General features: G+C 38.3%; 2 protein-coding genes across 8 annotated transcripts; both read left to right on the top strand.

The window, feature by feature from the left end:
* The first annotated feature begins 26,485 nt into the window (after positions 1-26,485).
* LOC121449748 (amine sulfotransferase-like) lies at positions 26,486-64,147 on the top strand. 3 transcript variants are annotated; one of them, XM_041654434.1, is made up of 7 exons: positions 26,486-26,621; positions 47,879-48,030; positions 50,512-50,588; positions 58,046-58,172; positions 59,390-59,484; positions 61,732-61,918; positions 63,621-64,147. In XM_041654434.1, exons 2-7 carry the CDS (start codon positions 47,889-47,891, stop codon positions 63,740-63,742), a joined length of 750 nt encoding a protein of 249 aa, XP_041510368.1. In that variant the 5' UTR covers positions 26,486-26,621; positions 47,879-47,888; the 3' UTR covers positions 63,743-64,147. The 3 variants fall into 3 exon arrangements, with proteins under 3 accessions (XP_041510368.1, XP_041510366.1, XP_041510367.1); XM_041654432.1 differs by having other exon boundaries at positions 50,512-50,717; XM_041654433.1 differs by lacking the exon at positions 26,486-26,621 and adding an exon at positions 30,879-30,981 and having other exon boundaries at positions 50,512-50,717.
* A 14,522-nt stretch (positions 64,148-78,669) lies between these two features.
* Positions 78,670-132,533, top strand: LOC121449734 (amine sulfotransferase-like). Of its 5 annotated transcripts, none has more exons than XM_041654391.1 (9): positions 78,670-78,796; positions 79,695-79,811; positions 80,308-80,449; positions 115,133-115,284; positions 116,191-116,399; positions 123,551-123,677; positions 124,935-125,029; positions 130,293-130,479; positions 131,985-132,533. In XM_041654391.1, exons 4-9 carry the CDS (start codon positions 115,143-115,145, stop codon positions 132,104-132,106), a joined length of 882 nt encoding a protein of 293 aa, XP_041510325.1. In that variant the 5' UTR covers positions 78,670-78,796; positions 79,695-79,811; positions 80,308-80,449; positions 115,133-115,142; the 3' UTR covers positions 132,107-132,533. The 5 variants fall into 5 exon arrangements, with proteins under 5 accessions (XP_041510325.1, XP_041510326.1, XP_041510323.1 ...); XM_041654392.1 differs by lacking the exon at positions 78,670-78,796 and adding an exon at positions 79,301-79,345; XM_041654389.1 differs by lacking the exon at positions 78,670-78,796 and adding an exon at positions 79,411-79,546.
* Positions 132,534-144,179: the final 11,646 nt, after the last annotated feature.

The raw sequence follows: 144,179 nt of genomic DNA, 5'->3' as shown, positions 1-144,179 counted from the left end.
ACGCCATATTCTGTTAGTCTTTGAAAGATTTGAATAATACCTATCTAACTGAAATATATCTCTCTCTATCTAGAAAACCTAACTAACATCACTACAACATTGACTATGATAGATACCTATCAATTAACCTTTATTTCTTAGTTATGCATTACATTTTTAAATGAGCTGAATAAACACAATACCATAATCAACAGCAGAAATACATATTTGGGGGCATGTTCATGGCTACCTTTCAGGATTTTTGGTCCATCAAACTAAATTAGCCTGGAAAGAATCCGCAGGTTCTTATACTCTGTGGAAACAAAAGAAGAACTTTCTCCAAAACAACATATCCTTAGAAACAAATTTTGAAGACAAGATACCTTTAAAGTATTGCCAAGTGGCTGTGGCTTACTGGCAAGGTTCTGGGGCTACATGCTGTCTACTTGACTCTGCCTTCTTTCTCCCAGCATTCTGTTTAGCTTTCCCTGCCTTGCTCTATTCTGCTCTATCACAGGCCTAGAGATGATTCATTATTCATTAACCAATAAAAGCAACACATAGACAGAAGGACTTCCTACATCAGAAGGGTGCCCAGCGGTAGGGGCAGCATTTTGGAAGGCATTTTAAGGTGAATACAACTTCCAGTAAGAGGTATGTTGGGAAGAGGGGTGATTGTTGACCTGCAGAGGCAAACAGAGGCTGAATAGTGAGGAAGGCTGGTGCCAGGGCTATGTGGGTTGATATGATAGGGGTTAATTTTACAAACAAGCAAGAAAGAGTATTAAGCTAGATCATATAACATATGTAAAGGTTAGAGCATTTGGCTTCACTGTTGAATACAGATTAAGTTAGGAAGATTCATTGGGAGACTGGAGGACTGAAATTCATGTTAGAAAATTTCACACAGGGTTTTGTTTTGTTTTTTAAATAAACACCTTTTTTAAAATTGCTCAGTATCCATTCCCTTTGGGGACTTTTGTTCTATGCCAAACAGGTGTGTTCTCTTTGCAATCTGAAATTTCAGCATCCTACAATTCTAACTTGATTGTTCCTGCTTTAATAATTGACACCATACTGTAGCCTATAATTGATTTGGTTCTAAGACATTTTTCTAAGTTATTCACAATTTCTGTGAATTTCTAAGTCTTTCAACAATTCTTTTGTTTATTGGAAAAAATAAGAAGATTCTCATGTACACACACATACAAGAGTTGTCTGACCAGTGTCTAACATTTCTCCTACAGGCCACTTTACACAGGCTTTTGTCAGAGATGGAGGGTTAGTAGAAATATTTAACAAGAAAATTTTTGGTTTTGAAGCTTGTTACATATTAAGGCACTCACAACATATTGAGGAGGTACTCATTTTATGATAACAGAAGATCAGCCCGCCCCTTGAAAATTTACCTCCTAAAACACCACCTCATTTGTTGAAAGTGTTGACTCAACTGGTAGATGGATTTACTGAATCGATTGGAACAGAAGGACTCTGACCTTGTCAGCGGATCAGTCATTTGTGGATTATGTGATATCCCTATTTGAGATCTATGTCATATACGGTACAGCTTGTTCCTGGCCTCTTCTTGCCTCAACTCTGCTTTTTGGCCACAGTGAGTCAGTGGTTCTGCTCTAGAATCACAGCAGACTACAGCCATGGTGTTGTCTCACCACAGAGTAAGGCCACCCAACACTGAAACCTTGAAGCAAAGGAAATCTTTTTCCTTTGAATGGGCTTGTGTGATTGTCTCAGCAATAAAGGCACGAATGACACAACAGTAGAAAATACAGTGAGCTGGCTGTGGGCTCCATCTTGTAATAATCTTGGTCTAATCACTAATTTCTCAGGCATCCGGGTTCGTGGGGTTAATAATAGTGCTTGCCTTAAGCAAATGTTTGAAAGTTAAATGTATTAATAGATGTTAAGTACTAAGAGTAACTCATACAAGTTATGGCCCAATCCATTAGCTTGTAAAGTAAGAAACAAGATTGTGAGACATGGACAAGAAATAAAAATCAACAATGCAAAAAAACAAGGTGCTTAATTCAACTAATTACAGACAATGAAGTACTAAGCAGTATAAATTCACAGTCACTTATAACTTAAATGTTATATCAAGGACTTAAGTGAAATCAAATTCTTCAACTGTATCAGAGTTCAATTCAGAAAAACAGATAAGAATAAAATCATTGGAATATTTCACTCAAGGAATATCCTCCACTATAAACACTTGAGAAGACTGTTTCCTGGCCTTTAAAAAGAATTAAGAAGAAAACAGGCTATAAATTATAACCTAGATATTAATTACATATACTATGTTATCATTTTTTAAATTACATTTATTACTTTATCCATGCATGTGTGTGCATGCTATAGAGGTCAGTTCACTTTATAACAGGTGATTCCTGAAATTAGAGTTTGTTAGGCTTGGCAGCAAGTAGCTTTGACAGCTGAGTCATTGTGTAAGCCCTTTATTTTATTATTTCAATGTAGAAAAAAAAACCTAGATTTTTTTTCAATATAACAATGAAAAGTCCTAATGGGAAATTATGATCTAAAACTTAAATTAGTAATACATATTTTACAAGTCAAGTCATGAAGAAAGATCTAGATAAAGGCAAAATAGAATAAAACAAAATGTTATTATCTGATGGACTCTGTCAAATGTAAAAATGCTGACTCACAATGGTATTGATGAGAAGGGGTTTGAGGAACAACAGGATACCAAAGAAGAAGTGAAGAGAAAGACAGAGCTATGAGCAAATAATCCCACCACTGAGGAGGCAAAAGCAGGTGGATCTCAGTGAGTTTCAGGCCAGAGTGGTCCACATAGTGAGTTCTAGGACAGCCAAACTGTAGAGTAGAACCCTGTCTCAAAAGCAAAAACAACAACAACAACAATAACAAAACCCGTATTTATTAAGAGTTAATATTCAAGCCATACCACTCCTGGCTGAGGAGTTACTGACATCTGACTAGGGGAATAGGAAGAGTCAGTATGGGTGTGGCCCTTGGTAATTTGACCATGCTCCAATGTCTGGTCTCATACACAGGAATATATGAGAGCAAAATTGGACTTCATGAATTATGGGAAAAATAAATAAAGCTCATGATTAAGACTTGGTTGGAAATGATCTGGGAGAAATTAAGGGGAATAACGGAGGAAAACGTGGTCAAAATACATTGTATACATATATAAAATTCTCACAGAGTTAATAAAATACTAAAAGTAAAAAGGAAACTTTCATTATTTGTGTTGCTTCCAAATTTGGTTTACAAACTAAAGTGTATTAAACTAAGCTAAACTAAACAAATTAGGTTAAATAGAATTCAGAGTATTGGAATAACCAAATAAAATCTAAGAATGAAGTGAGATAAATTAGCAACTATTATGAAAATGTGAAAAGAAACTGGCACAATATTAAATGCCAGCAATCCATGAGGTTGAGGTAAGAGAATGAGGAGTTCATAGTTATCCTAGGCTACACAGTGAACTCAAGACCAGCCTGGGCCACGTGAAACCTTGTCTCAAAGGTTAAAAAAAATTATAAGTGAAAATAGGTTTCTAAAAAAATGGTTCATTGGTTGGTTATGTGGTTTTTACAAAAGATGAAAGCTCAGTTCCCAACACCCACACTGGGTGGCTCATGACCATCCACAACTCTAGGTATGGTGGCTCTAATGCCATCATCTGATGCCTTCTGATACCATGTTCTGCTATAACACTTATGTGGTTTGCCCACAGGCACAAACACACACAAATATAAAAATAAGATCCTTGGCCGGGCAGTGGTGGCACACGCCTTTAATCCCAGCACTCGGGAGGCAGAGGCAGGCGGATCTCTGTGAGTTCGAGACCAGCCTGGTCTACAAGAGCTAGTTCCAGGACAGGCTCCAAAACCACAGAGAAACCCTGTCTCGAAAAATAAAAAAAATTAAAAAAAATCCTCTTTAAAACTTTTTCTTTTCTTTTTAATTGAGGATATGACTAAGACTGTTATGTACATATCTAATACTTTTTAAACTAACCTTAATTAGACAATATTTATTCTTTCAACTAATAAGAGATTTATCTAGAACGGTCTTAAATAAACAAGTTACTTAAAATATATTCACAGCAAAAATATCTTATAGCATCATAAGACAGTTTCAAGAATAAAAGAAGTTTTGAATGTCAAATTCTGCTTGTGAATAATAGGTAAATTATTATCAAAATATAACAATGGGGCCCGTGGAATGGCTCAGTTGGTAAAGGAAGTTCCTGCCAAACCCAATGAACTAAATTTAAGCCCTGGGATTCATATGGTAAAAGGAAACAACTTCTGAATGCCCAAACACACATACACACAAAAAATAAAATAAAATTTACATAAAAATAAACATAATTTAAAAGCTTTAAAAAGGCAGTATATGGTGGTGCACACCTGAAATCTCAGCTTTGGGAAGAAAAGGCAGGCTGACCTCAGTGATTTCTGAGGCCAGTTTGGTCTATATAATGAGTTCCAGGTCAGACAGGGATGCACTGTAGGAAGACCTGTCTCAGTTCCAAAAGGAAAATAAAAACTAAAAGTGGGTTGATAGGTGTGTGATGGGGAGCAGAAAATGTGGAGGTAGTGAGAATAATCAGAACACATCGTATACATGTATGAAATATTAAAAAGCAAAACGATTTAGTAGAATGTCTTAAAAAGTATAAGAACTAGGGCTGGAGAGAATCGGTCAGATTCCTTCAAGAGGCTACACAGGGCCAAGCACTGGATGAACTACCTACACTGCAGATCTGACTTCACTACTCACTGTAAGTGTCCTCATTTGAAACATGGGAAGAATAACTATTTACCTTACAGTGATGTTACATACATTGATACAAGTCCTTAGTTGAAGGCATAAGTCACAAACAATCACACACCAGTTTGGAATTACGATTAATAGAATGGTTATATATTTAAGGGGGAGATTTTACAGATTACCATCCCAGAAAACAGCCCTCTACGCAATCAGGAAGGGAACCTAGTTGCTGGAAGTAGAGCCAGAGGAGAGAGAGAGAGAAACAGAGAGAGAGAGAGAGAGAGAGAGAGAGAGAGAGAGAGAGAGAGAGAGAGAAACAGAGAGAGAGAGAGAGAGAGAGAGAGAAACAGAGAGAGAGAGAGAGAGAGAGAGAGAGAGAGAGAGAGAGAGCAGAGGGAAGTGGCAGCTTCTTTAAAGAGAGAGAGACCACGCCCCAATGGGCTGATATCTCAGCAGCTATTGACTGAATAAGCCGAAGGAGCTCCCGCAACACTTAGTAGCTATAATTCTTGAAGGCATAGCTATGAACTAACAAGCCCCCCACCAATCCCAAAGGAACAAAGTCAAAAGTAAAAAATAGAAAAGACATGCTTAGTATTCTAACAAAAACAGTGACTCACTATCCAAAACTCGAAAAAAATAATAAAAAAAAAGAAAACAATTAACATGTTGTTCAACTGGAGCCCACAACAACACCTAATTACCACTATACTCTCAAAGGTGCACGGGAAAGCAAGCATCATAACCAATAACAAGTATTAAAATAAACTCTACATTTATCTGGTCAAACTAGTAATAGGATTAAAAATAAGTTTATGATTGGGTATTAAAGACATTGCAAAGAAATCTTTTAAAGCATACCTAAATTGAGTAACCCGGCAAATAATCTTTGTCTTTCTATCTCCAGTTAAGAAGCTGAGATTAGCCAGCTTCTGTTTTAAATCGGACTCCTTTCCCTTGAACCTGTTCTTTCCCAAGTCCCTCTTGAATATTCTGTCTCGTCTTTAGAGGGAAACAAATATGAAGTTCTCAATAAGTACTCTTTTTAGTTTTCTCATAGAATTCCCACACCAGGACTGCAGATGTGCTCCGTGGTTACATGGACATAGTGCTCTTGCAGGAGGACCAAATGAATTTCCCAGGACCCACATCCTGCAGCTCACTACCATCTGCTACTGAAGCTCCATGGCATCTATGCCCTCTTCTGGCTTCCATGAGTGTTGCACTCCATGTGCAATCCTACACTTAGACACACACAAATACATGCAATTAGAAATTAAAATAAAAAATAAAATCTTAAGATTCTGGGATCTCATGCATTGCCAGGCTTAGTGTGCTATGATGCCACTGCAGCTTACAACCTCAGTGGAGGTTTTCTATTGCCTAGAAATTCTTCAGTAATTTGGAACTCATCACTTAACTATGAATGATAAAGTTGTTCTTGAACTGAGTATATTTAGAAGGCCAAAGGATAACATATACTCCTGAATCCAGTGTGATAAACAGTAAGACCCCCTGAGTTAGGTTACATGTTGTTTTCATAACCACATTATTGTTACTGATCACTTACCTGACATCAAAAATTAAAACTACAAACTTTAATATTTTATGAAAATGAATTAAGCAACTGAAAGACATTTAGGTACTACCTAAATTTAAAAATGGCCATTCCAGAAATCCAGTGATATCAAAGCCAAATGTATTTGCCATTTCATAAAATAGAATGGGTTGTAAGAAGCTAAAGACAGAGAATGATGATTTTTAATAAATTTTAAGGAACCAGACCAGATACTGAGATACATTCTCCTTTGGTGAAAGACTGCCCTCTACTGCTACTATCTAGTACTGCTTATGTTTAAGATTCCCCACAGATTTCCATAGCTGCCTGAGACGACCAGCCTCTATGTCTTCCTTTAAGAGTTTGATCCTACTGCACGTACTGGCTTTGGGGGAGCCTAGGCAGTTTGGATGCTCATCTTATGAGACCTGAATAGAGGTGGGCGGTCCTTGGGCTTCCCACAGGTCAGGGAACCCTGATTGCTCTTCGAGCAGATGAGGGAGAGGGACTTGATCGGGGGAGGGGGAGGAAAATGGGAAGCGGTTGCGAGGAGGCAGAAATCCTTAATAAATAAATAAATAAATAAATAAATAAATAAATAAGAGTCTCTGCATTTATTGGGAAGGACATCTGAAATCTAATATTAGTAAACATAATGTCCACCCTTTCTTCTCTTCAATTCCAATAATTATTAGACTGTGACCTAGTAGAAGTATAAATAACAGGTAAAATATAACATCTATACACAGTTATTAGTATACATACATTCTCAGTCTCTGTGTGGGCTTCTGTGTGTTTAGAACATACACATACACTTGTAGTATTAAATAGTGCAGTCCAGGAAGGCTTAACATAGTAACAAATGAGTAAAGACTAGAAAGAGGGAAGGGATGGATAATGAGAGTAGTGAATCAGAAAAGGACCACAAGAAGTGGAAAGGCCCCCAAGATTCTGAGTTACACAAGAACATATCAGAATGACAAGTAGCTCTGGCAACCAGTCACAACATCCCCCCCTCTCCACTGTGTCACCTCTACTATTGCAATCTTGACCTTCCTTAAACAATAGCCAATCTGCTGTCTTAAAAATGATAGTTGTGTGTGTGATCTACTAACCCTGGTGCTGGAGATAGACAGGAGGTAGAGATGTACACACAACCTTTGGATTCACTTCTCTATCTGAAGAATAATAGTTCAATATTCAAGCAAATAAGCGAGGGTGTGTACCCAAAGGACCAGTTGACTTATGAAAATCAATACTGCAGCTTCTAAACAATTAACAAAGAAGATAGTTTAGGGAATATTTTACAAATGTTTGCATAAATGTAATTATCCTAACAAAAAACATCTTAACCCAGAACAAATTTATATATCTATGACTTCCCTATGAAGGAAAATGTAAATATAAATTTTTACTCTTTATTTAGAGAAACTATCTTTTTGTGGGGGAAATAATAACTCAAATCACCATTCTTCATAAGACTGATAAATGAGCTAAAGACTTCAACAATTTCCTGCCATAAAAAGGCTCCTGCATAGCAAATAAGAAGCATGCTGGACTTTTATAACCCATGTGCTATAACCTGGGACACAATCAGGTTTATTCTAATGACTCTATCCCTAATGATCAGATAGACACTGACTTTAAGGCTGGCGATATAGTTCCATGGGTACAGATGTTTGTTTTGCAAGACTGATGACCTGAGTTCAATCTCTGGAACCCACATCAAGGAACAAAAGATGAAGAGACCAACTCCACACATTAGATTTCTGACCTCCTCAGGCACTCTCCAACACATGCATAACAATAAAAATGTTGGGACTTAAAGAAGTAACTCAGTGGTTAAAATCACACACTACTCTTGCAGAAGACCCACATTTGGTCACAGTTGCCTGTTAACTCCAGTACTAAAGGATCCAAAGGCACCGCACTCATGTGCACATAAACACAAACATGCACATATACACATAACTTAAAAACAGTAAAATAACAATTCTCATGTTTTTGAAGGAAAACTAATATTTTACAGAATTCTTTCTACTCAGCTAATTTATAAAGTGTAAACACAGGAATACATAATAAAGTACAATCAAGTTATTGTATGTATCCATGTAAAAGAAAAAAAAAGAATCTGAATTCTAAGTTTAATCCTTAGAAGGAGTCATTTTTACATCAAAAGTGTTCTAAATACTTTACTCCAAAAATAAATAAGTATAAAACTATTCTGAATATATTCAGTTTTTTTTTCAGTTCCTGCTACAGATAATACTGGTGAATAGCATAGGAAAGTGTGAGTTCACACCTATCCACCCAGTGTCCAAACAGTGATTTAATTAATACAGCTTCTGTGTGATTATTTCTGGGCTAAGCTGGCCTGGCAGCCAGGAACTGGGCAGGAGGAACCAACAAGCAGGCCTTCTCCAAAACAAAACCTTCCTTCCATGCATCTTCAATCATGGACTGAATTTTTGGAATACAAGGAATGGTCATACCTAAAATCATGAAAGCAAACAAGTCACAAGGTCAGGTACAAATATTCTAGACAATAATAGCACATAGTAACATGTATTCTACTAAACACCCAAAGAGTTTCTAAGGCATTTCTTGGCAAGACCCTCTGTGTGTATAAACTCAGGGGATAACAGTACTTTACATACCTTTCAAGCAGTCACCATACACATCGTTTTGTAGTAATGATGAAAGTAGCATCTGGAAATTTCTATAACCACAACCCCAACCTTTGTCCCCAAAGGATAAATGAAAGTGGTCCACCACTGTAGAGAGCCACACACACCTCACATCTGTGGCAGTGTTCTGATAATATCTATGGAGGGCTTCAATAATTCTTAGAATAGAAGATATTTGGAATACTTAAAAAGATTCATTATCTCCATAACATGGCTGTTCATGTCTAACATCAGCTTCAAGCTGCACAAAAAACACCCACCAATTCCACTTTTAATTCATCTTCTCCCACTACGACCTTAGCTCATGATCTCACTGCCGCACAAACTAAGTTTTCTAACATGAAAATAAACCCACGTTTTCTAACACTAAAATAGTACTCCCTCCATTGATCTGAAGTTGTCTGTATCCTCAAGCTCTTCAACTGCAAAGCCTGGGACACAAGAGTACCCACCCTTATAGAACAAATGCTCTTCTTGTCCTTCCATTTGTTACACTCACCATTAGAGCTTGCTCAGTCTTCATCAGTCTGCTTCCACCTGAAAGTGTATGTCTCCTGCTAGTCTACAGCATTAGTACTAATCTGCAGTATATAAAGCTTAAGCCAGTGTCCTGCATCTGACATTCAATTCTTCTTCTTATTATTATTATTGACCTAACAAGCAAATATTCTGCTAATGACTTTATAATTTATTTTCAGTACTGTACTCTGTATACATAACAGGATAGTAAGTGCTAAGCAAAGAAAAGTAAATATGACAATATTTCTAGAAACATGACCCTAGACTAATGTCTAGAATATGGTTAAGTGAAGTATTTGGACAAGTTTATATCTGATTCTTCCTTTTAGAAAATTCATCCATTTAAAATTCTAAGAATCCTGGAAGAACCAAACATCACCTTCAAGTTACTTTTTTCTGACTCTTTAAAAACAATGAGAACATTTATTTTTCATGATCCTAACTTATCTAGTCACACTGTGTCAGAGTAGAACATTATAGCTCTTTGTAACTATTCTGTTTTCTTTAAAAACTCAGAAGATAATGGGCAGTGGTGTCTTTTATGTAGTTCAAGTTTTCTCATGGTATGTGGCATGAAAAAACTAAAGTAATTATATGTATTTTACTTGAATGAAATACATGGAAATACTTCTTTAGAGAGACACACTTTAAAAAAAAATTCAAAACAATCATTTAGCCAATAGCTGTAGCTATGACCAGTATCATAAAAAAAACTTGATATTAAAAAATAAGAGTAAACAAGACTCACATTCAAGAAAAAGAACAACAAAAATGACTTGTGACTGAGTAGTAAGTTTATACATGAAGAGAAAAAATGATGAAGTGGTATGGAACAGACACTCTAGCAACAGAAACATTAAGGACTCAGATGGAATCAAGGTTTAGGACAGTACTTTAAGAATGCAAAGGGGAGAGGGAACTCAGACATTTCTAATCCCTCCTACACTTCCTGCAGGGGCTACACTGCCCAATACCTCCTCTCTCTTCCTATCCCACCCAGCTGGCATCCAGAACCCTCCCCCTTCTGCCTCCCTACTCTCTTTGGCCACATAACATCTCCCAGCTCAGCCTGTTTGGGCACTGGGATGGAATCCGAATCAGGAGAGCAACCAGGAGGGCGGTAGTTTCTATGTCTCAATAGCCTGCCTGCAGCAAGCAAGGTAGGCCCTTTGTGTACAAGCTACCCAAGCAGCACGGAGATCCGATCTAGGCACCAGGAGAGACATCACTCGAGCACCAGGAGAGCCATCACTGGGGAGTGACATCACTGGCAAGGTACATCAGTAGGCAAGGAGACCTGATCCTGTAAAAGAAGATCCATAGGGGACCATTCGGAGGAAAAGATGGGCAGGCGCCAATGCAAGAATTCACCCAACAAGCTGAAAAACAACATGAAGTCACCAGAAACCAGTGACCTCACAACAGGAGGACATGAACACCTTAATCAAGAAGAAGTAGAAAAAATTGACTTTATGAAAGTGATAGAGGCCCATAAACAGCATGTAAAAAACACCCTAATAGAAATGGATGAGAAGGATAACAGAAAGTTTGAAGAATTGAGTAAATCAGTGAATGATACCCTAGCAAAACAAGGAAAAACAATCAAGCAGATAATGGAAACAATTCAAGACTTGAAAACTGAAATGGGGGGAAGGAAGAAATCACAAACAGAGGGCCAGCTGGATATGCAAAATCTAGGTAAACATACAGAGACTACAGAAACAAGCATAACCAAACAAATACAAGAGATAGACGAAAGAGTCTCAGACTCTGAAGATACTATAGAGAAAATAAACGCACTGATCAAAGAAAACAGCAAATCCAACAAAGTCTCATCACAAAAATTCAGGAAATCTGGGACACAATAAAAAGACCAAACCTAAGAATAATAGGAGTAGAAGAAGGAGAAGAAGTGCTGCTCAAAGGTCCAGAAAATATATTTAATGAAATTATAAAAGAAAACTTTCCCAAAGTAAAGAAAAATATACCCATGAAGGTTCAAGAAGCATACAGAACACCGAATAGGCTGGATCAAAAAAAAATCCCCTTGCCATATAATAATCAAAACAAAAAGCATACAGAATAAAGAAAGAATATTAAGAGCTGCAAAGGAAAAAGGCCAAGTTACTTATGAAGGTAAACCTATCAGACTTACAACTGACTTCTCTATGGAAACCATGAAAGCCAGAAGGTCGTGGATAAAGGTTCTCCAGAAAATAAGAGACCATGGATGCAAGCCAGACTACTATACTCAGCCAAGCATTCATTCACTATAAATGGAGAAAATATTTCTCTCCCAACTCCCCTTACCCCATCCCACTGCATGACCAAGATCCCAATTTTCTCCCCAGCAATTTTGTCTACTTCCCATAGCCAAGAGGATAATTTTATGTTTTTCCTTGGGTTCACCTTCTTATTTAGCTTCTTTAGGTTCACCAATTGTAGACTCCGTGACCCTTAATTATGGCTAGAAACCAATTATGAGTGAGTACATCCCATGTTCATCTTTTTGGGTCTGGGTTACCTCACTCAGGATAGTGTTCTCTATTTCCATCCATTTGCATAGAAAATTCGAGAAGTCATTGTTTTTTACCACAGCGTAGTACTCTAATGTGTATATATTCCACACTTTCTTCAACCATTCTTCCATTGAAGGGCATCCAGGTTGTTTCCAGTTTCTGGCTATGACAAATAATACTGCTATGAACATAGTTGAACAAATGCTTTTGTCATATGATAGGGCATCTCTTGGGTATATTCCCAAGAGTGGTATGGCTGGGTCTAGGGGTAGGTTGATGCCGAATTTCATGAGAAAATGAAACACTGATTTCCAAAGTGGTTGCACAAGATTGCATTCCCACCAGCAATGGATGAGGGTGCCCCTTCCTCCAAGCTTCTCCAGCAAAGGCTATCATTTGTGTTTTTGATTTTAGCCATTCTGACAGGAGTACAAAACAAAATTTTCCAGGATAAAAACAAATTTAAACAATACGTAGCCACAAATCCAGACTTACAGAAAGTAATAGAAGGAAAATCACTAACCAAGAAGTCCAACAATAACTCAGACATTTAGCGAACCTTCACCAACATAACTCAAAGAAGGAAAACACAAACTCTACTACCAAAAAAGTGACTGGTGTTAACAACCACTGGTCATTAATATCACTTAATGTCAATGGACTCAACTCACCTATAAAAAGGCACAGGCTAAGAGATTGGATAAGAAAACAGGATCCAACATTCTCTGTTTACAAGAAACACACCTAAGCCACAAAGACAGGCACCTACTCAGAATAAAGGGCTGGGAAAAGGCTTATCAAGCAAATGGACCTAAGAAAAAAGCAGGTGTGGCAATACTAATTTCTAACCATGTTGACTTCAAACGTAAGTCAATCAGAAGAGATGGAGAGGGACATTTTATACTCATATCAGGAACAATTCATCAGGATGAAGTCTCAATCCTGAATATCTATGCCCCTAATATAAAAACACCCACTTATGTAAAAGAAAATTTGCTAAAACTCAAGCCAGTATTCAAACCACACACACTAATAGTAGGAGACTTCAACACTCCTCTCTCACCAATGGACAGGTCATTCAGACAGAAACCTAACAGGAAAATAAGAGAATTAATGGAGGTAATGAATCAAATGGACTTAAGAGACATCTATAGAACATTCCACCCAAATAGGAAAGAATATACCTTCTTCTCTGCAGCTCATGGAACCTTCTCGAAAATTGACCACATACTTGGCAACAAAGCAAACTTCCAGAGTTACAAAAAATATTAGTAACCACCTGTGTCTTATAGGATCACCATGGATTAAAGTTAGAATTCAACAACAAGGCTACCTCCAGAAAGCCTACAATCACATGGTAACTGGACAGTCAACTGCTGATCCACACCTGGATCAAGGAAGAAATAAAGAAAGAAATTAAAGTCTTCCTGGAATTCAATGAAAAGAAAGAAACAACATACTCAAACTTATGGGACACTATGAAGGCAGTGCTAAGAGGAAAGTTCATAGCACTAAGTGCCCACTTAAAGAAAACAGAGAAAGCTCACATTGGAGACTTAACAGCCCACCTGAAAGCTCTAGAAAAAAAAAGAAGCAGACTCAGCTAGGAGGAGTAGAAGACGGGAAATAATCAAACTGAGGATTGAAATCAACAAAATAGAATCACAGAAAACAATCCAAAGAATCAATGAAACAAAAAGCTGGTTCCTGGAAAAAATAATCAAGATTGATAAACCCCTATCCAAACTAATCAAACGGCAGAGAGAGAATTTGCAAATTAATAAGATCAGAAATGAAAAGGGAACATAACCACAGACACAGAGGAAATTCAGAGAATCATTGCATCTTACTACAAAAGCCTATATGCCACAAAACTGGAAAATGTAAAAGAAATGGACACTTTTTTAGATAAATACCATATACCAAAGTTAAACAAGGACCAGGTGAACAATTTAAATAGACCTGTTAGTCGTGAAGAATTAGAAGCTGTTATCAAAAATCTCCCTACCAAAAAAAGCCCAGGACCAGATGGTTTCAATGCGGAATTCTACCAGAACTTCCATGAAGACCTAATACCTATACTCCTTAATGTATTTCACAATATATAAACAGAAGAGTCATTGTCGAATTCCTTTATGAAGCTACAGTTACTCTGATACCAAAACCACACAAAGACTCAACCAAGAAAGAAAATTACAGGTCAATCTCACTCATGCACCTCGACGCAAAAATCCTCCACAAAATACTGGCAAACCGAATCCAAGAACACATTAGAAATATTATCCATTATGATCAAGTAGGCTTCATTCCAGAGATGCAGGGCTGGTTCAACATACAAAAATCTATCAATGTAATCCATCATATAAATAAGCTGAAAGAAAAAAAACCATATGATCATTTCATTAGATGCTGAAAAATTCAACATCCCTTTATGATAAAAGTATTTTAGAGATTAGGGATACAAGGGACATACCTAAATATAATAAAAACTATATACAGCAAGCTGACAGCTAACATCAAATTAAACGGAGAGAAACTCAAAGCCATGCCACTAAAATCAGGAACACGACAAGGCTGTCCACTCTCTCCATACCTCTTCAATATAGTGCTTGAAGTTCTAGCAATAGCAATAAGACAACATAATGGGATCAAGGGGATTCGAATTGGAATGGAAGAAGTTAAACTTTTGTTATTTGCAGATGATATGATAGTGTATTGAACCATTTTTTAATGAGATAATATTGACAACAAAATTAATCCTAGATTAAATAAAGGGATGTAGAAGGAAAATCACACAAGCCTTGCAGAATATCTTCTGTGGTACAAGAAAAATAATTATTGAACTCTTGGGTTTTAGCAGGTTGTTTTGTAGCTTTTCAGACTTTACCTCTCATAAGGCATTTGCAATGAATAGGAGTAGGTCTAATAAATGCAATCAGCCACCAGGTGTTGTACTTGCAGCCACATGGTTGAGAGAAAGTAGCAGCAGTGAACAGCAAGTGTTGCTTTCCTAGGTACTTAAAAATATTCTTTGTTTAACAAATTAAGAGCAGTTAATGAGGTGATCAACTGATTCCAAGACTTGGATCCCAGGATAAAGAGAAAACCCAAAGTTTTCCATCAGTGTGTGTTGTTTATTTTGTGCACCACAGAGATATCAGGGAGCAGCATATGGGCTGGTGTGTAATGCACAGAGAGGCAGCATGTGGGTCATGAGCTGGGGAACACTGAGCAGCAGCCTGATACATCTGAGAGCCAGCTAGAGCATGGACCAATGTGCCATGCAGGTGGTGGACCAATCACAAAAATATGTGGACTGTTCCCCATGTTTGGGCACCAAATGATGGCAGAAGATAGAAAATAATTCCACACTAGTTTGGAATTACACATAATAAATGGTAATTTATTTAGGGAATGCTCACAGATCTCCATCCTAAATCACAATCCTCTGTACGAATGAGGAACAGGAACTGAATCTAGCTGCAGAAGTGAGAACCAGAAGAAAGAAAGTGAGCTTACACTTTACAGCTACATTTGTACTATAAGACACCATGCTCAAAGGTTATTGGCTGAAGGAGCTAAAGGATCTCCCACAGAAGAACAATGTTCCCAACCTTAGAAAATAGGCATTTATTTTTTGATGTGGGAGTGTCATATATCAATCTGTTGATTTCATTGGTTAAGCAATAAAGAAACTGCTTGGCCCTGATAGGTTAAAACATAGGTGGGAGGAGTAAACAGAACAGAATGCTGGGAGGAAGAGGAAGTGAGCTCAGAGACGCCATGCTCCCCTCTCCCGGGCAGACTCGGGAAGCTCAGACCCAGGATGGACGTAGGTTAGAATCTTTCCCGGTAAGACTGATCCTACACAGATTATTAGAGATGGGTTGATTGTGATATGATAATTAGCCTGTAAGGGCTAGAGTTAATAGGCCAAGCAGTGTTTAAAAGAATACAGTGTCAAGGTAATTATTTGGAGGCATAAGCTAGCAGGCGGCCAGGGTGCTGGGGACGCAGCCCCGCCGCTCCTATTACTACAGAATGGCGCCAAACATAGGGCCCGAACCCACGACCCTGAGATTAAGAATCTCATGCTCTACCAACTGAGAGACGCATTTTCAGACTGTGCAGTGCTCTGCCTGTCAGATTTGGCTGTAACTTGGATGAAAAGAATTTCTGTGCTGCACTCTCAGTCTCAGAATTAAAGTGCTGAGTGCCGTTCCTACCTGATGGCCCCAGAGCTAGCACAAAATGGTACATCCTCAATTTTGAAATTGTCCTGACTCAGCAGCAGAAAAAAAACTGTGTTGTTTTAAAATGCCAGCTTTCTGGGCCATCCTGCAGGGCAAATTCTGACTGTTTGAGTCAGGAGGGCCAGCTACAGAGAGAGGACTTGAGTGTTGTCTGTTGCAGCTTGTTTGATGGCAAGGACCTTGAAACACTGTAGCCTTGTGGCACTGAATGCCGCTCTGGCCGGTACCTCAGCCACAAGGTTGGAATGGCAGAAAGCTAAGGAATGGGCTACATTTAGCTGGCAAAACCACGGCTTTCGTCCTACTGAGATTGCTTGGTAAATTAAAGACTCATGTGGTCAGAAAAACAGAGAGAGATACAGTAAAGAGAGCGTCAAAGACAAAGAAAATATTTAAATGATTTACAGTGTTAAAAATATATGCAGACTAAAAGTTAAAGTTCTTAAGGTAAAAATACAAAAAATAAGTAAGAAAGAGAGTAGTTGGGTGTGGTAGTACACACCTTTAATACCAACACTTGGGAGGCAGAGGGAGATTGACCTCTGTGACTTCAAGGTGTGGTAGCACACGCCTTTAATCCCAGTGCCTAGAAGGCAGAGACAAACAGATCTCTGTGAGTTCAAGGTGTAGTAGCATACACCTTTAATCCTAATGCCTGGGAGGCAGAGACAGGCGGATCTCTGAGAGTTCAAGGACAGCCTGGTCTACAGAGTTACTTCAGGTCAAAGATACAGAGAACCTGTCTCAAAAAGCAAAAAAATAAAAGTAAAAATAAACAAAATAGAGGTTAAAATAAAGTGCACAAAGATGGAAAATACACAGAGAATTTTGATACTGTATGCTATTATGCTCTGTTTGAATTGTTTGAATGCTGAGGAAGGAGCAACTGCTGCTAAAAGATATTTGTTGATAAATGCTGCTAAACTAATCCAACATAGATATTTTGAAAAGCCTTGACTTTGAAATTTGGATCTAAGGACATGATGCTTTGGAAAGGAGTTTCTTATTTTGTTTTCACAGAGGGTGAGAGTCTGTGGATTTCTTCTATCCGAATATGGTATGATGGACCACGCCCTCCTGAAAGGTTGCTCTGAACACCCTCAAAAAAATGCTTCACTCAACTGCCAACTGAGATGACCCTGGCACACAGGTTATCCCATGAAAGATATGATTAACAGCGCCCCCATTCAGCAGGAAGAAGTTTGGAGAAAAAAAACTGCACCCATGTTTCCAAATATTGCTTATAAATGTTCCTTTACATTTAAAGGGGGATATGATATAGGTATGAATATTTTACATTGACATGGATTTTGCTTTAGTGATATAAATTTAAGGTATATGTATATGTGTGTCTGATCTTGATTAAGGTATTGTGATTGTGTAGTTCACTTAAAATGTAATATATATAGCTTGTTAATAGATAATCATAATAGTCAAGCTTGTAGTCATGTTAGTTAAGATTTTCTAGATGTACATAGATACATTTTAGATAGGCATTCTTCATATTTTTCAAAGATTAAAGAATATGGCATTTTAAATGTTTTAATAACTTAGTGTTTTTCATGACAATGAGACACTCTGCTCCTGGCAGCACCAATCTACTTCAAGAGGAAGATGGGCATCGAAGAGGATCCTTATGGAGTTTGATAGCCATGTGGGCAAGAAACTGCTCTTGCCTGAACTATTGCATAAACTGGAAACAGAGAACCCGCAGAGAGAGGACTACTGAACTTGCCTAAAGGTGAGATGATATTTCGGGGATCCTGATTCATGAAGGAGTCTGCAAGACATTCTGCAGGACACAACAGATAGTGACTGAACTGACTTTGAATTTTCCTGCTTCATGGAAATGTCTGCTGGATGCTATGGGCCTGTAGGCCGAAGATGGATGCCCCAATGGTACAGAGAAACTTTGGGTGACTGTACAGGCAGCAAGATGTCTCTGTCATTTCTAGAGTTTTGGATTTCTTGTTTGCTTGGGTAGTATTATATCTTTCTGGAGTCTTTGATGGAGTTAAAGATATATAGATAGTTATAGTTTTCCTTAGTTATAGAAAAAGATAAAATAGATGTAAATATTGTAACTTTTACTTGATAACTGTTTTGTTATATGTAATTCTGCTATGTTAAAGTTAAAGCCTTCTTTTTTTGTTTAAACAGAAAAAGGGGAAGTGATGTGGGAGTGGCATATATCAATCTGTTGATTTCATTGGTTAAGCAATAAAGAAACTGCTTGGCCCTGATAGGTTAAAACATAGGTGGGAGGAGTAAACAGAACAGAATGCTGGGAGGAAGAAGAAGTGAGCTCAGAGATGCCATGCTCCCCTGTCCCAGGCAGACGCAAGAAGCTCAGACCCAGGATGGACGTAGGCTAGAATCTTTCCCGGTAAGACTGATCCTACACAGATTATTAGAGATGGGTTTATTGGGATATGATAATTAGCCTGTAAGGGCTAGAGTTAATGGGCCAAGCAGTGTTTAAAAGAATACAGTGTCAAGGTAATTATTTGGAGGCATACGCTAGCAGGCGGCCGGGGTTCTGAGAACACAGCCCCACCGCTCCTATTACTACAATTTTTTTGTATTTCAAAAATTATTTTTTTTTTGATGGTGACTATGGATTTATTTTTTTATTGAGAAAAGGAGAAAAAAACATAAACAAAAACAAGTTTCCACCTCCTCCCAGCCTCCGATTTCCCTCCCCCTCCTTCCCTTCTCCCCCTCCTTCTACCCTTCTCTCCCTCCCCCCACTCCTCTCCCCCTCCCTCTCCAGTCCAGAGAGCAGTCCGGGTTCCCTGCCCTGTGGTAAGTCCTAGATCCTCCCCCCTCCGTCCATATCTAGGAAGGTGAACATCCAAACTGGCTAGGCTCCCACAAAGCCAGAACGTGAAGTAGGATCAAAACCCCGTGCCATTGTCCTTGGCGTCTCATCAGCCCTCATTGTTCGCCATGTTCAGAGAGTCCAGTTTTATCCCATGCTTTTTCAGTCACAGTCCAGAGGGCCTTGGTGAGCTCCCAGTAGATCAGCTCCACTGTCTCAGTGGGTGGGTGTACCCCTCGTGGTCCCGACTTCTTTGCTCATGTTCTCCCTCCTTCTGCTCCTCATTGGGACCTTGGGAGCTCAGTCCAGTGCTCCAGTGTGGGTCTCTGTCTCTATCTCTATCCATCACCAGATGAAGGTCTATGATGATATGCAAGATATTCGTCAGTATTGCTCTAGGATAGGGTCATTTCAGGTTCCCTATCCTCAGCTGCCCAAGGAACTAACTGGGAACCTCATCTTGGGCACTTGGGAGGCCCTCTAGGGTCAAGTCTCTTGCCCACCCTAAAGTGGCTCTCTTAACTAAGAATTGTGGTTCTGTGCTCCCCTATCCACCCTTCCTTTATCCCAATCCTCCTGTTTCCCCAAGTCCCCCCTCCTTCCCTTCTATCTTTTCTCTCTCCATCTCCCCTTACCCCCATCCCACCCCACCCCCCAGATCCCAGTTTTCTCCCCGGCAATTTGGTCTACTTCCCTTAGCCAAGAGAATAACTATATGTTTTTCTTTGGGTTCACCTTCTTACTTAGCTTCTTTAGGTTCACCTATGGTAGGCTCCGTGACCCTTATTTATGGCTAGAAACCAATTATGAGTGAGTACATCCCATGTTCATCTTTTTGGGTCTGGGCCACCTCACTTGGGATAGTGTTTTCTATTTCCATCCATTTGCATGGAAAATTCGAGAAGTCATTGTTTTTTACTGCAGCGTAGTACTCTAGTGTGTATATATGCCATACTTTCTTCATCCATTCTTCCATTGAAGGGCATCCAGGTTGTTTCCAGGTTCTGGCAATTACAAATAATACTGCTATGAACATAGTTGAATGGACACTTTTTTAGATAAATACCATTTACCAAAATTAAACCAGGACCAGGTGAACAATCTAAACAGACCTGTCAGTTGCGAAGAATTAGAAGCTGTTATCAAAAACCTCCCTACCAAAAAAAGCCCAGGACCAGATGGTTTCAATGCGGAATTCTACCAGAACTTCCAAGAAGACCTAATACCTATACTCCTTAATGTATTCCACAATATAGAAACAGAAGGGTCTGTAGTATCAAGGGCGGCGGGGCTGCATCCCCAACACCCCAGCCGCCTGCCCGGCTAGCTTATGCCCCGAAATAATTACACGGACACTGTATTCTTTTAAACACTGCTTGGCCCATTCTCTTCTAGGCTAATTCTCACATATTAATTTAGCCCATTTCCAATCATCTGTGTATGGCACCCCAAGGTGCGCTTACCAGGAAGATTCTAGCCTATGTCCATCCTGGGTCGGAGCTTCATCCCGTGTGTCTGCCAGGGAGCAGGGCATGGCGTCTCTCTCAGGCGTCTGCTCCCGAGAGGAGAGCTGTGAGTCTCTGACCTCACTTCCTGTTCCTCCCAGCGTTCTGTTCTGTTTACTCCTCCCACCTATCCTCTAACCAATAAAATGGGCCAAGGCAGTTCCTTTAATAGCCAATGACCTTCCTCCATCAAGGGTCATTACCAAATTCCTTTTATGAAGCCACAGTTACTCTGATACCAAAACCACTCAAAGACTCAACCAGGAAAGAGAACTACAGGCCAATCTCACTCATGAATATCGACGCAAAAATCCTCAACAAAATACTGGCAAACCGAATCCAAGAACACATCCGAAAAATTATCCATTATGATCAAGTAGGCTTCATTCCTGAGATGCAGGGCTGGTTCAACGTACGAAAATCTATCAATGTAATCCAGCATGTAAATAAACTGAAAGAAAAAAAACCATATGATAATTTCATTAGATGCTGAAAAAGCATTTGACAAAATTCAACATCCCTTTATGATAAAAGTGTTGGAGTGATTAGGGATACAAGGGTCATACCTAAATATAATAAAAGCTATATACAGCAAGCCGACAGCTAACATCAAATTAAACGGAGAGAAACTCAAAGCCATCCCACTAAACTCAGGAACACAACAAGGCTGTCCACTCTCTCCATACCTCTTCAATATAGTGCTTGAAGTTCTAGCAATAGCAATAAGACAACATAAGGGGATCAAGGGGATTCGAATTGGAAAGGAAGAAGTTAAACTTTCGTTATTTGCAGATGATATGATAGTGTACATAAGCGACCCCAAAAACTCCACCAAAGAACTTTTACAGCTGATAAACAGCTTTAGTAATGTGGCAGGATACAAGATCAACTCCAAAAAATCAGTTGCCCTCTTATACACAAAGGATATGGAAGCAGAGAGGGAAATCAGAGAAGCTTCACCTTTCACGATAGCCACAAACAGCATAAAATATCTTGGGGTAAATCTAACCAAGGAAGTGAAAGATCTATTTGACAAGAACTTTAAGGAATTGAAGAAAGAAATTGAAGAGGATACCAAAAAATGGATGGACCTCCCTTGCTCTTGGATTGGGAGGATCAACATAGTAAAAATGGCAATTCTACCAAAGGCAATTTATAGATTCAATGCAATCCCCATCAAGATCCCATCAAAATTCTTCACAGATCTGGAATAGCCTTGAGGTGTAGAAGATTAAATTACCCTCAGATTATTTCCTATTCCCTTGTCAGGAATAGGTTTATATTAAATAGATTAAGAATCTCTTCTGGGGTCAAATTCTGTGTTTTGTGGGAACCTGAGAATCATCATTAAATTGCAGCTTATGTAGGAAAGAGAAAATAGAAGAATGGATTAAGAGATGAGAGAAGATGGTAGGATAGAACTGGGGCAAAAGCCTACTACCCTAGAAAATAAAATGCAGGTTGTATGTATTAATAAGAAAACAGGCAGGATTGGAAAAGCATTGTTAAAAAAGGGCACTTTGAGAATTTGAAAATGAATTTTTTACTCAGCAGGGTTATAAAATCACTGAGTCCTCTGTTACTACAAACTGTTTTTAATAGAAGAGATGGGCTTGATGAGCAACAGGACAGGGCCATGGGAGACAAAAGGAATAAATTTCATTTGAGCCATGGTAAATTGGAGACCACTGTGTATATACCTAAATACGTTATTTCAAATTACATTCATAAACTTGTTGCAAAGTCAGTATAGGTACAATTCGGTTAGTTTACGTATCTATCAACAATGAAACTAATATTCCTGACAAATGAAATATCCAAAATTGAATAAAATTCCCATAAGCCATACAGAATCATTATATACTGTTATATAATATTCCTGTAATAGACCTAAGCAAGACAATCAAATTGGATAGTTTAGATGAGAATATTGACATGATGACTTAATTTCTGTGAAATATTTTAAGTTATATCCATGAATATGGTCAAAGTAGAAAGTTTAATGTATATTTTAATACTCTATCACATTACTTTTGTATTGTTACTTAATCATGATTTTAGTCATATGTTCTATTATGTTGTTTATTTTACTTACTAATTAGAAGAAATGTAAAATCAGTCACAATTATTGATAGCTATTCTTTTATTGTATTTGATGAAATCTTTTTTTGTTTTTTGAGACAGGGTCTCACTGCATTGTCTTAACTAACCTAAAACTTGTTATGTAGGTCAGGCTGGCCTGAAACTTATAAAGATTCACCTGCCTCTGCCTCTTAAGTCGTGGCATTAAAGGTACACACCGTCATTCCAAGTGTGCTAAACTTTCTTAGCTTTATATACTTCAGTGAGAGTCATTTGAGTGGAAAAGTAATTTTGTTCATGCTTTCACCATCATTACATCAGAAATTGTTTGTATTTTATTTCAATTGTATTCCAATTGTATGTGTCCTGCCCCCATTGTGTATGTGTGTAGTTTTCTTGATGTATATATAGATTATATATATATGACCCAAATATCTCATAGGACCCTGAAACCTTTCATCTCAGTGACAATTAGTGTCTAGTGTCATACAGTCAGCAATACTTAGCTAGGCTGTTGCTTTGAGTAAGCCAGCTACTATACTGATTTTCACACTTGGCACTGTAGGGCCCTCACAAACTGGATGGTTTTGCAAACACTGCTTCAGTTTGTAACACTGAGCACGTAGGAATAGCCTTGAGGTTTAGAAGATTAAATTACTCTCTGATTATGTCCTGTTCCCATGTCAGGGAAAGTTATATATTAAACAGACTAAGAATCTCTTCTGGGGTCAAATTCTGTGTTTTGTGGGAACCTGAGAATCATCATTAAATTGCACCTTATGTAGAAAAGAGAAGATGGAAGAATGGATTAAAAGATGAGAGAAGATGCTAGGACAGAACTGGGGCAAAAGCCTACTACTGTAGAAAATAAAATGCAGGTTGTTATGTACTAATAAGAAAACAGACAGGATTGGAAAGCATTGCTAAGAAAGGGCACTTTGAGAATTTGAAAATGAATGTATTTACTCAGAGCAAATAAATTCATGCATAAAACCACTGAGTCCTCTGTTACTACAAACTGTTTATAACAGAAGAGATCGGCTTGATAAACAATGGGACAGGGGGATGGGAGACTTTAAGGTATGAACCAGGCACAGAACCTCAGACAGCCTGGATTACCTTTTATTCAAGGAGGTCATCAAAGCACATTGTAGCTGTCGCTTTCAAATACATCTTATGTTGACTTGGTGATTTCAGTAACTGAGTAAATATGAACTTTGTTTTCCTGTGGTTGTCTGTGGTTCCTCCAGGAACAGGATAGGTTTTTACAAAAGTCAACTAGATTTTCACACAGTCGCTTTTCTCGCTACAGATCAGGGCTAGTTCTTTATATTTTCCATTTACGTGCCTTGGAGTGGCTTCAAGTCCCCGCGTACCCCACCATTTGCCTCCTGCCAGCACATGCTGTGGAAATTCAGGCCAAATGTGGGCTTACCCAGTCTGAGCCAGGTGTTCTGCAGCTTTTTTTGATTGCATTTGCCTATTCCACTGCTCTAGAGACATCTACAGATCACAATTCTGGTATTTATCTTTCAGTATTTCACTCTAAAATCCGATTTCAGATCAGCCTCGTGACTCCAAGTGTGCTGCTATGCCCAGCGGGGATGGTTTTGTAGGTGGCCTGTCACACCTACTGGCAAGTAATTGTTATTGCACTTAATTTAACCACAGGTAAGATTTAATATCCAAAACATAAATCATGTTTCTAATTTAAAAGGGTAGTATGTCAGACAACCTGTCAAGGTTTCATTAGCCTCTTTACTTACACTATGTACAAGGTTTTTTCAAGCCTTATATGATGACCTTTATACATCACCATTTTTATTTTGGGGATTAGTCTTCTCCTCAATACTTTTTTTCTTAAAAATATGGTTTGACAATAGGGCTAAGAATGAGGCACTTTTAGAAACGGTACAGTCTTTACAGACTGAAGGCAAACTTCTCACAAAAGAGGATGGAAGGTGGGAAGGGTTCTGGATGCAAGCTGGGTGGGATAGGAAGAAAGAGGTAGTATGGAGGGAGTAGACGCCCTGCAGAGAGCCCAAGAAGGATAGGGGGTTGAGGAACCTCTGAGTTCCCTGACCCGGGCTGGCGCCGTGGGGTCAGAAACTCACCCCAATGTTGGCTCTCCTGGTGCTGAGAGATCAGGTCTCCGTGCTGGTTGGGTAGCTAGCAAACAAAGCGCCTACCTTGCTTGGTGTAGGCAGGCTATAGAAACAAAGGAACTCCCGCCTGCTTGGGTGCCCTGAGGATTAGGACCCAGTGCCCAGACAGACTGGGCTGGGTGAGTTATGTGCCAAAAGAGGGCAGTGGGGCCGAAGTGGGGAGGGTTCTGGATGCAAGCTGGGTGGGATAGGAAGAAAGAGGCAGCATGCAGGGAGTAGAGGCCCTGCAGAGAGCCCAAGAAGCATAGGGCGCTGAGGAACCCCTGAGTTCCCTGTCCCGGGCTGGCACCACAGGGTCAGAAACTCACCCCAATGTTGGCTCTCCTGGCGCGGAGAGATCAGGTCTCCCTCCTGCAAATTTCTATAAATGATCAGAGACCAAGCTAAAAGTGGATAAAAAATGGCATTTTTATTGAAGGCTTATTAGACACAGGTGCTACTGTAAGTATCATTACTCCAGAATCTTGTCATCTGAACTGGGCTCTTCAACGTGCAAAGGTTTAGTTCCTGGAAACTGGAACCCTATCTTGGGTAAAACAAAGCAAGAGATGGGTTGAATGCATAGGGCCAGAAGGGAGAAAAGGAAGACTGAGGCAATATATAACCTATATTAGAGTAAATTTGTGGGGTCTTGACCTAATGCAACAATGGAATACCCAGGTTAATATTCCTACAGCCCCAAAAACTTACGTTTCTGAGGAAAATAGAAGATATTATATTCAACAGACAAAAGCCATTTAGGCTGTACAAGAACACAAAGCATTTGATAACCATTCAGAGGTGCCTACAGCCCTACCTTTAAAATGGTTAACTGAGAAACCAATATGGTTTAAGCAGTGGCCTCTAGCTGAGGAAAGGTTGCAGGCTTTAGAATAGCTGGTACAAGAGCGACTACATGCTCAACATATAGAAGAATCTGTCAGACTAATCTATTCCATGAGAATGTTGAGCAGCAAAGACACTCCATTCAGAGTTTTTTTTTCTTCTTGGAACAATTGGCCTTTGGGCAAGGAACTGCCCATGTCTCAACAACTGATAAAGTATATGGTATCTGAAAAGGATGAGCAGGACACAAGGAAAAATTCTGTCAAATCTTGTCAAGACAGAGTAAGATGGTTCTGAAAAAAAAATGTCTTGCCTCTGAAAATGGTCTGTCAGTTATGCTAGGCCTTAGCCAAAGTTGGTTGCTTCAATAATGGAAAATGAGATTTTGGGTGATTGCTCAGGTAGGTAATTGTCTCCATCATAGTTTATTTGCTTTGGAAGCTGCTGGATTGTTCTTGCCTCCTCAAGTCATATTATCTCCCTTCTCAGGCCTTCCACAGGGTTCAAGATTAGGTAGCCATAGTTACTGTACTCTTATAATCTAGTCAAGCCATTTCCTATACAAGACTTAGACTTCTTAGGGTAGAATGTTTATTAAAACATGTATCATATGTTCCTTTCTTAATATTGTTTGTGCTGGTTGTAATTCTAATTATACTTGATATCTGTTCCTAGTGTATATAGTTTTGGCTCAGATTTGGAACTTTCTTATTTTAACAAAAGGGTGTTAATCTGCTGTGAGAGCAGATTCCACTCCTTCAGCCAATGGCCTTTAAGATACCAGCCCACTTGGGCATGATCTCTGATACTCTAAAAGCAGTTGTGAAATGTGTGCCTGCTCACTTGCTTCTGGCTCCCGCTTCTGGATCCTGGACTCTGTTCCTGTTCATGCAGAGGACTGTTATCTAGGACAGTGATCTGTAAGTTTTTCCCTTAAATAAATAGCCCTTTTAATATTTATAATTCTAAACTAGTGTGGGATTATTTTGTAACTTCCAACATCAGCCTAACACACTGCTCATTGACCAGACTTTCTGGAAATCATAATGATAATGCTGGGAATAGATAGGTCACTTGGTAGAAAATTTATGGTGCCAGTGTCAACATATTGCTTCACTTACCATCTTGATACCACCTTTTGTTAACAGACCCGAGGTATTCTGCTCCCATTACTCATTAGTCAGATTGCCTGGACTTTGCCTCACAGAAATATAATCAATAGAGGCTAAGACCCAGATTGCATTTTTTGATTGTACACAGGTGAATCTAAAGTAAAAGATTTACTATTTCTTCTCTGCAGAAATCGAAACCCTGTAGTTTAAAAGAAATTAAATGCTGTTTGCTGGCATGCAATTTAGATGGAACTGTGTTTTTAGATTTAACACATTTATTTTCTTAATGTACACCAAAATTCCTTGAGAATAGACAACTGATATAAAACATTCTAATGTTTAAAACCTGTAATGTCCTCTTACCTATTTAAACATTAAGTAGAGATTTATCTGGCAAACCCTATGTAGATATTTGCCAGAACTGAATTGAGCAAAGGTGTAATCGTTTTTTAAGTTCTCTCCTCTCTCTCTCTCCCTCACCCTCTCTCTTTCTCTCTCTCTGAATAAAAATAAACTTACAGAATTAGCATAGCTAGTTCTATTTTATTTTAGCTATTTCTTTCTTGAGTTTAATTTCAGGTAAAAAGTAATAAAAAGTAATAATTAATCAAAACTCTAACTAATGTTGAGAACTTATTGTTATCTGAGATTATATTAATTGAAATTTCGCTAGTAATTACTAATAGGTAAGATTTATCTATTTTAGTATATCAAATAATATGTTTACATATTAAGTAAATCATTTAATGATGATTAAGTTAATCATTTATTTTCCTTGTGTTTCTTACTAGTCTGTATCTATTCATACCCCTTATGATGATACATCACATAACTGAGAAGTGCATATACAACTGGCTATTACTTGTGTTTAGTGGCATATCTTCATTTTACCAAGTTTCATAAAGAAAATATCATTCAAGCATTAATTTACCATGTATTTTGAACATGTCTACCTTCTTGCCACCTTTATTTTCCTTTCCCCTACCCCTACTGCCAAATTCTTTCTTCTGTCAGAACCTCATTATATGTGGTTTTTATATATCAGAAGATCTAGGGCCTAGGTATGTGATAAAACATAAATACACAGTAGTTTCATTTCATTAGTCTATTTCTAGATTGGGCCTTTGCTTTTTTATATTTATGGATTTTTTTTAGTTTTTTGTGAATTCTAGATATAACAGATATACCAAGCAACAACTTTATTCTCTAGGCTGTATGTTTACTGATTAATTGCTCCTTTTGTGTGTAGAAAAATTTTAACTTCCATTTGTTAGTTTTATTATTTTCTTAGCTGTTGAGTCCTTTTCAGAAAAATGTACTGTTTAGTTTAATCTTAAGAAAAAGATGGTCCACCAATGCAAAGAACTCCAATCAATCCAGATAAGACTAAATTAAAATGCCCGTGTTTAATAAATGTGACACTCTTGGGTGGACCAAGACAGCATGGTGGGGAGAGGAGACCAAGCAAACTCAAAATCACATGTTTCTTTTTCTAGAGTGAAACTAAATACCCTGTGGGAGTGGTCCTGTCCCTCCCCAAAGTGGGGTCAGCACTGGCAGGCTGGAAGTTAGAGTCTAAACAGCTGGGAATTAGAGTCCAGTTCAATATTACATTCCAGACTCTTTGGCTATACAGGTGTTAGAGGACTGGGATCTCACTTTTGACCAAACATCCCAGAGTCCATGTATATAGGGGGATTGGCTCAAGTCTGGCTACTTCCTGCAGGCATGGAGCAATGTGGAAGAGGGGACTGATGGAAGTTCGTGCCTCACACTCAGCGAGAAGTGTGGCTGGAGCAGCATCTGGTATGCTGTCATCCTGGAGTTTGAGAAGGCAGGTGGTTAAGAGAAAAAATTATTGTAATTATTGGCCCTGTTCAATGGGGCTAGCCATGGGAAAAGACACAACCACAGATAACCCTGGGTTTTAAAAACCAGATTTTAGTTGGCAGGTTTTTTTTAATCCAGATTTTGTACTAATGGTGAAGTCCCAGGAGCTGCTGCAGGTCTTTTGACACTGTCTAGGGAGTGCTTTTTAGATTGGTCTTGGCCTGAGCAGCAAGAGTGACCTATAAAATATGCTTGAAACTGGCTGGAGTTAGTGAAAGGCTCTGGAGACAGTTACTTTTTTTTACAAGACCTGATTTTGATATAGCAGTAGTTTCCCAGGAATCTGTAAGATAACTGGAACAGATTTACATTTTGATGTCATAGCAAAAGGCTATTGCTTTCGGGTAAAAGGTAAAAGAAATTAGAAACTCTGAACCTCTGAAGACACACTTGAACCTGTTAGACAGGAAGGAGGGAGAAGAGAGAGGAAGAGAGAGAGGGGAGAGAGAGAACAAAACTGATCTACTAAATTGTGTGTTAGGGGAAGAACTCTGTACATAGTCCTGTAAGTTTCAAGTTTCCATACCAGGAAAGGAGACCAGTCATGGGAGGCCTGCAGGTGGAAGAGAATGTAAGGAGACATGGGTACATGTGACATGCTTCATTCACCAGCACTCAGGCTGTTTGGAGGTATACACACAGGTGACAGTCAAGAATAGGGAGAAGATGAAATCTCAGGCCTCTTTCCTTAAGGACACATTTATACAGAATCCTATAAAGGTGTTACTTTTGGAATAAATGGTTGTATAACAATTTATATAACTGTTTATAGGTTCCTGGTGTCACTGATTTTGTGCTCACTTGCTAAGATTCAGCACTATCTATCTTGGCTGTACTTTATCAGTATTTGGGCTGTGTTGTCCAAACATACACCAGCCCCTATGATCCTCCATTCTTCACAGGTCTCTTACATTTTCAGGCCTGTCTCTAGTCCATCACACTCTATGGCTCAAACCAGATATCCTTATTACAGAACATTGCTACATTCTGGCTTGAAGTTTTTCCTCTATAGCTAGAAATATTCTGCAGGTTAACTGATGAGTACAGTCCATGGCTCTTCCTCTTAACTTCCATGCAGTCATGTAGGGAGGGATCTTTGCCTCTAGAATGCTTAGCTTCCAACTCAACAAGATTCTTGTTAAAACAACTTTATCCTCTGTTGGAAGTTCAGCACTGCCTCATCTCTCTCTCTCTCTCTCTCTCTCTCTCTCTCTCTCTCTCTCTCTGTGTGTGTGTGTGTGTGTGTGTGTGTGTGTGTGTGTGTGTCCTTCTCCACCTCTCCTTAAGATGCACTGGTATTAAGAGCACAGAACAAATATTCTGAAACGTTGTCTATTTTGAGCTGAAGTTCCAGCCCCCAACATTGACTCTCATACTAGAAGGACAAAATCTTTCATTGAAGCTGAGCCTCTAGAACAGACTCTGGCATCTACTTCTCCTCCGCTATCTGAAATTTGTTTTTCCCCTTGCTGCTGAAAGTAATATTTTTCTGCCAAGACCTAAACCACATATGGATGCTCCCGAGCTGCCCCTGGGTTAGTCTGTGGAGAGCTCATAAGTCCATTCATGTGCTGCTCACCATGTCCCAATGTCCCACTCTCTTCCCTGTTTTACTGTACATTTTTACTACATGCACTTGTTAGGATGTGAGGCAAGAGGAAACTTTATTCACTATTAGTGGGAGTGTAAGCTGTTGAAGTTACTATGTGGAAATCAGGATGGAGTGTTCTCAAAAATTCTAATAATAGGGCTAAAATCTGACAGTTCTTCTTCTCTTGCACACATACCCAAGAGAGTCAACATACTATCACAGAGATATAGATTTGTTCAGTGTATAACACACTCATGTATTACTAGATATTTTGGGGAGTCTACCAAAATCTCACAGTCCCCTCTCTGAATTCTTTGTCCCAGTAATATAAGAATTTAAGCACAGACAAAGGATAATTTCATTAAAAGAGTTTTAAAGTAAAACTCCACAGCAGGCAAGCTAGAAACCTCAGCAGCTGCTTGGAGGAAGGAGGCAGAGAAGAGGAAGGGGGCATGCCTTATGAGTTGGGACAAGACAGAGGTCAGTCACTTGGTGGACAAGCAGTCACATGGCACAGTGGGAGATTGAGACATGATTGAAAAGGTCCAAAGTACTAGAGAAAGCATATTTACTTCTGCTTAGCTTCTGAAAGTAAAAGACAAAAGAAGAAGAAGAAGAAGAAGAAGAAGAAGAAGAAGAAGAAGAAGAAGAAGAAGAAGAGTTGGGCAGACCCAACAGAAACTCATGGTAACTTATAGTGACTAGTCTAGAAAGCTGGAATTCTGGGAAGGAAAAGTGTATTTTCTCAATAAAGGGATAAATGTTCCTCTTATCTCTTTAGCATGCATTAAAATAAGCCTGCCTCCCTACAGGGGTACCATAGCCAGGTCATTGTAATGCCCAACTGTAAAATTCAGAGATTTCATTCTCCTGACCAAAAGGAAAATAGTTCTCTTAATGGGGCTTTATGGATATTATTATTATTATTATTATTATTGATGTTCTACTTACAATAACAAAGAAATGGACACAACCTCAATATTTACCTACTAATGAATGGGTAATGAAAGTGGAATTTTATTCAGTTGTAAAGACAATGAAATTATAGAATTCGAAGGAAAATGAATGAAGCTGTAAAAGATTATATTAAGTGAAGTAACTCAGGCTCACTAAGAAAAATTATCACATGTTCCCTATCATACACAGATTCTAGTTTCCAGCTTTTATACATGTGTAGGTATATGAATATAATATAAATATAAGTCATGCAAATAGTAAAGAGATAGTAAGAGGGAAAAGGTGTTATAAAAGGAAAACATTGGAATAATATAACATTTATGACGGCTAAGAAAAATAATGAAAGGGAACATGTGCAGTGACAGGGGGTGGAGAGATATGGAGGAGTGTGGGAGAATCACCCCAAAATGTATGTACAAAAATGGCATATGGAAATATGACACATTTATTATAATTTTAAAAAGTATTTATACTATATTCTTATTGTAATTTCTTCTGTTGAAAGGTATATCATAATCATATTTTCACATGATATTTGTGACTATATAAGAACAATATTTTTAAGTCTCATGGTCTTATTTGGGTAGAAAAAATTTATTAGAAATGTTCTCTCAGATGTCAAATCTCAGAAATACTACACAGAGACAGCAGGTTATCCTTTCCTTAGGAAGAGGACACTTGAAGTATAATCCTTAAGAAATTTATTATTTTCATAACAAAAGTATAATGGTGTCAGGGTCTGGCCCAGACATAAATTATTTCAAGAACCAGAGTGGGAATATGGGAATAATTGAGACAGAGTTCACATGGTAATAACGGGAGGGAGTCTCATAGTTCATTCAAATACTAAAGAATGCCTATGTTTATTATCCAAACATTTTTATATCAAAAGGTAAACTAAGGGGGAAGTTCATTAGCATTCTATGTCCTGGGTAGCAGGGGAGAATGAGTTAGGTCAAGTCTGCAACTATGGCTGCTCTGTCAAGTAGACTGAATTAACATCTCATCACCATCCAATCTCCTAAATTATAATAGAAGGAGCAGAGGGATATCAGCATATCCTGTCCCTTCATTTAGGATGGCATCAGGTTGTCTCAAAAGCCTAGGTGACCACCTTCTGTGTGGTAAATACAAATTGTGTCCTGAAGGTCACTCAGAATTCTGGCCAACATACAATGTAGAAATATGGGCTGGTACAATACTGCCCCTATAATCCTCTCTATCTTATTAATTTTAATAAAACCTGCACTTCTGTGTTGAAATAGGAGCGGCGGGGCTGTGTCCCCAGCACCCCGGCCGCCTGCTAGCTTATGCCCCGAAATAACAACACACAAATTGTATTCATTTAAACACTGCTCAAGCCCTTACTGGCTAATTCTAATATCCCGATCAACCCATCTCTAATAATCTGTGAGCACTGATCTTAGTGAGCACCGGTCTTACCGGGAAGATTCTAGCCTACGTCCATCCTGGGTCGGAGCTTCATCGCGTGTGTCTCAGAGAGCAGAGCTATCACGTCTACCCGGTAGAAAGGAGCATGGCGTCTCTCTGAGCTCACTTCCTCTTCCTCCCAGCATTCTGTTCTGTTTACTCCTCCTACCTATGTTTTAACCTATGAGGGCCAAGCAGTTTCTTTTTATTGCTTAACCAATGAAATCAACAGATTGATATATGACACTCCCGCATCACTTCTGCAACAGGACAATTATCATGTCTGCCGTAGGCAAAGACTTCTTCATTTAGCTAAATTTACCTGTCTTTGGAAACAGTCATCCTAATTATGTGAGCTCCTGTCTTAGGATTCTGAGTAAAAGAAGCTTCAAACGTCTCTGACTGCTGACCTCTGTGAAGAAAAAAGATTAAGGGACAAAAGCACTTTTGGGCTCTGTATCTTGAAGCCATACTTTCTAGTCAGGATAGATCATAATGTTTTATGAATAATCATGCTCCTAAAGCCTACATAGTCTCTTATTTAAAGGGGAGGAGGGTCACCTGAGTTGAAAATGTTTCTTCAGCTGGTCTAAAGCACCTCTTAATTTTTTTACATTATATCAAAATATAAAATTCTTAACATATGCATTACACCCAAACATTTACAGGGTGTGTCAAACTTTTCTCAACATCATATAAGCAGTTAAAAACATTATTAGGTCAATGCCATAATTCTAGACTGGGAATTAACAATAAATCCACAATTTAACGTATCATAATCTTCTTAAATCCATATTAATCAAAAGACAAGGAAAGTTTTTCTGATGGGTGAGAGCACAATGACTACAATGACATTGATGTTAGCAATACCAGTTCCTGTCTCTGGTCAGTAGTTAAACCCTTAGGATGCACCTGTCTTAAATGAAGAAGGATTTCAGTCATTATATATTTTGTGTCTTTCTTTCCCCAAGGGAAAGTTTAGTTCTATTTTTCAGATCCAATATTTTAAATGAGTTGTGTGTCCCCAAGATTATAACAGTGAAATATTCAGTCTACATTTCAACTCCAAAGCAAACAAGATTCAGACTGTAAGCAAGTTGTAGTCATTGTGGTCAGGTCATTGCAGCAAAGCTTCTTGGTCTGTGTTCTGAGTGTCTGGAAGCAGCTCAGCGTCCTGTAGAACAGAATGGCACCCTACAGTGTGGAGTGGTGGCAACAAGCCAAGCACAGTGGATTAGTCACTCCTCTCTCTGGTGGTGGGGAAGGCTGGACCACGGTTTGTTTCTCAATCTCCTTTCACTCTGACTCTCCTGAAGAGCATTATCAGTTACTATGTCATCACTTCTGGTGGTCTCCTGTTGGACTCATCAAACCAGTTGTTATAGAAGACATCTTGCATGATCTTCATCCTCAGGAAAAAAAAAACACATAAATGCCTTCGACCCCGTATTAATATAGGGTCTGGTTCTCTCCATTTTCCAGTACAAGGATCTTTCCATCTTTCTTTAGCAAAGGTGGTCTTTGTATTATTTTGCCACAATCTGTCCACTGCTGATCACGCATAGGCATCCATATTCAAGAAATTTAGCGTAAACAGTGCATGATTTAAAGCATTGTGTGGCATTTGAGGATATAATTCTCCCATTTTTATCTTTTGAAGTTCTGTTTTCAAGGAGCTGTGTGAAAGGACACTTAAAAGAAATAACACACTAGCTCAGAATTGAGAAGTTGATATTTATTTAGGGGTAAACCACAAATCAGACTCCTCTGCATGAATGGAGAACATTAGACAAATCCAGCAACCAGAAAGAGAGTGGGTGCATGTTCTACATCAGCTTATATAGTAAGAGGCCACGCCCCCGTGGGCAGGTAATCACTGGCAGTAAGACTTTCTATAGCACCCCCCACTTTTGTTAAAATAAGAGAGTTCTAAGCCTAATACAAAATTATATACAATAAGAACAAATATATTCAATAATTATCCTATCTTAACTAGTTTAAGTCTTGTATAAATAAATAATTTGGCTAAGTCATGAAAGCAAATTAACTATGACTATCTAGTCTTCAACCCCATATTAGATCTGAGAAGAGAAATAATATTACTTGAGTAAGCAGGAAGTACAATCAAGCAACTTCCAATTTGTACAATAAATGACAGAGACAACTGGCTACCTGGGCAATAACCCAAAGTCTCATTTGCAACGTTGAAGCAACCAACTTTAGCTAAAGCCTAGAATAACTGACAGACCATTTTCAGAGGCAGAAAACTTTCCCAAACCATCTTACTCTGTCTTGGCATGATTTGACAGTCCTGCTTATCCATTTCCAGATACTATGTATCTTCTCAGTGGTTGAGGGATGGGCATTTCTCTGCCCAAAGGCCAGTTTTGCCAAGAAGGAAACAAGCTCCAAATGGAGTGACTTCAGTGCTCAACATTCTCTTAGGAACAAATTGGAGATGCCAGGAGCAATCATGTCTCACTAAAATAGCAACCCCAAGTTATATAAATTACATACTCTACAGCTCTTTGAAGTGGTTGAAGAATACCTATCTATGCAGAGTATAATCTCTATGTATCTAAAGAACCTGACTATTCTAACTATAAGTAAGACAAATCTATATGACTATTGATCTATAATTCGTGATTCCTATATAACTTAAAGACTAAGACTTCATAATTGAATATTATATAATAAGCAAATGTGCAACAAGTGAGGAAAATGACTTCCAAATGTAAACAATGTATAAGTATCTTGATCAGAGGTAGAACTTTACATTGCAATATGATAACTATATATCAATATAAAAAAAGTTTTAAGCAGAGGTAGAACATGTGTGCACACAATATTCAATATAATTTAACTTTGCATCAATATATTAGAATCTATACCAATGTAATTGCCTACAAATAATAACTCACAAGTATTCACTCTATTACTCACTATTATTATTAGTGTGATTAGACACATACTAATCTATTATCCCATCCAATTTTCCCTTTTTTCAAAGATATCCCTGAGCCTACAACCGGCAACCCTATACCAATTATAATCAACCCCTAAATGATGTTCCTAACCCTGAGGACAAACTTTGTCGGAAGAGGGAATGTTATCTTCTAGAATTACTTCCAGCTATCATGGAGGCAATGTTCTTTTTATGGGATCCTCTGAAAGTAAAATGATGGTTAAGTTCCAAGATCACTGTCTGGTATAATTGCAAATATTCTCTGAGTATTTGGTGGGATTTTTCTTATCTTCCTATTTGGAGGTCTGGCAAGAACATTATTTAAAAAGTGCACCATTTCCACTAACCGATAGGAACCATCTTGAGCAAATGGTACCCAAAACAGGTCTTGTAGTAGCACTATTAGCATCATGACTTCATATCAACCAGGTGTAGTTGTTATTGTGGGACCCCTTCTTTTTCCTGGAAACTTCAAATATTACTGCATGAAATTTCATTGTTCATTGTGGAAAACTTAAATATTATTTATATAGACATATACAGTCATATATATTCAATAAAAGGTACAATAGAAAAAATAAATAAGAAGAAAACTAATTTTTTCTAAATTATCTTTACTTTCTGTCCCATATCATGGCTCCTGACATGAGACAGAAATTCTGAAGTTTTATTTTAACAACATTCTTGGATTTAGAGAAGGACAGAGCCAGTGTACAACTCCAAAGCCATCTCTATGTATTCATAAATATATATACATATATGTATATGTTTTACCACCTCTACTTATGAGTCATATTTGTTTTTCTTGATGACCCTTATTGGATAGTTATTTTTCCTTCTGTAAGAATCCAAACATCCAGGGTCTCTTGAATTTTTGAAGATGAGTATTTTCCTGCAAAGAACAGAACCCTGCCCCAACCCTATATGCTTTCCTTACCACCTGTATGGTTGTCATTGTTATGGACGAGCTGTCATTTCTCTTTTTCAAGAGTTTCTCCTTTTCAAACCGAATATTTATTAAATTTGATGGTATCCATAGTTTTCTTCTGTGGAAACAAGAGCAAAACCCCTTCTCCAATGCAGCACATCTCCTGGCTTCCATTGTGAGGTCAGCACATCCTTTAAATAAACTGGCTGATTTAATTCAGAAGACTTTTCTATTATCCAATGTATCTTTGCTGCTGTTGTCCCTTTCTCATTAGCATTAAGAAAATTCAAGGTTAATAAAGCATTATGCAATCTATTTCTGGAAGCATTATCCACCCCTTTCTGCTTGTTTAACATATCTTTTATAGTTCAATTTGATCTTTCTATAACTGTCTGACCTGAGGATTGTGTGGTATACCTGTAATATGCTTAATATTATAATAAGAAAAAAACTGTTCCATTTTCCTAAAGACATATTCTGGACAATTATCTGTCTTTATATAAGCAGGTATATCCATGATGGCCAGAACTCTAATAAATGTGTGATTACTGAATCAATCATTTCTGAGCGTAAAGCCGTTGCCCACTGAAAACCTGAATAAGTGCCAATGATGTCTTGTACATACTTTAATTTTCCAAATTCTGCAAAGTGGATCACATCCATCTGCCAGAATTCATTCCTTTGAGTACCCTCTGGGTTAGTCCCTGCAGGTAGCATTGTTTGGTTATAGAAAGAGAAAGTAGGGCATCTCTTTATAATCTCCTTAGCTTGTTCCCATTTAATAAAGAAATTTTTCTTTAAACCTTTGCTATTGACATGATAATTTTTATGATATTCTGAGGCCTACAAATGCTTCCACTCAATAATTGATCAATTACTGCATTACCTTGTGCTAGAGAATCTGGCAGACCCATTTGGGATCAGATGTGTGATATGTATGTAGGACAAAGCCTATTCCTAATCATGTCTTACATCTCGATAAATAATGAAGTCAATTATGCAATCGTCTTGTGAAAATTCAGCAGTTTCAGTATGCAAGATAACTCTTTATGCACATTGTGAATCAGTAACTATATTAAGAGGTTCTTTAAAATTTCTTAGCACCATGAGAATACCATATAATTCTGCCTTCTGGACAGAATTTTAAGGGCTTTATTATACCTTATTAAATTCTTCTGATTTGTATCCTGCCTTCCCTGATTTGTTTACATCAGTATAAAATGTACATGCTCCAGTAATTGGAGCATCATGTACAATTCGGTGAAGGATCCAAGAAGTTCTCTTTATAAGTTTAAGTCTATCATTTTGGGGATAATTGCTATTAATTTCTCTCAAAAAAATAGCACAAGCTCTTTCCCATGGTTCATTCCCTTCCCATACTTTTTTATTTCATCAGTAATGAAAGGTACTATAATCTCTGCTGGGTCTTACTTTCAAGTTGACAAAGTCTCAATTTACCTTTTATTGTTAATTCAGAGACTTTTTCCACATAGCTTTTAATTTTTTTTACTGGATGTATGTGGTAAAAAGATCCATTCTATGATATCATCCCTCTGCATTAAATTTCCTGTAGGAGAAATTATGGAAGGCAATATGACTGGTATACAATTAAGAGTTGGATTCACTGTATCGACATGTGCCTCCTGTAATTTCTCTTCAACAATTTTCAATTCATTTTCTGCTTCAGCTGTGAATTCTCTGTGACTAGTCAAGTCTTTATCACCATCTAAGGTTTTCTTTAAATGAATTATTAGACCAGGTTTTGTCCCAACAGCCAGCTGTATGCTGGAAGTGTCTCCTAACAATCTTTGGAGGTCATTAAGAGTCAGCAACCAGTCTCTCCAAATTTGTGCCTAATTTTCTGCAAACCTCTTTTATAACCTAGAGGCCATCATTTTGATAATAGAGAAGACAGAGGAATTACAGATTGTAGAGGGCCCATAGTTTCAATTATCTTATTGACAGCTCTTAGATCTGTCACCATTCTCCATTTGCCAGATTTTTTTTTTCACAACAAATAAAGGAGAAATCTAAGGGCTGGTGGATTCTTCAATATGGTGAGCATCTACTTGCTCTTGTACCAGCTGTTTCAAAGCCTGCCATTTATCTTCAGCTAGAGGCCACTGCTTAACCCATATTGGTATCTCAGTTCACCATTTTAAAGGTAGGGCTGCTGTTACCTCTAAAGGTTTGCTAGTTACTTTATGTTCTTGTACAGCCTGAATGGCTGGTGACCTTTGTGTATAGCACCTTATAATATCCTTCCCAGAAGCATGAGTTCCTGGAGCTGCAAGGATGTTAATCTGGGTATTCCATTACTGCAGCAGGTCATTACCCATGAATTTATTGCAATATTAGCAACATGTGGCTTCCCACTTTGACCTTCTGGCCCAATATAATCAATCCATCTCTTGATTTGTTTGAGATATGATTCCAATTCCTCATAATTGAACATCTGCCTCTTGAAGAAGCCAGTTTGGAATGTTAATCTGGATATTTCATTGCTGCAGCAGATCACGACCCCATAAACTTACTGCAATATTAGCCCCATATGGCTTCAGCTTCCTTCTTTGATGTTTTGGCCCAATGAGGTCAACACATCTTGTGCTTTGTTTAACTTGTGATATGGTTCTAATTCCTAGTAATTGAACATTTGCCTCTTGAAGAGGACAATTTGTATGCCAAGATTCTGGAAAAATGATACTCACATTCACACCTGTGTCTATCAAACCAAAAATTACAATGCCATTTGTACACACTCTTAGCTTTGGCCTTTGATCATTTGTAGAAGTCTTCCAGAATATACATTTTCTCTTTCCTATTGGAATTTTTGACTTATCTTCCCCGTTTATGTCATCATCTAGAACAGTATGGTCTTTTACAGAATTCTCTGAATTTTTTAAATTTTCCTTGTGAGATATGTACTCCACAGTGACTGGGAATGACTGGGCCACTTTTGACTTGGGGGCCTGCAAGAGGCCCCTCAAGGAGTTTCCCAATGGATTTGGGTTGCCTTGTCTGTCTTTTGTTGATCTATAGTCACTGGTCCAATGTCGGCCTTTGCCATACCTTCTACATATACCTGAAGGCTGAGTCCTCCTATTCTTGATATTCTCAGAGGAGATATTACTCCTAGGAATTTATTGTCTACAATCCCTTCACAGATGCACTATTCTACCACAATAAAAACATTTGACCTTTTGATGTTTCCTCATTCTCTGGGAAAATGCTTCTCCTTCCAAAGATTCATTATTATAGCCCATGTCTCAATGTTCATTGTATGCAGGATTTATTCATTCATAGGTGCTGATCTAAACTTTTAAGGCCCAAGTACCTTTTTGCATTCTAAGCTGGCATTTTTAAAAGCCAGAGATTTAATAAGTACTCATCTAGCATCTGGGTCTGTTGCTCCTATTTGTACAGCCTTAGTTAAGCTTTGTAAAAAGTCAATAAAGAGTTCTCTGTGACCCTGCTTAACCCTGGTATATGATTCAGTTCTTGAATCCTGTCTCAAGCATTAAAGGCTGCTGTGTGGCATAGGGACAAAATTTATTCATTATAAAGAGCTTGAACCTGTGAGTCAGAAGGTCAGCATAAGGGCCTTCACCAAGAATTTGATCTCATTCTGCACATATTATTCCAAGGTCTGAAGTTTCTCCTTTAAAGATAACATCTCATCCTTGTACATTACATGAATAGCGTACACTTTGCTATCCTGGAGAGACAGTCTATCTGCTTACTTATCACAATTTTCTAACAAATTTTGATTGTCAAATCAAACAGTATGAATTCTCTCAGATAACTTCTTAGTACCCTTAGATATGAATTCAATTTTGTCTATCAAATTAATGTTATCCTTTTTAATAGTCTTATTTTTTAGGCAACTTTTGATTTTCGATGGTATTAATCCTGTCAACTAACTGTTCATTATTAGTCTGTAAAGATTGTATCATTCCTAAAGATGCCATTATTTTTCTTAATGATAGAATATGAAGAAGAAAACTGAATCCCAGTACCCAATAAATTGAAGTGTCAATATAACCATATAAGCCTCACATAATACAATCTATAGTATTAGCAAAAAAGTTACTAAAAGATGCAATATTAATGTAGTGTGCCATATAAATTTAGTAATTACCTGTTATGTGAACCAGTAAACTGCAATCTTTATTGTCCAGCAAATGCTGTGGTTGCAGAGTTGCAGCTAGAAGCAATGCAACTGGTGGCAACAGGAATGGTTCTGTCAAACTAATGTGTTAGTTTCTGAGCCATTTTAGTTTCCTGCCTTGGTACTGGTTAAATACTGAGAAATATGCTTTGCCTGACAAATTAAAAGCAATTAAATCAATTCCATACATGGAGCAAGACACCCAGAACTCACGGACAGGGAGCAGATACCAAAAGGAGAAGAAAGCCCTGGTTGTAATGCTCCCATAGGCTGCATGGCTGCATTAACCTTCAATAACTTCTAATTTAATCTCCACTATGCTGATTTCTTTTTAATAACAAAAATTGGAGAATTCCATGGTGAATTATATGGTATAACATGCCCATTATTCATCTGTTTCTGCACTAACTGTTGGGCAGCTTGTAATTTTTCTTTTGTTAGAGGCCACTGATTTACTTATACAGGCTCGTCATTTCCCAGGATACTGGGTCTGCATGGAGTGCAGATTTTTTAGTGACCTCTCCAAAAAATACACTAGGAGGTCTACTGTAGTTGTGTGATAGTCTCTGTCTTTGGCCACTTAGAAGGCCATTAGCTAACAGTTATAACCAAAATATTCACACCAGTATATAGAAGACTTGAAAATCTTTTCCATTTATAAACAATGTGAGTTCTTATCTGTGGGGACCTGTGGCTTGTAGCCAATAGGTGTCAGATAAAACAAATCTATCCTTTCATCTCTTGTCTTTTTTAATCTTATTTTTGGTTTGCACAGCAGGAAGTAAAATTAATTGTGCAAGCCTCTGACCTGTTTTTCCTACAGAAACTCCACTTTGTGAGTGAGTCATCATCTTAATCTCTTCCTCAAAATCAGCATCAATGACTCCAGGAGCAACAATAATTCCTTATATAATGGTGCAACTTCTTCCTAGTAACAGCCCTACAGTGCTCTTTGGTAAGGGCCCATAAACCCCAGTGGAAAAGTTTGCATCCCACTTTGGGTATCAAAACTGTGTATATGAAAGAATTGATGTCAAGCCCTGCACTTCCTGGGGTTCCTCGCAAAAGGTCCTGAATGGATTTCCTTGTTGGAGAACAGGTTGTTGAATTGCCCCATAATTTTGTCTCAGGGCCTAACGCTGAACCCTGCACCTGTTCCACACAAAGGGATTTCCTAGGTTATCTCTTTTTAAACTGCACTCACTAGTCCAATGTTTTCTTCTATTGCATCTCCTCCATTATCCTGGTTCTCTTCTTTTCCTTAGGCTTACTTTCCTATCAGGACATAGTCTGACCTGATGCCCCATTCAAAACATCGTCCAGGAAGTTCTGTAGCTTGGATTCTTTCTGAGCCTAAATCTCTCTGCTGGAACAGGATGTCATTAATTGTCTTTCCCTGGAAGACAGCAGCTGTGACCATTCCCGATTGGCCAATATCTGTGCTAATTCAGATATAGTCTCTAATGATATCCTGCTTTATAAAAGGTTTTGAGCCACCTTACATACAGCATTAGCATTCTCAAAGGCTAGATGTTTAATAGTAACCTCCCTGCTTCTGAGTCTCCAATAAACTCATTAGATGCCTGTGTTAGTCTGGAAACAAAGCTCGGAAATAATTCATCTGGTTCCTGTTTTATACTAGATAGCTCCTCAGTCTGATCTTTTCACAATGGAAATCTTTTCCAGGCCTTCTTGGCACCGCTAATTTTGACATATGCTGCCATATCAAAGTCTAACTACTGATCTGCCCCTGTATAAAGTCCCTCACCTGCAAGCATTTCATATGAAATAGGAACCTGCTGAGCTCTGTTTCTCTCAGCTGTGAGCTGACACTGTTCTCAAATTTGATTTTCAACAATAGATAGTCTCCTCTTGACAAGCAAGCTTTGGCTATCTGCTTCTAATTCCCTGGAGGGAGAACATCTTTTGCTATATTTTCTAATACCTTCTGGATAAATGGGGCCATTAGATACTGAGCTCAGTTAGTTTTTAATTCTTTGAGTAACTTAATTGATTATGCAAGTATGTATCCTAAGCAAATTTCCTTGAGCATCCTTTTGTTCTATTGAGGAAAACATGAAATCCATTCATCTATTTTCCTCTGTTATTGGCTTCTCTGGTACATGCTTGTAAAGGAGATTCATTACTATTGTTAGGTGTTTGGCTCTACTTTGAAGCTCTCTGTACTGTAGGTAAATCTAAACCAGTTATTACAGTAGGAAGACTTTGTAAGGAGAGCGGGTCCTTTGTTTGTCCTGGCTACCCAACTAGCTTACACCCGAAATAAATACACACAGAAACTGTATTCATTTAAACACTGCCTGGCCCAGTAGTTCTAACTTCTTATTAGCTAACTATAAACATATTAGTTTAACCCATTTCCACTAATGTGTATTACCACATGAATGTGGCTTACTGTCGAAATTCTAACCAGCATCCATCTCTGGCAGGAGAACCATGATGTTTGCCACTCTGCCCTTCTTTCCAGCATTCAGTTCTGTCTACTCTGCCTACCTAAGTTCTGCCCTATTAAAGACTAAAGCAGTTTATTCAACCAATGACAGCAACACATAAACAGAAGGACCTCCTACACCAAGAAGAGAATTGCTCTTCTGACATGACTCCTGGATCTGCAATTTCTAGTCTCCACTATAGTGAGGTCACCTGTTGGAGGAGGGGCTGCTTGTTGGTTCCCGGTTGCTTAACCCTGAAATAATCACACAGAAACTATATGATCTAAAACACTGCTTGGCACATTAGCTCTAGCTTCTTATTGGTTAACTCTTACATATTAATTTAACCCATCTCCATTAATCTGTGCCAGTGGCTTACTGGCAAAGTTTTGCCATGTCTGACTCTGATGGTGGCTCCATGGAATCTCCCTAACTCTGTTCCTTTCTTTCAGCATTCCATTTAGTTTTCACCACCTATGTATCTTCTGCCCTATCAACAGGCCAAGGAATTTTCTTTATTCATTAATCAATAAAAGTAACACATAGAAGGAGCTCCCACACCATTTTCCCCTTTTCTGTTTAAACAGAAAGGAAGGCTTAAATTTTAATATAGTAAAATTATACATAACAAAACATATATCAGTCAAGAATTACAGTTACAATATTTATATCTACTTTATCTTTTATCATAATTAAAGAAAACCATATCAATTTTTCAACTAAATCAAAGACTCCAGAAGGATATAATATTACTTAGGTAAACAGAAAGAGCATTGCAAGCAACTTTCAAAATTCTAGAATTGACAGAGACTTATCACTACATGGATAGTCATCCAAAGTTCATCTGTACCATTGGGGCATCCATCTTCAGTCTATTGGCCCATAGTATCCAGCAGACTTTTCTTTGAAGCAAGAAAATTCAAAGATTGTTCCACATATATTGGCAGTTTGTCAGTCACTTTCTTCTGTATCCTACAGAATGTCTTTCAGACTCTTTTATGAAGCAGTAACCCCACAGGATTGTCTCTTTTTTAGGCAAGTTCAGTGCTCATTTTTCTGTGGATCCTGCATGTCTAGTTCATCTAACAAATGTCATAAGAAGCTTCTTCGATGCCTATCTTCCTCCTAAAGTAGATTGGTACTGCCAGAAGCAGATGTGTCTCATTGTCATGAAAAGTCCTAAGTTATTAAAACATTTTAAAAGCCATATTCTGAAGGTCTCTGAAAGATTTGAAGATACCTATCTAACTGAAATATATCTCTATACATCTAGAAAATCTAACTAACACCAACATGACTACAAGCTTGACTATTTTATATGAGTATCTATTAACTTGTATTTCTTAATTATACATTACAATTTTAAATGAACTATAAAATCACAACACCTTAATCAAGAGCAGAAATTATATATATATATATATATATATATATATATATATATATATATATAGATTGACCTTAAATTTGTATCCATAAACCAAGATCTATACCAATGCAAATTGTTCATATCTATATCATACCACCATTTAAATGTAAACGAATATTTATAGACAATATTTGTGAATATGGGCAAAGTTTCCTCCATACTGCTTTCTGCTGATTGTTGGGCATAGTAATTTTGGGGGTATGTACAGTGAACTTTGGGGTCTTTGTTCCATCAAACTACAACAGTCTGAATATAATCTATAGGTTCTCATCCTCTGTGAAACAAGAGAAGATCCTCAATCCAAAGCAACATATCCTTAAACCCAATTTTGGAGTCATGATACCTTTATGATATGCATCTGGTTTAGCTTAGCAGCCCATATAATAAAATGTCTCATTCTATATCATACCCCCATTTAAATGTAAACAAACATTATAGACAATATTTGGGAATATGGGCATAGTTTTCTTCATACTGTTCCATACTTAGCTCATTCACAGTCAAAAAATTTAAAGATAACATAATAATATACATAATACAGACTCTCTGTGAATTTTCCATTTTTATGTGGCGTATTTTTCTTTACTCCTTTTAATCTATGACTATCTGTACTCTGTCTCTTTAAAGACTTTACCCTTTTTTTAAAGCATTAACTTTCTTTTATGACTCTCTATACACTTTTTCGTCTCTCTTCCAAGTCTACACACATTTGTCCAACACTTTGACTCATCTGGATTTGTCTTTATTGCATATCTCTAATTTGTTACTGTCCAGGAGCACTTTTTAAAATGCTAAGAAATTATTAAAACTTAAGTTGCATCATTACTACGGTATATATGATACTTCCTACTTGCCTACCTAGTCCATCATGGTAGAGCCACTCAGGCCACTGAGAGCCATGCACACAATCCCATTCTCAGGCACACAGCCAGTCCATGTTGCCATTAAGCAAACTGAAGCAGTCTGCTCACAGACCCCAACCAAATGCATCATCTCCCGAAAGAGCCAGAGGACACATTGGCAACAAGATCCAGAAAGCTGGCATTTGAATATGGTGCAGCTTTTCTGCTATCGCTGAGTCAGGAAAACTCTTTAAAGGGCCATGCCTCTGCTTGCTTCTTGCAACCAAAGCCCATCCAAGAAAATGCCATTGTCAAACCATGCTTAACTCTGTTCTTTTGTGTCTAGGATTACTTTTTAATTATTCTCAGGTTTTTATGAGGATGTAGTTACCCATATTGTCGTGCCAATCTGTCGGAGGAGAGAGCCACTTGTGGGTTCCCAGCTCTTTAGCCCCGAAATAAACACAGAAAACACGATTTCATTTAAAACACTCCATGGCCCATTAGCTCTAACTTCTTATTGGCTAACTCTTACATATTAATTTAATCCATCTCCATTAATCTGTGTATAGCCATGTGGCAGTGGATTACTGGCAAAGTTTTGGCATGTCTGACTCTGGCAGCAGCTCATGGCATCTCTCCAACCTGGCCTCCTTTCTCCCAGCATGCCATTAATTTTCTCTGTCTACCGAAGTTCTGCCCTATCAATGGGCTAAGGCAGTTTCTTTATTCATTAACCAATAAAAGCAACACATCGATAGAAGGACCTCCCACCACAGTTACCAACTTTTTCAAACCTTTTTGCTCCTTCTAAACCTCTTTATCATTTCCCTGTCTTCAGCATTACTGATTATAAACAAGTGAGATGAAGACTCCTCTTCATCATTCACTAATTCTTTAGGCTCTGACTGATTGTAACCACTCAGTTCTATAAAAGTATCTAGCAACTCTTCTGGTGGTGCAGAGGGTATTGTCTCCCTTCTAACTGACTCAGAGGGAAGTATCTCCTGCATACAGTATTTAAGTCCAACATTTCCTATATTAGGATCCAGAAATGAGTCATATCAACAGAGATACTTCCTGATTCATACTTACAATAATGTTATTGAATCTTTATCCCAACTTTTTTCCATGTCACAGCATCTAAAGTCCTGCACTCAGAAAACCAAAAGCATAGCTGCTCTATAAATTCTAAAAATTTCTCTATCTGATATTGCTGTACTCTTGTTCCTCTATCTTTTAATATAGCTCCAATCAACTGTATAGCTATTTGATTGTTTCTATCTTCCCCCTTAGTTCAATATATTTACAAATTTTTAACTCTCAATTTTAGTGTTCTGCTTTATTCTATGCTTCTTCAAATTCTATTCTTTATTTCTGATCACTCATTACTCATGTATCCAACTGTGGTACCATTTTCTCATGGATTTTTTCACATTCTCCTTTGTATGTCTGGCCATTTCTTCAGTGTTTATTAGGGTTAACTGATCACCTCCACATAGAAAGCCCCTATTTCAGGGTTCAGCCACAACATATATTATTTCTTGAACCAGAGTTGAGGCATGGGAATAATTGAGGCACAGTTCACAGGGCAATACTAGGAGGGAGTCTTAGGGTTCATTTAAATCCTAAGATCACCCACTTTTATTATCAAAACAGCTTTCATATCAAAAGATAAAGTGAGGGAGAAGCTCATTAGCATTCTGTTTCCTGGGTAGAAGGAGAGAATGAGTTAGCTCACATATGGAATTATGGCTGCTCTCTCAATTAGACTGAATTAACACCACTTCCCTGGGCAACCACCTAATTACAATAGAAGGAGCACAGCAACATTAGCATATCCTAACTCTTTGTTTAGGATGGCATCAAGTTGTCTCAAAAGGCTAGGTGACCAGGTACAAATTGTACCCTGAAGGTCGCTCAGAATCATGGCTGCCATACAATGTAGAAATAAGGGCCTTTATAATATGGCTTCTCTATAAGGAATAAAAACATATTATACAAAGAAACTTTTCAGTTACAAACATGTTCTGACCCAATTGTTTGTTTTCTTCTTTTTAATTTGACCTGATGGACAACCTTGAATAACTTGGTTGTATTCTCTGTACCCTAATTTCCTCATCTGAATGTTTAGAATTAAGATCACCTTTCTCATCTGGAATTACAGAAAACTCTTTCTAACTTCCTACTATGTTTGTTTCTTCATATTTTATAGAGTGATAATAAAATGTAGCTACATAAGATTTTTTTTAAATTTTAGTAATCTAGCATATGTAATTGATTATTGTAGTAAATATTAATACGTGAGGGACATTTCAGTGGTACTTGGTACATGTAGAGCACTCAAGAAGTATTGCTCACTATTGGAAAATACTATGATAGTGAAGAAAACTTTATAATTTTTCTTCTAGGTAAATCACTATGGACAATCAAGATGAATATTTATTTAACTTCAGAGGCTATAACTTTCAAAGATCTTTGGTTAACATGAACATAGTGGAAAACATGGACGATCAGGAAATTAGAGATGATGATGTCTTCATAGTCACATATCCAAAATCTGGTGAGTGGCACAAATAGGCCGAATAGCATTTGATTTTGTTTTATTTCTTGTTTGTTTCTTTATTTTGCTTAGTTTATTTGAGATAGGGTTTCTCTGTCTCTTTGGAGTCTTTCCTGAAACTAGTGATTGTAGACCAGGCTAGCCTCGAACTTGTAGAGATCCATCTGCTTCTGCCTCCCAATTGCCTGAATTAAAAATGTGCTTCACCAACACTCAGTATTTGGGTTTGATAATAAGTGCGTAAATATTCTCCTTTCCACACACTGTCATTTCAACAATATCAGTGACTTTTCTCACTGTTGCAACAGAATACATCGTCATGTTGGAGAAGCCACAATGGCAGCTGAAGCTACCTTGTCAACTTACACCTGCAGTACAACTTGATGAACCTAATATAGATAACCCCTCATACATGTCCAATGATTTGTCTCCATCAATATCCTAAATCCCATCAGACAACAGTATCTGTAATCACAGCAACCTAAAATTTAGAACAATGTATGATAAAAACACAAATAAAACTCAAGTGTCTAAGGTTAAGAACACCTGCCATACATAAATTGTAATTTATTGTGGAAAAATGCTGGGGGGTAGGAATCAAATATGGAGCCAACAAAAGCCTATTGGTAAAGGATGGCAACATTCCTTACCCTATTGAACAAATCTGAGATAATCAAAAAATCTTTTCTCTAAAAGATACATGCTTTATTATGTAGAGACTTTAATCTCAGACAATGATTAAATTTCCAACACATGCAATTTTGTTGACAAGATTTCCAAGACAGCTGTAATGTACTTAAAATTTTCAAAAAAAAAAAATTAAAACAGTGAGACTTCCTGGAAGCCTGGAAGCCTTGAGGTTTGCGAAGCTAATCAGGACAAGAAAGCACAAGCACTTCCATTTGACTCCTGTTTTCTGTTGGACATGAAGATGAACTGAAGTTCCTTCTACTTCAGCAGATGGTGAAACTTACAAGTCTTGGTGTAAGTTTTCGCAGTGGTTAACACAGACTAAATAGTAAAGCTATAGGTGTTAAGAGTCACATTCGCACCCCACCCCAATTGTCCTTGTACAACAACACCAAGATTATATGTTTGTATTTGACCATTTCAGTAAATAAAGATGCTTTGCAAAAATATTTTTGTTCATATTAAATCATACTTTGCTTTCTGTCTTTGTGATGTTTAATGTGGTACAGAACTTGAAGGAGACAGAGAGTCAGTCACTGGTTCACTGTAGATAATAACTAAATAACTCAGCTGCTGAAGAGATGCTGGGTGCTTCTGGAGGTCCTCAGAAAGAATGTAATGGGCTATAAGTGTTGATATTGTGCTACACAGGATACTGACATATTCACTGTCAGAAGCCCTGGAGTCGGGGATGTCTTGGCATGATTAGCTCTTTCAAAATTTCAGGATCTGCTTCATATGGTGCATCATCACTCCTCACTGGAAATAGTGACTGGTTGATCCAATATATACAACTACCAGCAAATTATCTGGAATAGCCATTAATAATTAAGAGTTAATCTAATCTACACTGTCACCAATGAATTATCTGAAATAGTCATTCATAATTAAGAGTTAATCAAATCTACACTGCCACTAATAAATTATCTGGAGTAGCCATTAATAATTAAAGCTAAATCTTAGCATGACGGTATTTGATCACATAGGATCCATTCTTAAAGGGAATAGAATTGGAATTTTGCATGTATTTCCAAAATACTTCCACTGTGTGACTTGATTTAATAGTCCAGAGACCAAATATCAATAACACTGAAATCTTTGGTTTCCTCTTTCTACGTGTGTATTATGATCAATCACTGGGAATATGGCAGTATTTGAGGTACAAAGCAAGATAAGAAATTGAAACTGGAAATATTTAATTCTATTAGTTTTCTCACCGTTCTAAAAGATAAGTAAATAATAAAGTAGTTTCAGAAATGAGTCAGAATTGCCCATGAACAGCAATAAAGTAGCATTCAGTATCCTGCTATATATCTTATGAAAATTAAGAAATAAAGTAGAAGGTTCCAAAAAGGAAAAAACTGTCAGCAAGACAGAAGTGCTGCTATCCCTGGTGTGATCTGACCATACTGTATGTATCCACATGTAGTAATACTGCACTTTACAGGTTAATGTCTGCAAATGTTATATGTCAATAGCAGTTAAATATTAACGAAAGGACTTGGCATGAAGCATAGAACACACAGACACTATGAGAATCATTTGGATTATCACTACCAATCAGCACATATTTGTAAGTGAGAAAGGAACAGAGTTGTAGAATTTAGCCTTACTGACTTGAGTGTTCAACACAGACAAAGGGGATTGAAAAAGGAGCACATCCAAGCATGCCTAGGTTGCTGAAGGGAAAGAGAGCTCCAAATTATTTGTAAAATGGATGACATTGCTGTTGGTATTCATTATTAAAACCTTCTTCAAGATTGAAAACAGGATTGTTATTTGTTCTTACAGGTACCGTCTGGACACAGCAGATCCTCAGCCTGATTTATTTTGAGGGCCACCGGAACAACACTGAAAACATCCAAACAGTAAACAGAGCACCATTTTTTGAGTACAGTAATCATGTGGACCTTGCCAAAATGCCATCACCTCGTATCTTTTCTACCCACCTCCCATATTATTTGGTGCCAAAAGTTTTTAAGAACAAAAAAGTCAAAGTATGTCATAGAGCTTAGTGACTTACTGTACCCATGAAATGCCTTCTCTAAGTACTGAATAATTAGGCTATTCTAATGTTTTGCCACTGTGATGCAGCTGCTATGAACATTCTTGAGTGTGTCTACTGGTACTCTCCCAGCAGCTAGAACCCACACCCATGAATAGTGCTGCAGAGCCACAGTGACCATAGTTCTCCACATTAGGAGGTGATGGAGTAATTCTGAAAAAAGTGTATTTGTCATTTCTTGCAGAAATGCTCAATAGATGAATTCTTAGTGTTTCTTCAGTAACATGACATATCAGACTTTTAGATGTTTCTCAACATGGCAGCTAGAAAAAGTTGTCTCAAATGTATGTTAATTTGCATCTTCATCCTTATAATGGAAGTAACCATGTTTGATGTTTATTGGCCATCATTATTTTTGATTATGTGAAAAGGTTCTATCATTAGTCTAATATGTTATTACATTCTTCTTGTTGGTTTGTTTTCTGTCACCTCTAGTTATGAATCTATTTTAGCTCATCCTCATTGTTTTCTCATGTGTGTTTTTATCAGCAGCATTCTTAATTTTAGTTTTATAAAACTGATTTTTCTTTTTGTTGTTATTTTCATATTTTTATTAAAAATTACTTTTCATCTTATTATACCATCACCAGTTCCCCCTCTTCTCTTTCCCTGTCTCCCCCAGCCTCCCTTCCCATTCTCCATCCATTCCTCAGAGGGAGTAAGGCCTTTTTTCAGAAATCAACAAAGTCTGGAATATTAACTTGAGGCAGGAGCAAGCCCCTACCCCTAATATCAAGCCTGAGTAAAATATCCCACTATAGGGAATGGACTCCAAAAAGCAGGTTTATGCACCTGGGATGGGTCCTAGTGTGAATGCCAGGGTCCCCAACCTCATATCAAACCACATAATTGTCACCCACATTTAGAGGGTCTAGTTCAGTCCCGTGTAGGTTCCTCACCTGTCAGTCCATAGTCTCTGAGCACCCACTGGCTCAGGCCGGCTGTCTCTCTGGGCTTCCCAATCATGCTCTTTACTCCCCTTGTTATTTTGATCCATCCTCCCTCTCTTCAAATGAACTCCAGAAGCTCATCTGAGTGCTTGACTGTGGGTCACTGCATCTGCTCCCATCAGTTACTGGATATAGGTTCTATGATGACAATTAGGGTAATCATTAATCTGAATAAAAGGGAAGGCCCTTTCAGACACCCTCTCCACTATTACTAGGAGTCTTAGCTGGGGTCATCCTCTTGGATTCCTGACAATTTCCCTAGTACCAGGTTTCTCCATAACGTCCTCTGCCAAGGTATCTTCCTCATTGTTCTCTCCTAACTCACTCTTGTTGATCCCTCATGTTCCTATACCTCAACTCCTCCCTTCTACCCTCCTACAAGTTTACCCAAGAGATCTTAATATTTTCCTTCCTGGATCCCTCCGTGTGTGTCTTTCTTAGGGGTTCCCCCTTTTACCTAGTTTCTCTGGAATTGTGGATTGTAGCTTGGTTATCCTTTGATCACATCTAATATCCACTTAAGAGTTACTACATACCATATCTGTGTTTCTGGACCCGGGACACCTCACTAATGATGATTTTTATCTAGTTCCGTCCATTTGCCTGCAAATTTCAAGATGTCATTATTTTTTTTAACAATGAGTAATATTCCATCGTAAGAATGTACCACATTTTCTTTAGCCATTCTTCAATTGATGGGCATCTAAGTTGTTTCCAGGTTCCAGCTCTTATGAATAATGCTTCTATGAACATAGTTGAGCAAATGTCCTTGTGATATGATTGTGCATCCTTTGGATATATGGCCAAGAGTAGTATTACCAGGTGTTGAGGTAAATTGATTCCAAACTTTCTGAGAAACTACCATACTGATTTCCAAAGATAGACAAACTTTTCTCTTAGTACTGTTGTCATATTGTCACTTAAGTTTGGGTATGTTGTGCTTTCATTTTTGTTGAATTCTGGGAAGTCTTTAATTTCCTACATTATTTCTTCCTGGACCCTTTGATGGTTCATTTGAGGATTGTTCAATTTCCATGTAATTGTACACTTTCTACAATTACCATTTTGGTTGAATTCCAAACGTAAGTCATGGTGAGCTGATAAAGTACAGGGGGTTATTCCATTTTTTATTTTTTTGTATCTGCTGAGTTTGCTATGTAACAGAGTATGTGGTGAATTTTAAAGAAGGCTCCATGAGGTGCTGAAAAGAAGATATATTCTTTTATGTTTGGGTGGAATGTTCTATAGCTGTCAGTTAAGTTCAGTTGAGTCATGACATCTGTTAGTTCCCTTATTTCTCTGTTAAGTGTCTGTCTGGTAGACCTGTGCAGTGGTGAAACTGGAGTGCTGAAGTTTCCCACTATTATTGTGTGTGGTTTGATGTGCGATTTAAGCTGGAGTAATGTTTCCTTTACAAATGAGGGTGTCCTTGTATTGGGGCAAAGATGTTCATAATTGAGACTTAATCTTGATGGTTTTTCCCTGTGATGAATATGAAATGTCTTTCTCCATCTCTTTTGATTAATTTTATTTTGAAATTTATTAATTCGATATTAGCATAGTTATACCTGCATGTTTCTTCAGTCCATGTGCTTGGAAAATCCTTTCCCAACATTTACTCTGAAGTAATCTGTGTTTTCAAGGTTGAGATGTGTTTCTTGTATGCAACAGATGGATGGGTCCTGTTTTTGTATCCATTTTGATAGCCTGCATCTTTTCATAAGTGAATTGAGACCACTGATATTAAGAGATATTAATGACTAGTGATTTTTAATTGCTGTTTTATTTAGTTTTGGTGGTAGTGTTTGTGTGCTTCCTTTTGGGGTTTGCTGGTGTAAGGTTACCTGTTACCTGTGTTTTTTGTGGAGTTTTTCTTCTAGTACTTTGGTTGGAGTTTTTCTTCTAGTACTTTCTGTAGGGCTGGATTTGTGGATAGGTATTGTTTAACTCTGGTTTTGTTGTGGAATATCTTATTTTCTCTGTCGCAATTGAGAACTTTGCTGGGTATAGTAGTTGGGCTCGCATCTGTGGTCTCTTAGTGTCTTGAGAACATCTGCTTAGGACCTCCTTGCTTTCAAAATTTCCATTGAAAAGTCTGGTGTAACTTTTGCCCAGCGATCTTTTTTGGACTCTCTGATTGTGGCTGCCAATGGGGGCAGACTGAGAAGCCATCGATAATGTCACTAGGACCTGTTTCTACTGCATGCACTGGCTTTTTGGGACCCTGATCTATTTAGATGCACACCTTCCTAGGCCTGGATGGAGTGGGGGAGGGCCTTGGACTTCCCACAGTGCAGGGTACCCTGATCTCTCTTAAGGAGGGAGGGGGAAGGAAGAGAAAGAGTGGTGGAGGGGGAGGGGAATTGGAGGAGGGGAGGAAGGGTAAATTTTTGAATAAAAATATTTAAAAAAGAAAAAAGACAAAAGTCTGGCGTAATTCTGATAGGTTTGCTGTTTTATGTTACTTGGCCTTTTTTTTGCAGCTCTTAGTATTCTTTCTTTATTCTGTATATTTAGTGTTTTGATTAAAATATGACAAGGGGACTTTTTGAGGGGTCTAATGTAACTGATGTTCTGTATGCTTCTTGTACCTTCATAGGCATTTCCTTCTTTGGGGTGGGAAATTTTTCTATGATTTTGTTGAATACTTTCTATGCTTTGAGCTGGTATTCTTCTTCTTCTATCCCTATTATTTTTAGGTTTGGTCATTTCACAGTGTCCTAGATTTCATGGATGTTTTCTGCTAAGAATTTGTTGGATTTACCCTTTTTTGAATAATGAGGCAATTTCATCTATTGTATCTTCAACCCCTGTGATTCTCTTTTCCATCTCCTTCATTCTGTTGGTTATTTTTGCATCTGTAGTTCCTGCTCATTTAACCCCAATTTTCCACATCCAGAATTCCCTCAGTTTGTATTTTGTTTATTGCCTTTTTTTGATTTTTCAAGTCTTGAACTATTTCCTTCACTTGTTTGATTGTTTTTTCATGGTATTCTTGATTTTCTTTAAAAGATTTATTGATTTCTTCCAGTTTTTTGTTTGCTTTTTCCTCCATTTTTTTTAACACTCTGGAGATTTTTTATTTGAATAGCTTTAAATGTATAGATAATCATGTGATCTTATCGTATAGAACACAGTATTTTGAAATACATTGTGGGATGGTAATGTTGCTAGTTAACAAATACATTGTACTGTATAGGTTTTTTCTTTTTTTTTCTTTTTTTTTATTGAGAAAAGGAAAAAAAAAGTATCCGCCTCCTCCCAGCCTCCCATTTCCCTCCCCCTCCTCCCACCCTTCTCTCCCTCCCCCAAAACTCCTCTCCCCCACCCTCTCCAGTCCATAGAGCAGTCAGGGTTCCCTGCCCTGTGGAAAGTCCAAGGTCCGCCCCCCTCCGTCCATGTCTAGGAAGGTGAACAACCAAACTGGCTAGGCTCCCACAAAGCCAGAACATGAAGTAGGGCCAAAATCCCGTGCCATTGTCCTTGGCTTCTCATCAGCCCTCATTGTTTGCCATGTTCAGAGAGTCCGGTTTTATCCCATGCTTTTTCAGTCACAGTCCAGCTGGCCTTGGTGAGCTCCCACTAGATCAGCCCCCTTGTCTCAGTGGGTGGGTGCGCCCCTCGTGGTTCCGACTTCCTTGCTCATGTTCTCCCTCCTTCTGCTCCTCATTGGGACCTTGGGAGCTCAGACCAGTGCTCCAGTGTGGGTCTCTGTCTCTATCTCCATCCATCACCAGATAAAAGTTATAAGGGAAGGAGGGGGGGAACTTGGGGAAACAGGAGGATTGGGATAAAGGAAGGTTGGACAGGGGAGCATGGAACCACAATTCTTAGTTAAGGTTGGCAAGAGACTTGACCCTAGAGTGGCTCCCAGGAGTCCATGGTGATGTCCCTAGTTAGTCCCTTGAGCAGCTGAGGATAGGCAACCTGAAATGACCCTATCCTATAGCAATACTGACGAATATGTTGCATACCACCATAGAACTTTCCTCCATTTTTTAAGGGAACTTTGAAATTACTCTTTAAGGGCCTCCTTTATTTTCATAAAGTTATATTTAAGGTCATTTTCTTCTCCTTCATCTGTGTTGGAATATTCAGATTTTGTTGCTGTAGAACCACTCATTTCTGGTGATGTCATGTTGCTCTTTACATAGTTGTATGTACTACTATCTACCCATCTTATCCTCTAATTGGTACAAGTGGGTTCTGTAGCTCCCATGGTTGCTCTTCATCCAGGTGCAGTTAGGGCTTCTTCCTCTGGGTGCAGTTTGAGCCTGTGGCTCCAGGAGTTGCTCTCCCTTCATGTGTAGATGGGGCCAGTGGGTCCTGGGGCAGGAGATGGTTGATGGGAGAGAGAGCTTCTGCCTGATTGCTGGGGGTTCTGTGGGTGGGGGAGGTGCTGGGTTTAGGGCCTAGAGAACAGGGCTTTCCAGACGGTGGAGCCTGCCCTATTTTTTTTTAAATAAATTCACATTTTTAAAATTTTCCTTGCTTTAAGCCTATAGTTATGTTCTTTGGATTTTGGCTTTTCTTTCTTATTCTTTTCCTTCCTCCCTTACTTTAATTTCTTTTTTTTTTAGTTATAAATTGATTGGCCCATTAGATCATACTTATTATTAACTCTTATAACTTATATTACCCACTATTTTTATCTATGCTAGCCACATAGATAATACTCGGTACCTTATTCAGCGAGGTAATCACACCTTACTTCTTCTGTGGCTGGATCACAACTGTGGACCTAGCTTTCCTCTTCCCAGAATTCTCCTGTTCTTGATGCCCTATCTCTACTTCCTGCCTGGTTGTTCTGCCTATACTTTTTGCCTGGCTACTGGCCAACCAGCGTTTTATTAAAACACAATTGACAGGGTATAAGTTATTATCCCACAGCAGGAAGAAGGAAATAGTCATAAAGGGTTGACATTTGGGGTCAGGGCAAAGTAGAAAAATGATTCATGAGCCTCAAAATGTTTTTGTGTGATTTAGATCGTATTTTGTATGCTTACTAAGACACTTCAGGCTTCACTTGCCAACAGTAGCAGCCACTTTCGCTCTTTGACGAGTACCATAGTAGTTATGTGTTATTGTGATATTTCTGGGCCATGTTTGCAAAATGTTAGGAATATCAGTCAGATTAAGTATTTGAAAGAACTTATCTTTTTAAATATTATAACTCTGAGCTATCTCTGCAGCCCCATCCTTTTTTTTTCTTAAAAGTGTACTTTGTGTAACTAAAGCTGGCATGAGCTCCTCCTCCTGCCATAGACACTCAAGTGCTAATGTTATAGACAGATGCCCACAAATTATGATTTCTATGTGAGTTTTTATACTACTTATGAACATAGTTTATGTTTACCTTATTTTTCTGAAAGATATGAAGGAAAAACTCATTGTTCTTTGAAGATTATAAGTAGATTACTAGGTATATCAATATGATTATTAGATTTTGTTTTCAGATTTATTTCCTCTGCTACCTTAGTTTTCTAATATCACATAATGCTCATCTATTGACACTCATGGGTAATTAATTTACATTTAAAATATTATACAATATATTTTGATCATATGAGGCAAAATAATGTTCAGTATTTATGAACATTACAAATAATACTGCTTTTTAAGTTTTGAGCTACATTCTTTTTAATTTAACTTAATATTTATTTTTTTAAGATAGAAAACAAGCTATCCTTTTTTCATTATACATACAAATACAAGTTCCCATTCCCTCCCTTCCTCTCATTCACTCCACTTACCAACTCCCCACTCTCCAACCACTCCTCAGAAAGGACAAGGCACAATGCTTTGGAGAAGTTCAAAGGCCCTCCCTACTATATCTAGGTTGAGCAAGGTATCCATCCAAAGTGAATAGTTTTTCCCAAAAAGCTAGTACAAGCAGTATGGAAAAATCCTGATGCCACTGCCACTGGCCCCTCAGACTGCCCCAGCCATACAACTATCAACCTCATTAAGAGGGACTAGTTTGGACCTATGCTTGTTCCTTCCATGTCCAGCCAAAGTTGGTAAGTTCCCATTAGTTCAGGTAGATTGTTGCAGTGGGTGCACCCATCATGATCTTGACCTCTTTTTGAGTGACATTCTAAAACATGAAATGCCATAGAGAAAGGTTGTTTATTACATTACTCTCTGTAACACCAAAATATAAATAATAGCCATTTGACTTTGAACAGATCAGAGATGAGAAGAAATAATTATGCTTATTGTCATAATTAAATATTATAAAATTTTCTTTAAAAACTTATAAGCATACCAAGATTAGCTTAAAGAAATAATTTTATAATTTTGTCTACAGATTCTTTATATCTACAGAAATCCTAAAGATGTTTTGACCTCCTACTTTCATTATTCAAATTTGGTCATTCTATTTGAAGCCTCAGATAGTATAGAAACATTTATGCAAGCATTTCTAGATGGAAGAGGTAAGTATTAATTAATCGATCCAGACTCAAATGAATTACACAAAAAGTACCAGAAAGCCAAATTCTCAGACGTATAGAACATACCTTAAAGAAATGGAACCCGGCATTTTTAAAAAGAACAACCAAGGCCAGCTGAACTGGGACTGATGGAAAATGTGATCAAACCAGACTCTCTGAATGTGGCTGACAGTGAGGGCTGACTGAGAAGCCAAGGACAATGGTACTGGCTTTGTGGGGGCGTAGTCTGTTTTGATGCTCACCTTCCTAGATCTGGATGGAGGGGGGAGGACCTTGGACTTCCCACGAGGCAGGGAACCCTGACTGCTCTTTGGACTGGAGAGGGAGGGAGAGGGAGGAGGGAGAAATGGGAGGAGGTAGAAATTTTTAATAATAATAATAATAAAAGAACAAAAAGAACACCAAAAAAATACCAGAACAACAAAAAAACAATAGCAGACAAAAAAAAAACACAAAGAACTTATCTCTAGTGAAAATTGTATGTCAACTCTACAAACTATCAACTGGCTTATCTTTTTGCACCATTTGAAGATTGTCAGGATTACAAAAACATGTCATGTAGGAAATATTGTAGTTTACAGATATTCTATCAATTCCTTCCAACTAGTGGCAAAAGTAGAATAATCCATTCTGGCAGAACAAACGGTGAAGGTCGTTGTGCTTTGCATGAGCCTGTGTATGGCTTTTTACTGCAGCTGTGGAACTGTTCATTCTACTATATAGGTGGATTAATTAAAGCCAAAGGCTCATCAGTGTAGACAGAAGCTTCTGTCCCACCTGGTCACGCAGTCACTCAGTCCCAAAGAAACAAAGAGACATATTAATTATATATAATGTTTGGCCTATTAGCTCAGGCTTATTATTAACTAGCTCTTACAACTTAAATTAACCCATAATTCTTATATATGTTTAACTACATGACCTTTTCTCAGTGCAGCATTCTCATCTTGCTTCCTCTGAATGACGACTTTCTCTGTATTTCCTCTTCCCAGAATTCTCCTAGTCTGTTCACCCACCTATACTTCCTGTCTGGCTACTGGCCAATCAGCATTTTATTAAACTAATACAAGTGACAAATCTTTACAGAGTACAAGAGCATTATCCCACATCATATCACATGCGGAGTCAGAATTTTACTTACTATTAAGATGATATGCAACACACAGCTTGGTATTCTCACCTGTTACTTTTCTTCCCAGTGCTAGGAAGCAATTGGTTTGACCACATAAGAGGCTGGTATGAACACAGACATGACTTCAATATTATGTTCCTGAGCTATGAAGATATGAAGAAGGTAAGATGAGGTAGTTATGTTTTTAAATGATTTCTTTTAAACTATTCTTCTCTAGATTGAAAGAACATTCTCCAAGCTATCTTCATACTTTAATTCTTCTTTGGGCTTATTGTTGGAGATGATTCCTAATGTCCAGCCTCTGCCTCATTCACTGGACATTCTCTGTACTCTCTTCTCCATTTAAACTCATCTTTTGTGATCCCTTCTTATACAAACACTTGTTTTAAAGGCAACCTCAAAACTTCGCAGAACCAATGGCTTCCATAATTAAAAAATTTATTATTATATGTTAATTACATCTGTTAGTGGAATTTGATGTTAAATTCTTGCCCATTAATAAAATATGCATTGATCTTATTTTGCAACACTTCTGTCATTTTCATTCCTTTTTTCCAACTCAGACCCTCCCCAGTCACTATTACAAATAATTCTATTTTAACGTTGACTTTTAAATTTCAACATATAAGAGAACACAAGAAATTTGTCTCATTGTCTGACTTATTAACTTAACCTGATATCCTTAACTTGACCCTCCCAGCAGGTCCTAAGTTATTCCAGGGTCTGAAGAGGCACTATCTGAAAGACATGGGCAAGAGAGAGAGAGAGAGAGAGAGAGAGAGAGGAAGAAAAAGAGACAGAGAGAGACAGACGCCAAGCAGTATTCTTTTGTCAAGGCATCCCATTAATTGAAGCAAGTTCTATGTCTTAAATACTCCTCAGTGAGGAGCTTGGGCAGAAGGAACTGGGGAAGAGGGAAGGGGGGAAGGAAAAGAGGGGCTCAGTAGCTAGGCAGCTAAGTGAGGCAGTTGCAAGGTCAGTGGCTAGAACACCTGCTGTTAGTGATAAGCAGCAAACAAAGGAGACACTCTGAGGTGCCCTCTGAAGCTTGAATCTCCAAGGTCAGCCCACAATGTCTTAGTTAACTTTAAGTTTTCTGTCTCAAGATTTCCACCTCAAGGCCCTGTGAGAAGTGAGAAAGGAGAAGCCTGAAATGGCTCCTGACACTTAACTTCATACATTTTACTGCAGATGACAGTATTTCATTTCATTTTTAATTTCTGAATAATAATATATTTTATTATATAATATAAATACATAATATATTTATTGTATTGTTAATAATATATTGTATATGACATATATCATAAATTCTTTACTGTTTCATCTATTGGTGGACATTAGGCCAAGTCCATATCTCGAAGTTGAAGATGTGTAGCAATAACACTAGATAACTAAGGTTTTGAATGGTGACTTCATTTCTTTTGGCTATATTCTCAGGGAGGCTACAATTGACTTGATAACCCACTTCACTAAAGTTTCCCATGCTCACTACTGAAGGCCAGCAAACAGCAGTGAGGCATGTAACTACTGTAAATTGTGGACAATTACAGCTATAGACAATTATTTGACAGATGAGACAAGTTCTCCATTTTTATGAATCTATAGAATATTTTTTGATTGGTCTCAATTAAACAGTATCTTAAAATGCTGTGTAAATCAAAGAAAAATAGTTAAAGTTCACCAAATTCTGGTACTTATTGAAATACTGATTAATGAAAACTAAGTGAATGGCTTCTCTGTGACAGACTCCAAAACAAGAGTAAACAAGGCCTGACCTTTTTGTAGAGCCTATGAATTGAAAAAGAAGGCAAAAAGTAAATGCACAAAGTCAAAACTCCCTAAGTGTACCTTGGCTGGCGACATGGCTAAGCGGATAAAGGGGCTTCCAATGTGTACCTGACAACCAAAATTCAATCCTCACAGCCTCCATAAAGGTGGAAGGCCAAAAATAACTCCTTAAATTTGTCTTCTGAGCTTCACCCATGTGGCACAATCTCCCATCATGCACCAAGCACGTTGCATGTTCACATGCATACACGCACACAAACACACACACACACATACACACACATTATGATTTAGTAGCTCCAACCCCTAATCCAAGCCCATGGGACACTACTAATGGAAGACCATGCCTAACTTTGAGAGCAGCATAGACTTCATACTGAATTCCAGGCCAGCTTAGGCTACAGTCTCAAAAGAGCTGTGTTTTATTAACGGTTTATTCTGTATCAATTACAATAAATAATAATTTCAGTTTTAATACACCCTGTTTCTATGATGTTTTTATGTGTTGAACAATCTTTGCATTCCAAAAGTAAATCGTACGAGTTCATGTTACACACTGGGCTGTAACTCACACCTCCATTAAAAGGTCAGTACCTTCTCAACCCACGACTTTTTCAGGACCTCAGGGGCTCAGTGCTGAAAATCTGCAGTTTTCTGGAGAAAGAACTGAGTGAAGAAGATGTGGATGCTGTTGTAAGACAAGCTACATTTCAGAACATGAAATCTGACCCACGAGCAAATTATGACGATATTGTAAAAAACAAAATTGGGACAAGAAATAAGGAGGGAACATTCCTCCGCAAAGGTGATATTTACTAGTCTGTAATAGCAAAAATAATAATAATAATAATGTTGAGTGGTTCCTAGAATACTTTGAAGAAATAATACATGTTTCTAAAGTATTTCTCCAGGTGATAATGACATTATGACATTTGGAAATTTTAAGCATTTTAATTGACATAGAATTTGAAGGTTTGTAGTAGTTTTAGTTAAAAATATGACAATTTCATTTACTAAATAAATATGACTTTCCTTCTTTTTAGGCCACACAAATGAATCTTTAAAGTATGTCAGTGGTCTTGTCCTAGGAAATGGATGTGTTAGAAGTTAAAACTCTAATTGATATTGTGCTATTGTTTTGTTGGAGTTGGTTTTTTATTTTGCTTTATTTTTCTTTTTTATCTTGTTTTGTTTGGAGTGTGTGTGTGTGTGTGTGTGTGTTTGTGTTTCAAAGAGAGAGAGAGAATGTGTGTTTCTTAGTGTAGTCTAAGCAACCACAGCTCCCTTAAATTTATAATTCTCCTGTCTCTACTACACATGCTCCCTGAAAACTAGGATTACAGACATGGGGATGCACTGCTTAGACAAGAACAATTTATTTACTATTTTTATAGGATATTGGACAAGTAAACTTACTGTCTATCTATATTGAAAACAAAGTTTAAAATGCTGCTTCCTGATATATGAGGTTTTTTACATCATAAAAATTAGAGTTATGTCATAATAACTTTATCTGACATGAATTCAATAAAGTAAATAGGCAAAAACTTATTATGATCTCATTATATGCCCAGAGATATGAGTAAGAATGAACATTTCCCTCTTGATACCCTTTTAACTTATCATTGTTGTATTAGCTTATATTTAAATATTGCTGGGTTTTTATATTTTTCAAGAACTCTTTTATTTTGTCTCTTCTGCCACTTAACATCAATTCTCACATCTCATTTCTCAGCAAGCCTAAATATCTTACACATGATAGGTCACTATCCGTTCCAAATCAAATAATAATATCATCCTCTCAGACAACTAAGGACTCTAAATAACTGTTTTCATTTTAACTAGCAGAGTGATCATTTCAAATTCCTACTCAGTAAAACCACAACAGTAACCACTCTGAAGCTCTTTATATCCTTGACTTAATTTGCTAAAATCCTCTGGGTCTCATTTTTTTTTTCTGTTTAAAAATAAAGAACCAAACAGCATATACCTCAAAAGACTGTGTTTGAAATGTACTGTGTTTGAAGTCTCAGTGTTTTCTTAGTATAATGATTGGCACATAGTAAAATGTACTTTTTAAAATTCTAATATAGCCGGGCGGTGGTGGCGCATGCCTGTAATCCCAGCACTTGGGAGGCAGAGGCAGGTGGATCTCTGTGAGTTCGAGGCCAGCCTGGTCTACAAAGGGAGTTCCAGGACAGGCTCCAAAGCTACAGAGAAACCCTGTCTCGAAAAAAACAAACAAACAAAAAAAAATTCTAATATATATTTTTAACTTTTAAGGTTTTTTTTTCTAAAAATTGGCTACAACTCAGTGGTAGTAGCTAGTGATATCTATTTATTTTGTTGCTACTCATGAAGTTTCTTCTGTGATGAGAGGAGAGATAGTCAAGCTAACTCTCCTGAGAGGGATGTGCAGCGTCAGCTGTAGAGAATAGAGTGTGTTGGGTGGACTGTTTCCTGATACTTCTACTTATATAGGTGCTATCCTCTGCTTCTCCCATTAGGAACCATTGGAGACTGGAAGCATCACTTGACTGTGGATCAGAATGAAAGATTTGACAGAATATTCAACAGGAACATGAAAAACATTCCCTTAAAGTTCATCTGGGATATAAATGAGGAGTAGAATTTTAATTACCATGTGAATCAATCATATAAAAATGTACTAGCCAAAGGCCATACTTAAATATTAAAATTAATTTCTTCCACTCACTTAACTATGAATTATAAAGCACAATTCTCGAACAATACAATTAACTTATGTTTTGATTACTGGCAATAACACTGATTTTAAAGTTAGCTATTAGCAATGGTATATTTCACAAAAATCGTATAACAAAAAACATAAAACTTGGCTTGTAGTCTTCAGAGTTTCTTCTATAGTTCACATTTTCTTTATCTTTAATTAATTCATGATCAAATAAACACTAAAAATCCATTTAATCTTATACTTAATTTTAATTAATTGCTTTCAAAATCAATATGACTGTTCAAATGTGCTGTGTGAAATAAACAGAGGTGTCATATAAAACATTTATGCCTTTTAAAATTAATATAACAGATCTTAGTTTGTAGTAAAGACATTAAAGTCAAAGATTAAACATATGCTGGTTTTAGGATGGATGCCGAGGATCTGGGCTCACACCTAGAGACATACGGGGGTTCAAGGGCCATGCTGCTATTGGGTCCATGCCATTTTAACTGACCTGTACTGCCAACCAGATTCATGGTGACACCTGAGCCCAGGCTGCTGCAAAGGACTATGTCTGAATCCATCATCCAGTCACAGCTGGGATCTGTATTGATCAGTGAGGAGTGAGGAGCAAGGGGGTATCTTTCCCTTGCCCACACCACCATGTGGCAGATCGTGGGGCTAGCTCTTTCACTCTCTGTCTTCAGGGTCTGCTCACCCACACCCGCACGAGGAGGGACAGCTCTACTGTGCTGCCCTGAGGAGGTCCAGGGCCTGCTCTCCAGACTGGTACAGTCAGTGAGGGGCAGGGCCAACTCTGTGAAGCCCTGTCCTCATTGCTTTAGGAGGATAAAGGAATCATGGGCATTAACACAATGGCAATCATGGCAGGGTCATGGACCCTGATATGGCCACTGATAGCAATCTAGGCCCAGAATACCCCATGGCCCTGAGTGGCAGCACAGGTTACTCAGATCTACATGGCCTCAACAGAGACTCAATCCTTGGACAGTAACTTGACCCTAGGTAACAGCCCAGACTCCTGATGCTTGTGTGGCCCTTAGTGGCTCTACAGTCCATGCACACAGCAGAGCGTACACAACATGTCATTTGTGCAGAACACTAGAGCTTACGCAGTTGGCAGGGGGCAGGTAGCCAGGCCTGTGAGCATGAGAGCAGGAAAGCTGCACCCTCCCCCATATGCCAAGGAATGGCAAGGGTAAGGGAAATGTGCCCTCACTGCCCACCCCTTGCCACCTAAATCACACAGGAGAGCCAACCTGGGGGGCACAAGAATGGAAGAGCTGGTTCTGCCTTCACCAGTGACTGGGCAAAACAGTGGAGCTGGCCTTGGCAGTGTAAGTATGGGTAGGCTGGACCTGAGGGTGTAATAACAGGAAAACTGGCCCTGTTCTTTGCTGTCTACTGCATTGAGTGAGCGAGCCAGGGCTGTGTTGGAGAGCTCTTCCAGGTAGTGAGGGTGAAGGAAAGCTGGCATGCTGACTAATTCAGCCACCACCAGATCCAGAACCTGGTCTGATGTGGGAGTGTCATATATCAATCTGTTCATTTCATTGGTTAAGCAATAAACAAACTGCTTGGCCTCATAGCTTAGAACATAGGTGGGTGGAGTAAACAGAACAGAATGCTGGGAGGAAGAGAAAGTGAGCTCAGACTCGACAGCTCTGCTCTCTGGAGCAGAGACGCCATGCTCCCCGCTCCCTGGCAGACACACGCGATGAAGCTCCGACCCAGGATGGACGTAGGCTAGAATCTCCCTGGTAAGTCACCTTGTGGCCTACACAGATGATTAGAAATGGGCTAAATTAATATGTGAGAATTAGCCTAGAAGAGGCTAGATAGAAATGGGCCAAGCAGTGTTTAAATGAATACAGTTTGTGTGTTGTTATTTCGGGCATAAGCTAGCAGGTGACCAGGGTGCTGGGGACGCAGCCCCATCGCTCATATTACAACACTGGTCTTTGAGTTGGCCCACCCCAACATCCACCGAATCTATGAATTGTTGGAGCATGTGATGAGGCCAGACCTGCAGATCCAGAGCTACTGGATCTCTATGATACAAGGCAATAATGGGATATCCAAGAGCAAACCCAGTGAGTGCCCAGTATCCAAGGCATAGCAGAAGCCAGAGGCCTCAAACCAAACCAATGAGCATTGCAATGAACACTTACAAGTTAAGGTGTATGGACTAAAGCGTATACAGTGTGACTCACTATTTCACCCAATACCATCCACGCTGAAAGTCTTCTTGTTTTTTTTTTTGTTTTTGTTTTATGCTTTTCTTTTAAATTTGATTTTATTTTGTGGGTGGAAGTTGCAAGAGCTGAAGGTAGAAATGAGGAGATAGGAAGATGAGTGGCATTGGGATACATAGTGTGAAATCCACAATGAATCAATAAAAAAGTTAAATAAAAAATCCTGCTGGTTTAATTACAAGGTATTAGGATGAAAACAGTTCTGTCTGCAACATATTCTCATTAAACCCGTGCCAAAAAAGTCATTTTAATAATGAGAAAAAAATTTTCAATGGAGAAAAAAATTTAATTAATAAAGCAATTGTAGATGCTTAAAAATCTACTGTATTTGGATCATGAATATATATATGGTAGCAGCATCCGTGACAGTCAGCAGATGGAACGAGAAAAACTTGGTCATCACTGCAACAAATACACTAGACGGCTAATTTGTGGGTCCCAAAGTGTTATTTTGGTTTGTGGTTTCAAATATTTCAGTGCGCTGTTGCTTTCTAGTCTGTATCAAGGAATTGCACAGTGTAGAAAGTGGTACAGCAAAGCAGACCTCTTCAGAACCATTGGATACAAAGAGAAGAAAATGGAGGCTAAGGGCTAAATATCCCACTCAATGACATGCCACTGTGACTGATTTCCTCTCTTTAGACCCTTGCAGTAAATCCTAATAACCATGAATGCTCAAGCTTTACCATATGTCCATTTGTGGGAAACTTGTTAAGATAACATAGATTTCATCATGCATGTAAGCTGAAGAAATATGGAAATTAATGACACATCAGATGATAGCGAGGTGTGTCATATTTTTTGTTATTTGAGGCCTTCTTCTTGTTATTTTGAGAAAGGGTCTCTTTACATAGTCCTGGCTGACCCAGACTCTCTATGTAGACCAGGCTGGCCTCAAACTACCCTGCCTGTAAGTCCTGAGTGCTGGGATTAAAGTTTGTGCCACTACATCTATGTGGCAAATACATGAAAGAATCCATTTTAGAAGAAAAAGATTCATCTTGGTTCCTGGGTTCAGTGTAGGCCCATATTTCTATATGGTGTGGCTGCCAGGCTCTAAAGTCATTGTCAATATCTGAGGATGGTCACGTATCCTTCCAGACAGCTCTTTGCTACCTAAGAAAAAGGTCAGGATGCTGCTTGCTCCTTTCTTTTTAATTTAGAGGATGCCTGATAGAAATGCTGATTCAAGCCTGTGTCAGCTAGCATCCCAGCAGACAGGTAGATGTGGATGTGACAAAACGCCATTCACCTGGTTCCTAAGAGACAGAAGGCTGGTGTATTTCCCACTCAGTTTACGTTTTGATATAAAAGCTGTTTGGACAATAAATGAGAAGAATTCTTCAGGGTGTGAACACAGTCAGGACTTCATGAGGGACCACTGATAATCTCCCCACCGATAAAACAATATGAGTTGTGTCTCTATTCCCGTACCTCCACGCCAGGCCAGAGAGATAGTTTATGTTGGGGTCTGGTTCAGAAAAAATGATTTATGGTCCGGGATATCCACTGGACCTTGGCATAATGGTGCCCTTGAGAGAAATAATTGAGGGTCTTGGCTAGCACCAGATACCAACATAATGGTGCCTGCAACGTGGGGCTGATCCACGAACCCTGGCATAATAGGACACAGACGTGAGGCTGATCCGCAAACCCCCAAAACAAGGAAGAAGTGACCAAACATGAGGAACCCGTGAGAGAAAATTTTCCCACAGCTGGATGTGTGAGTATTGAGTGCTCAGAAATAAGGATCAGAATTTAAAGAAATGTAGAGAAGCAGGACAAAATTTAAATATGTAAATTATAAAAATTATTCAGTTATATGTGTTGATAGCTAAAGGGAGTTTTAAGAGTAGAACAGAAACAATGGCAGAGATATTTAGAATCTGAAAGAGTGATAGACGCAGAATTGTAACCTTTATTGATTGCTAAATGGGTAGAAAAAGTGAAGGAAAAACGGCTTTTGGCCCAAGAATCACCAGGTTACTGCTAAGATTGAGGCACCACAAGCACACAATAGCCAGCGAATCTAACACATCTAAAACATGTGGGAGGGTGGGAGAAGGCAAGCAGGAGCTAGAGTAAGTATAGAGAGCAAATTTAACCTCACACAGTCAGTACCCCAGAGTCAGTCAATAGAACAGAGGAGAGGATTCCGAAATTCTTCTAATTTTATGATTTACAAGTTAAAATTAAAAAGATAGTTAAAAATCTGCCTGCCTGAGCTTGGAAAGGCAGGCTAGCAGACAGAGAGAGCCTGTGTCCTACCCGCTGCCAAGGGGCACATGTTATCAACAAAGGTACAGCTTCAATTGGAAGGTGAAAGGCAGTTTTGAAATGAAGTAGCTTCTGAGAACTGCAGCTTCAGGTCGATTAAAAGTAAATAAGTAGGTTAAATATGTTTCTTTTCCATTTCACAATTTTGCTTCTTTGTCAAAAGTCTGCTGTTTGTAGGCATGTGAATTTGTATCCAAGTTGGATTGATTCAGTACTGTGGCTCTGTAATGATGTTTTAAAGTCAGAGATTGCGGTGCTTTCAGAAGTTCCTTGATTGTTTAGACCATCCTGATATTTTATTTTTTCTTGTAAAGCTGAGGATTGTTCTTTTGAGAACTGTGAAAAATCTTGTTATAATTTTAATGGACATTTGCATTAAATCTGTAAGTTGATTTCAGTAAGATTGTCAGTTTTGCTATGTTCGTTCTACATTCCACAAGAGAATAGGAGATCTTTGAATATTCTGATCTTTCTTAAAAGATTTAAAGTTCTTATCATACAGGTTTTTCCATTTGTGTGGTCAGAGTTACTCAAGGGTATTTTATGGTATTGTAGCTATTGTATAAGATTATTTCTCTCATTTACCTTATGTGTAGAAGAGGTGTATTTTGGGTTGTTTTCAGTTTCTGTCTATAACAAAGTAATTCTGCTATAAACATAGCTGAGCACATGTCTTTATGTTATGGTTGAGCATCTTTTGTATATAGGGCCAAAAGGGGTATTGCTGAGTTTTAAGGTAGATGTTTGCCTAATTTTCACAGAATTGCCACACTAGTTTCAAAGCAGCTGTGTCAGTTTGCACTTTCACCAGCAGTGGAAAATTTTTACTTTACCACACATTCTCTTCAGCATAACTTATTAGCAGTATTTTAATCTTGGGTCATTGATGGAGGAAGGTCATTGGCTAATAAAGGAACTGCCTTGGCCCATTTTATTGGTTAGAAGATAGGTGGGAGGAGTAAACAGAACAGAACGCTGGGAGGAAGAGGAAGTGAGCTCAGACTCCACAGCTCTCCTCTCGGGAGCAGATGCCTCAGAGAGATGCCATGCCCCGCTCCTGGGCAGACACACGCCATGAAGCTCCGACCCAGGATGGACTAGGCTAGAATCTTCCCAGTAAGACCAGTTCTCACAGATTATTAGAGATGGGTTGATCGGGATGTGAGAATTAGCCTGTAAGTGCTAGAGCTAAAGGGCCAAGCAGTGTTTAAAAGAATACAGTGTCCGTGTAATTATTTCGGGGCATAAGCTAGCTGAGCAGGCAGCGGGGTGCTGGGGACGCAGCCCTGCTGCTCATATTACTACAGGTCATTCTTAAGGGGACAAGCTGGAATCGCAGAGTTGTTTTGATTTGCATTTCTCTAATGGCTAAAGGATGATACACTTGAGCATTTTTTGAGTGTCTTTCAGTCATGTTAAGTTCATCTATTGAGAGTTTTCAGTTTAGGACTGTAATATTTTTATTGGATTGGTTGTTCTTTGCTGACTAATTTCCTGAGTTCTTTTGTTTTTGGAGTGGATTGGTGATTAGCAAACATATTTTCCCATCATATAGTCTGATATTATATCTTGGTGATTATATCCTTTGCTATACAGGATCTTCTCAGTTCAGGAGATCTCATTGATTAATTTTTTCCTACATTGTTTGTGCCACCAAGGCTATGTTTGGGAAGTACCAATGCATTCAAGCGTTACTTCAAATTTTTCTTCTATGAGATTCAGTATTGTTGATTCATTTAGTCTTTGCTTCATTTGGATTTCAGTTTTGTGCATAGAGATGAATATGGATCTGTTTTCATTCTTCTACATGTTGATGTCTAATTAGGCCAGCATCACTAGTTAAATATGCTTTCTTTTTCCATTTTCCTATCAGCTATGCAGACTTGGAACTAAAGAGAGAATAGTTTAAAAATTTTTTAATTAGATATTCAATGGTTAAGGCCTTAGTTATAATATTCTTATGAGAGATATTAAGCTACTTAGTAAAATTCTTAAAAGGAGCAATGAGCCAATCTTTAATAGAGATTTTATAGAAGCTGCCAAATGGATACTCCAACAGGTAGAGGATAAAATAATCAGCAAATACAGTATATTCATTATAATTCAGCTATAACAATTACATTAAGTATATATTAAGTGTGTATTAAGTACAAAACTTATTCTACAGTAGTTTTATGAAAAAAAAAACAGAATGATTTTTATAGTTATACCTTTGTATTTTTTCCAGTTAAGATATTAAACTTTTGTCCCAGAGCGGTGAGTGCATGCATACCGGACAGGCCTCAAGGTCCCCTGCAAGGGAGCCCGGGAACCTTGAGCTTGTGCTGCAGGGTCTCTTGTGCTCCACTGGACCCCGCCCTGCCTACCATGTTCTTCCTTTTGTCCCTGGCACATTGGGCTACAAGGCACCCCTGTTTAAGTGCTGAGGAGCTCCATCTGGAGGGTGCTGAGGAGTTCCATCTGCACAGGAATGGTTCCTGCTTCTACACTGAGGAGTTACACCCAGAGAGTCAGTCAGAGCAAAAAGTGGACCAAGACACCAGGCCTCTCCTGGCTCTATTTGAAGGAAAAGATGGGAAGGCGCCAATGCAAGAATTCCTCTAACAACCTGAAAGGCAACATGACATCACCAGAATCCAGAGATCCTGAAATAAGAAGAATTGTACACCCTTCTCCAGAAGAATTAGAAGAAATCGACTCAAAAGTGAATTATATGAAAATAATAGAGGACCTTAAACAGGAGGTGAAAAACTGCCATAAACATTAGAGATCACAAACAAAAAGGTAGAGGAAATGAATAAATTGCTCAAAGATACCCAAGAAAACCAAGAGAAACAAGAAAAAGCAATCAAACAGGTAATGAAGGCGGTTCAAGACTTGAAGAATGAAATGGAAGTAGTGAAGAAAACCCAAACCGAGGGAAGGATGGAGATGGAAAATCTGGGTAAATGAACAGGAACTACAGAGACAAGTACTACCAACAGATTACAAGAGATAGAAGAAAATGTCAGACACTGAAGATACCATAGAGAAAATAAACACACTGATCAAAGAAAACAGCAAAACCAACAAATTCTCATCACAAAACATTCAGGAAATCTGGGACACAATAAAAAGACCAAATCTAAGAATAATAGGGGTAGAAGAAGGAGAAGAAGTGCAGCTCAACGGTCCGGAAAATATATTTAATAAAATTATAGAAGAAAACTTTCCCAACCTAAAGAAAGATATTCCTTTGAAGGTTCAAGAAGTATAAAGAACACTGAATAGAATGAACAAAAAAAAATCTCCTCGCCATATAATAATCAAAACACAAAGCACACAGAATAAAGAAAGAATATTAAGAGCTGCAAAGGAAAATGGCCGAGTTACTTATAAAGGTAAACCTATCAGACTTACACCAGACTTCTCTATGGAAACCATAAAAGCCAGAAGGTCCTGGGTAGATGTACTGCAGAAACTGAGAGACCATGGATGCAAGCCCAGACTACTATACCCAGCCAAGCTTTTGTTCACTAAAAATGGAGAAAAAAAATTTTCCAGGATAAAAACAAATTTAACAATACGTAGTCATAAATCCAGCCTTATAGAAAGTAATAGAAGAAAAATCACAACCCAAGGAATCTAACAATGCCCACAATAATTCAGACATCTAATCACCCTTCACCAGCACAACATGAAGAAGGGAAACACAAACTCTAATACCAAAAAAGAAGAAGAAGAAGAAGAAAGAAAAAATGACTGGAGTTAACAACCACTGGTCATTAATATCACTTAATATCAATGGACTCAACTCACCTATAAAGAGGCACAGGCTAAGAGATTGGACACAAAAATAGCATCCAACATTCTGCTGTTTACAAGAAACACACCTCAACCACAAAGACAGATATCTACTCAAGAGTAAAGGACTGGGAAAAGGTTTATCAAGCAAATGGACCAAAGAAACAAGCAGGTGTCGCCATACTAATCTCTAACAAAGTTGACTTCAAACTAAAATCAATCAGAAGAGATGGAGAGGGACATTTTTTACACATAACAGGAACAATTCATCAGGACAAAGTCTCAATCCTGAATATCTATGCCCCTAATATAAAAGCACCCACATACGTAAAAGAAACATTACTAAAACTCAAGGCAGTCATCAAACCACACACACTAGTAGTAGGAAATTTCAACACTCCTCTCTCACCAAAGGACAGGTCAATCAGACAAAAACCTAACAGAGAAATAAGAGGATTAAGGGAGGTAATGAATCAAGGGGACTTAATAGACATATATAGATCATTCCACCCAAATAGGAAAGAATATACCTTCTTCTCTGCAGCTCATGGAACCTTTTCGAAAATCAACCACATAGTCGGTAACAAAGCAAACTTCCATAGTTACAAAAAAATATTAGTAACCACCTGTGTCTCATCGGATCACCATAGATTAAAGTAGGAATTCAAAAACAATGCTACCCCAAGAAAGCCTACGAACTCATGGAAACTGGACAGTCAACTGCTGAACCACACCTGGATCAAGGAAGAAATAAAGAAAGAAATTAAAGACTTTCTTGAATTCAATGAAAATAAAGACTCAACATACTCAAACCTATGGGACACTATGAAAGCAGTCCTAAGAGGAAAGTTCATAGCACTAAGTGCCCAATTAAAGAAAACAGAGAAAGCACACATTGGAGACCTAACAGACCACCTGAATGCTCTAGAAAAAAATAAAGAAGCAGACTCACCTAGGAGGAGTAGAAGACTGGAAATAATCAAAACAAGGGCTGAAATCAACAAAATAGAAACACAGAACACAATCCAAAGAATCAATGAAACAAAAAGCTGGTTCTTGGAGAAAATCAAGAAGATTGATAAACCCCTATCCAAACTAATGAAATGGCGAAGAGAAAATACACAAATCAACAAGATCAGAAATTAAAAGGGAGACTTAACCACAGACACAGAAAAAATTCAGAAAATCATTAGATCTTACTACAAAAGCCTGTATGCCACAAAATTTTAAAATGTTAAAGAAATTGACACTTTTTTAGATAAGTACCATATACCAAAGTTAGACCAGGACCAGGTGAACAATCTAAATAGACCTGTTAGTCGCGAAGAATTAGAAGTTGTTATAAATAACCTCCCTACCAAAAAGCCCAGGTCTAGATGGTTTCAATGCAGAATTCTACCAGAACCTCCAAGAAGACCTAATGCCTATACTCCTTAATGTATTTCACAGTATAGAAACAGAAAAGTCATTGCCAAATTACTTCTATGAAGCTACCAAAACCACACAAACACTCAACCAAGAAAGAGAATTACAGGCCAATCTCTCTCATGTACATCGACGCAAAAAATCTCAATAAAATAATAGCAAACCGAATACAAGAACACATTAGAAAAATTATCCATTATGATCAAGTAGGCTTCATCCCAGGGATGCAGGGCTGGTTCAACATACAAAAATCTATCAATGTAATCCATTATATAAATAAACTGAAAGAAAAAAATCATATGATCATTTCATTAGATGCTGAAAAAGCATTTGACAAAATTAACATCCCTTTATGATAAAGGTCTTAGAGAGATTAGTGTTACAAGGGTCATACCTAACTATAATAAAAGCTATTTATAGCAAGCTGACAGCTTATATCAAATTAAGTGGAGAGAAACTCAAAGCCAATCCACTAAAATCAGCAACACGACAAGGCTGACCACTCTCTCCATACCTCTTCAATATAGTGCTTGAAGTTCTAGCAATTGCAATAAGACAACATCAGGGGATCAAAGGGATTCGAATTGGTAAGGAAAAAGTTAAACTTTCATTATTTGCAGATGATATGATAGTGTACATAAGCGACCCCAAAAACTCCAGCAAAGAACTCCTACAGCGGATAAACACCTTCAGTAATGTGGCAGGATACAAGATCAATTCCAAGAAAGTCAGTTGCCCTCCTATACACAAATGATATGGAAGCAGAGAGGGAAATCAAAGAAGCATCACCTTTCACGATAGCGACAAATAGCATAAAATATCTTGGGGTAACTCTAACCAAGGAAGTGAAGGATCTATTTGACAAGAACTTTAAGTCTTTGAAGAAAGAAATTGAAGAGGATACCAGAAAATGGAAGTATCTCCCTTGCTCTTGGATTGAGAGGATTAACATAGTAAAAGTGGCTATTCTACCAAGGGCAATTTATAGATTCAATGCAATCCCCATCAAGGTCCCACGAAATTCTTCATAGATCTTGAGAGGACATTAATCAACTTTATATAGAAAAAAGAAAACATGCAGAATAGCCAAAACAATTTTATACAATAAAGGAACTTCTGGAGGCATTACCATCCTTGACTTCAAACTCTATTACAGAGCTTCAGTATTGAAAACAGCTTGGTATTGGCATAAAAACAGAGAAGTCGATCAATGGAATAGAGTAGAAGACCTGGATTTTAACCCACAAACATATGAACACCTAATTTTTGATAAAGGAGCTAAAAGTATACAATGGAAGAAAGAAAGCATCTTCAACAAATGGTGCTGGCACAACTGGTTGTCAACCTGTAGAAGAATGAAAACAGATCCATATCTATCACCATGCACAAAACTCAAGTCCAAATGGATCAAAGACCTCAATATCAATCTTAACACACTGAACCTGATAGAAGAGAAAGTGGGAAGTACTCTACAACATATGGGCACAGGAGAATACTTCCTACGTATATCCCCAGCAGCACAGACATTAAGGACAACATTGAACAAATGGGACCTCCTGAAACTGAAAAGCTTCTGTAAAGCAAAGGACACTGTCACTAAGACAAAAAGGCAACCCACTGACTGGGAGAAGATCTTCACCAACCCCACAACAGACAAAGGTCTGATCTCCAAAATATATAGAGAACTCAAGAAACTAGACTGTAAAATGCTAATTAACCCAATTAAAAAAATGGGGCACTGATCTGAACAGAGAATTCTCAAAAGAAGAAATTCAAATGGCCAAAAGACACTTAAGATCATGCTCAACCTCCTTAGTGATCAGGGAAATGCAAATTAAAACAACTTTGAGATACCATCTTAAACCTGTCAGAATGGCTAAAATCAAAAACACCAATGATAGCCTTTGCTGGAGAAGTTGTGGAGTAAGGGGCACACTCATCCTTTGCTGGTGGGAATGCAAACTTGTGCAAACACTTTGAAAGTCAGTGTGGCGACTTCTCAGGAAATTTGGGATCAACCTACCCCAACATCCAGTAATACCACTCTTGGGAATATACCCAAGAAATGCCCTATCATATGACAAAATCATTTGTTCAACTATGTTCATAGCAATATTATTTGTAATAGCCAGGACCTGGAAACAACCTAGATGCCCTTTAATGGAAGAATGGATGAAGAAAGTTTGGAATATATACATATTAGAGTACTACTCAGCGGTAAAAAACAATGACTTCGTGAATTTTGCATGCAAATGGATGGAAATAGAAAACACTATCCTGAGTGAGGTATCCCAGACCCAAAAAGATGAACATGGGATGTACTCACGCATTATTGGTTTCTAGCCATAAATAAAGGACATTGAGCATATAATTTGTGATCCTAGAGAATTTAAATAAGAAGGTGAATGCAAAGAAAAACATATAGTCATCTGCCTGGATATGGGAAGTAGACAAGATTGCCGGGCAAAAACTGGAAACTTGGGGGTGAGGTGGCATGGGGCTAAGGGGAATTGGGGTGAGAAACGTGTGAAGGGGAGGACTGGGGGAGCTTGGGGGAATGCGATGGTTGGAATAAAGGAAGGATGGACACGGGAGCAGAGAAATATATATATCCTAATTAAGGGAGTCACCTTAGGGTTGGCAAGAGACTACTACTAGAGGGACTCACAGGTGTCCTGGGAGATGTCCCCAGATAGTACCTTGGGCAACTGAGTAGAGGGAACCTGAAATGACCCTATCCTATAGCCATACTGATGAATATCTTGCATATCACCTTAGAACCTTCATCTGGCGATGGATCGAGATAGAGATAGAGACCCAAATAGAATCACCGGACTGAGCTCTTAAGATACAAATGAGTAGCAGAAGCAGGGAGAACATGAGCAAGGAAGTTAGGACCACGAGGGGGGCACCCAACCTCTGTGACAGTGGAACTGATCTATTGGGAGCTCACCAAGGCTAGCAGGACTGGGACTGAATAAGCATTGGATGAAACCGAACTTTCTGAACATGGCGGACAATGAAGGCTGATGAGAAGCCAAGGACAATGGCACTAGGTTTCGATCCTAATACATGAACTGGCTTTGTGGGAGCCTAGCCTGTTTGGATGCTCACCCTCCTGGACCTGGATAGAAGTGGAAGGACCTTGGACTTACTGCAGGGCATGGAATCTGGACTGCTCTTCATTCTCGAGAGGGAGGGGGAATGGAGTGGGGGGAGAGGGGGAGGAGAGTGGGGAGGGGACAATGTGTGGGAGGAGGGGGAGGGGAATGGGAAATGGGGAGGAGGCAGAAATTTTTTTTCAACAACTAAAAAAAATTAAACAAAAAATAAAGAAAAAAAGAATAGGAAAAAAAAGACTGAAAATTGACAATTAGTTTTGAAAGGAAACATATTTCAGCAACACAATACTAAGAGTTCCCAGATAGATCTAAAGTTTTTCATTATTCTTCTGTGACCTCCCCAGATTTTAAACCCAGAAATAATTTCATGGTTCTAGATGAATCATTAAATATGGGAGACAAAGCCGGGTGGTGGTGGCGCACGCCTTTAATCCCAGCACTTGGGAGGCAGAGGCAGGCTGATCTCTGTGAGTTCGAGGCCAGCCTGGTCTACAAGAGCTAGTTCCAGGACAGGAACCAAAAAGCTATGGAGAAACCCTGTCTTGAAAAACCAAAAACAAAAGAAACAAAAAAAAAAAGAAATATGGGAGACAATATTGTGGGAAATATATTACTCAAGAGATCTGCATGACTGGCAAAGGAGATTTTATTTCATTCCATTCTGCCTGTCCAAAAAAAGATTTTTTTTTAACTGAACCTGACATTTAATGTTGTAATTTTATATCTGATCAATGAAGCTTTTATTTACATCAAGTGCTTTCATGATGAGAAAATAAAAGTTACAATTTACAACCCCGCCTGTCTGATCAGGGAGCATTTCCCAAGAATGACTTTCCATATGAATTCAATTTAACAGTTTACTGAATCAAATATAAATAAATAAATAAATAAATCAGCAAACACAAAAAAATGATATTAAACTTTTAATTTAAAGCAATAGCCTGTCTAATATAAAAGAACAGGATGGTGTAGTGAGGAGCTGCAGGCAGGTCTGCTTTCCTGCCACCAGGCTACTGGCCACCTGCTAGCTTATGCCTCGAGATAACAACACACAAATTGTATTCTTTTAAACACTGCTTGGCCCATTAGTTCTAGCCTCTTATTGACTAATTCTCACATCTTGATTAACCCATTTCTAATAATCTTTGTAGCACCAAGAGGTGGTGGCTTACCAGGAAAGAATCAGCATTTCTGACCTAGTAGCTGGCTCCATGGTGTCTGACCAACTATGCTTTCTTTTCTCCCAGCATTCTGTTCTGTCTACTCCACCTATCTAAATCCTGCCGTATCAAAAAAACCAAGGCAGTTTTCTTTATTAACCAATGAGAGTAACACATAGACAGATGACCCTCCTCCATCAGGATGGAATCTAGGAGATAGTTTAACTGAGTATTTACTGTGATAAATGTTTCTTATATTAAGCAATAGCCTAATTAATTAAAAATTAGTCTTAAGGTAACGATTCTTAGACAATTGTATTTGCTAAGTTTAAAGGCCAGAGTAATGGTCTTTTCCCAGATGATTATTGCTGCAATTTGCCCTTCTGTATTTTGCTAATGTTATAGCTAAAGATCCCTTAAAGGATGTTATGCTGAATTATACAAATGGTTCTTCCAATAAAAGAACTGCATATATGATTACTAATGAAAAGGAATTGTGGATCGTGATATGGCTGCATAAGAACAACTTATAAATGTTGTAGACAGATCTGACATAATGGCGCCAAGGTGACTTTGGTAAGGCAAGGTAAAAAAAATTCCTTGCAATGAATTATAAAAAAGACCCAACCCATATGTACTTGGGGTCAAGGATGTGTTTATGTTCTTTTTTCACAGAAAGAAAATAAAAGCTGGATGAGATGACTGCATATACTGTAAAGAAGTGGCAGACCTGTTGACATCATAGCTGCAAACACCCCATAGAGGAGATGGAGAAAGGAGTTGGAGAAGTGTCCCTGGCCCAGTCTTCCCTGCCTGCACAGAGAGGAGTGCTTGATTACAGGACCTACTGCCACCACTCTACACTGCAGGGTTCCATGCTGCTCTGAAGAACAGATGCTGAGCTGCTTCCAGACACTTGGGACACATACGGACCCAGAGGCCCTGGTGAGATGACTGGACCATGATTGCTACGATATTCTGCAGTTTGAATCCTGTTTGCTTTGGAACTAAGACGCAGACTGAACATTTGTCTGTTTTTAATTTCTAAGACACAGAACTCATTTAGGTTAAAATATTGGACCTGAGAACTAAGAACTAAGCTTTCCCCTTAGGGAAAGAAAGACTCAAAATAATAAATGACTGAAGCCCCTCTTCACTTAAGAAGGGGGCAAACTAAAAATTTAACTGCTGTTCAGAGATTGTAACTGGTATTTGATAACAGCAATGTCATTGTACTCTTACCGGTATTGATCTGATGTTTGTGACTGCAAGAAAAAAAAAAAAGAAAAAAAGTTGGTGTTGATCAATAATTCCACAAATCATGGTACTGACCTGAAGATATTTGGAAACTCTGGTATTGACCAATAATGCTGAGATTCATGGTACTGACCCAAAGATTTGGAAACTCTGGTATTGACCAGCAATGCCGAGAATCATGGTACTGACAAAAATATTTGGAAAATTTGGTATTGACCAACAATGCTGAGAATTATGGTAATGACAAAGATATTTGCAAAAGTTGGTATTGACCAACAATGCTAAGAATTATGATAATGACTGTCAACTGCTGAGAAAAGTTTGACATACCCCATAAATATTGGGTCTTAATGCATATGTTAAGAATTTTACATTTTAATACAATGCAAAAGATTTAAGAACTGTACCAAACTACCTGAAGAAGCATTCTCAACTCAGGTGACTCTCTTCTCCTTTAAACAGGAGACTATATTCTTTAGGAGCATGATTATTCATAAAGCATTATAATTTATCCTGACAAGAAAGTATGGCTCCAAGACACAGAGCCCAAAAGGTATCTCTCTCCATTAATCTCTTTTCTTCACAGAGATCAGCAGTCAATGACAGGTTTGAAGCTCCTTCTCCCCAGATGCCTAAGATGGGAGCTCGCATATGGAAAAGATGGAAAAATTTGGGTAAATGAAGATGTCTTTGCCTAAGCCAGGTATGATCATTCTGTGTCCTGTTGCAGAAGCACAGGCTTTATTAAAATTCTAAGAGAGAGTGGATTGTAGGCCCATATTTCTTTCTTTCTTTCTTTTTTTTTTTTGGTTTTTCGAGACAGGGTTTCTCTGTGGCTTTGGAGCCTGTCCTGGAACTAGCTCTGTAGACCAGGCTGGTCTCGAACTCACCGAGATCCACCTGCCTTTGCCTCCCGAGTGCTGGGATTAAAGGAGTGCACCACCACTGCCTGGCTAGGCCCATATTTCTATATGGTGTGGTTGCCAGGCTCTAAAGCCATAGTCAGTATCTGAGGATGGTCATGTATCCTTCCAGACAGGCTATCACTACCTAAGAAAAGGTTAAGATGTTGTTTGATCCTTTCTTTGTAATTTAGAGGATGCCTGATAGAAATGCTGATTCGAGCCTATGTGACAGCTAGCATCAGGGCAGACAGGTAGATGTGGATGTGACAAAAAGCCATTCACCTTGTTACCTAGGAGACAGAAGGCTGGTGTATTTCCCACTCAGTTCATGTTTTGGTATAAAAGCTCTTTGGACAATAAATGAGAGGAATTCTTCAGGATGTGAACTCAGGACTTCATGAGGAACCACTGAGAATCTCCTTCCCAATAAAACCAGGTGAGCTGTGTCTTTATTTCCGTACATCCACACCAAGCCAGAGAGACAGTTATGTTGGGGTCTGGTTCAGAGAAAATGATTTATGATCTGGGCTAGCCACCAGACCCTGACAGTTCAGATGTTTTAGCTCATGGTTTACTGGATTTCTTGCAGGACCCATGATCACACAGAGCATCATGATGGCTTGAAACTTTTGCAGAAGAGTCTCAGTCAAATATTTCTTGCAAATATGAATGATTTGGTTCCAATAAACTTATATACTATGTAGTATTTCATCTGTGATTTATGGAGTAAAAGAAATTTTCTTGAGCCAGTGCAGAGCCATAAATGAGAAATATGAAGCAGAAAGGGATTTACAGTTTATCAACCTTTCTTTTCTGGTTTCTTATTTTGGCATTTTGTGTTTTATCATCTATAGGTGATATGTTCACTGTTCATAAAATTTTATTTTAATGACAGCCATTAAAATGTGATTTAAAGAAGACTAACTTGACAGGTGTGGGAACCTGCACAGTAAGATTTTGCAATGAGACTGAGATCAACTGAGAATGTATTATGGCAAAATTTAGGAATGGGCCAGTGAAAACCCTATTAGTGAACAACTCAGGAATGCGGGAAATACCATGCAAACTGACTTAATGGGATCCTGGCTGAAGCCAGGTCAGGATAACCTGTTGTCAACTGCATGAAGAGGATGGATAAGGAGTCTAGTCAGATGTTGAGGGCCATCAACAAGGAAGGGTGAGGTGTTCTTGGCTATATGGACTTGGAAAGAATCTTTGCTGTAAACTATATTTGGGAATATGCAGAGAAAGACCTGGAATAAGTTACATAACCCTGATTTAAAGTTAAGCTAAACACAACTAAGTGTGGAGGCTTGCACCTTTAATCTGAGCACACAGGAGGCAGAGGCCAGCCTGTTCTACAAAGCCAGTTCCACAACAGCCAGTACTGTTAAACGGGGAAAACCTGTCTTCTTAAATTTTTTTATTATTGATTTTATTGAGCTATACATCTTTCTCTACTCCTCTTCCTTACTCTCCTCTCCCCTTCAACCTTCTCCCATGGTCCCCATGCTCCTGATTCACTCAGGAGATCTTGTTGTTTTCTACTTCCCATTTTTCCCTACAGCTATCAGTAGGTGACACAAATAGATGGGGTAAGAGAAGGAAGCTGAATCTACAGCAGTGGTATATGGAGTCCCCAGGGAATGAATAGAGAGGGAGGACAGGCTTCAGGAGGTCTGCTTCAGAGGACAACTATTGAGAATCAGATCTTTCCTTGAGCATGAGAATGCCAAAGTCTGAACTTAGGTTGTCAGCCTTGGTGACAAGTTCCCTTACCACTGAGGTATGTTCCTAGTTCCTACTTAGGGCTTAACTTATAATTTCTGACCTTATTCTACCTTTGTTTTCTTTCTTGTAAAAGTGCATCACAGCAGTGGAAAGTCCCAGGGGTTTGTGAAGTGAATATATTAATTCAGTTCCAAAGCCTCAAGGTTTTCTTCCTCAAGGATGCCCTTCCATACCGCATTATTTTTCAAATGTGCAAATCATCAGGCTTTATGTTTTCTATAGTAACTGGTGTGTGTGTGTGTGTGTGTGTGTGTGTGTGTGTGTGTGTGTGTGTTGGAGAAGTTGCATGTTGGTTGTTTCAGGCCACCCAGCTCACTTAGATCCAAAATAATCACACAGAAATCATATTATTTATAGCACTGCTTGGCCCCTTAACTCTGGCTTTGGGTGTGCTATTAATTAGGTCTTTCATAGTGTATCCTGTGTGCTAGGTTCAGCATATTCAGTAGTTAGGCAAAGTAACTTTTTGAGGGTGTTCATAGCAACCTTTCAGGGGGTCATACTCTATCAAAACACACCAGATAGGAAACAATCTACAGGTTCTCATCCTCTGTGGAAACAACAGAAGAACCTCTTTTCCAAAGCAACATATCCTTAGATACATATCCTTAGATTCTGGTTTAGCTTAGCAGTCCACACAATGAAATGCATCTCTGTACTTAGCTCATTCATAGTCAAAAATTTCAAAAATAACACAATAATATACATAATCCAGACTCTCTATGAATTTTCCATTTTTATGTGACTTGTCTTCAGTTTTTTAAACTATGACTATTTGTACAGTCTCTTTAAGGACTTTAACCTTTTTTGTGACTATCTATACTCTTTTCTTCTCTCTTCCAAGCCTACATACATTTGTCCAACACTGTGACTCATCTGAATTTGTGCTTATTGCATATTGTAATTCTTTACTGTCCAGTAGTGCTTTCTAAAATGCTAATTGCTTCTTTAAAAACTTAAACAGTGCCATTGCTAGAATAAATATGGCATTGCCTTCTTGCCGTACCCAGTCCAGCATAGCAGAGCTACTTGCTGACTTCAAGCAACCTGCACAGTGACCCATCCCTAGGCACACAGGCAGGCCAAGTAGCCATCAATAAAGCCATAGTCTGCTGTTCATACACCCCATCTAAATATTCCAACTCCTGGAAGAGCCAGAGGTCATGCTGGCAGCAAAGTCCAGAAAGCTGGCATTTCAAAACAGCTATGGTGGTTTATTCTTTTGCCTGCTGAATCAGGAATATCTGTCATAAGAGAGCCACAGCATGCCACCAGCAAGCAACAAGAAGCTGTGTTCAACTCTGTATTTTATTTTGAATTCCTTTTCAAACCCTCTTGGGTTTTATGTGGATTTAGTTGGCCACGTGTGTGCCAATCTGTAGGAGGAGGGCCTGCTAGTTCATCCTGGCTGCCCAGAACTGAAATAAATCACACAGAAACTGTATTCATTAAATCACTTCTTGGCCCATTAGCTCTGGCTTCTTCTTGGCTAACTTTTCTATTAATTTAACCTATTTCTATTAATCTGTATATCACCATGTGGTTGTGGCCTACCAGCAAAGTGTCAACAAGTCTACCTCTAGTGGTGACTCCATGGTGTCCCTCTGACTTTACCTCCTTTCTCCCAGCATTAACTTTAGTTTTCCATGCCTAGTTCTGTTTTTTTTTTGCCCTATCACAGGACAAGGCAGTTTCTTTATTCATTAACCAATAAAATAAACACAAAGACAGAAGGACCTTCTACACCATGTGTGTGTGTGTTTGTGTGTATATGTGTGTGTGTGTTTACCCTATTCTAAAATGTTCTTTTAACTGTTGGCCATTTTCTAATCTTCTTTTACCTACATAAGCCACTCTTTAATAGTGATTTTAAGGTTCCCACAAATTATACAATTTGACTCATCAAGAGATTTATAAAGTATCTAATGTATAACACCTCTTTGACAAGGGAATAGGGCACAATGGAAGAATAATTTAAGCTTTTCATTTAAATAAGAAATGTCTAAACGCAATACAAAACTATATACACTAGAAAAAGATATCAAGTATAAGATTAGAATTACAATTAACATAAACAATAGTAAACAAGGAAGATATCCTAATGTTTTAATAAACATCCTATGCTAAGGAGTCTAAGTCTTGCATTGGAAATGTCTTGGATAAATGTCTTATAAAAGGAAGGTAACTATGCCTATCTAATCTTCAACCCATCGAAGTTTTGAGAAGGAAGAAAATAGTACTTGAGTAGGCAGGAAGTGCAATCAAGCAATTTCCAAAATGTGCAGTAGATGACAGAGATAACTGGCTGCATGAGCAATCACCCAAAGTCTCATTTGCAATGTTGAAGCAACCAGATTTGGCTAAGGCCTAGAGTAATTGACAGACAATTTTCAGAGGCAGGAAAATTTTTAAAAACATCTTACCCTGTCTTGGTAAGATTTGATGGTGTTTTTTCTTGTATCCTGATGTCCAGTCTGGACATCTAGCACTTTGTCAGTACTCAAGTAATGGACAGTTTTTTGCCCAAAGGCCAGTTGTGCCAAGAATAAAACCACCTCTAGGTGAAGTGTCTTAATGTTCAATTCTCTCTCGGGCAGAGATTGGCTCTACCAGGAGCAATCATGTCTCACATCAACAGAATCCTTTTTAAATGCCATGTTCTACAGAACTTAGAGTTTGAAGGTTACCTATCTATGCAAAATACAATCTCTATGTATCTAAAAAAGCAGATTAGTCTGACTAAAAGTAAAACAAACATGAGTGACTATTGACCTATAATACTTAATAGCTGTATAACTTAAACATTAAGACTTTCTATCAGAATACTAAACAATCTTTAAACAACTGTTCACTAAAGTGGGAGGGAAGTGGGACGAGGGAAAGAAGTGGAAATTTTGAATGGTATTATTTATAAAGTAATAAAACAGAAGACAATGACCTCAAAATATGAGTAATGTATAAATATCTTGGTCAAAAATAGAAATATATAATGCAATATGATAGATATATCCTAAAATTGTATCAATATACAAAATGTCTTAAATAGCGGTAGAAACATGCATGCATACAAAATAAAAAATAACTTTGTATAGGTGTACAAATATTGTAAATAAAAATAGGAGCCTATTCAATATAACAAATATCATTTAAACTTGTACCAATATACAAAAAAAAAATCTATACCAATGTAAATTGGCCATAAATAATAGCTCGCAAATATTCACTCTATTAATCACCACTATTATTGTTAGTGTGAATAAGTTCACACTAAATTACCTATTATGTCATTCAGTTTTCCCTCTTTTTTGATCTGTGGACTTACCTAATTTTCACCCCACCCCTAACCCTATATGAGTAATAATCAGCCCCTAAATGGTGTCTCTATCCATGAGGACAAACTTTGTTGGGAGAGGAAAGATGGTCTTTTAGAATTACTTCCTTCTGTCATTGGGGTGATGTCTTTTTCCGGTAATAGTAAAACTATGTTTAAGTTTCAAGATTGCTGTTTTGTATAGTAGCATATGGTCTCTGAGTAGTTGACAGAAGTTTTTGAAGTTCTTGTTTGAAGTTCAGACCAGAACGATGTAACAAGGTGCACCATTTCCACAGCTGGTACCAAAAAACGGGTCTCGTAGTAACGCTACCAACAACATGACATCATACTAACCAGATGGAGTCATTGTTTGGGTCCCCATCTTCTTCTTAGAAGCTTCAAGGATTATTGCAGGAAAATTTACTGTTCATTGTTGAAAACTTAAACATTATTCGATGAAAGATACAATATAAACAAGATTGGCATGGAGAAAAGTAAAATATTTCCTTAAAATCTATCTTTTTTCTATCACATACCAGATAGCTCCTGACATGAGGCAGAAATTCTGAATTTTTCTTTTAACAATATACTGGAATTTGGAGAATGATATAGCCATCATCCAACTACAAAGCCAGCTCTGATTTTAAGTAGAGATGTACACCACATGTCCAGATAATAAAAGAATTAATTTATTATGTATATTGTGTTTGTCTGAAGGCCAGAAGAGGGCACCAGATGGTTGAGAGCCAATGTGTAGTTGTTGGGAATTGATCTCAGAACTTCTATAAGAAAAGTCAGTGCTCTTAACCACTGAGCCATCTCTATAGCCCCAGATAATTAAATTTAACCCTGGAGAAAATACAGCCCCATAAGTCAGATTTCCATTTGTTTGTTGATTCCTTCTGGATAGGTATCATTTTGTCTTTAGGCATCTAGATATCCAAGGTGTCTCAATTCATTGAAGATGAGAATTTTTTTCCTGGAAAGAGAAGAACAGAACCCTGCCCCAACCCTTAAGAGGTTTTCTTACAACCTGTATGATTGTCACCTCTGTGAATGAGCTGTTATTTCTATTTCTCAAGAGGCTTCTCTTTTTCAAACTGAATTTTTACTAATTTTGACAGTATCCATAGTTTTTCTTGTGAAAACAAGAGCAAAACCCCTTCTATTAGTATAATCAAGAGTTAATGAACTCCTGGTTGTTATTAGTCTTTTTATAACATTTTAGATCTTACCTTTTATAAGGCAATTACAATGAATTGAATGGAGTAGGTGTAATAATTGCTATTGGCCATCAGGTGTGGCAGTTGCAGCCACATGGCTGAGAGACACTAGCAGTAGAGAACAGCATGTATTCCTTTCTTAGGTAATTAAAAATATGCTTTGTTTAACAAATTAAGAGCAGTTAACAAGGCAATCAAATAATTTTGAGAGTTGGGACCCAGGATGAAGACCCAAAGTTTTCCATCAGTATGAGTGGCAGACTGTTTGTATCACAGGGATAGCAGGCAGCAATTTATTGGCTGGCATGTAATACACATAGGGGCAGCATGTGGGTCACTAGCTGGGGATGACTGAACTGCAGCCTGCTGCATCTGAGGGCTGGCTAAAGCTGCAGGCAGGAGAATCAGTACCCAATGTGCCATGCAACTGGTGGAACAATCCCAAAGTGTGGACTGGGCCCCTCCTTCAGGCACCAGATGCTGGTGGAAAACAGAAAACAATCCCACACTGGTTCAGAATTACGTATAATAAAGGTTATTTATTTAGGGAAGACACAGAGATCACTGTCCTAGATCACACTCCTCAGCATGAATGGGGAACAAGAATCAAATCTAGCACCCAGAAGGAAGAACCAAAAAGCAAGAGAGAGCTCACAGTTTAAAGCTGTATTTATACTATAAGAGATTATGGGCAAGTAGGGTGGTATCTTAAAGGCAATTCATTGAAGGAGCTGGAGGAGCTCTCACGGGAGAACAACCATAGACAATGGGCCTGAGCCCTACTATAATTTGAAAAGTCTGTGGTAGTTAACAATTCTACACTTTTTTTCTGTCCCCTTTACCATACAATATAATTTACCCCACCCAAAGCAGAGAAGTGTGTCACAAGTCCTGCTTTATTATTACCTTTAGCTTTATTACTTAAAAACAGGATCTCCCTTTTAACCTCGAGCTCACTGAGTTTTGTCTTTCAGATAAACTTGTGGCCAGCAAGTCCCAGAACTCTTGTGGCTCTGTTCTTCATAGAACTGGAATTAACACACCCAGTCATACCATTTTTTTTTTTTACATAATGCTGAGTATCCCAAACTTAAATCCTTATGCTTGTGCAGCAAGTGCCTTTACCCACTGAGTCATCCCCTAACCTTGTTTACACATTCCTTGGGAGATTGGGAAAAAAATGTACTCATGCATGTATTAAGACATTATAACAAAAATCAATATGGGATGAAAGGAGACTAAAGAGACGAATGGGCAGAAATGAAAGCCAGTATAGATGTTCCTCGGTGCAAGAGAGAATGGAGGCTCAGGGGCCTGCAGCTACTCTCAAAATGTGCTAGGCTGACAGTGTATCTGACACACCCACCTTCCTGGAAAACAGAGCCCAGTGACACAGTGCACTGTGGAGTTCCAGGGTTTTCTGTGACTCTGTTTTATTCTGGATACTGAGAATCAAAAGAATTGCATGTTGGGACATAGAAATAAAGCTCATTTGAACAGCATGTGCCTCATATGCATGAGGCTTGCTTTGGTTCACTATACCTGCAACACACACCAAGGTGCAGAGCATAAGGGACAACAGAATGCCCAACCCTCAGTGGAGAATACAGACTGTGCACCCTCCTGCAAAGGCTCAGGGAACATTGCAGAGGAGGAGGCAGAAAGTGTATCAGAGCCAGTGGCAGTGGATGGTAAGAAATGGTGTCTTCTGGAAACAGCCGTGCAGTTGTGCATGTGAATTCACATTGGTTGTGACACCATACACAAGATCTGTGCAAGTCTAAGGCAGACTGGATCCCAAGATGGAGGCACTGGGCAGGACGTTCCAGCTTACACCATGGAGCTATTTGCTACTGTAGCTGCTGAGAGAGGAAGGTCAGTTTTCTCTAAAAGTAATGCTGGTAAATTAATTATAAACCAGTAGAAGACCACAAACCCAATAATATTTGGGCAGTATACATTAACCTTGTTTGGTAAAGGAAATAAAAAGAAAAAACAAAAGTTGGGTGAGAGAGGAATGAGAAGAGTTTACACCGGGTGGCTGAATATTATTAAACACATAATACAAAATTTTCCAAAAGAAGCTGGGCAGTGGCGGGGTAGGCGCTTTGTCTGCGAGCTGCCCAACCAGCATGGAGGCCTGATCTTTCGGCGCCAGGAGACCCAGCATTGGGGTGAGTTTCTGGCCCACGGCGCCAGCCTGGGACGGGGAGCTCGGGGGTTTCTTGGCCCCCTGTCCTGCTTGGGCTCTCTGCTGCCTCTTTCTTCCTGGCCCACCCAGCTTCTGTCCAGAGCCCTCCCCACTTCGCCCCCACTGCCCTCTTTTGGCGCGTGGCATCGCCCAGCGCAGCCTATCTGGGCGCTGGGTCCGAGTACCCGGGGCTCCCGGGCGGGCAGCAGTTCCTTTGTTTCTGTGGCCTGCCTGCACCAAGCGGGGTAGGCGCTTTGTCTGCGAGCTGCCCAACCAGCACGGAGGCCTGATCTTTCGGCGCCAGGAGACCCAGCATTGGGGTGAGTTTCTGGCCCACGGCGCCAGCCTGGGACGGGGAGCTCGGGGGTTTCTTGGCCCCCTGTCCTGCTTGGGCTCTCTGCAGGGCCTCTACTCCCCGGGTGCTGCCTCTTTCTTCCTGGCCCACCCAGCTTCCGTCCAGAGCCCTCCCCACTTCGCCCCCACTGCCCTCTTTTGGCGCGTGGCATCGCCCAGCCTATCTGGGCGCTGAGTCCGAGTACCCGGGGCTCCCGGGGGGCAGCAGTTCCTTTGTTTCTGTGGCCTGCCTGCACCAAGCGGGGTAGGCGCTATGTCTGCGAGCTGCCCAACCAGCACGGAGGCCTGATCTTTCGGCGCCAGGAGACCCAGCATTGGGAGAGCCAACATTGGGGAGAGACAGCGTTTGGAAGGCAAGGAGACCTAATCCGGTAAAAGAAGATCCATAGGGAGCATTTGAAAGAAGAGATGGGCCGACGTCAAGGCAAGAATTCGCCCAACAAGCTGAAAAGCAACATGAAGCTACCAGAAACAAGCGACCACTCAACGGGAGGACAAGAACCCCTTAATCAAGAGGAAGGAGAAAAGATTGACTTCATGAAAGTGATTGACACCCTTAAACAGCATGTAAAAAACGCCCTTATAGAAATGGATGAGAAATATAACAGAAAGTTTGAAGAATTGAATAAATCAGTGAATGATACCCTAGAAAACCAAGGAAAAACAATCAAACAGATAATGGAAACAGTTCAAGACCTGAAAACTGAAATGGAGGCAAAGAAGAAAACACAAACAGAGGGCCGTCTGGACATGGAAAATCTAGGTAAACGAATAGAGACCACAGAAACAAGCATAACCAGCAGAATACAAGAGATAGAAGAAAGACTCTCGGATTCTGAAGATACCATAGAGAAAATAAACACACTGATCAAAGAAAACAGCAAGTCCAACAAACTCTCATCACAAAACATTCAGGAAATATGGGACACAATAAAAAGACCAAACCTAAGAATAATAGGAGTAGAAGAAGGAGAAGAAGGGCAGCTCAATGGTCCAGAAAATCTATTTAATAAAATTATAGAAGAAAACTTTCCCAACCTAAGGAAAGATTTTCCTATGAAGGTGCAAGAAGCATACAGAACACCGAATAGGCTGGATCAAAAAAAAACATCCCCTCGCCATATAATTATCAAAACACAAAGCATACAGAATAAGGAAAGAATATTAAGAGCTGCAAAGGAAAAAGGCCAAATTACTTATAAAGGTAAACTTATCAGACTTACACCTGACTTCTCCATGGAAACCATGAAAGCCAGAAGGTCCTGGATAGATGTACTGCAGAAACTGAGAGACCATGGGTGCAAGCCCAGATTACTATACCCAGCCAAGCTTTCATTCACTATAAATGGAGAAAATAAAATTTTCCAGGATAAAAACAAATTTAAACAATACGCAGCCACAAATCCAGCCTTACAGAAAGTAATTGAAGGAAAATCACCAACCAAGGAGTCCAACAATGACCACAATAACTCAGACATCTAGAGACCCTTCACCAACACAAAACAAAGAAGGGAAACACACAAACTCTACGACTAAAAAAAAATGACCGGAGTTAACAACCACTGGTCATTAATATCAATTAATGTCAATAGACTCAACTCACCTATAAAAAGGCACAGGCTAAGAGATTGGATAAGAAAACAGGATCCAACATTCTGCTGTTTACAAGAAACACACCTCAACCACAAAGACAGGCACCTACTCAGAGTAAAGGGCTGGGAAAAGGCCTATCAAGCAAATGGACCTAAGAAACAGGCAGGTGTGGCCATACTAATCTCTAACAAAGTTGACTTTAAACTTAAATCAATCAGAAGAGATGGAGAGGGGCATTTTATACTCATAACAGGAACAGTTCATCAGGATGAAGTCTCAATCCTGAACATCTATGCCCCTAATATAAAAGCACCCACGTACATAAAAGAAACATTGCTAAAATTCAAGGCAGCCATCAAACCGCACACACTAATAGTCGGAGACTTCAACACTCCTCTCTCACCAATGGACAGGTCAATCAGACAGGAACCTAACAGAGAAATAAGAGAATTAGTGGAGGTAATGAATCAAATGGACTTAACAGACATCTATAGAACATTCCATCCAAATAGGAAAGAATATACCTTCTTCTCTGCAGCTCATGGAACCTTCTCGAAAATCGACCACATAGTCGGTAACAAAGCAAACATCCACAGTTACAAAAAAATATTAGTAACCACCTGTGTCTTATCAGATCACCATGGATTAAAGTTAGAATTCAACAATAATGCTACCCCCAGAAAGCATACAAAGTCATGGAAACTGAACAGTCAACTATTGAACCATAGCTGGATTAAGGAAGAAATAAAGAAAGAAATTAAAGTCTTCCTGGAATTCAATGAAAATAAAGAAACAACATACTCAAACTTATGGGACACTATGAAAGCAGTCCTAAGAGGAAAGTTCATAGCACTAAGTGCCCACTTAAAGAAAACAGAGAAAGCTCACATTGGAGACTTAACAGCCCACCTGAAAGCTCTAGAAAAAAAAGAAGCAGACTCACCTAGGAGGAGTAGAAGACTGGAAATAATCAAAATGAGGGCTGAAATCAACAAAATAGAAACACAGAAAACAATACAAAAAATCAATGAAACAAAAAGCTGGTTCCTGGAGAAAATCAACAAGATTGACAAACCACTATCCAAGCTAATCAAACGGCAGAGAGAGAATTTGCAAATTAATAAGATCAGAAATGAAAAGGGGGACATAACCACAGACACAGAGGAAATTCAGAGAATCATTAGATCTTACTACAAAAGCCTATATGCCACAAAATTGGAAAATGTAAAGGAAATGGATACTTTTTTAGATAAATATCATATACCAAAGTTAAATCAGGACCTGGTGAACAATCTAAATAGACCCGTTAGTCGCGAAGAATTAGAAGAGGTTATCAAAAACCTCCCTACCAAAAAAAGCCCAGGACCAGATGGTTTCAATGCGGAATTCTACCAGATCTTCCAAGAAGATCTAATACCTATACTCCTTAATGTATTCCACAAGATAGAAACAGAAGGGTCATTACCAAACTCCTTTTATGAAGCCACAATTACTCTGATACCAAAACCACTCAAAGACTCAACCAGGAAAGAGAACTACAGGCCAATCTCACTCATGAATATCGACGCAAAAATCCTCAACAAAATACTGGCAAATCGAATCCAAGAACACATCCGAAAAATTATCCATTATGATCAAGTAGGCTTCATTCCTGAGATGCAGGGCTGGTTCAACATACGAAAATCTATCAATGTAATCCAGCATATAAATAAACTGAAAGAAAAAAACCATATGATCATTTCATTAGATGCTGAAAAAGCATTTGGCAAAATTCAACATCCATTTATGTTAAAAGTCTTGGAGAGATTAGGGATACAAGGGTCATACCTAAATATAATAAAAGCTATATACAGCAAGCCGACAGCTAACATCAAATTAAACGGAGAGAAACTCAAAGCCATCCCACTTAACTCAGGAACACGACAAGGCTGTCCACTCTCCCCATACCTCTTCAATATAGTGCTTGAAGTTCTAGCAATAGCAATAAGACAACATAATGGAATCAAGGGGATTCGAATTGGAAAGGAAGAAGTTAAACTTTCGTTATTTGCAGATGATATGATAGTGTACATAAGCGACCCCAAAAACTCCACCAAAGAACTCCTACAACTGATAAATAGCTTTAGTAATGTGGCAGGATACAAGATCAACTCCAAAAAATCAGTCGCCCTCTTATACACAAAGGATATAGAAGCAGAGAGGGAAATCAGAGAAGCTTCACCATTCACAATAGCCAAAAACAGCATAAAATATCTTGGGGTACATCTAACCAAGGAAGTGAAAGATCTATTTGACAAGAACTTTAAGGCATTGAAGAAAGAAATTGAAGAGGATACCAAAAAATGGATGGACCTCCCTTGCTCTTGGATTGGGAGGATCAACATAGTAAAAATGGCAATTCTACCAAAGGCTATTTATAGATTCAATGCAATCCCCATCAAGATCCCATCAAAATTCTTCACAGATCTGGAGAGGACAATAATCAACTTTATATGGAAAAACAAAAAACCCAGGATAGCCAAAACAATCCTATACAATAAAGGATCTTCTGGAGGCATTACCATCCCTGACTTCAAACTCTATTACAGAGCTACAGTAATGAAAACAGTGTGGTACTGGCATAAAAACAGAGAAGTCGACCAATGGAATCGTATAGAAGACCCGGATTTTATCCCACAAACCTATGAACACCTGATTTTCGATAAAGGAGCTAAAAGTATAAAATGGAAGAAAGAAAGCATCTTCAACAAATGGTGCTGGCACAACTGGATGTCATCTTGTAGAAGAATGAAAATAGACCCTTATCTATCACCGTGCACAAAACTCAAGTCCAAATGGATTAAAGACCTCAATATCAGCCCGAACACACTGAACCTGATAGAAGAGAAAGTGGGAAGTACCCTACAGGAGCTGGGCACAGGAGATCGCTTCCTATGTATAACCCCAGAAGCACAGACATTAAGGGCAACATTGAATAAATGGGACCTACTTAAACTGAGAAGCTTCTGTAAAGCAAAGGACATAGTCAATAAGACACAAAGGCAACCTACTGATTGGGAGAAGATCTTCACCAACCCCACAACAGACAAAGGTCTGATCTCCAAAATATATAAAGAACTCAAGAAACTAGACTTTAAAATGCTAATTAACCCAATTAAAAAATGGGGCACTGAACTGAACAGAGAATTCTCAGCAGAGGAAGTTCAAATGGCCAAAAGACACTTAAAGTCGTGCTCAACTTCCTTAGCAATCAGGGAAATGCAAATCAAAACAACTTTGAGATATCATCTTACACCTGTCAGAATGGCTAAAGTCAAAAACACCAAGGATAACCTTTGCTGGAGAGGCTGTGGAGGAACGGGTACCCTCATCCATTGCTGGTGGGAATGCCATCTTGTGCAACCACTGTGGAAGTCAGTGTTTCGGTTTCTCAGGAAATTCGGGATCAACTTACCCCTGGACCCAGCAATACCACTCCTGGGAATATACCCAAGAGATGCTCTATCATATGACAAAAGCATTTGTTCAACTATGTTCATAGCAGTATTATTTGTAATAGCCAGAACCTGGAAACAACCTAGATGCCCTTCAATGGAAGAATGGATGAAGAAAGTATGGAATATATACACGCTAGAGTACTACGCTGTGGTAAAAAACAATGACTTCTCGAATTTTGCAGGCAAATGGATGGAAATAGAAAACACTATCCTGAGTGAGGTGTCCCAGACCCAAAAAGATGAACATGGGATGTACTCGCTCATAATTGGTTTCTAGCCATAAATTAGGGCCACGGAGTCTACAATAGGTGAACCTAAAGAAGCTAAGTAAGAAGGTGAACCCAAGGAAAAACATATAGTTATCCTCTTGGCTAAGGGAAGTAGACCCAATTGCCGGGGAGAAAATTAGGATCTTGGGGGTGGGGTGGGATGGGGGTAAGGGGAGATGGGGAGAGAAAAGGTAGAAGGGAAGGAGGGGGGATTTGGGGAATCAGGAGAATTGGGATAAAGGAAAGGTGGATAGGGGAGCACGGAACCACAATTCTTAGTTAAGGGAACCACTTTAGGGTGAGCAAGAGATTTGACCCTAGAGGGGCTCCCAAGTGCCCAACATGAGGTTCCCAGTTAGTTCCTTGGGTAGCTGAGGATTGGGAACCTGAAATGACCCTATCCGAGAGCAATACTGACGAATATCTTGCATATCATCATAGAACCTTCATCTGGTGATGGATGGAGACAGAGACAGAGACCCACACTGGAGCACTGGACTGAGCTCCCAAGGTCCCAATGAGGAGCAGAAGGAGGGAGAACATGAGCAAAGAAGTCGGGACCACGAGGCGTGCACCCACCCACTGAGACAGTGGAGCTGATCTACTGGGAGCTCACCAAGGCCAGCTGGACTGTGACCGAAAAAGCATGGGATAAAACCGGACTCTCTGAACATGGCGAACAATGAGGGCTGATGAGACGCCAAGGACAATGGCACGGGGTTTTGATCCTACTTAATGTGCTGGCTTTGTGGAAGCCTAGCCAGTTTGGATGTTCACCTTCCTAGATATGGACGGAGGGGGGAGGACCTAGGACTTACCACAGGGCAGGGAACCTGGACTGCTCTGTGGACTGGAGAGGGAGGGGGAGAGGAGTGGGGGGAGGGGTACAAGGGTGGGAGGAGGGGGAGAAGGGTGGGAGGAGGGGGAGGGAAATGGGAGGCTGGGAGGAGGTGGAAACTTGTTTTTTGTTTATTTTTTTTTCTTCTTTTCTTAATAAAAAAAATTATTAAAAAAAAAAAAAAAAAAAGAAGCTGGGCAGTGGTGGTGCACACCTTTAATCCCAGCACTCGGCGAATAGAGGCATGCAGATATCTGTGAGTTTAAGACCATCCTGGTCTACAAGAGCTAGTTCCAGGACAGGTTCCAAAGCTACAGAGAAACCATGGCTTGAAAAGTCAAAACAAATAAATAGATAAATAAATAAATGAAATGAAAAATGTCAAATTCTGCAAAACAATAATAAAAGTTAGATAATTTCATTTGAGCCATGGTAAATTAGAGACCATTGTGCATAAGCTAAATATGTCATTTCAAATCACGAGGCTGTTATTCATAAACTTGTTGCAAAGTCAGTGTGGGTAAAAATCGATTAGTTTACATATCTATCAACAATAAAACTAATATTTCTGAGAAATAAAAAGATTGAAATTGAATAAAATTCCCATAAAGGATACAGAATCATCACATACTATTATATAATATTCCTTAATAGACCTAAGCAATACAAGCAAATTGGATAATTTAATTGAAAACATTGATACAATGTCTTAATTTCTGTGAAATATTTTAAGTTATATCCATAAATATGGCAAAATAGAAATTTCAGTGTATAGCTTAATACTTTATTCAGATTACTTTTATTGTTACTTATTCATGCTTTTAGTCTTATGTTCTATTGGGTGGTTTATTTATCTTACTAATTTAAAGAAATGTAAAAGGAATAACAATCATTGATAGTTGTGTGTTGGATAAAACCTTTTATTTTTTTTAAGGCAGAGTCTGACTTTGTAGCCTTAACTGACTGGGATCTTGTGATGTAGGTCAGGCTGGCCTCGCACTCATAGAGATTCACCTGCCTCTGCTTCTTAAGTGGTGGCATTAAATGTACACATTGCAATGTCCAGCTAACCTTTCTTATCTTTATATACTTCCAAATTCAATGAAAGATATTTGAGAGAAAAGCAATTTTGTTCATGTTTTCACCATCATTAAATCAACAATTGTTTGTGTTTTATTCCAACAGTATGTGTCCCACCCCTATGCGTGTATGCATATGGTTTATCTTGTTCCTTCTATATATAACTTCCAAATTCTATATATAAATTTCAAATGTCTCATAGTGTAGGAGGAAGTCACTTGGCCATTTGTTGTTTCCTGACTGCCCAGACCCCAGAAATAATCACATAGAAACTATATTAATTAAATCACTGTTTTGCCCATTAGATCTAGCCTCTTATTGACTAACTCTTAGATAATAATTTAATCCATTTCTATTAATCCGTGTGTCATTATGTGACAGTGGCTTCCCGGCAAAGTTTCTGCATATCTGACTCTGGCATCAGCTCAATAGCTTCTCCTAAATCCACCCTTCTTTTTCCTAACATTCATTCCAATCCTTCTTGCCTACCTCTACTCTTCCGAGCCATAGGTTCAAAGAAGTTCTTTATTCATCAACCAATAAAAGCAACACATTATAGGCTCCAAAACCACAGAGAAACCCTGTCTCAAAAAAAAAACAAAAAATAAAATAAAATAAAAGCAACACATGGACAGAAGGACCTCCCATGCAATTTCCCCTTCTGTTTAAACAAAAAGGAAGGCTTTAACTTTAACATAGTAATATTACATATAACAAAGCAGTTATCAAGCAAGAATTACAGTTACAATATTTATATATGCTTCATCTTTTATCATAACTAAGAAAAACTATAATAATAATTATCTATTCCTCAACTCCATCAAAGTCTCCAGAAGGATACAAAATTAACAAAGTAAACAGGAAGTACATTGTAAGTAACTTCCAAAACTCTAGAATTCACAGAGACATCTTGCTGCCTAGGCAGTCACCCAAAGTTCTTCTGTACTGTGGGGGCATCCATCTTAAGCCTAGAGGCCCATAGTATCCGGAAGACTTTTCCATGAACCAGGAAATTTTAAAGGCAGGTTTGCCTATCTTGGCAGTTTGTTATATTTTTCTGTATCCTGAAGAATGTCTAGCACACTCTTTCATGAAGCAGGAACCCTGAAAAACCAACTTACCTTTAGGCAAGTTTAGCAGTCATTTCTCTGTGGGTCCTGCATATCCATTTTAGCAGTCCAGGCAGGATCAGTTTCTTGCCTAAATGAATAAAAAACTTCATAAGGAGCCTCTGTGACTCCAATCTTTCTCTTGATGTAGCTTGTGTTGCCAGGAGCAGATGTGTCTTATTGTCATGAGAAGTCCTAAGTTATTAAAATATTTAAATAACATATTCTGAAGGTCTCTGAAAAATTTGAAGAATACCTGTGTAACTGAAATACATATCTTTACATCTAGAAAATTTAACTAACATAACTACAAGCTTGACTATTATAGATGATTATCTATTAACTTATATTTTTAAATATGCATTACATTTTTAGATGATCTACACAATCACAATACCTTAAGCAAGAGCAGAAATACACACACACACACACACACACACACACACACACACATAACAACATTGACCTTAAGTTGGTGTCAGTAAACCAAGATCCATACCAATACAAACCTCTATTGCATCATAGGACCCTGAAAGCATTCAGCTCAGTGACAATTAGTGTCTAGTGTCACACAGTCAGAAATGCTTAGCTCGGCTGCTCCTTTGAGTAAGCCATTTACTATACCGATTTCCACACTTGGCACTGTAGGGCCCTCACAAATTGGATTATTTTGCAAACACTGCTTCAGTTTGCAACACTGAGCACGTAGGAATCGCCTTGATTAAATTACCCCCAGATTATGTCCTGTTCCCTTATCAGGGAAAGTTTTACATTCAACAGATTAAGAATCTCTTCTGGGGTCAAATTCTGTGTTTTGTGGGAACATGAGAGTCATTATTAAATTACTCAATAGCAGTTTATGTAAGAAACAAAAGACAGAACAATGGATTAAGAGATGAGAGAAGATGGTAGGACAGAACTGGAGCGAAAGCCCACTACTGTAGAAAATAAAATGCAGGTTATCTACTAATAAGAAACAGACAGGATTGGGAAGCATTGCTAAGAAAGGGCACTTTGAGAATTTGAAAATGAATGTATTTACTCAGCAAGGTTAAAAAAAAACGCAGAATCCTCTGTTACTATACACTGTTTCTAACAGAAGAGATGGGCTTTATGCACAACAGGAGAGCCTCATGGGACACTGAAGATAAAACCTTAGGGTATGGAACCAGGCCCAGAATCCCAGACAGGCTAGATCACCTTTTATTCAAAGAGGTCATCAAAGCACATTGCAGCTATCGCTTTCAAGTACATCCTACATTTACTTGGGGATGTCAGTAACTGAGTAAATATGAACTTTGTTTTCCTGTGGTTATTTGTGGTTCCTGGAGGAACATGATAGGTTTCTATAAAAGTCAACTTTTACCCAACTTATCAAGGCTGAAATACCCATGCCTTCCCTAGTTCACTATGCACCTGCCAAAACAAACTCTGTCAAGGTTATTTGTACCTCAGCAAGCCCTTGATCCCTGTCATTCTTATCACTTGAGCTGACTTGATTTTATTTCTTCAACTAATCTGGAGCCGTGAGTAAAGGTAAATGGCATCTCTCAAGCCTCATTTTCTCTTCTGCATGCCTTATTTATTCATTTCTTTCGAATTTTCTGTCTTTCTCCTTTCCTTGGAATTAAATGATAGTAAGGAAATACAGACCACTTTACAAAACGAATATCAAGGCTCTATATGAATTTTTAACGCATTTTTGTTACTTTAAAAAATATCAATCCAAATTCCCATTTCCTCTCCTCTTCCCCCTCCCCTCCCGCCACCTCCACAAACTCTACCCCCAACCACCTCCAATCTTAAGAGAGGACAAGGCACCCTGCCATGTGGAAAGTTCAAGGCCCTCCCCACTACTAGGTTGAGAAAGGAATACATCCAAAGAGAATAGGATATCAAAAATCCAGTACTTGCAGTAGAGAAAAATCCCAATGCCATTGCCATTGCCGACACAGTCTGCCCCAACTGTCAACCACATTCAGAGGGACTAGTTTGATTCCATGATCGTTCATTTCCCGTCCAGTTGGAGTTGGTAAGCTCCCATTAGCTCAGGTACATTTTGTCAGTGGGTGAACCCCTCATGGTCTTGACCTCCTTGCTCATAATCTCACTCATTCCACTCTTCAACTGGACCTTGGGAGCTCAGTCCAGTGCTCTGATGTGGGTCTCTGCCTCTGTTTCCATCTGTTGTTGGATGAAGGTTCTATGGTGACATTTACAATAATCATCATCTGAGTACAGGGCAAGGCCAGGTCAGGCACCCTCTCCTCTATTACTCAGGATCTTAACTGGAGTCATCTTTGTGGATTCCTGGGAATTTTTCTAGAGCCAGGTTTCTCGCTAATCCGAAAAAAGTTTCCTCATTCAAGATATCTCTTTCATTGCACTCATATCTGTCCTTCCTCCATCTCAACTATCTGATTCACTCAAGTTCTCCCTAACTTCCCCCTTCTCCCCTTCTCTTCACCGTCTCCCCTTCCTTCTACCGCTTTAACCCCATGCTTCCAAACTGTGTCTGGTGATCTTATCTGCTTTTAATTTCCAGGTGGATCTATTTATGTTTTTCTTTGGGTTCACCTTATTAGTTAGCTTCTCTAGGGTCATGAACTATAGGCTCAATGTCTTTCGTTTATGGCTAGAATCCACGTATGAGTGACTACATACCATATTCATTTCGAGGTGGCTGGGCTACCTCATTCAGGATAGTGTTTTCTAATTCCATTTATTTGTATGCAAAATTCAAGATGTCATTATTTTTTACTACTGAGTAGTACATTAATGTGTAGATGTGCCACAATTTCTTTATCCATTCTTCCATTGAGGGGCATCTAGGTTGTTTCCAAGTTCTGGCTATAACAACTAAGGCAGCTATGAACATAGTTGAACAAATGCTTTTGTAGTATGATTGAGAATCTTTTGGGTATATGCCCAAGAGTGGTATTGCTGCAACCTGAGGTAGGTGGATTTCCAATTTTCTGAGAAATCACCACACTGATTTCCATAGTGGTTGCACAAGTTTACATTCCCACCAGCAATGGATGAGCGTTCCGCTTACTCCACATCCTCTCTAGCATAAGCAATCATAGTGTTTTTGATTTTAGCCATTCTGACAGGTGTAAGATGGTATATACAAAGTTGTTTTGATTTGAATTTTTCTGATAGCTAATGAAGTTGATCATGTCCTTAAGTATCTTTTGACCATTTGAAATTTTTCTGTTGGGAAATCTGTTTAGTTCAGTATACCATTTTAATTGGGTGATTTAGATTCTTAATATCTAATTTCTTGAGTTCTTTATATATTTTAGAGATCAGTCCTTTTTCTGATGTGGGGCTGATGAAGTTATTCTCCATTCAGTAGGTTGACTTTTTTTCTCATTGGCTGTGTCTCTTGCTTTACAGAAGCTACTCAGTTTCATGAGGTTCAATTTATTCATTGTTGCTCTTATTGTATGTACTACTGGGTTATACTTAGGAAATGGTCCCCCCGGTGCCCATGCATTTAAGGCTACTTCCCACTTTGTCCTCTTTCAGGTTCAGTGTGGTCAGGTTTATATTTAGGTCTTTAATCCATTTGGACTTGAGTTTTGTGCATGGTGATAGATATGCATCTATTTTCATTCTTCTACTGGTTGACATCCAATTATGCCTGCACCATTTGTTGAAGATGCTTTCTTTTTTTCCATTGTATAATTTTAGATTCTTTGTCAAAAATCAGGTGTTCATAGGTTTGTGAATTAATATCCGGGTCTTGAATTCAATTCTATTGGCCAAAATCTCTGTTTTTATGCCAATACCAAGCTGTTTTCAGTACTGTAGCTCTATAATAGAGCTGGGATGGTAATGCCTCCAGCAGTTCCTTTATTGTTCAGTATTGTTTTGGCTATCCTGGTTTTTTTGTTTTTCCATAATAAGTTGATTATTATTCCCTCAAGGTCTGTGAAGAATTATGTTGGGATTTTGATGGGGATTGCATTGAATCTATAGATTGCTTTTGGTAGGATTGCCATTATTACTATGTTGATCCTTCCTATCCAAGAGCATGGGAGATATTTCCATTTTCTGGTATCTTCTTCAATTTCTTCCTTCAAAGACTTAAAGTTCTTGTCAAATAGGCCTTTCACTTCCTTGGTTAGAGTTACCCCAAGATACTTTATGCTATTTGGGCTGTTGTGAAATGTGCTGTTTCTCTGATTTCCCTCTAAGGTTCTTTATCCTTTGTGTATAGGAGGGTTACTGATTTTTTTGAATAGATCTTGTATCCTGCCACAACATGGAAGGTCTTTATCAGCTATAGGAGTTCTCTGGTAGAGTTTTGGTGGTCACTTATGTACACTATCATATTGTCTGCAAATAACAAAAGTTTAACTTCTTCCTTTCCAATTTGGATCCACTTGATCTCCTTATGTTGTCTTATTGCTATTGCTAGAACTTCAAGCACTATGTTGAAAATATATGAAGCAAGTGGACAGCCTTGTCTTGTTCCTGATTTTAGCGGAATCACTTTGAGTTTCTCTCCATTTAACTTGATGTTAGCTCTCAGCATGCTGTATATTGCCTTTATTATGTTTAGATATGATCTGTGTATCCCTAATATCTCCAGTAATTTATTATCAAAGGGTGTTGAATTTTGTCAAATTCCTTTTCAGCATCTAATGTAATCATCATATGGGTTTTTTTCTTTCAATTCATTTATATGATGAATTACATTGATAGATTTTCATATATTGAACCAGGCCTGCATCTCTGGGATGGAACCTACTTGATCATAATGTATATTTTTTGATATGTTCTTGGATTCGGTCTGTCAGAATTTTATTGAGAATTTTAGCTTCCATGTTCATGAGTGAGATTGGTCTGTAATTCCCTTTCTTGATTGAGTCTTTGTGCAGTTTTGGTATTAAGGTAACTGTAGCCTCATAAAAAGAGTTTGGCAATGTTCCTTTTGTTTCTATTATTTGGAACACATTGAGGAGTATATATATTAGCTCTTCTTGGAAGTTCTGGTAGAATTCTGCACTAAAACCATCCAGCCCTGGGTATTTTTTGGTTGGGAGGTTTTTGATGACAACTTCTATTTCCTCTCAATGTATAGGTCTATTTAGAATGCTCATCTGGTCTTGATTTAATTTTGGTATATGGTATCTATCTAACAAGTTGTCCACTTATATTACATTTTCCAATTTGTGGAGTACAGGCTTTTGTAGTAAGACCTAATGATTCTCTGAATTTCTTCAGTATGTGTTGTTATGTCCCCCCTTTCATTTCTGATTTTGTTAATTTGAATGTTCTCTCTCTGTCTTTTGATTAGTTTGTATATGGGTTTGTCAATCTTGTTGATTTTCTCAAAGAAACAGCTCTTTCATTGATTCTTTGGATTGTTTTCTGTGTTTCTCTTTTGTTCATTTTATCCTACAGTTTGATTATTTCCAGTCTTCTACTCCTCATGAGTGAGTCTGCTTCTTCTTTTTCTAGTGCTTTAATGTGTGCTATTAAGTTACTAATGTGAGCTTTCTTTGTTTTCTTTATGTGAGCACTTAGTGCTATGAACTTTTCTCTTAACACCACTTTCATAGTGCTTCATAGGTTTGGATATGTTGTTTCTTCATTTTCATTGAATTCAAGGAATACTTTTATTTCTTTTTTATTTCTTCTTGACCCATAGGTGGTTCAGTAGATGATAGTTCAGATTCCATGAGATTGTGGGCTTTCTGGGGGTTGATTTTAAATTCTAACATCATTCCATGGTGACCCAATAGAACACAGATGGTTACTCCATTTCTTTTTGTATTGTGGATGTTTGCTTTGTTACCAAGTATGTGATCTATTTTAGACAAGGTTCCATGAGGTGCTGAGAAAAAGGTATATTCTATTCTGTTTGGGTGGAATGTTCAATAGATGTCTGTTAAGTCCATTTGATTCATTACGTATGTTATTCCTCTTATTTCTCTGTTAAGGTTCTGTCTAATTGACCTGTCCATTGGTGTGTGAAGAATGTTTAAGTCTCCTACTATTAGTGTGTGGGGTTTGATGTGCGATTTAATTTTTAGTAATGTTTTCCTTACATATGTGGGTACTCTTATAATAGGGGCATAGATATTCAGGATTGAGACTTCATCTTGATGAGTTTTTCCTGTTATGAGTACAAAGTGTTTTTTCTCCTTCTCTTCTGATTGATTTTAGATTGAAATCAATTTTGTTAGATATTAGGATAGCCACACCTGCTTGTTTCTTAGGTCCATTTGACTGAAAAATTCTCCCAACACTTTACTCTGAGGTAGTATCTATCTTTCACGTTGAGGTATGTTTTTGGAAATAGCAGAATGCTGGATCCTGTTTTTGTATCCATGTCTTAACCTGTGTCTTTTTATAGGTGAATTGAGTCCATTCATATTAAGTGATATTAATGACCAGTGGTTGTTAACTCTGGTTATTTTTTGCTGGTACTGTTTGTGGGTTTCCCTTCTTTGAGTTGTATTGGTTGAGGGTTATCAGATGTCTGTGTTTTTATGGTATTGTTATCTTCCTTGGGTTGTGTTTTTCCTTCTAATACTTTCTGTAAGGTTGAGTTTATGGATGCGAATTGTTTAAATCTGTTTTTGTCCTGGAATATCTTATTTTCTCCATCGATTGTAAAAGAAAGCTTTGCTGGGCTTCCATCCATGGTGTCTTTGTGTCTGCAGCCATCTATCCAAGACCTTCTGACTTTTATGGTTTCCATTGAAAAGTCAGGTGTACTTCTGATAGGTTTACCTTTATGTTACTTGACCATTTTTTTTGGCAGCTCTTAATATTTTTTCTTTATTATGTTTGTTATGTGTTTTGATTATTATAGGGCAAGGGTTTTGTTTTGTTTTGTTTTGTTTTTTGATCTGGGCTATTTGGTGTTCTACTGTAAGCTTCTTATATCTTCATAGGGATATTTTTCTGTAGGTTAGGAAAGTTCTCTTCTATAATACATTTTCTGTGCCTTTGAGCTGGAGTTATTCTCCTTTCTCTACCCCTATTATTCTTAGGTTTGGTCTTTTCATGGTGTCCCAGATTTCCTGAATGTTTTGTGTTAGGAATTTGTTGGATTTAATGTTTTCTTTAACCAGGAAGTCTAATTCCTCTATAGTATCTTCAGCACCTGAGATTCTTTCTTCTATCTTTTGTATTCTGTTGGTTATACTTGTTTCTTTAGGTCCTGTTCATTTACCCAGATTTTTTATATGCAGCCTTCCCTCAGTCTCTGTTTCTTCATTACCTCTATTTTGGTCTTCAAGTCTTGAACTGTTTCCTTCACCTGTTTGATTGCTTTTCCATAGTTTTCTTGAGCATCATTGAGGGACTTACTAATTTCTTCTACATTTTTGTTTGTCTTTTCTTCCGTTTCTTTAAAGGAGTTTTTTACTTCCTCTTTTAAGGTCTCCTTCATTCATAAAGATATGTTTAAAATCATTTTCTTCTACTTCTTTTGGATTAGGATGATCAAGTCTTCCTGTTGTGTGTCCACTGGGTTCTAGTGTTACCATGTTTCTTTTTAGGATGTTGGAAGAATTCTTGCATTGGCGCCTACTCATCTCTTCCTTCAAATGAGGCCAGCAGAGTCTTGGCGTCTTAGTCTGATCTTTTTGCTGTGACTGTCTGAGTACCTGGGAGTTTTTCTTGGTCTGCCTTCACTTAGGTCCCCTCAGTATTGGAGCGAACTCTGTTGCAATGTTCTCTCTGGTCCCCTCAGCACTGGAGTGGGCAGTATTACAGAGGTCCAAGGACCTTGCAGGTGAAAGAACAGACTTGAGGGCAGGGTGGGTTGTGGGAAATAAACCATTCTAATGGTATTGTTGCTTGGTATACCAGTTATATCTGGAATTTATTAAAAAAAAAACTAAAAAACCCATAACTATAAAAAACAAAGGCCCAATATAGAAATAAACAAATGAAATGAAACTCATATATTCGTGTTATTTCTCATCTTTAGATTCTAGATTTTCTGATACATAAAAACCACATACAAATGAGGGTCTGGGAGAAGAAAGGAGAATGGCATTAGGGGTAGAGGAAAGGGAAATAAAGGGGGCATATCCTCTTACCAATTTAAGTATTAAGTAGAGATTTTTCTGACAGATGCTATGCAGATATTTGCATGCACTGAATTGTGCAAAGGTGTAATATGTCTTTAAGTTCTCTCTTCTCTCTCTCCCTCTCTGAATGAAGGTAAATTTATTGAATTTGCGTAGCTAGTCTCATTTTATTTTAGCTATTCCTTTCTTGTGTTTAATTTCAGATAAAAGTAATAATTAATAAAAAATCTTACTAATGTGAAAAATTTTGTTAACTGATAATATGTTCATTGAAATTTTGCTGGTAATTACTAATAGGTGAATTTTTTATCTATTTTAGTCTATCAAATAATATGTTTACATATATTAATTATTTATTTTCATTGTATTTCCTATTAGTCTATACCTATTCATATCCCTTATGACAATATATCATATAACAGAGATGTTAGTGCATACACAAATGGCTATTATTTGTGTTTAGTGGCATAACCTTATTGCACTAAGTTTCATAAAGAAAGTATCATTTAAGGATTAACTCATCATGCATTTTGAACCCATCTCCCTCCATGCCCCCTTTATTTCCCTTTCCTCTACCCCTAATGCCATTCTCCTTTCTTCTCTCAGACCCTCATTTGTATGCGTTTTTATGTATCAGAAAATCTAGAATCTAAAAATGAGAAATAACATGAATATATAAGAGTTTCATTTCATTCAATTATTTCTATATTGGGCCTTTGTTTTTTATAGTTATGGGAATTTTTAGTTTTTTTATAAATTCTAGATATAACTGGTATACCAAGCAACAACTTCATTTTCTAGGCTTTATGCTCACTGAATTAATTGTTACTTTGGAGTTTAGAAACTTTTTAACTTACTTTGTTAGTTGTATTATTTTCTTAGCTATTAAATCCTTTTCAGAAAACCTTACCATTTGGTTTAATCCAAAGAAAAGCTGTGCCATCAACCCAAAGAATGCCAATCCAACCAGATTAGACCGAATTAAAATGCCCATGTTTAATAATTGTGATGCTCTTAGCAGGCTGGGATAGGTTGGCAGGGGGAGGAGCCCACATAAACCCAAACCACATGTTTCCTTTCCCGAAGCAAGCCTAAAGACCCTGTTGAAGTGGCCGTGATCCTCCCCGAGGAAGGGTCAGTGCTTGGCAGGCTAGGAGCTGGAGTCCAAGCACTTGGCAGTCTAGGAACTGGAGTCCAACTCAATATCACATTCCAGATTCTTTGGATATTGGGATGGTAGAGGACTGGGGTTTCACTTTTGACTAAACATACTAGACTCTTTGGACATAGGGGTATCAGCTCAAGTCTGGCTATATCCTGTGTGCACTGGGGCAATGTGGGAGAGAGGAGAGCTGGGAGTTGAGTTCATGCTCGGCGAGAGGTATGGCTGGGGCAGCATATGGTTTGCTGTTATCCTGGAGTATGAGAAGGAAGGTAGTCAGAAGAAAAAACATTGTAATTATTGGCCCTGTGAAATGAGGCTAGCCATAGGATGGGACACAATAGCAGATAACCCAGGGTTATTTAAGACCAGATTTTAATTGGCAGGTGCTTTTAATCCAGGAGAGTTGGTACCAATGGTGAAGTCCCAGGAGCTGCTGCATGTCTTTGGTGTTGTCTGGGGTGCACTTTGTAGGTTGGTCTTGGCCCAGACAGCAGGAATAACTTAATAAAATATGCTTGAAACTGGCTGGGGTTAGCAAAAGGCTCTGAAGACTTGTTAGGTGTTTTTTTTCCTAGACTTGGTTTTGAGAGCTGGAACAGATTTACATCTTGGTACCATAGCAAAAGGCTATTGCTTTAGGTTAAAAGATAAAGGAAATTGGGAACTCTGAACCTCTGGAGACGTACCTGAAACCTGTTAGTCCTAACTATGAAGCTTGTAAAAGGGGCATACCTGTCTGTATGTTAGTGTCATGGATGAAGTAATAAGTTAACAGTGCTTTAAGTTGTCAAATGGAAATGAGTAAATATGAGACATCTTTTTTAGCAATACAGGCAATCCCAAATACTCTCCTTAGTTCTTCGACAACACCAGTCTCAGAAGCAGTTCTTACCATAAGCTGCTGAGTACAAGAGGCCCAAAGATTTTTTTCTGTGGGGGAAAGATTTTAGTCTACCTGTCTTGACAGGATGAGATGACTGATTGCCTAGGTGAAGAAGCAATCAGGTAGCTGAAGAGGTAAAATGCTGCTTTCTGGTGTGTGGGTTGTTTTGCCAAAACCAGAGGCAAAGCCTGGAAACAAAAAAAAATCTTCTGTCATCTTTGAAGAGCTAAAGGGTGCTATGGATGTTGCATGTCTGTGTTAGAAGCTCTTGTTGTTAGAATGCCATGCCCTCAGATCTGTTAAGGCACATGATAATAAGGTACTGTTACCTGTTATTCAAACTAGTCAAATAAGCTAAATTTAGGCATGCATGTTATCCAATTACTTATCATTTTTCAATGTTAGTAGATGTAAAATTAAAAGGATTTTTTTTCCATTTAAACACTGCTTGGCCCATTAGCTCTAGCCTCTTACTGACTAACTCCCACATCTTGATTAACCCATTTTTAATAATCTGTGTAGCACCACGAAGTGATCCTTACCAGGAATATTCTAACCCATGTTCATCTTGGGCTGGAGCTTCATGGCATCTGCCTGACTCTGCTTTCTTCCTCCAGAATTCTGTTCTGTTTACTCTGCCCACCTAAGAACTGGCCTATCAAAAGGCCAAGGTAGTTTCCTTATTAGCCAATGAAAGTAACACATAGACAGATGACCCTCCTACACTATTTCCCCTTTTTCTGTTTAAACAAAAAAGAAAGGCTTTAACTTTAGAACAGTAAAATTACATATAACAAAACAGTTATAAAGCAAGAATTACAGTTACAATATTTATATCTATTTATCTTTTATCATAACAATGGAAAACTATAACTAACCATTCTTCAACTCCATCAAAGACTTCAGAAGGATATTATATTACCTAAGCAAACAAGAAACAAGCAACTTTAAAAGGAATATTTTAATAAGTCAAAGAACCTTATAATGAGCACACATTCACAAAGAAACATTTATATATTACACAGACATTCTGTGGCCATATCATTCTGACAAACAGAAAAAAATAATTTTAGAAGCCTGTGTTAGCTAACCAATTTAAAATTTTGGCTTAATTAGGTGGCAGAAGCCAGGAGGGTGGAAAGACAGGGGAAACAGATTTATTTATTTTTTAAAAAATTTAGAGTGAGACAAACTAAAAACAGCTTAGAGAAACAGTGAGGCTGATAGTGGGGCAGGAGCACATGGCAGAAACCACGGGCTTATGGAGCCTTGTTTAAGTTAGGCGTTAGTCCCAATTTAAAAGAAATTTTTGTAAAAGGCTGCCCAGGTGGTAAACAGCAGGGAAGGTCAGGAGCAGAGTGGGGCTAAGAGTGATCGAGAATAGGTGGCAAAGGCCAGGAAAACAGCTGATGGGCGAGCACCATTACAAAAGTGATGGGCATTAGCCTCCACTGTCCTTGGCCTATTGGAAAGGGATTCAGGTTTAGATTCCCAAATTCAGAGCAGAACAGGAGCCAGCAGCACCTCCAGGTGGTGTGTTGGAAGCCTGCAGGGTACAGAGAAATGGAAGTGGGATAGGACAAACTGCGGGCCATGAATAAGCAGAGAGAGAGAGACAGAGAGAGAGAAACTGTAGTGGGGACTGAACAAGAATGCACATTTAGAAACCATGAGCTTTTGTAGCATTGTTAATTTAGGTTAGGGAGCCCCAATTTAAAAGTGACACACTCTTATATCCAAAGAGTCTGGAATGTAATATTGAGTTTGACTCCAACTCTCAGCCTGCCAAGCACTAACCCATCCCCGAGGAGGGTCAGGACTTAAGCAACAGGGTAATTAGGCTCAGTTCAGAAAAAGAAACACATAGTTTTGGGTTTGTGTGGGCTCCTCTCCCTGCCATGCTGTCTTGGTCCACCCAAGAGTGTCACATTTATTAAACACAGCCATTTTAATTCGGTCTAATCTGACTTTTCTTAAGACTAAGCCAAACACTTGCCTACCTCAAAAAGAGTTTTCTTTTCTGTTTCCCTCTAGCATTTTCAGAGTTTCTGGTCTTACTTTAAGGTATTTGACCCATTATGAACTGCTTTTTATATAGGGTGAGTGATAGTGATCTGGCTTCATTCTTCCATGTATGAAATCTTTCACCAAACTCTCTTCTTAGATTCCATGACAGTGGGTTAGTAGTTTTCAGATTCCTGGCAGTCCTGACTCCTCACAGTACTGTGTGGGGACTTCTATTTGGGGGATTGATTGTAATGTTTTAGTTGCTGGTATTGTTTCAGTGGTAGCATTTGCAATTTGATGTAAAACAAGTTTTATTAAAGTTGAGACATCCTTCTGCTCCATTGGACTTCAGGAATAGCTCAGCATTTAAAACCTCCCACGTAGCTTCAAGGTACCCCATTTGAGCTTCAATTCTACTTCAAGAGCAGAACACTCCAGAAATAGCCACACCTGGTGGGTGTTTCAATAAGGAAAACAAAGTAATAGCCAGTTAAAAATATGTAACTCTCTCAACTTAAATAATAAGGGTAAATAAAGGAACAGTGCTGGGTAAAGGAGACATGGACAGAAGAAAAGCAAGTAAGACTAAGTGTGCCACTGCTTCAAATAAGAATTTAACACCTTTCCTGATAATACAGGAAGGTGCATCCATACGAGTGGCTTGTTTTGCCCTAAAACCACTGTAGGGTCTAGTTTTGTGGGTAAAATACACACCTGCCACTTCTGGCTGTAATTAATATATGTAACTATTCATCTTGCATAGCCTGCTTTACCTGGGAGAGAACCTGTCTGGCAGTTTCTGAAAGCTGTCTGCTGGAATTTGTGACTGTCCCCCCCTAAGGATTTCAGTTAGAGGCTCAAGGTCTCTTATAGGATACCTTACATAAGGTCTCAGCTGTTATATATTTCCTAACAACATTTCAATGTTATTTATTGTCTTTAAAACCATTCTTTCTGAATTCAACGTTTTGAGGCTTAATTTCTTTGGGGTATAACATATGACCTAAATACTGGAAAAGTGGGTGCCTCTGCACTTTCTCTGGAGTAGTAACTAGCCCCACATGGCTAAGGCTCTGTTGTAGTAGTTCATACATCTCAAGTAAAAGTCCTACATCTCTATGGGCAACCAAGATATCATACATATAATGGACAAAATGTGGAAATTGATCTCTGACATTTCGTATAGCCTGAGCTATGAACTTCTGGCATAAGGTGGCACTGTGTTATACCCTGGGGTAAGATGCTCCATTGATATCTCTACATTGGCTGTCTGAAATTAACTGAGTGGATACTAAAAGCAAATCTTTGGCAATCTTGTGGCACCAAAGGGATGGTATAAAAACAATCTTTTAAGTCTAAAATAATTTTATGGGTGCCTTTTGGTATTGTGGTAGGAGAAGGCAGCCCTGGTTATAATGCTCCCATCAGCTGCATGGTTCCATTAACCTCCCTTAAATCCTGAATCAATCTCCACTTTCCTGATTTCTTTTTAAAGACAAAAATTGCAGAATTCCATAGTGAATTAATGGTGTAATGTGTCCATTATTCAGTTGTTCTTGCACTAACTGTTGGGCAACTTGTAATTTTTCTTCTGTTAGAGGTCACTAATTTATCCATACAGGCTCGTCATTTCCCAGGATACTGGGTAGGCATGGAGTGCAGATTTTCAGTGATCTCTCCTAAAAATACCCCAATCCTGCCCTAGGATGTCTACCATCAGTATGATAGGTTCGATCCTTCCCTTATTTTCCTTGCCTAGACCTTGATTAGGAAATAATCTTTGTTGAAACAGTTGATTAGTAATAGGTGTGCTGAGGGAATATAAATATACCTCCATTCTGGACATAATATCTCAGCCCCATAAATTCATAGGTAAATGAGGAATACTGTGTGGCTGGAAAGTTCCTTCATGGCCCTCTCCAGTGCAGCTCATTACTGTTTGTTCAGGATTTCAAGTCTGGTCAATTCCTTGTAGTTGTGTAATAGTATCTGTCTTTGGCCACTTAGAAGGACACTGGATAGAAGTTATAACCAAAATATCCACTCCAGTATATAGACAACCCGAAAATCTTCTTCCATTTATAAACAAAGTGAGTTCTTCTCTCTGAGGTCCTGTGGCTTGTAGACAATGGGCATCTGATAAACCAAATTCATCATTTCCTCTCTTATCTTTCTTAACCTGATTTTTGGTTTTCATATCAGGTAGTAAAATTAATTGTGCAAGCCTCTGACCTGCTTTTATTACAGAAACTCAACTTGGTGAGTGAGTCATCACCCTGATCTTTTCCTCAAAGTCAGCATCAATGACTCCAGGAACAACAATAATTCCTTGCATAATGGTGCAACTTCTTCCTCATAAGAGCCCTACAGGGCCTTTGATAAGGGCCCATAAACCCCAGTGGGGAGAGCTTGCATCCCTACTTTGGGTGTCTGAACCATGCATATGGAAGAACTGAGGTCAAGCCCTGCACTTCCTGTGGTTGTTCTAAAAAGGTCCTGAATGGATATCCCTGTGGGAGAAGAAGTTGCTGAATTGCCCCATAATTAATTCTGTCTCAGGGCCTGAGGCTAGCCCTTAAAAGGGGATTTCCTAGGTCATCTCCTTTTGATCTGCACTCACTAGTCCAATGTTTTCCTCTCCTGCATCTCCTGCATATTCTTGGTTCTCTTCTTGTCCTCAGGTTTACTCTCCTATCAGGACATTGTCTGACCTGAAGCCCTGTAAGACCACATCCAAAACAGCTTCCAGGAAGACCTGTAGCTTCCATTCTCCCTGGGCCTAGAACTCTTTGTTGGGATAGGACATCATTAATTGTCTTTCTTTGCAAGGTAGCAGCTATGGCCATTCCCTGTGTATATGATTGGCCAATATCTGTGCAAATTCAGATATAATCTGTAATGTTATTCTGCTTTCTACAAGGTCTTAGAGCCACCTTACATTTAGCATTAGCATTCTCTAAGGCTAGCTGTTTAATTGTTAACTGTCTTGCTTCTTTGTCTCCAATCAACTTATAAGATGCCTGTGTTAGTTTGGAAACAAAGTCCTGAAATAATTCATCTGGTCCCTGGTGTGGGAGGTCCTTCTGTCTATGTGTTGCTTTCATTGGTTAATAAATAAAGAAACTGCCTTGGCCTTTTGATAAGGCAGAACTTAGGTAGGTGGGAAAGATGGAACTGAATGCTGGGAGGAAGAAGGGAGGAGTCTGGGAGATGCCATGAATCTGCTGCCAGAGATAGAAGTGCTGGAACTTTGCTGGTAGGCCACAACCTCATGGTGATATACAGATTAATAGAAATGGGTTAAGTTAAGATTCAATAGTTAGCCAATAAGAAGTTATAGCTAATGGACCAAGCAGTAATTAAATTAATACAGTTTCTCTGAGGTTATTTCAGTTGTGGTCAGCCAGGACAAACAAGCAGCCCTTCCTCTTACAGGTCCCTGTCTTATACTAGACAACTCCTCAGTCTTTTCTTTTGATGATGGAAGTCTATTCCAGGCCTTCTTGGCCACTGCACTAATTTGGACATACACTGCCATATCAAAGTCTAATGACTGATCTGCTCCTATATAACGTCCCTCACCTGCAAGCATTTCATATGAAATAGGAACCTGCTGAGCCCTGTTTCTCTTAACTGTGGTCTGACATTGTTATGCAAATTTGGTGTAAGCAATAGATAGTTTCCTCCTGTCAAGCAAGCTTTGGCTATCTGCTTCCAATCCCCTGGGGGCAGTACTTCTATTGCTATATTTTCTAATAGCATTTGGGTAAATGGGTCCATTAGGCCATACTGAGCTCAGTCAGTTTTTAATTCCTTGGGTAACATAAATGATATGGGAGTATGTATCCTAAGCAAATTCTCTTGAGCATCTCTTTGTTCTATTATGGGATACAATTGAAATCTTTGCAATTCTTCCCCTCTGTTAGTGGCTTGTAAAGTTGTAAAGGAGATTCGTAATTATAGTTAGGCATTTGCCTCTCCTTCGTAGCATTTTGTACCATCGGTGAATCTAAACCAGTTATTACAGTAGGAAGAGAATTACTCTTCTGGCAAGAGTCCTGGATCCGCAGAGTTTCCTGTCCCTGCTATAGTGAGGTTACCAACTTTTTCAAGCCTTTTAGCTCTTTCTGAACCTCATTATCATTTTCCTGTCTTTCAGCATTGCTGGTTATTAATGAGGGAGATGAAGATTCCTCTTCATAATACTCTAATTCAATAGGCTCTGAATGATTGGAACCACTCAGTTCTGTAAAAGCATCTAGCAACTCCTCTGGCGGTACAGAGGGTGCAGAAATTGTCTCCCTTCTAACTGACTCAGAGGGAAATATCTCCTGATGTACAGGATTTTAGTCCAACCTTTCCTGTATTAGGATCCAGAAATGATGTGTATCTATGGGGATGATTTCTGATCCATAATCACAATAATGTTGAATCTTTATCCCAACTTCTTTCCACGTCATGGCATGTAAAGTCCTGAACTCAGAAAACCAAGAACATAGATGCCCTATAAATTTTAAAAAATCCTGTATCTGATGTTGCTGTTCTCTTGCTCCTCTATCCTTTAAAATATCTCCAATCAACTGTATGCTATTTTATTGCTTCTTCCTTCACCCATAGTTCAATATATTTACAAACTTTTTACTCCCAATTTTATTGTCCTGCTTTATTCTATACTTTTTTTTAATTCTATTCTTTATTTCTGAGTGCTCACTACTTACATATCCACGTGTAGTGTAATTTTCTAATGGGTTTCTCAAATTCTCCTCCATATATCTGGTCACTTCTACAGTGCTTTTAAGGGTTCACTGATCAGCTCCACATTGGATGCCACTATGTCGGGGTCCAACCACAATAACATTATATCTTGAACCAGAGTGGAGGCATGGGAATAATTGAAGCAGAGTTCACAGGGCAATATCAGGAGGGCATTTCAGAGTTCATTCAATTCCTGAAGATCACCCACATTTATTATACAAACAGCTTTTATATCAAAAGGAAAACTGAGGGGGAATTCATTAGCATTCTGTTTCTTGGGTAGCAGGTCTGAATGAGTTAGGTAACTTCCACAACTATGGCTGCTCTGTCAAGTAGACTGAATTAACACCTCTTCCTCATGCAACTTCCTAAATTACAAAAAAGGAGCAGAGTGACATTAGCATATCATAACCCTTTGTTTAGGGTGGCATCAGGTTGCCTAAAAAGGCTAGGTGACCACCTTCTGTGTGGCAGATGTAAATTGTGCCCTGAAGGAGGCTCAGAATTATAGCTGCCATGCAATGTAGATATATGGGCCTGTATAATATGACCCCTATATAAAAAATAAAAATTTATTTTACAAAGAAACATTTCAGTTACAAACATGTACTCTACCCCAATTGTTTGCTGTCTTCTTTCTAACTTGACAAACTGAACAACCTTGAATAACTTGATCGGTTGCATCCTCTGTACCCTAATTTCCTGTATGTTTAGAATTAAGATCACTTTTTCCATCTGGAATGACAGAAAAATCTTTCTAAATTCCTGCTATGTTTGTTTCTTCATATTTTATAGAGTGATAATAAAAATGTAAAAACATAAGATTCTTTTAAATTTAAATAATATAGCATATATAAGTGCTTATTATAGTAAATATTAATATGTGAGGGACATTTCAGTGGTGCTTGACACATGTAGACCACGCAAAAGCATTACTCACTATTGGAAAATGCTATGATAGTGAAGAAAATTTTGTAATTTTTCCTTCTAGGTAAATCACTATGGACAATCAAGATGAATATGTACTTAACTTCAGAGGCCATAACTTTGAAAGAAGTTTAGTTAACATGAACATAGAGGAAAACATGGATGATCAGGAAATTAGAGATGATGATGTCTTCATAGTCACATATCCAAAATCTGGTGAGTGGCATAAATAGGTCATATGGCATTCGTCTTTGTTTTTTGTTTTGTTTGTTTTGTTTATTTTGTGTTGCAGGGAACTGCTTATTCGACCCAGCTGCCCAGAACCAAAATAATCACACAGAAACTGTAGTAATTAAACCACTGCCTGGCTCATTAGCTCTAGCTTCTTATTGGCTAACTCTTACATCTTAATTAAACCCATTTCTATTAATCTGTATATCACCGCAAGGTCATGGCCTACCAGCAAAGTTTCAGCACATCTATCTCTGGCAGAGGAGCTATGGCATGTCCTAGACACAACCAATCTTTCTCCCAGCATTCAGTCCAGTCTTCCCTACCTACCTAAGTTTTGCCCTATTAACAGGCTAAGGAAGTTTCTTTATTCATTAATGGTAATCACAGCAAACATAGGGGACTCTCACATCAATTTTGTTTTGTTTTTCAAGATAGGGTTTCTCTGTCACTTTGGAACCTGTCCTACACCTACCTCTTGTAGACAAGAATGGCCTCGAACTCACAGAGATACATCTACCTCTGCCTCACGATTGCAGGCATTGAAGGTGTGTGCTACAACTGTGTGGTATTTTGGTTTAATAATAAGTGCATAAATATTCTCCTTTCCACATACTGTCATTTCAACAATACTACAAGAATTATCTGGACTCTCATTACCAATAACCACATCTTTGTAAGTGAGAACGGAGCAAAGAGGTGTAGAATTCAGCCTTACTGATGTGAGTGTTCATTACAGACAAAGGGGAATGAAAAAGTGGCATATCTAAGCATGCCTAGCATGCTAAAGGAAAAGAAAGCTCCAAATTATTTGTAAAACGGATACATTACTATTGGTATTATTAAAACCTACTTCAGCACTGAAAATGGGGTTGTTATTTGTTCTTACAGGTACCGCCTGGACACAACAGATCCTCAGCCTGATTTATTTTGAGGGCCACAGGAACAACACTGAAAACATCCAAATAATAGACAGAGTACCATCCTTTGAGTACAATATTCATAATGTGGACTTTGCCAAAATGCCATCACCTCGTATCTTTTGTTCCCACCTCCCGTATTATTTAGTGCCAAAAGATTTCAAGAACAAAAAAGTCAAAGTATGTCATAGAGCTTAGTGACTTACTGTATCCATGAAATGCCTTCTCTAAGTACTGAATAATTAGGCTATTCCAATGTTTTGCCACTGTGATGCAGCTGCTATGAACGTTCTTGAGTGTGTCTCCTGGTACTCTCCCAGCAGCTTCCCTAGAACCCACACCCAGGAATAGACTGCAGAGCCACAGTGACCAGAGTACTCCACTTACATAGGTGGTGCAGTAATTCTGAAGAAAGTGTATTTGTCATTTCTTGCAGAAATGCTCAATAGATGTCTTCTTAGGGTTTCCCTAGTAATGTGACATATCAGACTTTTAGATGTTTATAAACATGGCATCTAGGAAGAGGTGTCTCAAGTGTATCTTAAGTTGCATCCTCATCCTTATATTGGAAGTAGCATGTAGGATGTTTATTGGCCATCATTATTTTTGTTTGTGTGGAAAGTGTCTATCATTAGCCCAATATTTTACTACATTCTTCTGGTCAGTATGCTTTCTATCACTTCTAGATATGAATCTATTTTACCTCATCCCCATTGTTTGTGTTTTTATCAACAACATTCTTAATTTTAGTTTTAGAAAACTGATTTTTCTTTTTATTGTTATTTTTCATATTTTTTGTTAAAAAGTAATTTTCAATCTATATCCCAACACCGTTTCCCCCTCTAATATTTTCTTCCATCCCCCACCTCCCCTCTTCCCATTTCCAATCCATTACTCAGAGGGAGAAAGGCCTTCCTTCAGAAATCAACAAGGTCTGGAATACTAACTTGAGGCAGGAGCAAGCCCCTACCCCTAATATCAAGCCAATATAGGGAACTGACCCTGAAAAGCAGATTTATGCACCTGGGATAGGTCCTTGTGTGACTGCCAGAGCCCCCTCCAAAAGATCAAACCACATATTTGTCACCCACATTTAGAAGGTCTAGTTCAGTCCCATGCAGGTTCCCCACCTGTCAGTCTATAGTCTCTGAGTTCCCACTTGCTCAGGTCAGCTATCTCTCTGGGATTACCCATCATGCTCTTTACTTCCCTTGTTATTTTGATCCATCCTCCTCTCTTCAGATGAAGTGCAGGAGCTCAGCTGAATGCTTGACTGTGGGTCACTGCATCTGCTTCCAGCAGTTACTGGATGTAGAATCAATGATGACAATTAAGGTAGTCATTAATCTGAATAAAGAAGAAGGCCCTTTCAGACACTATTACTAGGAGACTGGGATGGAGTCGTCCTCATGGATTCCTGAGAATTTTTCTAGTACCAGGTTTCTTCTCCCTAACTTCCTCTATCAAGATATCTTCCTCATTGTTCTCTCCTAACTTGGTCTTGTTGATTCATCATATTCTTATCCTCCAACTCCTTCCTTTTACCCTCCTCCCCATTTACTCAAGAGATCTTAATATTTTCCTTCCTGGCTCTTTCCATGTGTGTCCGTCTTAAAGTCCCCCTTTTTAGCTTGCGTCTCTGGGGCTGTGGATTATAACTTTGTTATCCTTTGATTACATCTAATATCCACTTAAGAGTGACTACATACCATGTCTGTATTTCTGGACCTGGGACACCTTACCTCACTAAGGACGATTTTTATCTAGTACCATCCATTTGCCTGCAAATTTCAAGATGTCATTATTTTTTTTACCACTAATACTCCATTGTGAAAATATAACACAATTTCCTTATCCATTCTTCAATTGATGGACATCTAAGTTATTTCCAGGTTCTGACTCTTATAAATAATGCTGCTTTGAACATAGTTGAGCAAATTTCCTCGCAGTATGATTGTGTATCCTTTGGGTATATGCCCAAGAATGGTATTACCGGGTCTTGAGGTAGATTGATTCCAAACATTCTAAGAAAATGCCATAGTGATTTCCAAAGTGGCTGTATAAGTTTTCATTCCCTCCAGCAACAGAGGAGTGTTTGCCTTACTCCACATCATCTCTAGCATAATGTGCAGTCATCAGTGTTTATGGTCTTAACTATTCTGATAGGTGTAAGATGGTATCTCTGAGTCATTTTGCTTTGCATTTTCCTGAGGGTTAAGCATGTTGAGCAAGTGTCTTTTGGACATTTAAGGTTTTTCTGTTGAGAATTCTGTTTAAATCTGTACCCCATTTTTAATTGGAATGTTTGGTAATTTGGTGTCTAGTTTCTTGAGTTCTTTACATTTATTGGAGATCAACTGTCAGATGTGGAATTGGTGGTGTTTTCCTATTCTGGAGGCTGCTGTTTTGTTTGGAGAAGATTCTCAGTATCAGTAGGTCCCATACATTGATTGTTTTTCTCAGAGTCTGTGCTACTGGCTTCATATTTAGAAAGTGGTCTCTTGTGCCAATATGCTCAAGGCTATTTCTCATATTCTCTTCTATCAGGTGCAGTGTAAATGGATTTGGTCTTTGATTCATTTGGACTTGAGTTTTGTACATGTTATAGATATGGGTCTATTTGCATTCTTCTATATGTTAGCATCTAGTTATGCCAGAACCATTTGTTAAAGATGCCTTCTTTTTTCCATTGTAAAGTTTTGGCTTCTTTGTCAAAATTCAAATGTTCATAGGTGTGTGGAATAGTGTCAGGGTCTTCAATTTGATTCCATTTATCCACACATCTGTTTTTATGCCAGTATCAAGCTGTTTCTAATACTGTAGCTCTATAGTAGAGCCTGAAGTCAGGGATGGTGATGCATCCACAAGTTCCTTTAGTATACAGGGTTGTTTAGGCTATCCTGAGATTTTGGGGTTTTTTATATATATATGAAGGTGAGTACTGTTCTTTCAAGCTCCATGGAGAATTGTGTTGGGATTTTGATGGTGATTGGATTGAATCTGTAGATTGCTTTTGGTAATATTGTATTTTTTACTATGTTAATCCTAAGTAACCAAGAGCATGGTTTTTTTTCTGACTTTCTGTTTTCTAATATATTCTTCAATTTCTTTCTTAAAAACTTATTAAAGTTCTTGTCATACAGATCTTTTACTTCTTTGGTTACTCCAAGATATTTCATGTTATCTGTGGCTATTCTAAAGGGTGATGTTTCTCTTATTTCTTTCTCAGCCCATTTATCATTTGTATATAAGAGGGTCACTGATTTTTTTTAGTTAATCTTATGTCCTTCCACATTATTGGAGATGTTTATCAGCTGTAGCAGTTCCCTGGTGGAATTTTTGGGGTCACTTATGTATACTATCATATGATCTACAAATAGTGAAAGTTTGACTTCTTCCCTTCCAATACATTTCCCCTTGGTTTTCTTTTGTTGTTTTATTGCTATAATCAGAACTTCAAGTACTATATTGAACAGATATGGAGAAAGTGGACAGCCTTGTCTTTTTCCTGATTTTAGTAGAATCATTTTAAGTTTCTCTTCATTTAGTTTTATGGTGGCTGTTGGCTTGGTGTATGTTGCCTTTATTATGTTTAGGTATGTCCTTTGTAACCCTAATCTCTCAAAGACCTTTATCATGAAGAGGTATTGGGTTTTGTTGAAAGCTTTTTCAGCATCTAATGAGATGATTGTGGGTTTTTTGTAGTTTATTTATATGATAGATTAAAATGACAGATTTTCATATGTTGAACCTTCCTTATTGTATAGAGATTTATTTTGGGGTTAAGCACATTAAACCTGGTAGGATCCAGAAAGACTCACTATGGCAGGCAAAAGCCTGGCTAATTGGATCTGAGGGTAAATCTAATAAATCAACTCATGTACTTTACTACTACATGTTCTTTATTCCTTGGAATGAAGAAGCAGTGAGAAGAAGAAGAAGAAGAAGAAGAAGAAGAAGAAGAAGAAGAAGAAGAGGAGGAGGAGGAGGAGGAGGAGGAGGAGGAGGAGGAGGGGAGGAGGAGGAGGAGGAGGAAGAGGAGGAAGAGGAAGAAGAGGAAGAAGAGGAAGAAGAAGAATGATTACAAAACTTTCTGTTTATAGGCATACAGACAAGTTAGCAATCCCATAGGAGATAACAATAGTATCAACCATGTGTTTTCAGAGTCACAAGAAACCAGTAAACTGACAAGGAGGTGCCTTATGTCTCAGAGCAGGTGTGGCTGTGAAGTTCCACAGTGGCTGGGAACATAGCCTTGGTAGCTATACTACCCTGCAGGCTTGATTTTCATTAGCATCTAGCTAGTTGAAATAAAGGAATCTCTTCTTGGGACTTTGCTTTTGACTCCGGCAGGGTGCCCAAGTGAGAATTTTTCTCTCTGAAGCTAGTTTTAGTGACTCAGGCTTTTTCCTGTATAAGCATTTAATTTCCTAGGTTATGATCCTATATTAATTGAAACCGAGGTGAAGGGTAATACAGAATATTAGTAGTTTGTCAAGTTAGAGCAGAAGCCAGTAGATCACACCTTCCTGAGAACAATACGAAGAATCAATAAAACAAAAAGTCGGTTCTTTCAGAAAATCAACATAATAGACAAACTTTTCTCTTAGTACTGCATTCATACTGTCCCATAAGTTTGGGTATGTTGTGCTTTCATTTTTGTTGAATTCTGGGAAGTCTTTAAATTTTCTTTATTTCTTCCTTGACCCATTGATGATTCATTTGAGCATTGTTCAATTTCCATGAATTTGTAGACTTTCTACAATTAGCATTGTGGTTGAAGTCCAACTACAAGTTATGGTGAGCTGATAAAATACAGGGGGCTATTGCAATTTTTTTTTTGTATCTGCTGAGGTTTGCTTTGCAATGGTGTATGTGGTAAATTTTAGAGAAGGCTCCATGAGGTGCTGAGAAGAGAGTATATTCTTTTATTTGGTGGTGGAATGTTCTATAGCTGTCTGGTAAGTCCATTTGAGTCATGACGTCTGTTAGTTTCTTTATTTCTCTGTTAAGCTTCTGTCTAGTAGACTTGTGCAGTGGTGAAAGTGGAATATTGAAGTTTCCCAATATTTGCGTGTGGGGTTTGATGAGTGATTTAAGCTGAAGTAATTTTTTTTTTTACAAATGAGGGTGTCATTGTTTGGGGGGCATAGGTGTTCATAATTGAGACTTCATCTTGATGGATTTTTCCTGTGATGAATATGAAATGTCCTTCTCCATCTCTTTCGATTAATTTTATTTTGAAATCTATTTCTTAGCTATTAGAATAGTTACACTCGCTTGTTTCTTCGGTCCATTTGCTTGGAAAATCTTTTCCCAACCCTTACTCTGAGACAATCTCTGTCTTTGAGATTGAGATGTGTTTCTTGTCTGCCGCAGATAGATGAGTCCTGTTTTTGTATCCATTTTGATAGCCTGCCTTTTTTCATAAGTGAATTGAGACCACCTATATTAAGAGATATTAATGACTAGTGATTGTTAATTGCTAATTGCTAATGTTAGCAATTTTGGTTTTGGTGGTGGTGGTGGTGGTGGTGGTGGTAGTGTATGTGTGCTTCCTATTGGATTTGCTGGTGTGAGGTTTCCTGTTACCTGTGATTTTTGTGGGTACAGCTAGCTTCCTTTGGCTGGATATTTTCTTCTGTTACTTTCTGTGGGGCTGGATTTGTGGATAACTATTATCTAAATTTGGTTTTGTCGCAGAATATCATATTTTCTCTGTCTATGGTAATTGAGAGCTTTGCTGGGTATAGTTGTCTGGGCTGGAATCTGTGGTCTCTTAGTGTCTGCAGAACATCTGCCAAGGACCACCTAGCTTTCAGAATTTCTATTGAGAAGTCAGGTGTAATTCTGATAGGTTTGCATTTTATGTTACTTGTCCTTTTTTTTTTTTTTTGGCAGCTCTTAGTATGCTTTCTTTATTCTGAATGTTTAGTGGTTTGATTGCTATATGGCAAGAGGACTTTTAGGGAGTTCTATTGTAATTGGTGTTCTGTATGTTTCTTGTACCTTCATAGGCATTTCCTTCTTTAGGGTGGGAAAGTTTTCCATGATTTTGTTGAATATTTTCTGTGACTTTGAGCTGGTATTCGCCTTCTTCAATCCCTATTATTTTTAGGTTTGGTCATTTCATGGTGTCGTTGATTTCCTAGATATTTTGTGCTAAGAATTTGTTGGATTAAACTTCTTTTTTAACCAATGAATCTATTTTCTCTACTTTATATTCAATGCCCATGATTCTCTCTTCCATCTCTTTCATTCTGTTGGTTATGCTTGCATTTGTAGTTCCTGATCATTTACCCTGATTTTCCACATTTAAAATTTCCTCAATTTTTTTGTTTTCTTTATTGCCTCTATTTGAATTTTCAAGTCTTGAACTATTTCCTTCACTTGTTTGATTGTTTTTTTCATGGTATTCTTTACTTTCTTTAAGAGGTTTATTGAGATATGTTCTTTGAGTTTGGGCTTTTCTTTCTTATTCTTTTCCTCCTTCACTTACATTATTTCCTTTTTTTAAGAGAGTATTTCATGTAGCCACAGCTGGCATGAGCTCCTCCTCCTGCAGTAGATACCCACGTTTTAATGTTGTGGACAGATGCCCACAGATTATTATTTCTATGTGAGTTTTTATACTACTTATGCTCTTAACTCATGTTTAAATTAATTTTCTGAAAGATATGAAGGAAAAACTCATTTTTGAAGATTATAAGTAGATTACTAGTTATACCAATATGATTATTAGTCTTGTTTTATCTCCAAACCCTCCCCTCCTCCCATTCACTCAACTTACCACTGCTCACTCAGAAAGGACAAGGTACATTGCTTTGGGCAAAGTCCAAAGGCCCTCCCTACTCTATCTAGATTGAGCAAGGTATCCATCCAAAGAGAAAAGCTTCCCAAAAAACCAGTACAAGCAGTAGAAATAAATCCTGGTGCCACTGCCACAGGCCCCTCAGACTGCCCCACCCATAAAACTGTCAGTTCCACTGAATGGGACTAGTTTGGACATATGCTTATTCCTTCCATATCGGGCTGGAGTTGGTGAGTTACCATTAGCTCAGGTAGACTGTTTTAGTGGGTGTACCAATTATGATCTTGATCTCCTTTTGAGCTACATTCTTAAACATGAAATGCCATAGAGAAAGGTTGTTTATTACAGTATTCTCTGGAACACCAAAATATAAATAATAACCACTTGACTTTGTACAGTTCAAAGACTAGAATAAATAATTACACTATTGTCAGAAGCAAATATTATAAAATTGTATTAAAAAACTTATAAGCATAACCAAGATTTGCTTAAAGAAATAATTCCATAATTCTATCTACAGATTCTTTATATCTACAGAAATCCTAAAGATGTTTTGACCTCCTACTTTCATTTTTCAAATTGGATAGTTATAATTGAAGCCTCAAACACTATAGAAACATTTATGCAAACATTTCTACATGGAAAAGGTAAGCATTAATTAATCAACCCAGAATCAAATGAATCACACGAAAGGTAACAGTAAGCCAAATTCTCAGACTTACAGAACATAACTTAAAGAAATGGACCCAGGCACTTCTTTTTTAAAAGAACGACAACAACAACAAAATAAAAGACAAGAAAAATCAATATCAGACAAACAAAAAACAAAACAAAAAGAACTAATATCTAGTGACAATGGTATGTCAACTCTGTATGCTATCAACTGGGTTTTCTATCTTTATGCACCATTTGAGGATTGCCAGGATTACAAAGGCATATCATGTAAAAATTATTTTGGTTTACAGATATTCTATCAATTACTTTCAACTAGTGCAAAGGTAGAATAATCCATTCTGTCAGAGAAAATGCTGAGGGTGGTTGAATGTTTTGCATGAGCCTGTGTTTGGCTTATACCGCAACAGTGGAATTGTTCATTCTACTGCATAGGTGGATTAATTAAGGAAAGAGGCTCAACACTGTAGACAGAAGTTTCTGTCCCACATGGTCCCATAGTCCATTCAGTCCCCCAAAAAAATACAGAGGTTTATATTAATTACATAAACCACTTGGCCTATTAGATCAGGCTTATTATTAACTAGCTATTACAACTTAAATTGACCCATAATTCTTCTATATATTTAACTACTTGACTTGGTATCTTTTCTCAGTGCAGCATTTTCATTTTGCTTTCTCTGGATGACCACTGTCTCTGCCTTTCCTCTTCCCAGAATTCTCCTAGTGTGGGCACTCCCCCTATACTTCCTGCCTGGATACTGGCCAATCAACATTTTATTAAACCAATACAAGTGACAAATCTTTACAGGGTACAAGAGCATTATCCCACAGCACAACACACGTGGAATCAGAATTTCGCTGGTTTGTAAGATGATAGATTCTGACGGTTGCTGACAGTAAACAAGAGGAGAAAACAGAGACTTGTGCCCTCTGTGGAGAAGAAGGAAAAAGAACCAGTGTGCCTTAAAGCCACCTGCAGCCTCAGGCCCTTTATTTCTCTATTATTTCTTTCATATTCCTTTAGTAACATTATATAGACAGGTTTCTATAAATGTCAGGTAATTATTCCCACAAACCATTAAACATTTTAAAAATAGGGATCTAGATTTCCATCGCAGGCCCTCCATTTTACTTCTAAAAATTCCAAACCAGAAAAAAAAGGCTCAGAGTTGGTTGTCCACTACATGGATACACAGCTTGGCATTCCCACTTGTTACTTTTCTTCCCAGTGGTAAAAAACAATTGGTTTGACCACATAAGAGGCTGGTATGAACACAGACATGACTTCAATATTATGTTCCTGAGCTATGAAGATATGAAGAAGGTAAGTTGTATTTTTAAATGATTTCTTTTACACAGCTCTTCTCTTGATTAAAAGCATATTCTCCAAGATATCTTCATACTTTAATTCTTCTTTGGGCTTTTTGTTGGAGATCATTCCTAATGTCCAGCCTCTGCCTCGTTCACTGGACTTCTTCTGTGCTCTCTTCTCCCTTTGAAGTCATCGTTTGTGATCCCTTTTTATGTATCAAAGGTAACCCCTAAACTTCACAGCACAAATGGCTTCCATAATTAAAAACTTTATCATCACATGTTAATTACATTCATTAGTGAAATTTGATGTTATATTCTTGTCCATGAATAGAATATGCATTGATCTTATCTTGTCACATTCTGGCATTCCTTTCTTGCCCCTCAGACCTTACCCAATTACTGCTAAACACAAAAACACTTAAAAGTCGTTTAAGGTTGACTTTTAAGTTTTTAAAGAGAACACAAGAAATTTGTCTCATTGTCTAGCTTATTAACTTAACCTGATGTCCTTAATTTCATACATTTTACTGCAAATGACAGAATTTTATTTCATTTTTATGTCTGAAAAATATTTTACATTATTATTGTATATGATGTATATTATAAATTCTTTACTCTTTCATCTGTTGGTGGACATCAGGCCAAGTCCATGTCTTGTAGTTGAAGATGTATAGCAGTAACACTAGATAGCAGTAAGGTTTTTAATGGTGACTTCATTTCTCTTGGCTATATTCTCAGGGAGGCTAGAACTGACATAATAACCCACTTTACTATATTTCCCATGCTCACCACTAAAGGCCAGCAAACAGCAGTGAGGCTTGTATCTACTATAAAATGTGAACAATTAGAGCCATAGACAATAATTTGACTGATGGGACAAGTTCTCTGGTTTTTTTCTAAATAATTTTTTTAATTATTTTAAATTATTTTTCTTTTTTTTTAACTTTTTTTTATTGAGAAAAGGAGAAAAAAAACAAGTTTCCTCCTCCTCCAAGCCTCCCATTTCCCTCCCCCTCCTCCCACCCTTCTCCTCCTCCTCCCACCCTTCTCCCCCTTCCCCCACTCCTCTCCCCCTCCCTCTCCAGTCCAAAGAGCAGTCAGGGTTCCCTGCCCTGTGGTAAGTCCTAGGTCCTCCCCCCTCCGTCTATTTCTAGGAAGGTGAACATCCGAACTGGCTAGGCTCCCACAAAGCCAGAACATGAAGTAGGATCAAAACCCCTTGCCATTGTCCTTTGCGTCTCATCAGCCCTCATTGTTCGCCATGTTCGAGAGTCCAGTTTTATCCCATGCTTTTTCGGTCACAGTCCAGCTGGCCTTGGTGAGCTCCCAGTAGAACAGCTCCACTGTCTCAGTGGGTGGGTGCACCCCTCGTGGTCCCGACATCTTTGCTCATGTTCTCCCTCCTTCTGCTCCTCATTGGGACCTTGGGAGCTCAGTCCAGTGCTCCAGTGTGGGTCTCTGTCCCTGGTAATATACCCAAGAGATGCTCTATCATATGACAAAAGCATTTGTTCAACTATGTTCATAGCAGTATTATTTGTAATAGCCAGAATCTGGAAACAACCTAGATGCACTTCAATGGAAGAATGGATGAAGAAAGTATGGAATATATACACACTAGAGTACTACGCTGCGGTAAAAAACAATGACTTCTCGAATTTTGCATGCAAATGGATGGAAATAGAAAACACTATCCTGAGTGAGGTATCCCAGACCCAAAAAGATGAACATGGGATGTACTCACTCATAATTGGTTTCTAGCCATAAACAAGGGTCACAGAGTCTACAATAGATGAACCTAAAGAAGCTAAGTAAGAAGGTGAACCCAAGGAAAAACATATAGTTATCCTCTTGACTAAGGGAAGTAGACAAAATTGCCGGGGAGAAAATTGGGATCTTGGGAGTGGGGTGGGATGGGGGTAAGAAGAGATGGGGAGAGAAAAGGTAGAAGGGAAGGAGGGAGGGACTTGGGGAAACAGGAGGATTGGGATAAAGGAAGGGTGGATAGGGGAGCTTGGAACCACAATTCTTAGTTAAGGGAGCCACTTTAGGGTGGGCAATTATTTTAAATTTTAATTGCTTCATCTGGAGCAACTCTCAGAGAATATGGAGAATAATTTTTGACTTTTCACAATTAAACAGTATCTATAAATCAAAGAAAAGAGAATTAAAGTTCACCAAATTCTGGTACTTATTGACATATTAATTAATGAAAAATAAGTGAATGTCCTCTCTGTGACAGGCTGCAAAACAAGAGCAAACAAGGACTTATCTTTTTGTAGAATCCATGAGTTAACAAGGAAGGCAAACAGTCAAAAAGCAAATACCCAAAGTAAAAAATCCATAAGTGTATCTTGTCTGGTGACAGGGCAAAGTGGATAAAGGGCCTTCCAATGTGTGCCTGAAAACCCAAATTCAATCCTCACATAAAGGTGGAAGGCCAGAAATAACTCCTTAAATTTGTCTTCTGAGCTCCACCCATGCACCATGGCACAAGCTCCCATCAAACAGCAATCACGATGCATGCTCACATACATACACGCACGCACACGCGTGCACACACACACACACACACACACACACACTATGATTTTTAAACTTTTAGAGATTTTAGACTAGTAAGTGTAGTTATTAAAGAAATGCCAAATATAATGTCAGCATTCATACGAAGTTTTCTGGTATAACTAAAGATAATGGCTTTTCTTGGGGGTAAATGTAACACAGGATTTACAAGTTGATATATATAAAATCACAAAAAGAAAATGGGTAAAGGCAAAACACAAGAGTAATATTATTTGAAGCAATACAGTACTTAAAACCAAGTAAGAAAAGGACTTGAACATCAAAGGTGTTGGGTAGGGAACAAGAAACTAGTATGTGAGACTGGAGTCAGGACTGCGCAAGATCTGTGGGTCATGCTAATGATTATTTCTGTAATCCCAAAGTAATGAAGAGACATTAAGAGTTATTTTTTAAAAACACAGCAATGGAGCAAAATTAGTTTCTTTGAAATATCATTCCCTACCATGACTTTAAAAGTGAAAATGGTAAATGTGAGTAAACAAAAAAAGGTGAAGATTTACCTACTGACTATACTCACACATCATGCCCATAATTATAATTGACATCATTATTTTTTAAAGAGAGAGAAAACTCCCAATATTCTCTAGAATGTTCTTTCTGTTCTTGGTTTTGTAGTCAGTCATTGTTCATCAAAGCCATTTGTGTAAATCACTTAGCATTAGGATCCTATTATTTTATTAACCACAACACTCTAAGTTTTTTCCTCAAATGACCACACAGAAAGATGGAGACTAACATACTTAAGTCATCTTAGCAGGGCCCTAAATATCTGGTCCCCAGATGTAAAACCATCTCTGTTTTTTTTTTTGTAGTAAATGTATAGACTCTTTAGAAGCTCCAATTCTATAGGTAAACTTTTCACTTCATTGAATCTGTCCTTTTTTATAAGGGCATTACTGAATTTAATATAATCAATTTAATAAGTTTTTTCTTGCTGTCTGTACTTCTAGAGATATACCCCACATGATGTAAATCATTCTCCATGTCTCTATACCTGTGGAGGGATATTCAGAACAGAACTGTGAAATCCTGTGTGGTAAATCATTCCCTTTAACTCTCTCTAAGAGCATCATAGTTTAGGCCCTTGCTTTTATGTTTGGCCAATTTTCATTTGTTTGAAATACATTGTAAGGTGAGAATTCAGCTTATGGACATCTGATTTATCAAGAACAATTGTGGAAATGAATGACCTTTCCCACTTAACATCCTTGGTAGCCCATATTAAAAATTATTTATCCATTATAAGTGAGAAATAATTTCCTGGGAAGTCTAGTCTGTTCTGTTGGTGCATTTCTGTATTCAAGTCATAACCACACTGTTAGAATCACCATGACATTCAAATACTTTATGTGGGTAGAGATGGTTCAGTAGGTAAAGGGTTTCCTGCCAGACCTGATGAGCTAACTGCAGTCCTTGAGGCACACATGTTGAAAGAAGAATTAGCTGTTATGAGGTGTCAAAATTTCATATGAATTTTGCACAGATTTCTTTTCTTTTTGCAAAAATGAAAAAACCAGCAATTTTGTTACAGACTACATAGAAATTGTGGATTACTTTGTATAGCATCTTTAAAATAACTGTCCTCAGCTGGGCAGTGGTGGTGCACACTTTAATTCCAGCACTCAGGAAGCAGAGGTGAGGTATCTCTGTGAGTTCAAGGCCAGCCTGGTCTACAGAGCGAGATCCAGGACAGGCTCCAAAACTTCAGAGAAATCCTAGCACAAAAAAAAAAATAAAAAAATAAAATAAAATAAATAAATAAATAAATAAAAATTGTCCTCCAATTCATAATTGTAAGATGCTGTTCTGTTTGCTTCTGTTTCTTTTTCTTTCATTGATGTTTTGTTGGTTTCAATGGATCTGTCACTAACATTTTCTCCATTTATTCCTAAGTTTTTAATGCTACCATTTCAAATTTCATGTATTTTTACCTTACTTTAGCATTTCTCATCACTTGTATTTATAATTTCAACTAATACTTGTGTGTTGATTTGATTTATATCTCACAGCTTTGTAAAATCTCACTGTTCTAGCAGATGCTTTGCTTTCCCTAGTTTTTGTGTTACATATGAGATCATACTGCCGTCCATTTTACAGAGAAAGTTTTACTTCTTTGCCTATAATTTAGACGCTATGTTTCTTTTTCTTAACGAAATTATCTGCCTATTATTTCCCAGTAAATGTTAAATGGAAGTAGTAACATCTGACTGATTGCAGACATCAGATAAAAATGATCGTATTCTTCTCAACCAAGTATGTTTCTAGCCAAAAATATTGAAAGCAAGTGATTTGAATGGAGATACCTGAGTTCTTCTGCTCATTTGCTGATTATTTTATTTTATGATGATATTGAGACAGGAGTAGTAGCTGCTACCTCTAACCCCAGCCCACAGGATACTACGAAAGGAAGACCATGCCTAATTTTGAGAGCAGCATAGACTTCATTCTGAATTCCAGGCCAGCTTAGACTACAGAGTCTCAAAAAAGCTGTGTTTTATTAACGGTTTATTCTGTATCCGTTACAATAAATAATAATTTCAGTTTTAATACACCCTGTTTCTATGATGTTTTCATGTGTTGAACAATCTTTGCATTCCAAAAGTAAATTCTAGCTGTTCATGTTACACACTGCGCTGTAACTCCCACCCCCATTATAAGGTCAGTAACTTCTTAACCCATGACATTTTCAGGACCTCAGGGGCTCAGTGCTGAAAATCTGCAGTTTTCTGGAGAAAGAACTGAGTAAAGAAGATGTGGATGCTGTTGTGAGACAAGCTACATTTCAGAACATGAAATCTGACCCACGAGCAAATTATGACGATATTATAAAAAAGGAAATTGGGACAAGAAATGATCAGGGAACATTCCTCCGCAAAGGTGAAATGTACTAGTCTGTAGAGGCAAAAACACAAAAAAACGTTGAGTTTTCCTGATGTACTTTGGAGAAATAATATCTGTTTCTAAAGTATTTTTCCAGGTGATAATGACATTTGGAAGCATCAAGCATTTTAGAAAACAGAGAACCTGAAGGCTCTATAATAGTTTTAGTTAAAATTGACAATTTCACTTACTAAATAAATATGAGTTTCCTACATTTTAGGCAACACAACTCAATTTTTCAAAGGTGTCAGCAGGCTTGTCCTAGGCAATAGATGTGTTAGAAGACTCTAATTGATATTGTGCTATTGTTTTCTTGATGTTGTTTCTTTTGTTTTGTGCTTTATTTTGGTTTTATTTTGTTTTGTTGGGTGTGTGTGTGTGTGTGTGTGTGTGTGTGTGTTTCTAAGAGAGAGAGAATGTGTGTTTCTCAGTTTGGTCTGAGCAACCATAGCTACCTTAAATTCATAATCCTCCTGCCTCTACAGCCTCTTCCTGAAAGCTAGGATTACAAACATGGTGATGAACTGCTTAGACAAGAACAATATTATTTACTATTTTCCTAGGATATTGAACAAGTAAACTTACTGTTTGTTCATACTGAAAACAAAGTTTAAAATGTTGCTTCCTCATGTGTGAGATTTTTTTATCATAAAAATTAGAGGGATGTCTTAATAACTATTTCTGACATGAATTCAATAAAGTAAACAGGCAATAGGCTTATTATGATCTCATTATATGCCCAGAGATATGGGTAAGAATGAATATTTTCCACTTGATATTATTTTAAATTATCATTGCTGTGAGAATTAGCATATATTTAAAAATTGCTGGGTTTTTATATTTTTCAGGAACTCTTTTATTTTGTCTCTTCTGCCACTTAACATCAATTCTTACATCTCTCTCCTCAGCAAGCCTAAATGTCTTACCCATGATAGCTCATTATATGTTCCAAATGCAAATAATAATATCATCCTCTCAGACAGCTAAGGACCCTAAATGGCTATTTTCATTTTAATTACTGTAGTGATCATTTCAAATTCCTACTCAGTAAAACCATAACAATAACAACTCTGAAGCTCTGTGATGCCTTGACTTGATTTGCTAAAAACCTCTGGGTCTCATTTTTTTTCTGTTTAAAAATAAAGAACCAAAAGCTTATACCTCAAAAGACTGTGAAAGATACTGTGTTTGAAATCTAAATGTTTTCTTAGTATAACAATTGGCACATAGTAAAATGTACTTTTAAAATTCTAATTTTTTTTAACTTTTAAGGTGTTTTTTTTTTCTTTTTAAAAATTGGCTACAACTCAGTGATAGTAGCTAGTGATACTTATTATGTTGCTACTCAGAGGTTTCTTCTGTGATGAGAGGAGAGATAGCCAATATAACCCTCCTGAAAACTCAGTGATGTGCAGTGTGAGTTGTAGGAGTAGAGTGAGTTGGGTGGATTGCGCCCCGATACTGCTACTTATGTAGCTGCTATCCTGTGCTTCTCCCATTAGGAACCATTGGAGACTGGAAGCATCACTTGACTGTGGATCAAAATGAAAGATTTGACAGAATATTCTACAAAAAAATGAAAAACATACCCTTAAAGTTCATTTGGGATATGAATGAGGAGTAGAACTTTAATTACCACGTGAAGTAATCATATAAAAATGTACTAACCAAAGGCCATACTCAAATATTAAAATTAATTTCTTTCACTCACTTAACTATGAATATAAAGCATAATTCTTGAATGAGAAAATAAACTTAAGCTTAGCTTGCTGGCCATAACATTGATTTCAAAGGTAGCTACTAGCATTGGTATCTTTCACAAAAATGGTTTAACAGAAAACATAAAAAATGGCTCGTAGTCTTCAGAAATACTTCAATAGTTCACATTTTCTTTACCTTTAATTAATTTAGGATGGAATTAACTCTAAAAATCCAATTACTCTTATACCTAACTTTAAGTGATTGTTTTCAAAATCAATATACTCATTCAACTGTACTATGTGAAATAAAGAGAGATGTCATATAAAAACATATATGCCTTTCAAAAATAATATAACGGATCTCAGTTTGCAGTAAAGACATAAATATCAAAGACTAGACATATGTTGGTTTAAGAGTGGATGCCCAGGATCTGGGCTCACACCTGGAGACATATGGGGGTTCAAATGTCATTCAACTGTTGGGTCCATACCATTGAGTGACATGCACTGCTAACCAGAATCATGGTGACATCTGAGCCAGGGCTGCTACAAAGAACTCTGTCTAAATCCATGGTCCAATCACAGCTAAGGTCTGTATTGATGGGGGAGGAACAAGGAGCAAAGGGTTTCAGGGTTTGCTCACCCAAACCTGCATGAGCAGGGACAGCTCCTGTGTTGTTCTAAGGAGGACCAGGGCCTGCTGTCCAGACTGGTACAGTCAATGAGGGGTATAGTAAAAAGGGAGCTGCTTGTTTGTCCCAGCCACCCAGAACTGAAATAATCAAACAGAAACTATATTACTTAAATCACTGTTTGGCCCATTAGTTCTAGCTTCTTATTGGCTAACTCTTACATATTAATTTAACCTATCTCCATTACTCTGTGCATCACCACAAGGTCGTGGCCTACCAGAAAAGTTTCAGCACGTGTATCTCTGGCAGTGGCTCCATGACTTCTCTCTGACTCCGCCTTTTTCCTCCCAGCATCCAGTTTTATCTACCCTACCCAGCTCTTAAAGCCTTTCTCTGCTATGGGCTCAAAGTAGTCTTTTATTAACCAATGGTATTCACAGCATACAGAGAGGAATCCCACATCATCTCTCCTTTTCTGTTTAAATAAAAAAGAAAGATTTTAACTTTTAACATAGCAAAATTAAATATAACAAAACAGGTATCAAGCAAGAATTACAGCTACAATATTTATATCTACTTTATCTCTTATAATAACTAAGGAAAGCTATATTATTACTATCTACTCTTCAATTCCTCAAAGACTTCAGAAGGATAGAATATTACCTAAGTAAACAATAAGTTCATTGTAAGCAACTTTTAAAACTCTAGAATTGACAGAGATATCTTGCTACCTGCATAATCACACAAAGTTTTTTGTACCATTGGGGCATCCATCTTCAGCCCACGGGCCCGTAGCATCCAATAGACTTTTCCATGAAGCAGGAAGTTTCAATGAGAGTTCCACCTATATTGGCAGTTTATTAGTCATTTTCTTCTGTGTCCTGCACAATGTTTGGCAAACTCTTTCATGAATCAGGAACACTGAAGGATTGCATCACCTTTAGGCAAGTTTAGCAGTCATTTCTCTGTGGGTCCTGCATGTCCAGTTAAGCAGTCCAGGCAAGAACAGTTTCTTGCCCGAATGGCTAGCAAACTCTAGAAATGTCCATCTTCCTCTTGAAGTAACTGGTGCTGCCAGGAGCAGACATGTCTCACTGTCATGAAAAGTTCTAAGTTTTTAAAGCATTTTAAATGCCATATTCTGTTAGTCTTTGAAAGATTTGAATAATACGTATTTGAAATACATCTCTGTACATCTAGAAAATCTAACTAACATGACTACAAGTATAACTATTATAGATGATTATCTATTAACCTCTATTTCTTAATTATATATTATACTTATTTTTAAATGAGCTGAAAAAATACAATACCTTAATTAAGAACAGAAATATACATATACAGAATTGACCTTAACTTTGTATCAATAGAGCAAGATCCAAACCAATGCAAAGTACCCATCTCTATAGCATATCCCCATTTAAATGTAAATAAACCTTTATAGACAATATTTGGAAACATAGGTACAGTTATTTCTCTCCAAACTGCTTTCTGGTATTTATTGGGTAAAGTATTTTGGGGAGTGTATTCACAGTGACCTTTGAGGGGGTCTTGGTTAATCAAGCCATATTAGTCTGGAAGCAATCTACAGGTTCTTATCCTCTGTGGAGACAAAAGAACCTCTTTTCCAAAGCAGCATATCCTTAGACCCAAATTCTAGAGTCAAGATACCTTTATAATATACATGCTGGTTTAGCCTAGTGTCCATATAATGAAATTTCTCCCAGTACTTAGTTCCTTCACAGTCAAAAACTTCAAAAAAAATCACAATTATATACATAATCCAGAGACTCTGTGAATTTTCCATCTTCAGGGGGCTTATTCTTTGTTTACTACTTTTAATCTATGATTGCCTTTACTCTGTATAAAGACTTTAACTTATTTTAAACCATTTCCTTTTTTTAACTGTCTGTATTCATTTTTCAACTCTCTATACTCGTTTTCTTCTCTCTCTCTCTCCCTCTCAAGCCTTTGTACATTTATCCAACACTGTGATGCATTTAGAGTTCATTTTCATCTGAATATGTCTTATTGTATATTAGTAGTTCTTTAGTGCCCAGGAATGGTACTTAAAATGCTAAGCACTTCATAAAATTTAAGCTGTGTTATTGCTAAGGAAAATACAGCATTTCATGCTTGCCCTTCACAGGTCAGCATGGCAGAGCTGCTCGCTGCCTCTGAGAGTCACACACACCTCCCACTTCCATGCACACATCTGGTCCAAGTTGCCATCAAGCAAGCTGCAGCATGCTGCTAACAAACCCCACTCAGATACTCTGTAGCTGAACTCCTGCCTGAAAAAGTCAGAGTATGCCCTGACAGCATGGCCCAGAAAGTAGGCATTTCAAAATGGTGTGGCTTTTTTCCTGCTATGGCTGAATCAAGAAAACCTCTCTTAAAGGAGCTATGCCTTGCTTCTAGCAAACAGAGCCCAGCCAACTAATTGCTGCTACCAAACCATGCTTAACTCTGTTCTTTTGTGTCGAGGATTTCTTTTTTAGCTTTCTCAGGTTTAACATGGATTTAGTCCATTATGTTGGTGCCAATTTGTTAGATGAGGGAGTTGCTTATTTGTCCCACCTGCCCAGAACTGAAATAATCACACAGAAACCATATTAATTAAATCACTGCTTGGCCCATTAACTCTAACTTCTAACTAGATAACTTTTACATATTAATTTATCCCATCTCCATTAATCCGTGTCTCATCATGTAGCTTTGGCTTACCAGCTAAAGTTCTGACTTGCATCTGTCTCAGAGGAGCTTCAATGCTTCTCTCTGACTCTAACTCTTTTCTCACAGCATTCTGCTTAGTTTTCCCTGCCTATCTCTGTTCCCCTATATAGTTCTAAAGCTGTTTCTTTATTCATTAACCAATAAAAGCAACACATAGACAGAAGGACTTCCCACATCATTTTCCCTTTCCTGTTTAAATAAAAAGGAAGAACCAGCAACTCTTTTCAGCCCTATCCTCACTGCCTTTGGTGGTAAAAGGAATCATGGACATCAACACAATGGCAGCCATGGCAGGGTCCTGGACCCAGACAAGGCCCCTGGAAGCAATCTAGGCCCAGAGGACACCATAGCACTGAAAGGCAACATAGGATGCTCAGATTTACATGGCCCCAACAGACCTCAACACTTTGACACTAAATGTCCTAGGTTGCAGTCCAAGCTCCTGATGTCTGTGTGGCTCTTGATGACTCTACAGTCTATGCACATAGCAGAGTGGGCACAAAATGTCACCTGTGCACCACACTAGAGCTCACTCTGTTGGCAGGACCATGTAGCCAGGTATTTAAGAATGAGAGCAGAGGAGCTGCATCCCTTCCTCATTTGCCCAGGGACAGCAAGGGTAAGGGAAATGTGCCCCCACCACCCACCCCTTGCAACCAAAAACACGCAGGAGGGCCAAACTCGGGGGCTTGAGAATTGAAGAGCTAGTTTTGTCTTCACCAGGTGACTGGGCTAAACAGTAGAACTGGCCCTGATAGTGTGAGTGTGGGTAGGCTGGACCTGTAATAGAACTAGCCCTGTTCTTTGCTGTCTGCTGCATCAAGTGAGTGAGCCAGGGCTGTGTTGGAGAGCTCTTCCAGACAGCTATGGTGAAGGAAAGTTGGCAGGCTGACCAATTCAGCTACGACCCAGAACCAGAACATGGTCTATGATTTGTCACACACCAACATCCCCCAAATCTATGTACTGTTGGAGCATGTGATGAGGCCAGACCAGCAAATCCAGAGCTACTGGATCTCTATGACACAAGGGAACAATGGGATATTCAAGAGCAGACCCAGTGAGGGTTCAGTATTCAGAGTATAGCAGAAGCCAGTGGCCTCAAACCAGACCAATAAGCATTGCAATGAACACTTACAAGTTAAGATGCATGGACTAAAGGGTATACAGTGTGACTTGCTATTTCACACAACAGCTTCCACGCCAAGACTTTTTTGTTTGTTTTGTTGTTTTTTTCTTTGGAGATATGGCTCAGTGGTTAAGAGCATTGCCTGCTCTTCCAGAGGTCCTGAGTTCAATTCCCAGCAACCACATGGTGGCTCACAACCATCTGTACTGAGATCTGATGCAGGCATACATGGAGGCAGAATGTCATGTATACATAGCAAATAAATAAACTTAAAAAAAATAAATTTTATTTTATTTTGGGGATGGAGGCTGCAAGGACAGAAGGTAGAAATGAGGGGATAGAAAAATGAGTGTAATCAGGATACGTGGTGTGAAATCCACAAAGAATCAATAAAAAGATAAATAAAAAAAAAACCCTACTGGTTTAATTACAAGGTATTAGGATGAAAACAGTTCTATCTGTAACATATCCTCATTAAACCCATGCCATAAAGTCATTTTAATAACTAGATAAAATCTAGGTGAATTTCAAATTCTCAATGGAGAAGGAATTTAATTAATAAAGTAACTGTAGACATTTAAAAATTTACTATATTCGGATCATGAATATGTATGGTAGCAGCATTAGTGATAGTCACCCGATGGGACTAACCCAAGTTGGTCATCACTGCAACCAAATACCCAAGGGCTCCAGGGATTATTTTGGTTTGTTGTTTCAAAACTGCTCTTTTCTAATCTGTGGCAAGGAAAAAGATTCATCGTGGTTCCTGGGTTCAGAGGTTCTAGCTCATGGTTTACTGGCTTTGTTTCAGGAACCATGATGGCACAGAGCATTATGATAGCTTGAAACTTTTGCAGAAGTGTCTCAGTCAAATATTTTGTTGCAATAAGAATAATTTGGTTCCAATAAACTTATACAATATATAGTATTTATGGAGTACCACTAAAAGAAAATTTCTTTTTTTTTATTGAAAAAATTTCCACCTCCTCCCTGCCTCCCATTCCCCCCCTCCCCCCACTCCTTTCCCCCTCCCCCTACTCCTCTTCCCCACCCTCTCCAGACCAAAAAGCAGTCAGGGTTCCCTGCCCTGTGGAAAGTCCAAGGTCCTCCCCCCTCCATCCAGGTCTAGGAAGGTAAGCATCCAAACAGGCTATTCTTGAACCTATGCAGAGCCATAAATGAGAAATATGAAGAAGAAATAGATTTACAGTTTATTAACCTTTCTTTTCTGATTTCATATCATGGAATTTTGTGATATATCATCTATAGATGATATGTTCACTGTTTGTGAAAATTTATTTTAATGACAGCCATTAAAATGTGGTTTAAAAAAAGACCATTCTGACAGTTAAGGGAACCTCTGCAATAAGATTTTGCAATGAGACTGAGCTCAACTCAGAATGTATTATGGCAAAGTTCAGGAAAGGGCCAGTGAAAACCCAATTAGTGAACAACTCAGAAACTCAGGAATGTGAGAAATACCATGAAAACTGACTTAAAGGAATCCTTGCTGAAGCCAGGTCAGGGTAACCTGCTGTCAACTGCATGAAGAGAATGGATAAGGAGCCTAGTTAGATGTTGATGGCCATCAGCCAGGAAGGGTGAAGTGTTCTTGTTAAATGGACTTGGAAAGAATCTTTGCTATAAATTGTATTTGGGATATGCAGATAAAGATCTAGAAGAAGATACATAACCCTGACTAAAGTTAAGCTAAACACAACTGGGCATGGAGGCACACACCTTTAATCAGAGCACTTGGGAGGCAGAGGTAGGTGATCTCTGTGAGTTCGAGGCCAGCCGGGTCTACAAAACCAGTTCCATGACAGCCAGGACTGTTACACAGAGAAACAATGTTTTGAAAAACAAAAACAAAACAAAAAGCAAGCAAAGCGTCTTTCAGACCTATCCTTTGTTTAAGTAGTGAAGAGACAGTCTCTTTCAGTTGAATATGTACAGTCTTCCACCCAATTGGATTTTGCTCACTAAAAACCAACTGAATTGGCAGTTGCCATTTGGTGGTAAACTCTGTTTACTCAGTAGGGTAGCAGTTAGTTATTTTGTGAGGGGAAATCAATGAAAATAAAAGAGCAAAAGTCAGTAGTTGGAAACTCACTTTTTTGAGTACAGAGAACTGGCTGATGATTAATCTCCATATTGAACATCTTTAGAGTAATTGAATGAACCAAAACAGTAAACTCAAATTTGAATATATCAAGGGAAAGTGAGTCTGTATAGCCAAATTGTAGGGTTGGGGCAGAAGTATTAGATGGAAAATTATTGAGAATAAACAGGAAAAATTGGGGGTGATTCTGGCTTAACAGGCCTAACAGGACATTTTTCTAAAGCAGGACAGAGTGATCAGACATCTCATGGAACACTGAGAAAGGCAAGTACTAGTGCTTGCCCATGAATATGATATGAGACAGCTTGCCAATCTATCCTGAGAAGGAAGTAACCAGATGCTGGTGGTCTCAGTAGACTCCTGTCAGCTCCCAGGAAACACACACCCTTCACTCTTCAGAACACGACTAAGGCACTTTTGCCCTTTCCCCTAGCGAAAGTCTCAATTCTATGTGCCTTTATACATATTCTTGCAGTTTAAGAGACTGAATTCTGAGTAAGGATGATGTCTAAGAAAACCTTCATCTGTTGCAGGAAAGAGACCCTGGACTGTCCCTATGGATAGGTAAGGTGAGCAGACATGGTAGGTCAAGATTTGTAAGGCTAAATACTAGAAACAGTCTGGCCACTAAGGCTCAGATCAGTCAGCAATCCACGCTGGAAGACATACTTATCTCTTCTCCTTTGCTGTCTTGACAGCTGCTAAAATAAACCTCAACTGCCTGCTCGCTCTACCTGTCCCCAGTGGGAATTCTATGCTGTGAGGAGCACAAGACCAAGAGTATTTTAAATTTGATGGAGATTCCATGGAATCTGTAACTAATTGCAGTTTAATCCTGTTAACCATGTGACAAGGCTCTTCCTCCATTGGTGTCTTCTTCAATTCCTTGATCTGGTGTCTCTACATGTTCTTTTAGAGATATTTAACTTTCTTGATTAGGTTTATTCTTGGATATTTTTGAAGATATCATAAATAAGGTTGTTTTCCTGATTAACAATGAATGTTTCATTTCCCAAAATCTCAATTTGATCTTTTTCAGTTTTTCTTTTTGTTAAATTACATGTCCCTGACCTCTATTGTCTTATTTCATCCATTCTTTTAATTCATTCAGAGTTTATCCATATCCTCTGACTCCATTGAAAAGTCTTATAATCCCTTTGAATTATTTCACTGGAATTTCATCTACTCCACCCATACTGGAATCTATTGCTATGATTTTAAGTTTTGAGGATCTATATTGATTTCATTTTTTATATTTCTTCTGTTTCTTCACAATGAATTCTGGAATAATCTTCCACTGGATGATCTTAGCATCTTGCATTCTTTCACTTGAAATACTTTCACAAGTCAATACACTCTGCTTTCAAATATTTTCTTTAAGTAGAGAATTTTGAACATCAAGTATCTCATGTTTTTATGTATTAATAAGAGCAATTAATGTGGGAGAAAAGCACAAAGTAGACTTCAGGCACTTTGAAGTTACTTAAAAATTACCTTGTTGTACATTTAACTCTTCAATAGTTAAGTCTTACAATAGTTAGGACTACACTATATGTGTTTTATCGTGATTGCAAGAAATTAATTCATCACACTTAAGACCTTAAAACAGCTTTCTACCTCTCACTAGTATAATAGCTGCCTTGCCTTGGTTTAGGTCCTGAAGTTCTAGCAGTTCCTCAAGTAATTCTTCATTCTGGCCTTCCTTCTCTGAAAATAAAAAGATTTTTTTTCCTAATTACTTTATTTCAAGTATTTCACCCAGTTACAATCTTATTCTTTCATGTGTTTTATATTATACACACTGCGATGTGGTGCTATTGTCTACTTCTGTTTTTTATTAATAACTCTCACTTTCTTGCTCCCTTACTGAGATTAAATGAGCTATGAAAAGGGGGAAATTAAAGATGTTTAACCCATGGCAGAGAAATAGACTAATCTGACAAGCAAAAAAAGAGAACTTATTTCTAGAAGACAAATAGGATTGGGGATTTTGTGAATTGCCAAATAGTTTAAAGTACAACTCAGTGTGTATTCAGTAAAGGGAAGATAAGGCGAGAGTGCTGGCCTGATGGTACTTTCCAGAAAGAGCACTGAACAAAAACAACAGAGTGGGTCCAGAATAAACAGCCCCATCCTGGGGAGCAAGGAGTCTTTTTAAAAGAAAAAAAACCACGCAGGCCTCAATTTACAACTGAAAAATTATTAACAGATTTCCACTAGAATATCATATGATATTAGAGTGTATGGTACAAATAAAGATTATTATTAAATTGTTGAAGTGTAAGTAATTCTGGCAAAGTGAGAGAATTCATTTATGCTCTTTGCTATATTTATTCCTAAATGTGAGTCATCTCATTAGTCTTCACATTTTGCAAAATTATAAACAAATGGAAACATGAGGTCTATTTCTGATTTATGTTTTTGTGAGAAGTTCTAAATTTATGTTCAGTCAGATAATAGGCTCAACAATGGCGGGAAGTGGGGAATGATGGAGATATCTAATTCTCTAAGCCAGCTGTACTTGGAGGAATAACTAGGCCAAGCCAGGTTCAAAAATTTCAATCATGACATTTAATTCATTCTGTTCCACAAGGAAGTAATGATAGCTACTGTATAAGAGCTTAATATGAAGACATGGAACCAAAGGGAAGACCTGGACATTGTAGGGGAAAAATAAGCCTTGGTACTGAAGGTCTTTAGAAGGATCTTGTTATTCCATTGTGAGAAACATTTTACTTTCCCACTGAAGAGTAAGAAGTCAGAGCAAAATACTATATCAAGAGTACACCAAGCTGTACACTTATGGAAAGTATTACTGAAATGATTTTTCCAACAGTCTTCACATTATATGTTTTTCTCCCTTGATTTATTAAGCACCAGGACTGAAAAACGTAACTTGTGAGTTAGAAACCAGGAGATCTTCCTGCAATAGGCAGTCAAACTGAACATTCACACGCCAACTAAATCTACTAACTTCAATTATCACAGAATGAGGATATTTACTAGAGCTGGCTTAACAATGTAACAAAAATAAAGCCCAAACCATACTCTCTGTCAAAGTCATCATAATTTTGGAGATTTAGAATTTTATTCAATGACACAAAAGCGACAGCTCCTTAGAAGCAGTTAGTCTGTGGTAGAGGCAGACGGTAGACACACATTGAGGAAACTGCCGCGCGAGCCTCTAAGGGCAACCGTCAGGTCTTCTCAGATGCCCCTGCTCTCTGCGTGGCATCCAAGTGAAGTTCATCCACTCTATCGATGACGATCCACTTGTACCAATGTAGCACTTGGATCCTCAGAAACTAAGTAAGCATTGGAGGCCATCCTGCACTGAACCAGAACACTGCAACCTTGGGAACGGCTTTGAGCTGCAAACTCACATTGCGATCCCCAGCAAAGAAAACATGGCTCAACTGCACTGACCCGAACACTGCAACCTTTGGAAGGGATCTGAGCTGAAAGTTCACATTGCGCTACCCAGTGCAAAGTAACTATTGGAAGCTCTTCAATGCTGACTCAGAAAACTGTAACCTTCGGGATGGACCTAACTGCTGACTAGCGCTAAGTTAAAGAGATCCCGGTATCATGATATCTCTCTTCTTAAACAACAACCCTGCTAAGATTCCTTACAAGACCATCATCTGTGCCAGCTTGCAGTTTTTGGTTGGCACTACTCTCATCGTGACGGGCTGCCTTCTGCTGACCGGCTGCATCAGCCCCATGGGGACCAGCCGGGTCATTGTAATCCTGATTGTGGGCTTCTTGGTGTTTGTGCCAGGGTGTTACCATCTGATCGTCATCTGTAGATCCTGCAGAGGCTGCCAGAGCTACTCTTACAGTGACCTTACAACTGAGGACTAGCCCACAACAGCAGGGAAGGGGCTTACAGGTGGGACTGAACAAACCTGCAAGGCACTGGCAGGAGGAAAACTGCACCTGGAATGAAAGAATTCTGCAGCTTTATAAATGATAAATAAAATTATGAACATAGTTTACAAGTTCATTCCAAAAGGCAGCTTGAACTTACAGCTAGCCAAAGGTCAAAATATGTCTATTTTAATCCCCTAACATTCCCAAAAACACCTGTTAAAATTTCTACATGGATATTTATAGTCAGAGAACAGCATGAAATCCTGAACCTGTGTGGTAGTGTGGGGATACCACCATTCTATGCAGAATTAAACATACATTTAAAACTCCTGGTTGACAGTTTTACTATGTGGCAACTGGAAAAAGCTAATAACAATTTTGTTATAATAATTGATTTTTAGATTTATGATCCTTTACTTATCTCTTACTTTATAGTCTAGGTATGATTTAGTAAAACCAAATATCATTTGAGTGAAAAATACTATTGCTTTTCTGAGCAGGGGCCCCTTTTGCTTTTAGAACCAAACTTACTTAAATTCAAGATGCAAGCTTTCTTAGCCATGTAGCCTTGGAAAGATTACCTTAAAACAGTGAGAATTTGGAAGCACCGTTCCTACTGTTTGAGATCCTGGTAAGCAAAGTATCTTAGATCAGTGGCATGAGATAGGAATAATCAAAGAAAACTTAATTCTTCTCTGGAAAATAAGCTTCTTTCCTCCCTCTCACCTTATCACTTCTGGCAGGTGAGAGAGCCAGCCTGGGGATCAAAAGAGTGGGAGAGCTGGCCCTGTCCCTCACTGGCTGCAGCACACAGGAGAATAGGCCCTGTACCTCACCTGGGGCATCATAGTAGAGTTGACTGTGTTGGCAAGGATAAAAGTGAACCAGCCCTGAGGGTGTGAGAAAAGGAGAGCTGACCCCACTTCCCTTAGTTGCCATGTGGTGTCAGGGTGAGGGAAAGAAGCCCCTCCTTGCCACCTGTGGCAGATGGGAGAGCAGGTCTGGAGGCCACGAGAGTGGGAGAGCTGGTCCTGTCCCTCCCCAACCACAGCACTCAGGAGAGCAGGCCCTGATCCTCACCTGAGCAAAATAGTAGCGCTAGCCCTGGTGGTGTGGATGCAGGTGAGCTGGCCCAGCTCCTGTTTATCTGCTGCATTGGGTGAGGTAGCCAGGGCAGCGCTGGAGTGCTCACCCTGGTAATGATAATGAGGGAAAGCTGGCAAACTGACAAGCCCAGCTACCACCCAGGCCCAGAATTTGGGCTATGTCTTGGTCCACCCCAACATCCACCAAGTCTATGAACTCTTGGAGCATGTGATGAGTACCTGCAGATCCAGACAGAGCTACTGGATCTCTATGACACAAGGCAACAATGGGATATCCAAGAGCAAACACAGTGAGGGCCCAGTATTCAGGGCATAGCAGAAGCCAGAGGCCTCACAATAGACCAATGAGCATTGCAATAAACACTTACAAGTAAAGATGTATGGACTAAAGAGTGTACT

This window comes from Microtus oregoni, unplaced genomic scaffold (genome assembly GCF_018167655.1).
Source record: "Microtus oregoni isolate MIOR12 unplaced genomic scaffold, Mior012 000006F_ref0000085, whole genome shotgun sequence".
In the NCBI taxonomy this organism is placed as follows: domain Eukaryota; kingdom Metazoa; phylum Chordata; class Mammalia; order Rodentia; family Cricetidae; genus Microtus; species Microtus oregoni.
This window is presented reverse-complemented; position numbering and strand designations above follow the sequence as displayed.

What these genes read in the sequence shown, in the direction of transcription:
- LOC121449748 (XM_041654432.1), top strand. Translation starts at nt 47,889, where the DNA reads ATGGACAATCAAGATGAATATTTATTTAACTTCAGAGGCTATAACTTT. An exon ending in AGTCACATATCCAAAATCTG is followed by an intron (nt 48,031 to 50,511) that starts GTGAGTGGCACA and finishes TTGTTCTTACAG; the next exon opens with GTACCGTCTGGACACAGCAG. An exon ending in GCTATGAAGATATGAAGAAG is followed by an intron (nt 59,485 to 61,731) that starts GTAAGATGAGGT and finishes CGACTTTTTCAG; the next exon opens with GACCTCAGGGGCTCAGTGCT.
- LOC121449734 (XM_041654391.1), top strand. Translation starts at nt 115,143, where the DNA reads ATGGACAATCAAGATGAATATGTACTTAACTTCAGAGGCCATAACTTT. An exon ending in AACATTTCTACATGGAAAAG is followed by an intron (nt 123,678 to 124,934) that starts GTAAGCATTAAT and finishes TTTTCTTCCCAG; the next exon opens with TGGTAAAAAACAATTGGTTT. An exon ending in GGGAACATTCCTCCGCAAAG is followed by an intron (nt 130,480 to 131,984) that starts GTGAAATGTACT and finishes TTCTCCCATTAG; the next exon opens with GAACCATTGGAGACTGGAAG.